Source organism: Galleria mellonella, unplaced genomic scaffold, assembly GCF_026898425.1.
Source record: "Galleria mellonella isolate WM207_F2 unplaced genomic scaffold, CSIRO_AGI_GalMel_v1 utg146, whole genome shotgun sequence".
Taxonomy (NCBI): Eukaryota; Metazoa; Arthropoda; class Insecta; order Lepidoptera; family Pyralidae; genus Galleria; species Galleria mellonella.
Window position 1 is genome coordinate 7,585,242 of NW_026441999.1, and position 144,179 is coordinate 7,729,420.

Sequence of the window (144,179 nt, forward strand, 5' to 3'; positions counted from 1 at the left end):
AGACCGAGACATAGTTACATCAGGCAGATAAAGGAAGCAGTTGGTGTCGTGTAGTATCAAGAGGTGAAGAGACTCGCTGAAAATCGTAGTGAGTGGCAAGAGCTCCACCGACAAGAGCGCAGCTCTTAAATAGATAGATAGACAGATAGAACGGATGAACGGTCTATGTCTATGGTTCTAATATTGTAAATGGCAATTTTTTTATTTTTTATTAAAATTTCTGTAATGCCTGATCTTGAACACTTTATTTGAGTCATTTATCTCTTTTCATTTAAGAGTTTCCTCTTATCGGTGCAACTAATTCATGCATCTTTCTCCAGCCAGTTCTATCGCAGGCCATAACCTTGACCTCCCTATACGACATGACACCTAGTGTTTCTTTTATCTGTCCTACGTAGTTATTCCTCGGTCTTCCTCTTCCTCTTTTGCCCTCTATTTTTCTTCTTTTTATGACACACGTAAATTAACAAATGAGTTTTTTTTAATGAGTGATAATGGTATGGTAACCTCGCCTGCGCTATCGGTATACACTGGCGGGACACCAGTGATAGATGACTGATGAGGATGAAAGTAGGTCAGTTAGTCCATTCTGACAAATTCAACTAGAATTAGCCACTATAGTTTCCAGGGGGAACCACGTGTAGGTCGACCTGACAGGGTATATTGCTAGTAATGGGGCTATTTGACCCCATTACTAACAATTCCTTTCCCCCTTAACAAATGAGTTTGTACAATCAAATTGATTACACTTTTTTTTTTTAATATAAAACAAAAGATAAAATATGAAAATATGTTTTCACCATGTGTGTCGCAGTGACCCAAAAAGGCTGCAGCTCAGTGATAGTTTTGCTTGAAAGCAAAGCACTGATTTTCAGCTGCAGCCTGAAGTAAGGCTACACGGACGCGTGCAATACGATGTCATGTGCATTAGTAAAATTTCTTTTTTATTTGTAAAAACGTATAATTGGTTTTTGTCTTTACTGTTTTTTTTTATTATGAATTTTTTCTTTTAATTTTTAAGCAACTTAGAATGGCAAACAAGCGAATAGTTCATCTGCTGGAGAGTGGTAACCGTCGCCTATAGACATGAGCAGTACCATGGACATAACAGAGTATACTGTTTCGCCCAGGATACCCACCATGCGTTGCCATTCCTGAGGACTCAGGTGTTGTTCCTCTGTACTCTGTAAATTCACTGCCATATCCCACCCTTCAAACCGAACCATAGGCATGCAAACACAATTGTTTCACGGTAGAAACACGAATGGGACAGAGGTGCCCAAGCAAACGACCTCTGTACGAAGTCTCACTCTGGTTGTTTTTTCTTTGATAAAAAATAAATAAAAACAGAATGATAATCATGCCGATGGTAAGTAGTAATTGTCGACTATAGATACAAACTACATTATGGACATCGTAGGATATACATTGTACACGTGAATATTTAAATTATATAGATAGAGCATCGAGTCTTAACAACGGCTGAACTTTCGGTCAGTTAATTGTCAAATTATCTTATCTCGAAGCATGAATTAGTTGCACCGACAAAAGGAAACTCTTAAATAAAAAGAAAAATAAAACATTAGTTAGCGGGAAAGAATAATAAAAAAAAATGGTAAACAATTTTTAAAGTCGTTTCGGTCATTTTAATACGTACATTTATTTAGATACCTACTCGTCTCAATAGCATTACCCTCTTTTCTTCCGCAGTCGGGTAACGTATACAATTTCTCACGCCCCACTTCATGTAACATACAAACACTCGACAATGCAAGTCGAATGGCGTTGTAATGCACAATACTTGAAAATCATTTCCTAGTTACTTAACAGGCGACAAGGGTGCTCTGAGACACTAACTGTGGGTTCGGTATAATTATAAATATATTTGAATTGAAATAAACTAAAGAAATACGATATCTAGCGGCATAGAATGGGTCACCCCCTTCCTTTCCTGTGAGAGTCGTAATAGGCGACTAAGAGAGCGCGAGGAATGGGTAGAAGCGTCTCTCTTAAAACATCTCTAAAAGCCTATCTGTGGTTGTCAATCCGCCTGCCAAGCGTGGCAACTACTGGCAAAACCCCCAAGGGGAGGCTTATATCCAGCAGTGGATGGTTAAGGGTTGATATGATAATGAATAACAAAATAAAATTCACTTTTGAATAAAATGGTGTTCTATCAATAAGTTTGGGCATTTTGTATGTCTGGATGTTTAATACTAAATAGTGTTTAAATTAGTATTATTATAATATATTCTAACCACAATTCAATACGGAACCCTAAACTCAACTGGGCCCATAACTTTTATGGCTGTTATGTCATTACTCAGCACATTGTTAGCGCCCCCTGTATTTAATTTTAATGGGCTAGCATAACAAAAAACACCCTCTTATTGAATGCAATCATTGATATCGACTCGAGTGATTTATACACATTATATTTTGTAACAAGTATTCACGTTTTGCCACGAAAATCTTGAGAAAATGGCTCAATTTCTAGCAATATAATAACAAGGTCAGGTCGACCTGTTCACGGTTCTCCCTGGAAACCCTCAACCTCTAGTGAATTCTTCACGATGGGCTTACTGACTTGAATTCCTTTTAAATCCCACTGGCATCCTGTCAACACATCCCGATAGAGGCAGAGGGAAGGGATTGTTACTATCAGTCCCATTGCTAGCAAAATACCCTGTCAGGTCGACCTTGGAAACCATTATGCTTATTTCCAAGCGTATTCATCACGCTGAGTTGAGCGCAGGTGATGGTAGCATCCATTTTCATCCTATAAAACAATTACTTTCTGTTAGGTGAGCTGTTAGCCTGTATGACATTTCAAGTTTTAAAAAGTTATAATGTCAAAAAAGCGCTCTAAAAATTGACAATATAAAAGCGCAGTAGTCTATGAAAATGTCTATGGTATTGGCGACAAAAGCTGAGAGCTCTCATGCTATAGAGGATAACAATGGAATAATGGTTTTATCTTATTTGTGATCGTATCGATCTATTGAAGTGTACTTGACTGCACGAGGGTACAGCACATGAGGTGAAAACGTTAAGGAAGAACACGTAATATTGTTGATGTGTTCCGTATAATAAAACTTTATTATGCTGAAAAAAATTATTAATATATAAAAAACGATATTTATATAACACTCGTTTATTTACTACTTTTATTTATTGACAACTTATTTGATTAGTATTTACATTTGCAAATGTATAATATTTCATATTAATTCAATAAATGTAAAATAATAAATGTATAATATTTTATTTTTTCAGACAAAAAAGAACTTTCCAACAAAATATAAAATATACATACATATATAATTTAATGTTTGTTACCCTTATAATTCCGTTAGTTGTAAACTGATATGGAAAGTTCTTTTTTATCTAAAAAAATAAATAAAATATTATACATTTATTATAATAATAATAATAATAATAATAACTTTATTGCATAACCATGATTTTAACAAATTCAGCACTGGAAATTACAGTAAAAGTAGATACGAATTCATTTGTACATTTGGATCAGTTTAAACATCTGTGTCTGAACTAGGTTATAGAACCTGTGTCTCAGACAACAGCGCTCAACCCTCATTACATAGTATAATACTAGTTCAGCTAAATTTTTAGTGCTACATATAGAATATTGATTTTATATAAAGTTAGTATATCTAATTATAACAATTGGCAATAATGAAAATTGTGAAATAATGTGCTCCCTGTGTGTAGAGTGTAATTTGAATGTATGTGTGTGGGAGAGTGTGTAAAATTATTTGTATGTTACTGTAATATTATTTAAATAATTTAAAGGTTTATCTTGAATTTAATTGTACAATATTATTTTAATTTATGTATCTATTAGTAGTATTTAGTAGTAGTTGTATTTTATTATATTTCATTTTTTAATAGATTTTCCGTCTCATCGTAGTTCTTTTCTTTCAACCAGTCTACCACTCTGTCCCTACACTCTTTTCTATTTAAAGGATATATATTAAGAATTCTATTAAGTTTATTATATAAATGCGGACCAAGGTAACAAAAGAATCTATTTGTGAAGATATGTTTAAATGCTGGTATTGTACATATTTTATCACTGCGTCTTTTTTTGACATTACTATTATTGAATGGGGTGTGTGTGTGTTGCTTTTTTATAATACTATTTATAAAAATTTGTCGAACAGTTAAGACTGAACATGATCGATATAGAAGATGCGTTGAGAAGTAAATTGGGCGAAAGGTACTGACCTTAAGAATTGCCCTTTGGGCAATTTCAAGCTTAATTAATGAAGATTTTGAAGCTCCGCCCCAGCTAGATACACAATATGATAATATTGATTCAACTAAAGACACATATACACGCTTAATGATCAGTACATCTGCAATATATCTTAATTTTTTAAACACATAAATAAGTTTTCTAAGTCGTGTTACTAAGAGTTCTATATGACATTTAAAATTCAGATTAGAATCTAGCATTACTCCTAAATATTTTAAAGAATTCGTCTTTTTTAGTAAAGGGCATTTACAAGTTGATTTATTTGTGTTATTACAGCAATGCGCAATTAGGTTAAATTGTGATATATTGTTTTTTGATTTTCTAATGGAGAAATTAATATATGTTGTTTTTTCCGCATTCAATGTTAAATGATTGTTAAAAAGCCATTCAGAAACTACATTAAAGCCTTCTTGCGCAGATTGATAAACTTCATTCCAAGAATTAGCTGAAAACAAGAGTGCTGTATCATCCGCATAAGAAACTATTTTACCTCGATGAAGACAGAGATCACAGAGATCATTAATATAGATAAGAAAGAGTGTAGGGCCGAGAATACTCCCCTGCGGGATACCATGAGTAATTGCAAGGTCTTCACTGAAGTGTTTATCTATTTTTACACACTGGTAACGGTTATTTAAATAGTCACTTAAAAGTTTCAGTTCTGTACCTCGAATTCCCATTATTTCCAGTTTATGTTGTAAAATCTGTAATGAGACCGTATCGAAAGCCTTTGCGAGGTCAATAAAAATACCTAGAGTTTTTTTACCGCCATCCAAATTTTTGACTATCCAATCAGTTAGTTCATGAACTGCTTCATCAGCTGATTTGCCTACACGAAAGCCAAATTGGTTTTTAGAAAGCAGATTGTTTTGTTCCAGATATTTAACTAACCTAACATTTATGATCTTTTCTAGCAATTTAGATATTGCAGGAAGTAGAGAAATTGGTCTAAAATTTTCAATACAGTCTCCCCTACCCGATTTATGAATAGGAATGATTACCGATTTCTTTAGTACCTCCGGAAAAATGCCATCCCTAATACATTTTTGAAGCATGTACGTAAGAGGCGGAATAAGGATGTCTTTAAATTCCTTAAGAAGCCTGATTGGTATTAGGTCCCATCCCACTGATGAAGAGTTTTTTAATTCCATTATAAGTCTCTCAATCTCATTAGAATCAGTATCTAGAAATACAAAAGACTCACGGACAGAGGGCAGAGCTTTCACTAGCAGAGACATCGCACTTGCCCGTGAAACAGAAGTGAATTTTGAGGCAAGATTTTTTCCTACATTAGCAAAATAGTTATTAACCCCATTAAGAGACTCTTCAATGTTAGTTTTATTTAGCAATTCACTAGTGTCACTTATGGTCCTTGTACAGCTTGTAGCCTTTTTTATAGCACTCCATAGCCGTTTGCTGTTTTTACCGGCTTTCTTAATTTCTAATTTTTCATACTCTATTTTTGCTCTTTTTAAAGTCTTATTACAGAAGTTTCGGTAACGTTTATACGAAATTTTGAGTATTTCATTACCAGGATTCTGTTTTAATTTTTTATTCATATTGTCACGATTACGCAAGCATCTTAATAGACCCGGAGTTAACCAAGGTTTAATGAGTATATTTCTTCTTGATACTTTTGTAATTATAGTATTTTCAATTACAGCGCGATGTAGACTACGTACAAAGTATGACATGGCAAAATTAATATCGCATGAATTATAATATAAATGCTGGGAAAGCTGTGAGTTAAATAATGAAAATTTTTAGCTTAATATAATAATGTACTTATATTGTATTGTAGAGGAGTTGTTTGATTATCCTTTCAGTAAGAAACGTTCTAGTGAATAAAGGGGTTTTTTAATTCTCTTGTAAGATATACTAACTGTGAACAGACCCCTAAATCATAAGCCCCCTATTATCTGACATTAAAAACAAGATGTCCGCTGTCTGTATACCACTAAACATCACATAACAAAAGCGCGCTTTACTATTCAAAATTCGAACGACAAAGGGCGGCAAATAAGCGTGTAATGACTGCTATTCATTACTACCAACTTATAAAAATTGAAACCATAGATTTTAGTACTGTAGAATTACGGTTCAATTTCTTTTGTCAGTTCATGTTAATGGTAACACACGGCTTTTTTTTTTAAAGATATTTTTTTAGTGCGAAGAAAGGAATGAAATGAGCAAACCGTATGTCGGTTCCGTTTTAGATAAATTTTATGTTCATTGTAGTCGAAGGGATGGATTTGTATTGTCGGTAATTGTTTGATGATAGGTTTATGATAGGGAACTTGGTGAGATTTGGAACATCTATATTACAGTTCATTGATACAATTAACTGAATACTGGTATGAACATTCTACTAAATACTTACTTTTTTTTAATGGATGATAATGAAATGTTGACACCGCCTGCGCTAACGGTATACACTGCCGGGGCACCAGTGACGGATGATAGATGAGAATGAAAAAAGCCAGATCAGTTAGCCCATCGTGATGAATACACTTGAATTCAGCACGATGGTTTCCAGGGGGGACCACGGGGAGGTTGACCTGGTTGGGTATCCCTTATCCCCCCCGTATAAAAGTCGTTTACTTGGGCACCTCTGTCTGATTTATGTCTCTACCGTGAAGCAGTTGTGTTTGCATGGCTGTCTTTCGGTTTGAAGGAAGGGATGTGGCTGTGGGTTTAATTTACAGGGTACAGAGGAATAACACCCGAGTCCTCAAGAATGGCAAAGAATGGGGGGTACCATGGGCGAAACAGTATACTCTATTATGCCCATGGTACTGCTCATGTCTATAGGCGACGGTACCCACTTTCCATCAGGTGGGCCGTTAGCTTGTTTACCATTCTAAGTTGCATAAAAAATTCTAGCCCTTGGACTATAACTAGTTCGAATTCCTTATTAAACAATGCATCGTTTAATATTTGTACATGTGGCCATTTGAGTCGTTCATTAAAGATTCAACGTCTTAATCAGGCGTGTTTGACGTCGTGAACTGTGGACAGAGTAGGGTCTTTGGTGTTGAATTCGTTGCGACTCGATGATTCACTTACCTAACTCGTATAATAAGGGGGAAAGGGATTGTTAACAATGGAGTTTGACAGCCCCATTGCTAGCAATATGCCCTATTAGGTTGACCTCCACGTGGTTCCCCCTGGAAACCATCGTGAACAGTTCTTGTTAAATTCGTCACGATGGGCTAACTGACCTGCTTCATTCCTTCACTGGTGCCTCGACAGCGTATCCCGTTAACGCAGGTGGGATTACCATTCCATTTTCACCCATCAAAAAAAAAACTCGTATAATAAGGGGAAGAAGGGATTGGTAGGAATGGGAATTAACAATCCCATTGCTAGCAATAAAACCTATCAGGTTGACTTCCATGTGGTTTCTGGAAAATATTGTGACTGATTTATTGTCGAATTAGTTATGATAGACCAATTGATCTGCTTTATCCTCACCTATCATCCCTCACTGGTGCCCCGTTAGTGTATACCGATAGCGCAGACAGTGTTACCATTCCATTATCATACATTAAAAAGAAACTTTTTTTTACAACACAGGGGACAACTGAGCATGCGGCTCACCTGATGGTAAGTGACAGTTACTGATGGGGTTTAACAATCCTGTCGCTAGTAATACACCTTGACAGGTCGACCTCCACGTATTTCCCACTGGAAACCATCGTGGGTAATTCTTATGGAAGTCGTAACGATAGGCTAATCGACCTGTTTTCATCCTCACCTATCGTCCCTAACTAGTGCCCCGCCAGCGTATACCAATGGCGCAGGGTTGCCATTCCATTCACTGAGTACAGAGGAATAACACCTGAGTCCTCAGGAATGGCAACGCATGGGGGGTATCATGGGCGAAACAGTATACACTGTTATGTCCACGGTACTGCTCATGTCTATAGGCGACGGTTACCACTTTCCATCAGGTGGGCCGTCAGCTTGTTTGCCATTCTAAGTTGTATAAAAAAAAAGTCATCTATTAAAAAAAACTTGTATAACATTGGCGGGAAATGGAGTTGCTAGTTGGTTGGTAGTAATTATTGAAATAATGTAATAATTATTGTTAGTATTAATTATACTCCGTGTAGTCCATGTTGTCCTGGTATAGAATGAGCCAATCCTTCCTTTCTGCTGGGTGTCGTAAGAGGTGACTAAGAGAATTTAATCATGGAGAGATGGACAGCAGCGTCTCTCTTAAAAAATCACCAAACTGTAAGTGTACTAACCCACTTGCTAAGCGTGGCAACTACTGGAAAACCCCCCATTAGAGGCGGTCTATGTTCAGCAGTTAACGATAAAATGAGACACATACTCTCTCTTTTTATTTAATACGTTACTTTTGTCGGTGCAACTAATTCATTCATCTTCCTCCAGCCAGCTCTATCCCAGGCCATATCTTTGATCTCCCTATACGACACGACACCTAGTGTTTCCTTTCTGTCCCATGTAGTTATTCCTCAGTCTTCCCCTTCCTCTTTTGTCCTCTATCTTTCCTTCTACTAGGCTCTTTAAAGAATCGTCAAGTCATATAAGGTGACTCAGCATCTTGTCTCTACTATTCTCTATTGTTATTGAGTTAATATAGATTGCAAAATAAAGAAAGGACATGTTTCAATTCCAAAACAAACAAAAAAATATAAAAAATCTACACGACAAACTAAAATTTTACCGCGCATTCTTAAAATAACGTTTGTTGAAAGAATAACTATGTTTGCGACCTACTTACAGTGCGTTTAATTCTCAATTTATTACATTGTTTGTCAATTTGCCACTTGGTAGTTGCGACAGTGATTGTATTTTTAAAAATATTTAATCTTTAATGTAATAACAACTGGATTACAGGGAGAGAAATTAAGATTACCAGAGGGAGTCTTTGTACAAAAGTCGTTTGCTTGGCCACCTCTGTTCCATTCGTTTTTCTACCGTGACGCAGTTGTGTTTGCATGGCTGTGTTTCGGTTTGAAGGGTGGGATATGGCAGTGAATTTACAAGGTACAGAGGAATAACACCTGAGTCCTCAAGAATAGCAACGCATGGGAGGTATCATAGGCGAAACAGTATACTCTGTTATGTCCTTGATACTGCTCATGTCTATAGGCGACGGTTACCACTTTATATCAGGTGGACCGTCAGCTTGTTTGCCATTCTAAGTTGCATAAAAAAAATGTTTTTAATATAATAACATTTATTTATTTAGACAACGTAAGGCCCATTTTGTTAGTTGTCAATTCAGCAACATTCACGTTTTCGTCAAATTTTGTCTATTGAGCTATGAAGATATGTACGTAGAGACGAGTTAAGACTCATTCTAAACTACTTTTATTTTTAAAACAATTTCAAACTATATCTAAATAAGTTTAATTTAATTAATTACTCTTCTCAATCCAAAGGTCGTCTGGTAGAGATCGCTCTTAGCGATAAGGTCGCCAATTGTTTTCTCAGTGTAATATTTTCTTGTAATTGTTTGTATTTATAATAAGTTTACTACTGTAATCTTTTAGAGGAAGCAACAAAGAGTAACTATCTATTTATTTAACCTATGCTTTGGTGGGAATGTTAAAAAAAAAACAAATGTGTAACGTTGTTTTCTCTGCCAGACTGTTTTGAATATAGAATGCCAAATATGTAGCAGGCAACTAAAGTCTTTTCAGTTTGTTATTGTTTTAATTTTGTCTATGGATTGTTCACATGTGTGTCGCGTATATGACATGTGTGTCAACGGAATAGGGTTAAATCTTTTCAGTTTTTATAAACTGTTTTTTTTTTTTAATATAAATATGTAAACTAATGACATATGCCACTTGTAGATGGCGTATAAAGATACACCATTTTTAAATTAGACCTGAAATATAACTGTGAAGATCGATTTCAATTTGGTGTTTTTGAGTTATGCTGGATGAAACATACAGACAGGCAGAACGACGGATAAAATTTCCAATAATTGAATTTGTGTACCAAAAAGAAAACAACTTTAATTGTGGTAAAACCGGTTATTTTGATTTAAAAACTAAACTGAACATAGGTTTCCCTCATAAGGGGGGTTTAGCTTGTTGTTGCCACGCTTAGCAGGCGGTTTGGCAAGCGCAGTTAGACTTGGTGATGTTTTGAGAAGAACGCTGCTGCCCATCCCTCGACCATTAGTTTCCCTTAGTCGCCTCTTACGATACCCTTGAGAATGGAAGGAGTGGACCATTCTATGCCGGGACCAGACGGCAAAGTTGTGGAATAAAATACCAATAATAATGTCCTATTTTATTCGCATTCATTACATCAGTTTATTATTATTTCGCGTGATTTAATAAAGTCAGCTGTTTGTCTGCCCTCGTCGTGGGTGTTACGGGACGCAACGAAAATATCACACAGTTTCCCTAAAACGTTAACCGGCGATTCGGAATCCGCCTACATAACAATTCCAATTGTTTCACAAGCTGAAAAATGGCGTGCGAACGCACTAACCAATGGGAGGCGTTACCATAGAATTACCGACTACAACCTGATTGGTCGATAACATCTCTTGAATTCGTCTCGGCCAATCACAACATAGAACGGATGTTCGAGTCAAACCAGTTCCATTTTCGCTTTCGTGAACCGTGCACGCGTTTCAAATTTGGAATTTGACGGGATTTGAAAAAAATATCACATTGCGAAGTTACGGCAATAAGCGGCCAGTGTTTTTTTTGTTTAAAAAGTGCGATATACTTACTTTTTTTGTCTATGGTGGCAATTTTGGTGATATAAAACAAATTAGGTTGTGTTTCGTCACTGCTTGGGTATTATTTTTAGAATTGTTAAAGTCAGTTGGTGGGACTGGTCTTAATTTAGCGGTGCACATGAGTGTGAGTATGCCACAGACTGGCTTCCTTGTTTTTTTTTTCTCGAATAATGCCCAACGGCGGATTGTTCCAAAGGACACGTTGTTAAAAGTGTGTCAGTTAAAAAAAAGGTTGATGGGATTATAGGAAACGAAACTGAAACAAAAAAATAACTGACATTCTAAATTAGAAATAAAATTAAAAATAAACGGAACGAGATTAAAAAAAAAACAATACTGGGGTTTCGGTTATTTATCTGAATCATTTCCGTCGGTGTCTAACTGTAAGTTAGTTGTAAGATTTTATGGTAAGAGAACTACTTGCACCCATATTGCGACTTATGGGGGAGGCCTATATACAACGGCGGATGACGGATACATTGAAATGATGGAACAAATAGAAAGCTTAATATATTGTACTGTAAAATCTTTATTGTACTTAATTTATATACATACATTAAAAGATTTAATATACAATGGATAATAATGGATAATGGACATAAAGGGATCTTTTACAGTCAACCTTTGAAAAGCTGAAAGAAAACAAAAAAATGGCTAAAAATCGTACAGCTAAAGACAAAATGTAATGGTAATCGCTTACCATTAGGTCTACCATATACCTGACAACACATATATAATATTATGTTTATTTTGTAAATAAAACAATAGGAGTGGAGTATCTACTTTGAATTCACTATTTACTTATAAAGTCAATTTTGATGTAATAAGAATAATAAACACGGTTTATTGACCAATTATTAATTCACTCTTACGCCATCAAACTATTTCTAAGGGTGGGTAAAATATATTGCTATTATATTTAATAATATTGATAAAATATATAGCTATTGAATTTATATAATATATAGATTGTATACCTATATATTATAATTACAATACATATATTGACCCAATAACAGATATATTAGATGTCATTTATCCAATATATAACAAAGAAAACAAGAATCCGCTCGTAATGAATATAGATATCCGACTGATATAGGCGATATTGCAATGAGTGTACATTAATATCCAGAAGAATTCGATATATAGATATCGGATATTATCCATCTGTACTTCTATCTGTTCTTCTTTAACCAAAAATGTAAGAGATTGTCCTAGCGATAAGACCGCCTTTTGTAGCTTTGTGCATATATATTTTGATCTGTACTGTACGTTACTCTATTTCATTTGAATTTTCTAATTGTCCATTAAATAAATATATATATATATATAAAATTTCCTTAAGATCACTGCCAGCTGGTAGGGTACCTAGGAGACTTGCTGCATTTCCACGCTGAATAGCTATGGAGATGCGTTGACCAAAGTAAATGTATGTTTTTGATGCAATAAAGAGTTAAATAAATGAATAATTAAAATAAATAACTTAAGGAAGTCAAATTAGAAGGTTGATGCGACGGAACTGTCATTGTCAATTCACGTTTACAAGATTTTTTTTTTAAATATAGAACCTTTATACAAAAAAAGAAATAAATTACTAAACTAAACATTAGAGTTAAAATATATAAAAAAAAAAAAAACTCGATTTGGCATATTCTCTTTTCAACCGGTTTCAAAAAGAAGGTCGTTCTCAGTTGATTTGAAGATGATTTGAATTTAAAGAACCCCATACTGTAGTCTCTATAGGAGACCTCGGCAGGAAGCTCATCCCACAGCCTGAGTTATCGCGGGAGGAATTTGAAACCGCACTGCAGTGTCCCACTTCTTTCCACAACTGCAGTGTCCCCTTCCCTTTCCTTTCCCACTTAAGTCCTTTATTCCTCTTATCTACCATGTTCCTTTACGCACTTCCAACATTCCCTTCCTTTTCCTCAATCCTTTCTTCTTCACCGTAGTTGGCGGAAACCACTAATAAATGCTTTCCCAAGGAGGGTTGACGTCAGGCAGGCGGCCGGTCGTAAAACTATAAGCCAAATCTTTTTTTCGTAATATGGATAAGAATAAAAGAGATTGCGATAGGGCGCCGACCCCAAATGATAGTTGGGATAAGGGTAGGAAGATGATGACTGTAGGTGACCATTTAGGTCCAAGCGTGTGAGGATGAATTTCCTCGATGGTTAGCGGCAGTGGCGTAACAATAGAGTGGCAAGGCTGGCAAAATGCCACGGGCCCCCGACCCAAAAGGGCCCCGGCTCAAGAGGTCGCTAGCTCAGATTTTTTTTACATTGTACCTGATTATTGTATTTTATTTTTACTGTAAGGCCCTATCAGTGTAGGAATTTGTCATAGGCCCCAAATGGTATAGTTACGCCACTGGCTAGCGGCGCAGTGTGGTGGCTGTGGGCACCATTTCAAACAACTCTTCTGAACACAATCGATTAATCAATCGATTTTTAGGTTGATAGGTTTTTCTTTACTCCATATTATTATCATTATCATATCAGTCATTGTCTGTCTAGTGCTGAATGTATGCATTCCCCACAGACATCTACCAGAGGGAGACTTTGTACAAAAGTCGTTTGCTTGGCCACCTCTGTCCTATTCGTGTTTCTACCGTGAAACAGTTGTGTTTGCATGGCTGTGTTTCGGTTTGAGGGGTGGGATATTGCAGTGAATTTACAGGGTACACAGGAATAACACCTGAGTCGTCAGGAATGGCAACGCTTAGGGGGTATCATGGGCGAAACAGTATACTCTGTTATGTCCATGGTACTGCTCATGTCTATAGGCGACGGTTACCACTTTCTATCAGGTGGGTCGTCAGCTTGTTTGCCATTCTAAATTGTATAAAAACATTTACTGCTATAAAGAACGGTCCTGAGTCTTCTGCGTATTACTTCAAAATATAGTACGTAGGTAAACAGCAAATTTTATAACAATGGCTTGCGCCGTCAGGGCGCCAAGACGTCACAAATAAACTCACTACACATTGTATTATATTAGAAATTACATGCTTTAGAATTTGTGTAACTACAAATTACCAACACACCGGGAATAACAATGTAACTGCTAGGGTTAGCAATTCTTTCCGAAAAAGATCGATTTTCGAATCAATTCGAATCGTAATCTGACAAATCAATTCATAAAAAAGTCTGGCTCTAAAAGATCGATTACTCAAAATTTTTTCAAGATTGTAATTTTAATATTAATTTAAATTCAATCATGAAAAACGAAACGGGCACCGTAATAATTTATGTTTTACGCTTTTTAATTATCTTTTACATCATTTATTATGTTATATTTAATTTAGAAATTTATCAATTGTTGTAAATTTATTATACATGTGTTTAGATATGATTTTATAGTTCTCATCAATACAAAAAAAAAATAGTATCTCGATTTTTCTACGATGATATCGATTCGTTGTATCGAATCTACGATTTTTATGTCGATTAAATATCTATTTCTTTAGTCGAATTAACGATTCTTCGGCTAATCGATCTCAGATCGCCATGCCTAGTAACTGCTTTTAGCATTGTATGCAAAATTATTCTGGTCCAACAAATATTATTGAAATGGAAAAGTAAACATATCCGACGTTTGCGCATACGCAGGTATTATTTTCATAACTTCCGCTGTTTCGAATATATCTTAGATTTGCCTATTGGAAACTTTGTACAAAAGTCGTCAATAGGTACCCCACTTGTGTTTCTATTATGAAATAATGAGTAATTCCAAATTGCCTAATTTTTGATCGAGTCGTTAAGCTGCCAAGAAGTAATAAACAATTAAAACTCACTTTCACATTTATAACATTAATAAGGATTATATTTTAATAAAAACTTTCATTTCCAAATATTTTTTGTCTACCTTTCGTAGGGAATCAGGATTTAAAAGCATAAGTGAGTGTAATAAAGTGAATAAATGTAGTAAAACAGAACGAATTAATCTCAAAATAAGATCTTGACCCACGTCAGACTTAGCAGCTTTTAATGTGAGGCCAGATGCATATACTGCCATTGAAAGAGTAAAACTGTACATTGTTTTATATGGCTGTGTGGTCCCGGCGTAGAATAGGCTACTCCTTCTTTTCTCGAGGGTGTCGTAAGATTCGACTAACGGAAGGCGAAGGATGGGTAGCAGCGTCCCGCTTGACAAGCGTGGCAACTACTGGAAAAACCCCCCAAGAGTGAGGCTTGTGTTCAATAGTGGACAGTTAAATACTGATATGATGATGATATGATGATGCATTCTACCCTCCTCCTAGCTTAGCACAGGTAGATAGATAAATTAGTATTTTATATTAGTTTTAATTAAAACGTAATTTTTTGTAGATCATTATAATTTTCGTAGGGATCAAAATTTTTTTGAAAATAATATTAAGCTTCTGTTATTAGTGGATAATCTAGAGTAATAGATTTTGAAAAATCTATTTTTTTAAATCAATTGAGTACTTTTTGAGTTTATCCATGACATACAAATATAAAAAAAAAATCGAATGTAGGAAACATTTTACAATATTAGTATAGATATTAAATACACCATCGCGGTCATCAACATTATATTATCTCAGATATTTTCATCAGACACTATTTTTACGACTCGTACTAGATCATTTCAGCTGTTAATTGTTGATTATGATGAATGAGTAGCAGAATGATATTAAAAAGACGTCAATCACATCGTATGGTAGTATTTTTTTTACGAAACTTAGAATAACAAAAAAACTAACGGCCTACCTGATGGAAAGTAGCAACCGTTGCTTATAGACAAGATGACGATAATGGTGGTTTGAGTTGATTTTTTGGTAGCAATTCAGTATGGTTATGTTGGTAGTCAATCTGCTTACATAGGATAAAATTGACATGTCAAAAGATAAGATACTTAGATAAAGAAAAAAAAGTCAAATAAACTAACTGGCCATCAAGAATCCACATTAAATGTCAAATAAAATGCTAGTGTTGTGCCGAAGCGAAATTTTATCGACCGATTAATTACAATTCCCAATAAAATTACTAAAAGAACATGTGTTCGAAATGTAACCATGTTTATTATGTTCCACGACCGTAACTTTGGGTGTAATATGGTCGTACATGGTCATTAATTAGCCCCCCGGGGCATGGGCCGTAAAAGTAACGTTTTACGGGCCACTGATAAGATCTCGGTGCCACGAATCACTACAAATAGTTAGGTCCATTTGATAATGTTCCCCGTGTCCGTTAATTGATAGTTTTAAATTAATATGACCATAAAAACGGCGGCCATATTAAAATGTTCGTCGTTGTGGATTTTGGACGTTTATTTTAGGTAAAAGAGGAATTCTTATAGAGATAGAATGATGAAGTAAAACTCGTTTTTTCAGTAATACTATGATGTAGTATTAAATACGAAATAGTGCAATCTGTTTTAAAAGAACTTAATAAAATGTAAACAAATTAATAACTGACCCGAATATAAGACAGCTGATGCAATAGTACTACGAGTAATAAATCGATTAATCGATCGAATTATTCGATTTGTTACTAATTTCATTTATAGAGTGTTTCTGTGATAATTTTATCTATACTTTAGTACCTTTTTATAAAGTTCTATGCCAATAGGGTATAATGCTATAGCTATGCATATGATTGCTGGTTCTATGCCATGTAAAGTCATATGAGATTCTATTTTTTTTTTTAAATGAACATGATTTATTAATCCTGCATGTGCTATTGGTTTACGCTGGCACCCCACAATGAGAGAAGATACATGAGGATAAAATCAGGTCAGTTGGCTCGTTGACGAATTCACTGGGAATTAACGACGATGGGTTCCAGGTTGGATCACGTGGAAGTCGACCTGATAAGGTATTTATGCTAAAGATATTAGAAACGGCTCAGAATGAATGACTGAGTATACTTTATTTGCATTATACAATATAGGAAATAAGCAAGACAATTAATAAATGTAACGATACAATTGTATAAGTACAGTAAGGCGGTCTTATTACTGAGAGCAATCTTTTCAAGACAACCTTAGGGTAACGGACTAATTGTTGTACAAGTAGATATTGTATAATTAATAAAATTAACACATTTGCACGCCGACATAGAGCCAGAATGTACACGGGAAATATAAACCTCTATCATCTAAAATTACCTGCATTCTAGCAAAATAAATTCATTTCATTTCATTTCATTTCATTTCATTTCAACAGAATAAAACATTAAAGGAAATAATTATAAGTATTAAGTATATATAAGTACCTATAATAGTCAGAAATATCTGGAGTCGGGTTAAATACCTTTATTATAATTTTGTATGTTACCACACTAGGTTTATAACATTGATTTGGTTTTGCTATATATTATAATTATTTTAATTAATAAATAAACAAATAAATAAATAAAAATTTACCCTTTTATCTCTGGGATTAAGATTTCATGTATGTTCCATTGATTCTCAATTAAAATAAATAATTTACTCTTCCATTTATACCAGCTTTTACCTGCGACTTTGTCTATATGACCGGGATATATTGATCAACCGTAATGAATAGTAACCAATGCCCTTATTCATCCTAAAAAAATATGTATGTATATATCAAATTACGTAACGATTGGCCAAGCCGTTAAGCCACCAAGAGGTAACAAATCAACTAACTCACTTTCACATTTTTAACATTATCCAGTTAGCAAGGTGACGTCTACGAGTTAAATTACGTCAAACGTCAGTTTTAAATCATTTTAGGACTTATAATCGACGTCAGTATGACAGATAATTACTATCTGGATTTTACTTATGTTAATAAGTATGTAACCAATCTTTTTGCATTTTATTGAATATTTCTCGTAAACCGAGATTATTGATATTAAAAATTCCGTGTCACGATGTTCGTTCACGCTAATTTTCGATATCGCTCAAATGATTTTAATGAAATTTTGTAAATGTTTTATCCGGGGGGAAAAGGATTGTTAGTAATGGAGACTGAGAATCCCATTGCTAGCAATATACCCAACCAGGTCGACCTCCTCGCGGTTCCCCCTGGAAACTATCATGTTTAATTCCTGATGAATTCATCATGATGGGCTAACTGGCCTGTTTTCATTCTCATCTATCACCCTTCACTGGTGCTCCGCTAGCGTATCCCGTTAGCGCAGGCGGGGTTCCATACCATTTTAACCTATCAAAAAAAAATGTTTTACCACACAAATGTATATATTCCGCAAATTCTGCATTCAATTAATTTTGAGCCTCAAAGACCTTCACTATAGTTATACATTCTACTATATTCACTAGTATACGATATTTTTGTTTATTACATGTATTACCTTTAATATTTTTTTTTTATTTCGAATAAAGAATAAATCTCACGTATAATGATAGCTAGATAGATACTCTTTATTGTTTCCTCCAAAAGATTACAATAGTAAACTTGTTATAGATATAAATAATTACAAGAAATAATCACAATGAGAAAACAATGGGCGAGCTTATCGCTAAGAGCGATCTCTTCCATAATAATTATTAAATATTAATAATAATTACATAATACGATCTTTTATTAAATAATCGTACCTCCATAATTGAAATAACTTTTTTTTATACAACTTAGAATGGCAAACAAGCTGACGGCCCACCTGATGGAAAGTGGTAACCGTCGCCTAAAGACATGAGCAGTACCATGCACATAACAGAGTATACTATTTCGCTAATGATACCCCCCTATGCGTTGCCATTCCTGAGGACTCAGATGTTATTCCTTTGTACCCTGTAAATTCACACCATATCCTACCCTTCAAACCGAAACACAGCCATGCAAACACAGCTGCTTCACGGTAGAAACATGAATTGGACAGAGGTGCCCAAGCAATCGACTTTTGTACAAAGTCTCACTGTATGTACATATATAGGTACTACGATAAAATTTATATGGGATTTATCTTATGTATTATCGAGAATTTTGCTAATCGGTCCGTTACGGATGCGATTTAATCGCTTATCTCCACAATTCACAGCGTAGCATATTTCAAGTGATACGCCTATAATATTGCATAGGTTAACCAATTAAACCGTTTATCAGATGATCAGGAATTCCATGACACGGACCTCCCGTGGCGTTACACGTCGCTTGTTATAAAACAACTGATTATTTTATATTTTAATAGTTTTTGATAAAATAAACAGAGAGTAATCATTTATATATTATGTAGGGAAAGATGTATAGAGGACCGGTTTTACCAGCGGTTTTTTTTTTGTTGGATGAAAATGGATTGGTAATCCCGCCTGCGCTAACGGGATACGCTGGCGGAGCACCAGTGAAGGGTGATCGATGAGAATGAAAACAGGCCAGTTAGCCCATCATGATGAATTCATCAGGAATTAACCATGATAGTTTCCAGGGAGAACCGCGTGGAGGTTGACCTGGTTAGGTATATTGCTAGCAATAGGATTTTTAGTCTCCATTACTAACAATTCCTTTCCCCCCTTTACCAGCGGTTAGAAATTATTAGCGAGACTCTTCTATTAAACAGATGACGGCTTTACGATATGACGATACTGACTCCGATATTGTTAAAATTATAGATTCACTAGTTTGAATAACTGATAATTTATGCGAAAAAAGGTTCTCGAATGTAGACCCTGTATAGGTAAACGCAGTGTATGATATTTACTTGGATAGACCTTGAATGTATTGCAGGGACTCAGTGGATACAGGTGGCTCAGGATCGTTTCTTATGACAGTCTGTGGAAGAGACCTATGTTTACCAGAATATAGCCAACAGCTTAATTTGAGAAAGTATGTATTTATGATTAAATATTAGATGCTATAACTGCGTCAATAGTAGCAATTTATATTTTTATAATTCTTGATACTTTAAACAATTAGAAATAAAGCTAAAAAACAGAGACCACGGACAAAATTTAAGACAATGTAATAAAAAAAAAATAAAAAAAAATAGGGACCACGAACTACCACTATACTATTTAAGAATCGGCACTATCGAAATATGGACAAAACTGGAAAATGAATTTAAGCAATCATTTAGAAATATTAACACATTAAAATTAATGAATATTCATAGTGTTATACAACTATTTATGCTATGTCTCTATCCAAGATATCAATATAAGTAGGCATCATAATAGACAGCTATTATATAGTCTATAATTTTTATATATCAATTCAGTTTATTGGTGGCATAGATTTTATACTAACATTTTTTTGTTTGAAGTGACGTGAACCAGGTACTAAATATTATAAAGTTTTTTTTTACCTCGTCCAATACTTTGGCTGCAAGAAAATTATGGACAATTCTGAGTTATATATTTTTTTTATTACTCTAAAAAAATAAATATTATATTACTGTTTGTTTTAAACAATTTAGCTAAACGTTATTTTGACAAAACGATCGAATCAATTCATTTGGATTTGTTTTAAATTATCAGAGCGTTAATAGTGGTGTGATTTGTACCGGTATCGCGGTGGGGTAATCTGTCGATAAATCTTGTGTTTTACAGCTGGTGCCAACCGATAAGGATCAGGGACGCCACGTGGGGTAATAGTGATGTACTTGTTTATCAATATGGACGATGTTAATGTTTTACGGTTATATTTTAATATGAATATCGTCTTGAGTAACAATTATATTATGTAGGATTAAGTTTAGTGTTATATGCTAGTTTTACATTTATAGGAAGGAGGGATTTGTTAGTAAGCGAGACTAGCGGCCGCATTTCTAGTAAACTATCGACCTCCAGGCAGTCCCCCTGGACCATTACCATCGTATTTGTTTTGCGATGAATTCGTCACAATGGGCCAACTGACTTGCTATCATAATGACTTACATCATCTCTCACTGGTGCTTTGAGGTCGAGTTCCACGTAGTTTCTACTGGAAATGAGCGTGTTTAATTCTAGATGAATTCGTCATGATGAGATAATTGATCTGTTTTCATTCTCACCTATCATTCTCACTGGTGTCCCGTCAGCGTATAACGATAGTGTGGGCGGAGTTACTATATCATTTTCATCAATAAAAAAAAAAAAAAAACTATTCCATCATGATCATTAAAAAAAAAGTTAGTGATGTCAATTAAAGACGAGACAAACCGCCTCAAGACTAGGTTAAAGGCATGAATGAATCATTAGTGAGTTTTTTTTGTGTCTACTACGCATTTGACGAATGAGCCCATTTGGGCGTCCGCCAACACTGTAATATTTTCACAAAAACGCAACCCAATTTTCCGTCAATGATGCTCATTTTAAACTGGCACCATTTAAATGCCTTTAGCTTTTGTAAGTGTGTGCTTTTAGCATGTTGTATTTTCGGTTGTCATAGAAATCTATCTATAATATTCGTGCTTATACAAGTATAAAAAATATTTAAATAAATAAATATATAATTAGATGATGTTTGTATTTACAAAGATATTTAAGAAAAAAATATTAGACAGCTCTTAATAAGAGTAAAATTAATTTTCAGAACTTTTGACTATCTTGTTCTGGCATCAAGCAAAAATTGCTGAACCAAATTGTATAGAGATTTCAGAGTTGGGTTATTGAAAATCTAGACACCACGCCGGCATACACAGACCAACAGTATATGCCGGCTGCAAACCCAGTGACCTGGAGGTCGTCGCCTCCGGAGTAGAAGCCGGGGTAATGGGGTACGCCCCGAGGCCCCTACCACGCCCGCCCACACATCATCCGGCGGGCAAGAGAAGACCATGTTGTTGTTGTTGAAAATCTAATTACATGCATGACATGCATTCTGTTATTCTATTGACGACGTTGAGGGTGTAACGGAATATTATACCGTATTATCTTCCAATGGTCAGCTGTTCGTATAGTACAAACATTTATATTTTATGTGTGGGTGTTGTCTATGTATTGTATGTATGTATTTCATAAAACAAGTAACTACTTATGTCTATTAATTATCTTCAAAGTACAAGTTGTGTTTAGTTTGGAACTAGATGGCGTTCTGTAACATGCTTACGGATATTTATTTATTATACGTAGTCTATAATACAAATTTACTCACACAAGATCGCTTCGTCAAAAACAAACCAATTGTTTTTGACGAAGTGATTGTTTGTTTGACTAGATGGAATGTCTCGCAAAATTTACATATGTTAGGCTAAAGAAAAGATTTATGCTATCATCACATCGTAAAAATTTTACACAACAAATTTAAATTTAAATATCGAACTAAAAAAATATTTAATCACTGAGCACAACACTATTAAGCTGTCAGCTCCATACATCAGTGAGGCCTCCCTCGCGATCGTGTCGATGATAAAAATTACTTAAAACACCAAACATTTAACTTCGTGCCCCTCGCGACCCCTTTCTGTCCTTTTCACGCCCAACACTATTTACCAAAAAGAGCGGGAAAGAGATAACACTTTTATTTTTTAAACCTTCCTATCCAAACATAAGGTTTCTTTTGTGTTGTTTTACATGTTTTTATAGTAAATCTTGTGTTGTCTCCATAAACGATCTCGACAATGATTCAAACTCAGTACGTGACGGTATTTGGTGATAAAAATATGTGTATAATTGATGATGGCAACCCTTAGAGATTTTGGCCGTGATTGGGCTGAGAAATTGATTTGTGCCCACGTTTTAAAACTGAAATATAGTCACGTTTGATCATGGAACGTATTCTCTATTACCCATGTACTTATATAAAATTAAAAAAATTTAATGCATAAAAATTCGGCTTTATTTTGGATAAATATTCGTCCATTCGATTAGAACTTAATTAAAGATTGTGTTCTATGAAAAAATCTACTTTAATTGTGTTATTTTGATCTACTACTGATTTTCATAAAATTTCTAGAGGACAAATTCTTTCAAATTAAAAAATATTTTTTCAAATTTATAAACGGTGGGGTTATGGTAAGACACATAAAAAAATACAACAATATTGAGAACTTTTTTTGAAGTTTTTTGAAATGTGCAGGTCAGGTAAAAATGGTACAATAATATTTTTTTATTGTTACAGGTAAATAGCGGTTACCGTGGTGTCAACTAAAATGAGAAAAAAGAGAAAACCAGGAAAGAAATAAAATAACAAAACAGTGTTCGTACAAGCATTTATTACTATAATAATCATATTGTTAAAAGTGGTGTAAACAGCCAGACAGGGACTGGATTAAAAAAAAAAAAAAGAAAAAATACAACGAAAAATATTAAGAGTTGAGTGCACTGCACCATAAAAACAACTTACTCGAATACGAAAACAAACTTCGGGCCTTTTTAATCGTAAAACAAATAAGTAATCGACGTTTAAAAGTGATTGCCTTTGTTTGAACATTTTTGGGACTGCCGCCTTTTCAAGTTTATTTAGCTGCACCGCATCCAACCAGGGACGACGGTTTGAAAACAACACGGCGAGAGAACAAACAGAATTTGATAGTATTTATTCTCAAGACTACCATTAAAAATAAATATAGCGGTGCATTTTCATAAATTACTGGCCGATAATAAACATAATTCCAAAATCAAAACTATAACTTGTTTGGCGCGAATTTGAAATTAAAAAGTTTAAACGTCAGTTTGACAATTGTATAGTGTAGTGCTGTGTTGATATAATCTGTGAAGTAGTGGTGTCAAAGTGGCAGGAGACGAGCATTTGGACATGCTGGGGGGCCCCGAGTGGGGGCAACGGGAGGCCACCCCCCCTAGAGACGCCCCCCTACCGAGTTTCGGTTTTACACAGGAGCAAGTCGCGTGCGTATGCGAGGTAAGTTAACCGTCTTTTAAAAGTGTTCATATCATAGATAAATAATAGTATCTGTGGCCCTGTTCATACCGAATCTTTCCGAAGTGTGTTGGCAACATTGGAATTTACTCTCAATTTTTAAAAACATATTAACACATTTCTGTATTTTTGATTCATTATTTAAAAAGTGTCCTAAGAGCGAACTAAAACTTTAATCATAGAAAAAGTTACACGCAAACCTACCACTTTTTTGCTATCAAAGAATTTTGTTGTATCTTAAACTAGTTAGGTGGGGGGAAAGGGATTGTTAGTAATGGAGACTGAGAATCCCATTGCTAGCAATATACCCAAACAGGTCAACCTCCTCGCGGTTCCCCCTGGAAACTATTATGGTTAATTCCTGATGAATTCACCATGATGGGCTAACTGGCCAGTTTTCATTCTCATCTATCACCCTTTACTGGTGCTCCACCAGCGTATCCCGTTAGCGCAGGCGGGGTTACCATACCATTTTCACCCATCAAAAAAAAAACTAGTTAGGTTTTTTATAACGTAAACATACATGCGGCTCATCTGATGGTAAATGACTACTGCCGTCTTTATACACCGACAAAACCAAAGGTATTGCAGGTGTGCTGCTGGCCTTTTAAAAAGGAATATATTCTATTTTTTTAGTTCACTATAAAAAAAATATGAAAATTATTAAATTATTTTCAAAAACTGACACAGGATTTCGACTTTTCTATACTTCGATAAGTTTTAAATGAACAATTGACACTTTGTTCCACGTTAGTTTCCACGTGGTTCTCCCTGGAAACCATCGTGGTTACTTCTCGTGGAATTCTTCACGATGGGCTAACTGAACTGCTTCATCCTCACATAACATCTCTTACTGGTGCCTCGCCAGCGTATACTATAATATATATAATAATATATTTAAAAAAAAAACAATAGCATGAATAATAGTAATAAAATACAGTATGGACACTCCCTGCCTCTATTTTCCCGCGCTAATCGCATCTGCGCACGCGCACATTGCCACATATGTAGAGATGGGCAATCCACCTGGGTGGGTTTAAAGTCTGGTGGGTAAAAACCGGGTGTTTTGGGTTTATTGGGTTTAAACCCCATAAACACCCAAATTTTTGGGTGTTTATGATTTTGTACTTCATCATCGTCATCTCAGCCGCAAGACGTCCACTATACTGGACATAGACAATATTATTATGCAGCCTACAGAATAAAAAACTTTTAATTTGATTTTGAGTTTATTAAGAAAGAGATGAAAGTAAAATGTAAAACTACAGTCAATCACTGTCAGATTCAGAGTTATTACAAGCGATGAATTGTATAGGTTCGATAGGCTCTATTTCGTCTAAACTGTTATGTTCATTTACTTGCTCAATGAAAGCTTCTAAGGTATTTTCTTCATTAAACTGAATGTCCTCGCATTCAGCTTTATGTTTAAGATTCCAGTTATAACAAATGAATGAAATTTTTTCAGTTCTTTCAGTTGTAAGTCGATTTCTTTTGTTATTATGTATGTAGCCTTGGATACTAAAGGAACGCTCAGTGGCTGCCGAAGTACAGGGAGCTGATAGAATACGAATCGCTACTTTGCTTAACTCAGTGGAACCACAAATACCTTTCCACCATATTAGGGGCTCAATGCTATCTAATGAGCTCCATACAAATCCTCTGGCCCAAAAGTTTTCTTTAGCTTTATAACACGCCAAATCTGCCATTACATTTGACAAACTTAAGTGTTGGCTTAAATTGTAGATAAACTCCATACCCTTAAGTTCTTCCTCTTGAGTAAGTTCGACTCCTAGAGTCCTGGGGTCTAGAATATATGCTGCAAAATGTATTGGCCTCATTGCCATATTGCATCTTGAAGATACTGATGTTAGAATCTGCTGTTTGCTTTCTTCGCTCAATGTCGAAATCTCATTTAATGCAAAACGTATCTTAGCTTGTACATCTCTAAATGTAATGTATGTGCGATGCAAACGATTCTGGTCGCTCTCTAAGTAAAATATGCTTTCAGTGACTGGTTCCAAAATACTTATACATTCCCCTGTCTTCGTCCAGAAATCATCACTTAGAATTAAATCTTTAATATCTCTTGAAATTACCACATCTTCTCTAACTGTTAATATTTGCAAAGCTATCTTATTTGCTTTCAAACTTTTTAACGAAGTAACATGACTTCCCCATCTTGTAGCACAAGGCAATTTTAGTGTTTGTGTAGAATCTTCACCCTGCCTTGATTTTATCAACAAGGAACTTAATCGTTGACTCCTTTTAACAGTTTTTATTATATTTATGGCTTGCATAATAAACACAGTTACTTCTTGTATCTTTACAATATCTTGGCACAACAAGTTAAGGATATGTGCACAGCAACCGAGAGGAACAACATGTGGATATTTGAGTTTTGTTAATTCGAATGCCTTTTGTATATTTCTAGCGTTATCGCCAATAAGTACAAGAAACTTATTTGCTCCATACACTTTCATTACTTTTTCAACTTCTTGGCTAAGGTATTCACTAGTGTGAGGATTACTTTCTGTATTCAAACTTTTAACGTATACAGGTTGAGGTTTTGATATAAGAAAGTTTATTATTCCTTCATTTCTTAAATTAGACCAGCCATCGCACTGAAGGTGTAAGTAACTACAAGCATTTAGTTCCTCATTTAACTCAAAACGCATTTCTCTATATATTTTATCTAAGTATTTTGTCGCTAAAGCTTTACGTGAAGGTATTTTAAATTTTGGTTGCAATTTTTCGAAAAATTGTATCCATAAAGGATGTTGCACCATCGATAATGGCGTCCCTGTTACAAATATAGCTCTCGCTAATTCTGTTTTTATATGATCATCGGTGTCTTGAAACTCAGCATTTATTGTAGTGTTAGCAGACGACGAGGGGCTTATAAAAGAATCATTTGTCTCTATCTCTGACAGTCCAGACATTTTGGTTTTGGACGAGCTATCTTTTATAAGTTTCATAGAGTCTTTTAATGTTTCTGGAGATTTTGGACAAGTGATAAGATGTTGAAGCATTTTGGCAGCATTACTGAATTTGTAGACCTTATTACAAAGCTTGCAAGAAACAGACTTGTTTGGTAAAGTACGGTAGTGCTCCCATATGCGTAAATCTTTAGGTCTCCCCATTGAACCTAAAAAAATGAACGATGATTAGTTGGTCTGACGAAAATTCAACAATAGAGTGCCTATTTTTTTACAATGATTATTTCTTGTTATTTACAATAAATTTATTAAAAAAATAATAAAATAAATACAAAAAACCTTTGTAAAATTACATCTCCTCGGAGGATTAAACGCAGACGCTAGTTTATTATCGTATTGTTCTGTATTTTTCTCAGCAACTTCTTTAATTCGATTAGGTACTTACGCATATTATGTTAAAAATAAATATCTAGTACACATCTTAGGCTATCCACCATTATTATCCAATGACGACTCTCAGCTAACTATGCACTATCATCCAAAATAAACGTGTATGGAAAATTTTATCCCAGTCGGTTGAGGATTGAGGATAATTGCATCAACATACGAACATACCTACATACTTTTATTTACATAACGCAAGCTAAATAAAAGCTTGTAATAATACATCTAATTTTAAGTTAAAATTGTTAAGTGATCATGATATAATTGTATCATTCAAAAATCCACTTACCTTTAATTATTTCTTGTTAAGTATAAATATTATTTCAAATCTGCTCCCTTAATATGCACTTTTTTACTGCTTTTCCTACCTAACACGTTACCAGGAAGTCACGTTACCAGAGTCAGAGTAATAGTGAACACGTTTGACAGTGATTGTCGTCGCCTCATATTCAGCGTCGACGAATAGGGGAATCCCCAGTCATAATGTATTGCATGCGTGGCGGTCTTACTTCAAATCCATAAACAAAGAGATAATTACAGAACTCGATACTAGATGGCGCTGTTTTTGTTTGAAGAAAGTTTGCGGGCTAAAATACATAGAATTTCATCAATGACTTCCACAAAGAACAACATTTCTGTTTTTTCTAAGTCCGTATCTCTTCCGTATATTTCATAAGATATAAGCTTGGGCTACATTGTTATGCAACGTGATTTTGTCGCTGTCTTGCTAGCAGGGTTGACAGATATACGATTTAAATCGTACTCATACTATTATTTGTCTATTTTTTAATGTACGATCGTAAAGATTATGATCGTAATTCGCACAAAAACATACGACTTTTTGGTTACCTGGCAACATTTTTATTATGAAACGAACATGCTCACATCATCAGTCACATGCAACAATTTATTGGGGATTTCCCCTTCACATCTGGCAGTCCTGCTTGCTAGAATATAGGTAAGTCAGCCACAGTTACTGACGATCGATATTTAAAGGGTATTGTTTTTGTGCTAAATATTTCATAAAAACGTTATTTAATACTTTGTGGATTATTAATTTAGTTGATAATCACTGGAAGTAAAATGGATGCTAATTTGAGAGATCAAGATCTTCGTATAAAACAGTTAATAAAAGAAAATCTACGTAAGTACTCTTTTTATACCTAGGTAGGTAAGGTATAATAAACACAAAAGGTACTTAGATCGCGTGTGTTCGAAGCATTTATTCTAATAAATTTAATTTAAAATTGTAGAAAGAAAAAAATGTCTGCCAAGCCGTAGCCGAAGCCGATCTCCAAATATATTTGGCGATAGTGAGACCCAGTGTCCAGATGATTTACCCAGCGTCGTCGCAACAAAGAAAAAAACGAGGATAAAGTAAAAGAAAATTTACTGAAAGAAGAAACAAACTGTTCTAAATGCTTAATTTATGGAGAAGAGGATAAAAGAAATGAGTATTTCGGACTGTTAGTGGCTCAAGAATTTAAATATATACGGCCATGTGTGCGAACGAGGTGTTATGAAGAAATTTTAAAGTATCTACGGGAAGCAAAAGGCCAACATGTTGATCAACTGCAACATGAAAACACTGAAAATTAATTACTTTCATTTTATTATATATAGATTTTTAAAATTTCCTGAAATATTATTAGTTAACGTTTTATTTAATATTGTAGAATTGATCAATACAATTTATAAAAATAATTTATTGGTATTACTTACATATTTTCAAAAAAATACGTAAGAACCTATTTTTTTGGGTGATTATGGGAGTTTATGGGTGTTTATTGGGTTTTTACCAAAGCACCGGGTTTAAACCCGGTGCTTTGCCCATCTGTACACATATGTAAACAGACGTTACATATTTCTGTAGTTGTGACAAGTGCGGATCGTGGTATTTTTGTAAGAAGTATGCTGTATTAGATGGGACAGCAATTTCTAAAGTGGGTTCCGTAAAAAAGTTACTAGGGTTCTGCGAAATTATTTATATATTATATATATATATATATATATATATATATATATATATATATATATATATATATATATATATATAATTTTATATAAAATATATATATATATATATAAAAAAAGAGCAAAGCCATAATTAAGTGATTTCGAAAAAGCGAATCTGTCTAATTTTCTTGGGGTCTCTCATTTTAAGATAGAGCATTGGACCTTTTAAGGTAGGGTTGCCCTTAAATGCCCCCCCCCCCCCCCTAACTACGGCCATGGAACGAATTTTTTTGTCATTTTGACTTAAACTATTATAAAAATATTCATATTGTTTCTTATTGGTCCTTAAAGTTCACTTGATTCTAAAGATTAAGATTAAAAACGTTGGTTACATCATTTATACAACAGATCATCAAGTTAATTTTAAATTTTTGCATTGTTTGCACATATTTTAAATACACTATCAGGGCTTAACGCGACCAAAAATGTTTGCAGGTAAATAGTACTTTACATACCTGCTTCTTTATTACCGACGTTTCGACGTGGACTGCATCACATCGTGGTCACGACAGGACACAACATTTTTCATCGCGTTAATTCCGGGTAGTGTATTTAAAACATATCGTTAATGTCTGCTATGCCGCTGTGGTTCTCTATCTCAGGGATTCCTAAATTTTTAAGATAACAGAACGCCCAACCTTAGATTATATGGGGGGAAAGGGATTGCTACCAATGGAGTTTGACAGCCCCATTGCTAGCAATATGCCCTATTAAGTCGACCTCCACGTGGTTCCCCCTGGAAACCATCGTGAACAATTCTTGTTGAATTCGTCACGATGGGCTAACTGACCTGCTTCATTCTCACCTTCACTTCACTGGTGCCTCGCCTGTGTATACCGATAGCTCGAGTGGAGTTACCATTCCATTATTATGCATTAAAAAAAAATACTTATTAATAAGGATTTAGGTAAAGCAAAATCTTTGTACCACTTTAAACGAAAGTAGTGCGGACGGAGGAGTATGATATTTGGCACACTTAGAGTTAATATAGAGAAGTGAGGATGAAAAGGCAGGTCAGCCCATCGTAACGAATCCAACGGGGGGGGGGAAGGGATTGTTAGTAATGGAGACTGAGAATCCCATTGCTAGCAATATACCCAACCAGGTCGACCTTCTCGCGGTTCCCCCTGGAAACTATCATGGTTAATTCCTGATGAATTCATCATGATGGGCCAACTGGCCTGTTTTCATTCTCATCTATCACCCTTCACTGGTGCTCCGCCAGCGTATCCCGTTAGCGCAGGCGGGGTTACCATACCATTTTCACCCATCAAAAAAAAACGAATTCAACTATAAATTAGTCACGATGGTTTCTAGTTGGAAACACGTGGAGGTCAACCAGACAGGGTATATTGCTAGCAATATACAGGTAGTCCGCATTACTAATCATCCCTTCCCCCCGATGACCACGAGTTACAGTTATTAAGCATGCAGAACCTCTGAGTCATGAATACAACCGTTGGAAGGAATGATTTAAAAATACCACAGTCATAATAACACAAGTACGATTGTGTATTATCACGTTTGGAATTGTATTGTAAACAATTGGCGCATGTTAAGTTTTCGTAGAAATCGCTCTGGAGTTATAATTACTCCTTTGTTGATGATTAAGTGGATTGCTGACCACGCCAAAAACAACAAACCAAACTGAGCCGAGTGACGATGGTATATTCGCTAAGAACAAGGAATTACATAGTAGGAATGATAAAATAAAAACTGTAAATCATATGGTTGCCTCCTTTCTTCTTATGTTTCGAAAACCAGAGAAAAACTTTGTACAAAATTCGATCGCTTGGGTACCTCTGTCCTATTCGTGTTTCTACCGTGAAGCAGTTGTGTTTGCATGGCTGTGTTTCGGTTTGAACGGTGGGATATGGCGTGAATTTACAGGGTACAGAGGAATAACATCTGAGTTCTCAGGAATGGCAACGCATGGGGGGTATCATGGGCGAAACAGTATACTCTGTTGTGTCTATGGTACTGCTCATGTCTATAGGCGACGGTTACCACTTTCCATCAGGTGGGCCGTCAGCTTGTTTGCCATTCTAAGTTGTATAAAATAAAAAAAAAACAATTGAAGTTGGTTTTGCAACCAACTACTCCAACTGAGCTCATCATCTGTCATCCGTCACTGATACCTCGCTAGTGTATACCGATAACGCAAGACGGATAATAATGCCTTTAAAAAAAAACTGTATCTTTTTTTAAATATAACGATACAGTGTTTGTATTCATTCATTCATAAATGTATTAGGAGTAGTTCAGCAAAAGTTAATTTTAAACCTGAATCATACAGAACTGAACCTTGCAATGTGTGAGTATTCCTTTATCCGAATTACGTCAACGCCCTCCGTATACCCGGGCTACGCCCCCCGTAACCGGATATCCGGCTAGCGACCGGTCGCCAACGTTACCAACCGACTCTGTTTGCACTGTCTCGACGAAAACATAAAGTGTATACTTACCTATAATTTAGTACGTTAGTAATATTTAAAACATTTTGCTTAATTCAAAAATATAATTTAACAGTTTTATTATTGTTTTTTTTTATTACACATTTAAAATAGATTATAACCATTGTTGTTAGGGTTGTTTTTTTTTGGATATGTGAAAATGGAATGGTAACCCCGCCTATGCTAACGGGATACGCTGGCGGAGCACCAGTGAAGGGTGATAGATGAGAATGAAAACAGGCCAGTTAGCCCATCATGATGAATTCATCAGGAATTAACCATGATAGTTTCCAGGGGGAACCGCGAGGAGGTCGACCTGGTTGGGTATATTGCTAGCAATGGGATTCTCAGTCTCCATTACCAACAATCCCTTTCCCCCCTTGTTATGGTTGTTGTATCAACCGTTGACTGTCCACTGCTGAACATAAGCCTCCCTCATAAGGGGGGATTTGCCAACAGTCATCACGCTTAACAGGCGGATTGGCAATTGCATTTAGGCTTTGGAGATGTTTTAAGAGGGACGCTACTACCCATCCTTCGCCTTCCCTAAGTCGCCTTTTACGACAGCCACGCGAAAGGACGGGGTGGCCTATTCTATGCCGGGACCACACGGCCAACTGTTTCTACGTTTGTTCCGGCATCACGCAGAAACTACTAAATCAATTTGAATGCGGTTTTTACAGTTCTATTCCTGAAAGTATAAGTTACAAAACTGGTGTATGTTTTATCTCCATACGTCGTCTAGATGTGGTTTGTTGTGTTGGTTTATCTATTTCTAAAATCCATTATTATAATGTTTATGTATTATATGTGTATTTCCTCCAAATATATATATTAATTATATTCCCAAAGAGGGTTGACGTCAGGCAGGCGGCCGGTCGTAAAACTATAAGCCAAGTCCTTTAGTAATATGGATAAAACCATATTACGCCGACGCCGAATAATAATTAGGATAAGGGTAGGAAGATGATGATGTGTATTTCCTCCAAACCGTAGGTGGTGGAAAACACCAACAAATGCATTCCCAAAGAGGGTTGACGTCAGGCAGGCGGCCAGTCGTAAAACTATAAGCCAAATCTTTTTGTAATATAGATAAAAAAAAAACATAATACGCTGACCACTAATAATAATTGGTATAAGGGTAGGAAGATTTATAAATCTAATATATAAAATTCTCGTGTCGCGGTGTTTGTTACCAAACTCCTCCGAAACGGCTTTACCGATTTTTATGAAATTTTGTTTGCATATTGTGTAGGTCTGAGAATCGGCCAACATCTATTTTTCATACCCCTCAATGATAAGGGTGGCCTACTCCTAAATATTTTTTTTTATAAATATTTTTATTTTATCATGATTTAGCATTTAAAAATACATACAAATTCAAATTTTCACGCTTTTACGATCAACCCCAGTTTTTTAATCACGATTTTTATATGCCGCAATAGGATTGCAAGATGGCAAGCGAATATAATAATTGTAGTACGATACATTTTCATGTATTGTTCTAGAAATAATGTATATGGTAAAACAACGTTTGCCGAGTCAGTTAGTTTATATATATATTTTTTATATGTTATGTGAAATTATTTTAGTATATTATAAAAATTATGTCACATATTTCTCACCACATCTGCCCTTCATACGCTTTCTGTTTTCACCTAATGGTTAGCTGGTAGAGAACGCCATATGGCATTAACTCACCAATCATATAATAATTATTAACATCACTCTTTTTTTTATACAACTTACAATGGCAAACAAGCTGACGGCCCACCCGATGTAAAGTGGTAACCGTTGCCTATAGACATGAGCAGTACCATGGACATAACAGAGTATACTGTTTCGCCCATGATACCCCCCATGCGTTGTCATTCCTGAAGACTCAGGTGTTATTCCTCTGTACCCAGTAAATTCACGCCATATTCCACCCTTCAAACCGAAACATAGCCATGCAAACACAAATGCTTCACGGTTGAAACACGAATGGGACAGAGGTACCTAAGCAATCGACTTTTGTACAAAGTCTCCCTCTGGATCAAAGTTTTTTTTTTTATTATGCAATAAAGAAAAAAAAATATCTCTTTAAAATCTTATATTAATGTATCTATAACAAGTTTACTATTGTAATCTTATGGAGGAAACAATAAAGAGTATCTATCTAGCTATCTATCATTATAACGGCATAAATAAAATAGTGAAAAACCCAAAAATATAATTTGCAATGTCTAACAAATTCAATTGGATCAACCCTCTAATGGCTATGGGTATCAGTTACCATAATTTGCGGACGGGGGTACAAAATAATGGGACGCGACGCAGTGGGGTGCCGTCGAGATGGTAGGCGCTTGCTCTGTTACACTTCGTGTTAGTAATTGCTCACTTCATTATAAAGTGAATGATTATTTTATTGTGGATGGGATGGAATACTTATTTTAAAGGATGAAAAGAACTAAATAAATTAATAAATAAAGCCTTTAAATTCTTGCATAACAGTATTATTTTATTGCTACTAGGTATGTTAGTAAGTTAGCTTAAATTAGTTGTTAGTTAATTAGTTTTTATGTATATATCTAATATATAAAATTCTCGTGTCGCGGTGTTTTTTACCAAACTCCTCCGAAAGGGCTTTACCGATTTTTATGAAATTTTGTGTGCATATCGTGTAGGTCTGAGAATCGGCCAACATCTATTTTTCATACCCCTCAATGATAAGGGTGACCTACTTCTAAATATTTTTTTTTTTGACAAAATTTTTTATTTTTATTTTTTTATGATTTAGCATTGAAAAATACATACAAATTAAAATTTTCACCCTTTTACGATCAACCCCTGTTTTTTATGCGCGATTTTTATATTCTGCAATAGGGTTGCAAGATGGCAATCGAATATAATAATTGTAGTACGATAAATTATCATGTATAGTTCTCGAAATAATGTATATGTTAAAACAACGTTTGTCGAGTCAGTTAGTAAATATATAATATTCTCTGTATGCAAGAACCCCAGATTGGTTAAAGGCCTACAAAGATGCCCATTTATATCTGTCCTGCGCTATTTGGGCCCAATTAGAAAAGAACTATGTATCATAACCTAAATCATCCGAAAGTTTGTAATGACATATGGAAGTTTGTGACTATTTCACGCAAAAACCGCTGAACGGATTTGAATGAAATTTGGTGCATGAGTAGGTTATATCCTAACCTAGTACATAGGATACTTTATATGTAGATTTTCGCAAGCAAAGCCTCGGGATATAGCTAGTTTTTAATAATTTTGAATTTAGTTCATATTGGTTCTTAGTATAAAATTTCAGTCTGATATTAAAATGAAATTTTAATTTTCGATATACATTTAGAGAAATGCTGCCTCAGAATTAACACCAGTACTACAATATTGTAATTTATTTTTGAAATTTTAAACGAGGCGATTTTATATAATTAATACTTACATACCAGATTTTAATTATCATTTAACGATAACGTTCGAGTAAAAAATACCAACGTTTAAAATAAAATAAAATAAATAATATCACAGTAACTATTAGCATAATGTTTATAGAAATAAGGGAAATTAATGAATCCATTGTGTTTTTGTCATTTTTTTTATACTACTGAGGTGGCAAACAAGCATATGGCCCACCTGATGGTAAGTGGGTACCGTAGCCTATGAACACCTGCAATGCCAGAGGTTATTATACATAATGTTTTTTATATATATAGGTTATATTTTATACATAATGTTTTAAAATAAAAAAAAAAGTTTAAAAAAAAATAAAAATAATGTTAGCATGATAATAAAAATAATCGTAAATCCCCAATTAGAAACTAAAAAATGTTGCCAAATTAATGCCTATTTCTTGATCTTTATTTTACTTAAACAAGTAACAACATAAGGATTTTAAATCTCAATATTATACTCACGAGATATTTCATAGATACATTAGATTGAAATCTAATGTATCTATGCAATTATGCATGAGTGGCTAGTTGAATCGTGTTTTTACTCTGTTAGGGATTTTATGTCGGATTGAAGGGGTGGAGATTTGTACGTATTATCGTTATATTTGTGACATATCCTACTTATTGACTTCTTTATATATTATTAGTGCATCTCATTTTTATTGTTGACCATCTGATATCCAATTGTTATTTATTCCTACTATTTAAACCAGTCGACTGAATAAATTAAAATTAAATTGTATTGCATTCCTTAATATTTTAATTAATATTTTTATTTATTTATTCATTAGTACAAATATGTGTACATGGCGGACTTAATGCTGAAAGCATTCTCTCCCAGTTAACCATAGGGAAGTGGCAGAATACTCGAATGCGGTACTAGTAATTATTGATATACATATATATATATATATATATATATATATATATATATATATATATATATATATATATATATATATATAATTTTATTATTATATAATTCCGTAATGTTTAAATGCTACAAAAAATTTTAAAATTAAATCATTGTAATTTTTGTTTTCAATATTTGCACGCTTGACCTAAGTAGATTTTGTAAGGTACTTTTAATTTATAAAATCAAATGTTTTATACCCAAAATCATTGCTTATAAAGTTGTTGTTATTATTATTATGAAATTTTAGAATGTACTAGCTACGCAAAAATAGCAAATACCAAATTAGTATATGATTAACGCTATCGACTGTAAGAATTATTATAAAAAATAGTGCAGACTTGGCGACGTAATTTCCTAATATAGCCACAGAAAAAACAGAGTAATAGAGAATCTGTTTTTTTTTTTTTTAAATAATAATGGACATTACCATTAACGCGATGGTAATCTGTAAGCCCCTCATGCAAATATTATACTCGCCAATTTGGACCCTTTTAAACTGTAAGTAATGGGTAAAATATACCCTAGTGTAATTGAAGGGTTAGTTTATGTTTTTTTTTATAACATAAAGAGCAAACGAGCAGGCATATTAGCTTCAGGTTGTGGAATGAGCTCCCTGGCGAGGTTTTCCCAAGAGACTACAGCATGGGGTTCTTCAAAAGGGGGGTAGAGAGGTTTCTTCGGGGTCAGCAACGTACGCGTAATACCTCTGGTATTGAAGGTGTTCATAGGCTACGGTAACCACTTACCATCAGGTGGGCCGTATGCTTGTTTGCCACCTCAGTGGTATAAAAAAAAATAGCTAGTAGTAAGTGACTACCGCCGCCCATAGACACCCTCATCACCGATATAATTGCAGGTGTGTTGTTGGCCTTTTAAGATGGATTTTGCTCTTTTCTTGAAGGTTTCAATGTCGTATCTATTTTTAATGTATGATAATAGAATAGTAAACCCGCTTGCGCTAACGGTATACGCTAGCGGGGCACCAGAAAGGAATGATAGGTGAGAACGAAAAAGGCAGGTTAGTTAGCCCATCGTGATTAATACACCTGGAATTCAGCACGATGGTTTCCAGGGAGGACCATGGGGAGGTCGTCCTGGTTGGATATATTGCTGGCAATAGGGCCCTTAGTCTTACTAACAATCCCTTCCCCCCCTATCGTATCTATTGGGAAATACAGTTGCTACTTGTAGTTATTTGCTTTTATGCTTATATAGCTCAAGTAATCGTCAACATTCCGTGTGGTCCCGGCATAGAATGACCTTTTCCTGTCCTGTGGATGTCGTAAGAAGCGACTAAGGGTACTTAATGGCTCAGGGATGGGCAGCAGATTTCCTGTTAAAACGTCACTGAAGTCTAACTGCGGTTGCCAACCCGTCTGTCAAGCGTGACATCTATTGACAAAATTCCCAAGGGTGTGAAAGGGGGATCTAAACGCAATATTTGAGAATAATTTCAATTTGACCGTTTTTTTTTAATTTTCACTAAACTCCGGGGCTGGGTCCAAAAAAAACTGACTTTAGTTGTAGCTAAACCAGTTATTTTAATTTAAAAACTATACTTCTGAACCGATTTTGTGAAAAATATCATAGGAGCAATCTGTATGTAATTTGAAATAAAAATATATTTTTTTTGTTTACAACTGACGGAGTTATGAGATATAAAAAACAAAAACAAAAATACAAACGAATTGGGAAACCTTCATTTTGAAGTCGGTTAAAAATGCATAAATACACATACATATATAGCTATAGATTTAATATATAAATTTATAAATATATTAAATAAAATCAAGGTAAATAACACGTAGAAAATATCGAGGCAAATTTGAGATTTAGGTAATCACGACATTGGGGTTCTCTGAAATTTTACCAAAGGGAGACTTTGTACAAAAGTCGATTGCTTGGGTACCTCTGTCCCATTCGTGTTTCTACCGTGAAGCAGTTGTTTTTTTTTTTTTTTTTTTTTTTTTTTATACAACTTAGAATGGCAAATAAGCTAACGGCCCACCTGATGAAAAGTGGTAACCGTCGCCTATAGACATGAGCAGTACCATGGACATAACAGAGTGTACTGTTTCGCCCATGATACCGGCAACGCATGGGGGGTATCATGGGCGAAACAGTATACTCTGTTATGTTCATGGTACTGCTCATGTCTATAGGCGACGGTTACCACTTTCCATCAGGTGGGCCGTCAGCTTGTTTGCCATTCTAAGTTGTATAAAAAAAAATCTTAGTTTTTAGCTATGTCCCGAACCATGTGAGAATAGGTGGTCGCAAATATAAACTATTTATACAGGATGGGCACATCTCCCGGTTGACTTGTTTGCCTGATTTTTTGCACCCTAAATCAATAGGTCGACGAGGTTGGATAAATATTCGCGTATTCGAAGGAACGGTTCTTGTCTTGCTGGAGTGAAATGGTAAAATTTTATAACATGTTCAAAAAATGTATAACCGGCTAAGCGGATTTCAAAAAACTTTACAAGTAGGTATACTTTTATTTATTTCTTTATTTATTTTTTTAATGAGTGATAATGGTATGGTAACCCCGTCTGCGCTATTGGTATACACTGGCGGGGCACCAGTATTTTTTTTATGAGATAAAATGGAATGGTATCGCCGCCTGCGCTAACGGGATACGCTGGCGGAGCACCAGTGAAGGGTGATAGATGAGAATGAAAACAGGCCAGTTAGCCCATCATGATGAATTCATCAGGAATTAATCATGATGGTTTCCAGGGGAACCGCGAGGAGGTCGACCTGGTTGGGTATATTGCTAGCAATGGGATTCTTAGTCTCCATTACTAACTATTCCTTTCCCCCCGGGGCACCAGTATTAGATGACTGATGAGAATGAAAGCAGGTCAGTTAACCCATCGTGACGAATTCAACTACAATTAATCACTATGGTTTCCAGGGGGAACTACGTGGAGGTCGACCTGACAGGGTATATTGATAGTAATGGGGCTATTTGATCCCTTTACTAACAATCCCTTTCCCCTCTACAAGTATACTGAGAGAGATAACAAACCGCACATCTAATGCAGGGGTTCTCAAACTTATTTTGTCCACTGCCCACTTTGAGAATAAATTATTTTTTAGCACCCCCATTTTTTCACCTACTTAAAAACCACTATTACTTCAAATTACAAATCACCCCCCACCGCCTCTACACAATGCTCCCATTTATTTTCTCAGTCTCTTACCGCCCCCCTTTAGGCCTGCAGTGCCCACAAGGGGGCGTTATCGCCCACTTTGGGAAAGGCTGCTCTAATGTAATGATAATACCGCTTGCAATCTATTGGTAAACGCTGCCGGGGCACCAGCGAGGGATAGGCGAGGATGAAGTAGGTCAGTTGGCCTTTGGTAATTAATTCAACATTAGCCACGATAATTTCCAGGGGAAACCGCGTGGAAGTCGACCTGATAGGGTATCGTTAACGAGTGAGGCGTTAGACCCCCGTTGCTAACCCCCTTTTCCCCCCAGTGAGAGGATAGATAGGTGAGGATGAAAGCAGCTTAGTTAGTCCATCGTTTTGAATTCCATAGAAGATCACCATGATAGATTTTTTTGTAATGCGTGATAATGGAATGGTAACCCCGCCTGCGCTGTCTACGTTGGCGGGGCACCAGTGAGGGATGATAGATGAGGATGAAAAGGCAAGTCAATTAGGCCATTGTGATGAATACACCTGGAATTCAGCACGATGGTTTCCAGGGGACCATGGGGAGGTTGACTTGACAGGGTATATTGCTAACAATTGTTCTGCTAGTCCCCATTACTAATAATCCCTCTCCCCCACTGACTTTTAGATAAATATTTGAGAAATATTGATATCATCATATCCGTCTTTACCTGTCCACTGTTGAAGGATGGTTAGTAATGCAGACTTCAAATCCCATTGATAGCAATATACCTACCCTGTCAGATCGACCTCCACATGGTGCCATCTGGAAACTACCATACTGAATCCCAGGTCTATTCATCACGATAGGCTAACTGACCTGCCTTTTCATCCTCATCCCTCACTGGTGCCCCGTCAGTGTATACCGATCGCGCGGTCGGGGTTACCATTCCATTATCATTCATTAAAAAAAAATACACTCGTAGTTACTATTTGCAAATATTGCATTACAGCGATTTTGCCAATCATAGCTGTTCAGGAAAACAATGCAGATTTGTAGTTGTTCCAACCAGTTTTTTTATTGTTTTATATATCTTCATCATCATCATTACCATATCAGCCTTTAACTGTCTACTGCTGAACATAACCCTCCCTCTTAGGGGGCTTTGCCAATAGTTGCCAGTTGTCACGCTTGGCAGGCGGATTGGCAACCGCAGTTAGGCTTTGGAGATATTTTAAGAAGGATGTTGCTGCCCATCCCTCGCCCTCCCTTAGTCGCCTCTTACGACACCCACGGGAAAGGAAGGGGTGGCCTGTTCTATACCGGGACCACACGGGTGTCGTATATACTCGTATATCACATATAGAAAAATGATACGGGCAGTAGTTAACATAAAGTTGTGAAAACTGAATGATGTCAGCACTCTCTAATTTTTGCATAAAATCAAGTTTATGTAAACAATAACAGAACCCAAAAATATGTACAAAAAAAAAATCTTAAGTTAAATTTATATTCCCAGGTACTGCAACAAGCGGGGAACATCGACAGGCTGGGAAGGTTCCTGTGGTCTCTGCCCGCTTGCGAGAGGCTTCACGCCCACGAATCAGTTTTGAAAGCCAAAGCAATGGTAGCCTTCCATAGAGGGAATTTCAAGGAGCTGTACAGATTACTAGAGTCTCACACATTCAGCGCGCATAACCATGCGAAATTGCAGAATTTGTGGTTGAAAGGTGAGTTGATATATTCACACATACAAGTATACACAACATTACAACACACACATAAATACATATTTAAGGGGGAAGCGATTGAGCCTTGCCACTCCATAACTGCGTACCTTAAGATGCGAGAGAGCCTTCGCAAAAATATATCTGTGCACCTATTTCAAAGGGCCAAAATTTTGAAAAGCAAAAATTGGAAAATAATCCTAAATAAGTCATGCGAAGCCGGGACGGGCTGCTAGTGTATAATAAATGAATGTATATGAATCGTTCCGAAATTACTTAACGGAACTAGAATTATGAAATTTTGAACAGGCGTTCTTTAGAAATATGTCTCGAAATGTTACAGAATATTTTTACTTGTTATAAATAACGTGACGCGGGGGGAAAGGGATTGTTAGTAATAGGGTTTAACACCTCCATTACTAGCAATATACCATGTCAGGCCGACCTCCACGCGGATCCTATTGGAAACTATCGTAGTTAATTCTAAACTTGTGATGTTTACGGTACCTTTCATGCATTAAATCAGCCTTTCCCAAAGTGGGCGATAACGCCCCCTTGTAGGGGGCGTTATCGCCCAACTGCAGGCCTGAAGGGGGGCGGTAAGAAATCCAAAAAAAAAATGGGGGCGTTGGGTAGTGGCTTAGGGGGTAATTTGTTGATTTCGAAGTAACAGGAGTTTTTAAGTAGGTGAAAAAAATGGGAGCGCTAAAAATAATTTATTCTCAAAGTGGGCAGTAGACAAAATAAGTTTGGGAACGCCTGCTGATTAAATGAAAAGGATTGTTAGTAATGGGGTCAAATAGTCCTATTACTAGCAATATAACTTGTCAGGTCGACCTCCACGCGGTTCTCATTAGAAACTATCGTGGGGTTAATTTTTATGAAATTATTCACCATGGGCCAACTGGCCAGGTTTTATCCTCACCTATCACTGGTGACGTGCCGGTGTATACCGTAGCGCGGGCGGGTGGGGGGGGGTTACCATTATTGTTAGTAATGGGGACTACAAGCCCCATTCCTAGAAATATACCCTGTCCGGTCAACCTCCCCGTGGTCCTTACTGGAAACTATCTTCTATTCCTCCTAAAACTATTCCGCCCTTCCCTTCCCTATCTTACAGTGTTCACGATATGTTTATTATGTTTATATTATAATAAGTTATTGTTAAGTGAATGAATTATTGGTATCCTCTATTGGCTACTAGGCTGGAGTGCAAAGTGTTAATATTTTACAATATTCTTGTCTAGCGCACTATATGGAAGCGGAGAGGTTGCGAGGGAGGCCGTTGGGCGCCGTCGGCAAATACAGGGTCAGGCGTAAGTTTCCCCTACCCAGGACGATATGGGACGGAGAGGAGACTTCGTATTGTTTTAAGGTATTAAACTTGTTTTTTTTTTATTCATAATATTTGGAACTCAAGACTCTTATTCCAAAAGATATAGAAGTTAAATTTTCAATAACTAAAGAATGGAACTCACTAGAGGGAGACTTTGTACGAAAGTCGATTGCTTGGGTACCTCTGTCACCGTGAAGCAGTTGTGTTTGCATGGGTGTGTTTTAGTTTGAAGGGTGCATGGCGTGAATTTACAGGGTATAGTGTCATCTGAGTCCTTAGGAATGGCAATGCGTGGGGGGTATCATGGGTGAAACAGCATACTCTGTTATGTTCATGGTACTGCTCATGTCTATAGGCGACGGTTACCACTTTCCATCAGGTGGGCCGTCAGCTTGTGTGCCATTATAAGTTGTATAAAAAAAAATCTTATATTCGCATATGGGGATATATTATATTTTTTATATTATTTTTTTATACTGAGGTGGCAAACAAGCATACGGCCCGCCTGATGGTAAGCGGTTACCGTAGCCTATGAACGCCTGCAATACCAGAGGCATTACGCGCGCGTTGCCGACCCTGAAGAAACCTCTTTACCCCCTTTTGAAGAACCCCATGCTGTAGTCTCTTGGGAAAACCTCGGCAGGGAGCTCATTCCATAACCTGAGTGTTCGTGGGAGAAAGCATCTCTGAAAGCGCGTTGTACGCGACCATTTAGACTGTAAGGTATGAGGGTGAACTCCCTGTCGATGGCGAGCCGTATTGTATATCTAATAACTTAAATGCGTCTTCTTTTTAAACTTGTATTAAATCGAATTCCTACAGGAATAAATTGCTGATACACTATGTACAATAATCTAATAAATATTAACTCTAATATATATATATATATATATATATATATATATATATATATATATATATATATATATATATATATATATATATATATATATATATATATATATATATATATTTTTTAATATTTTTTAATTCAATTCACTTATAATCGTATCTTCTGATATTGCTCACAACTTAGGTTACATGTTTGTTTTTATTATTCACTTCATTTTCTCGCACTGTATAACTATGTTAAAGTGAATGCTGTGAATACCTATAACAGGCGTGTGCATTAATATTGTACCTATGTTATAATGCAATATGCTATTGGTGTTCCTTAAATAAATAAATAAATAAATAAATAAATAAATAAATAAATAAATAAACCTACATTTTAACATATTGTCAAAAGTGGTAATGATGATAAAGCTGATAACTCACTTGATGAAACGTAGTAACCGTCGCCTGTTGACATAATAATACCGTCATAGACAGATTCGTTTCCCCATGACTATGGCCTGATAATAGCGGTACGGGAATCCAAATGAGTTCAATATTCGATTAATTAGTAATTACTAATTTTATAATTCGACTAATAAATTTGTAATATAGTAATTTTTATATTCGAATAATAATACTAATTAGTAATTCGATTTAAACCATTAACAATGGGAAGAAAGTTCTTTTTCTAACACTCTCCATTTACTGTATCTTTATAAAACGATTGATGGCCAAAAAAAAACTACAAATATTGTATTAAAAAGCAGTTTTTTTTTGTATATGCATTCTTTTATCTCTTTTTAATGTATATATCTGTTGTTATTTGTGTGCAAATAAATTATCTATCTACAAATTTAGACGCTTGTCCATTAACAAAAAAAGGACGTTCAGTGCGATCAGTAGGGGAATGAAATTGGTGATCGAATGAAATTAGTAGTTGTATGAAATTAACAATCGAATAATATTAGTGTCCGCTGACATAAGTAGTCGAATGAATAAAATTAGCTGCTATGTATTGGGTTGACTGGAAGAGATCTCTGTCAGAGATAAGTCCACCCTTGCTCACAACATTTATAAATACATTAACAATGTAATTTACAAGTGCAATAAAGAATATATGTATATTTGTAGTGAAATGATTTGAAGATCATTCGAATAATTCGAATGAATTACTCAATCGAATAATTAGTAGTTATTTTAGTAAAGACGCATATCGCTACCTGATAGTCTTCGAATTAGGACATTCTGTGTTATCGGTATATTGTAATGTATTCGAACACGTTTCATTTTAACCGACTTCAAAAAAGGAGGTTCTTAATTCGATTGTATTTTTTTATGTTTGTCACCTCATAACTCCGTCATTTATCAAATGATTTGTAAATTCTTGTTATCTGATCTGAGAGTAGGTAATTGATGATTTTTCATCTCTCTTTTTAGTTTACTTATCTATACTAATATTGTAAAGAGAACACATATAGTTTTTTATGTATGAGTATGTATGTAAGTACTCGTACGAAACCGGGGCGGATCACTAGTGTACAAAATAACTTTACGTTTACTCTAACATGATTTTCTAGACATTTTTTTTTCAAAAACAAATCAATTTGTCGTAAGATGTTTTTTTCTACCTATTAATAAATTAAGATTCCAGAATGCAGGGTTACGTATTAAAGATATTTTCAAAAATGTTTTTATTTAAATTATACAATTTTGGTTTCCCAGGAGAAGTCCAGGTCGGTTCTCCGGGATTGGTACCTTCATAATCCATACCCGTCGCCGAGGGAGAAGCGGGAATTGGCTGAGACAACTGGTCTCACCACTGTACAGGTAGTTATGAAGTCTGATTCTGTAGAAATGAATAAAAATGTAAACAAACGAATAACTGATTCGGCCATAGATGGTTTTTTTTTGATGGGTGAAAATTGTATGGTAACCCCGCCTGCGCTAACGGGATACGCTGGCGGAGCACCAGTGAAGGATGATAGATGAGAATGAAAACAGGCCAGTTAGCCCATCATGATGAATTCATCAGGAATTAACCATGATAGTTTCCAGGGAGAACCGCGAGGAGGTCGACCTGGTTGAGTATATTGCTAGCAATGGGATTCTCAGTCTCCATTACTAACAATCCCTTTCCCCTCGGCCATAGATGGTTTGCTGAGGTTCAATAATATTATTTTTTTATATATTTATGTTAATGGAATAGTAACCCCAGCCTAAGCTATCGGTATACCCTGGCGAGGCACCAGTGAGGGATGATAGGTGAGGATAAAAAAGCCCATTACGACATTTGAAATTTAGCATGATGGTTTCCAGGGGGAACACGTGGAGGTCTACCAGACTGGGTACACTGCTAGCAATTGGACTGATAGTTCGCCTTGACCCTGAAGAAACCTTAGTATACCCTTTTTAAAAACATTGTACTATAATTTTTAGGGAAAATATGGGCAGGGAGCTCATTCCACAGCCTGAGCGTTCACAGGAGAAAGTTTCTCTGAAACCGCACTGTACATGACGATTTTTTTTAATGAATGATAATAGAATTGTAACCCCGCCTGCGCTATCGGTATACGCCGGCGGGGCACCAGTGAGGGATGATAGGTGAGAATGAATAGGCAGGCCAGTTAGCCCATCGTGATGAATACACCTGGGATTCAGCACGATGGTTTCCATGGTGGACCACGTGGAGGTCGACCTGACATGGTATATTGTTAGCAATGGGACTGGTAGTCTACATTACTAACAATCCCTCCCCCTTTACGTGACCATTTAGGTTCAAGCGTGTGAGGATGAATTTCCTATCGATGGCGAGTGATGCCATGATCTTTTATCATGACTGTAGATTCATTTCATCATTTCAAAGTTTTCAAACAATTCCTTTGTCACTACATCTTCTTTCAGTTCACACTTTACCAGAGGGAGACTTTGTACAAAAGTCGATTGCTTGGTTACCTCTGTCCCATTCGTGTTTCAACCGTGAAGCAGTTGTGTTTGCATGGCTGTGTTTCCATTTGAAGGGTGGGATATGGCGTGAATTTACACGGTATAGAGGAATAACACCTGAGTCCTCAGGAATGGCAACGCATGGGGGGTATCATGGGCGAAACAGTATACTCTGTTATGTGCATGGTACTGCTCATGTCTATAGGCGACGGTTACCACTTTCCATCAGGTAGGCCGTCAGCTTGTTTGCCATTCTAAGTTGCATAAAAATGACTGTAGAGATAATTTCACTGTTTTCAAACAATTCCTTTGTTACTACATTTTCTTTCAGTCCACACTTCTCTTAATAGTTGTAAATGTATGGATTACACACGACGAGACTGACATACGCATCTGTATATAGTGACCATTTGGTCGCCGCCCGGTGGAATGGTCTGAAATATAATATTAGAGTTGAGGCGGCGGTGAGCGGTGTAGAGTTACTGTCACCGCGAGACTTGCTCCAACGGCGACCGGCCGTGCTGACACCTTTTTTTTTATGCAACTTAGAATGGCAAACAAGCTGACGGCCCAGCTGATGGAAAGTGGTAACCGTCGCCTATAGACTATAGAGCAGTACCATGGACATAACAGAGTATACTGTTTCGCCCATGATATCCCCCATGCTATGCCATTCCTGAGGACTCAGGTGTTATTCCTCTGTACCCTGTAAATTCACGCCATATCCCACCCTTCAAATTGAAACACAGCCATGCAAACACAACTGCTTCACGGTGCATACCGATAGTGCAGGCGAGGTTACCATTAATTTTTTTTTAAAAAAATCCACTCTTACTCCCCCAAAGGGTGATGATGATATGTGAAGATGAAAGCGGCTCAGTTAGTCAGTCGTGATGTATTGTACAAAAATTCACCACGATGGTTTCCTGGCAGGGCCGAGTGGTGCTCGGCCTGATAGCATTGGGGCTGCTAGTCTCCATCACTAACGATTTTTTCCCTCTGTTGCGGCCTCTTTGACCGGTTTTATCGCTGGCCACTAAGACATTCTACAATTAAAACTGACAGCTTGGGACAAAAGAAAAGGACTTAGAAAAAAAACCGATAAGAAGACGGACATACATAATTTTGACGACAAATTTGCCTTTTAATTTCTAATACTTTTTGACGACAAATTCGGACCTTTCGACCTTACAAACGGTCCATCGACCTTTCACCCTCATCAATTGACATTTACAGTATTCGAGATCTACTAATACTTGTATACTACGTACGTACCTTAGATTCTATAGATAGAGTGTCTCCATACAAATGCTTTGAGAGAAGCGGCTCAACTTTTTCATACAATTTTGCGTGATAAATATGAGTAGTTAGAAGTGTTTCCTTTATAACTTTCATATTTATTTTGTTTTATAATTTTTGCGTCTCTTTAATGTGTAAAAACTAATTTTATTTATTTAATATCTAAATATATGTAGATACGTCTTGACGTATACATTTATGCGTATGTAAAACACTGATAAAAAAACCGAGTCACCTAATGTAAGATACGTACCTTCTTGTACGTACGTAACGTTTTTGGGGAGGGGTGGATTGATGGTAACGGGAACTAGCAGCTCCATTGCTAGCTATACTTGACAGATCGACCTCCACGCGGTCTCCCCTGGAAGCCGTCGTGGTTAATTCTAAATAAATTTGTCACGATGGGTCATATTTATTGCTATTTTTTTTCTTCTACGCTCATTAAAGTAATGTTATTCCACAGGTTTCAAATTGGTTCAAAAACAGAAGACAGAGGGACAGACAAGCGGAACATAAGGATAGGTGAGTTTTTCTTATGTATTGTGTTTATGTTCCTGGCAATTGCGGCTGTCAACTCGCCTACCAAACGTGGCAACAACTTCACTTTCGCAGTGGTCAACTAACGGCTGATGGAATGATGAATTCCGACTTTGGACACAATTGTTATTCAATTCATTGTAAATTATTTGATATATTTTTAAAATATATCAATTCTTTGGGACTTTATCTGGTGATTTTGATGATTCTTTTAACACACGTATCGACTTTACTTATTTTAAGAGAGACGCTGTTTCTCATCTCTCGACCATAAAGTTCCCTAGTCGTCTCTTACGATATACGGGAAATAAGGAGTGGACCATTCTATGCCGGGACCATACGGTCACGATTATAAATGGTTTTTTTTTATAAATATATTGATTCGTCCGAACAAAACTCTACCTAAATATAATGGTATCGTTGACAAATTATTTATTATCGAACACAGCAATAATATTGATTGTTTGTCATAATATCAAGTGTCGCGTAGGTACCGTGATATGCACGTCAATACAGACTCTAAAGTTACACTCGGCAGTGAAGAAAGCGCGTTCGAATGTTCCCCCGGTTCCGTACAGACTTTTTTTTTATTTAAGAAATTACATTCATTAAATGACACGTTTTAAACTTGAAAACTTAGACGCAGCAAATAATAGCTGGCTCCTGTTGCCAGGATTATGAGTAAATCACTCAAAAGTCCTGATTAAGGGATTTTCGGAAATTACTCTAAGAAATTAATTCTTTTGAGTAATAATAATAATAATATAATAACCGAGAAAAAGAGAAAATATCTCGACCTGGCTCACGAGGTGACCGAAATGTGTGGGATGACATCTACCGAAATCATTCCAATCGTTTTGTCGGTGAACGGTCTAATCCCAACCAGTCTGGAACAACATCTTAGACGGTTGGGATTCCGAGGCGGCTCACTCCCGGGAGAGATGCAGAAAGTGGTGCTCTTAGATTCTGCCCGCATTGTACGCCGGTTTCTCTCCGTGGGGCCCTGAAGCCCGGCCGACTGTGCTTCTGCCGGGGGTTAGTTGCCATCTCCTCTCCTTAAAAGGGGAGATGAGAATTTTAGTAAAATTTAAAAAATAATAATAATATTTTCCTTATTATAGATTACAAAGATCCATTTTGTTAGTAACAATTGACCTAAACTACGTTAGTAGAAAAAAAAATACAAAATTCATTTTACGGCCCTTATAATAATTTGGACCCACAATGAGAGGATCGGGCTTATCGTATTTATTACACAATGCCCACAGAATGCTGTCACTGCTGTCACGCAGTCGGTATAAAAGAGATGCAATCCATTTGCGTCTGATGGCATAGAAGTCATCTGTCTATGCCGCTGCAAACATTGTGAAAATAATGTGTGTATTAAGAAAAGTTCTCACTAGACTCTGCAAATTAAACAAGCATATGGCCCAACTAGGCTTATGCTCAAAAAAGCGTTTGCAGATTTTGTCGCAGTGAGGAAGTGACGCCGCAGCACTTTATGTGGAGGGAGACTTTGTACAAAAGTCGTTTGCTTGGCCACCTCTGTTCCATTCGTGTTTCTACCGTGAAGCAGCTGTGTTTGCATGGCTGTGTTTCGGTTTGAAGGGTGGGATATGGCGTGAATTTACAGTGTATAGAGGAATAACACCTGAGTCCTCAGGAACGGCAACGCATGGGGGTATCATGGGCGAAACAGTATACTCTGTTATGTCCACGGTACTGCTCATGTCTATAGGCGACGGTTACCACTTTCCATCAGGTGGGCCGTCAGCTTGTTTGCCATTCTAAGTTGTATAAAAAATACATTATAATGATAAATGATGTATGATTATTTTTTAATATAATTTTGTTGGCAAACAAACATATAAACAACATGTTTTGTTTGTTGGCAACGCAATTAAATGTTGCTGGGTTTATTCAATTTTTTTTTAACGCCTACCAGAGTCGAACTGACGAACTCTTCGAATTACTATACCAAAATCACTATTTGGGCATTTTTTTTTATTCAACTTAGAATGGCAAACAAGCTGGCGGTCCACCTGATGGAAAGTGGTAACCGTCGCCTATAGACATGAGCAGTACTATGAACATAACAGAGTATACTGTTTCGCTCATGATACCCCCCATGCGTTGCCATTCCTGAGGACTCAGGTGTTATTCCTCTGTACCCAGTAAATTCACGCCATATCCCACCCTTCAAACCGAAACACAGTCATGCAAACACAACTGCTTCACGGTAGAAACACGAATGGGACAGAGGTACCCAAGCAATCGATTTTTGTACAAAGTCTCCCTCTGGTGATTATGCAGTAACAATCACTATGCAAGGATAAACAAAAATTTTGTTTCGAATATACTATACAATAGTAATGGACAGATAAGAGATACCATAATACTATACGTATATATAAAATAACAAAGTTGTTAATCTGTTTATCTCTGTATCCCATCGCACATCTGTTCTGCTTCATTGATGCAGAAGTCCCGGGTTCAGTCCTTGAATGTTAGGGATGAGTGGTGAAATATTTTCCTTTTATTTGGGTTCCGTTTAAATCATTTTTATTAGCAGTTCACTGTCCACTGTTGAACATAAGTTATTTCATAGGTATAATATGATATATACACTAGAATTCATTGTAACAAATTAGTATTACCAACAATAAAGACATCCTGGCGGGAAAGCGATTGTTAGTAATGGGTTCTAATAGCCCTATTGTTAGCAATATATCCTATCAGGCCGACCTCCACGCGGTCTCTCCTGGAAACCATCATGGTTAATTCTTGTTGAACACTTCATGATGGGCCAACTGACCTGCCTTCATCCTCACTAATCATCTATCACTGGTGCCCCGCCAGCGTATATCAATAGCGCAGGCGGGGTTTACCATTCCATTTTCACCCATTAAAAAAAAAATAAAGACATCCTTATGTAGTTCAAATTGTTATTCCATAGTAGCCGGAATATATGTATAACTAGTGACCCGTCCCGGCTTCGTACGGGTGGACATTTTTATATTTTAAAAAGTGGCCATTAAAGCTGCGCACGTGACGGAAGCGTAAAAATGGAGTAACTTCTCCCGTTTTCCCAACATTTCCTTTCACTACTTTTACTCTTATTGATCGTAGCGTGATGAAAAGTATACTATAACCTGCCCAAGAGTATGAAGAATAATTGTACCAAGTTTCGTTATGGCAATATTACATTAGTTTCACACATTTTGTCATTACTGACGTGCATCATCATTACAAAAGTTATGACAAAATAATTCTTAAATGTGTAATAGTGTTTTTTTTTATACAACTTAGAATGGCAAACAAGCTGACGGCCCACCTGATGGAAAGTGGTAACCGTCGCCTATAGACATGAGCAGTGCCATGGACATAACAGAGTATACTGTTTCGCCCATGATACCCCCCATGCGTTGCCATTCCTGAGGACTCAGGTGTAATTCCTCTGTACCCAGTAAATTCACGCCATATCATCCATCGCCCTTCAAACCGAAACACAGCCATGCAAACACAACTGCTTCACGGTTGAAACACGAATGGGACAGAGGTATCCAAGCAATCGACTTTTGTACAAACTCTCCCTCTGGTCCCTTCCTTTTTTCCTAAATCCTTTCCTTCAAATCGTAGGTAGCGACAACCACCAACAAATGCATTCTTAAAGAGCGTTAGATTGACGTCAGGCAGGCGGCCGGTCGTAAAACTATAAGCCAAATCATTTCGTAATATGGATAAAACCATATTACGCGGACCCCAAATAATAATTGGGATGATGAATAATGTTGAGAACCCTCTGCTTTTTTAAATTATTTTAATTAATACGTAAAGGGTTCGTTTATTTTACATACGGAACCCTAAATCATAAGTCAACGACGCAGCATTAAAACTATAGGCCAAGTTTTATGGGTATAACTGTATGCGCGGGTGGCCCCGTCCGCTATTGTGCGCTATTGGGTAAAAAAATATGAGACAAAGACATACATGGCCACCCGACTCCCGGCGGTGTTGTTGGTGCGGGTACGATTCCAGGGTTGAGACGATTCGAAAATTTTTTTTTAGTGAAAATTCATTTAAAATTTAATACAATCACAATATTGTAATGTTTTATTTTAATTTATTGTAATCTTATGGAGGAAACGACAGAGTATCTATCTATTTATCTATTTTAACCGACTTCAAAAAAGAGGGAGGTGTTCAATTCGGTTATAATTTTTTTTGTGTTCTTTTTTTTATCTGAAAGGATATATTTTCAGTTTGCTTGGAAATTTTATCAAAATCGATTCAGTCGTTTCGTTTTCAAAACAAAATACATTTTTATACTGTGAAATAAAAATCTTTAGTTACTTGTTTTCTATTTTTTACATTAGGATATCATATATTGGACATTAATATTTTATAATTAGACTAAGTTCTGCAAAAAAAGTGGCAAAATCTGTTATTTTGATTTAAAAACTAAATTTTTGAATCGATTTTGATAAAATCACTATGCAACCAATCTGTGAGTTATATCCTGTCAGATGAATGAAGAATTTTCCAAATCGGTTCACAACTGACGGAGTTATGAGGTGACAAACATAAAAAAAACATACAATTAATTGAGAACATCCTTTTTTGAAGTCGGTTGAAACAATTCGATAATTGACTAACACATAGAATCTATTTCACCAATACGCTCCCAAGGTGCAAGTAATGGAGATTAGCAGTCCCATTGCCAGCAATATGGTTTTTTTTTAAGGATGATAATAGAATGGTAACACCGCCTGCGTTATCAGTATACACCAGCGGAGCACCAGTGAGGGATGGTAGGTGAGAATGAAAAGGCAGGTCAGTTAGTCCATCGTGATCACTTGGAATTCAGCATGTTGGTTTCCAGACGGGACCACGGGGAGGTCGACCTGTTAGGGTATATTGTTAGCAATGGGAGTGGTAATCCGCATTAACAATCCTTTCCCCCCGACCTCCACGTGTTTTTTTTTTTATTGGATGAAAATGGAATGATAACCCCGCCTACGTTAACTTGATACGCTGGTGGAGCACCAGTGAGGGTGATCGATGAGGATGAAAACAGACCAGTTAGCCCATCATGCTGAATTCATCAGGAATCAATCATGAAAGTTTCCAGGGGGAACCGCAAGGAGCTCGACCTGGTTGGGTATATTGCTAGCAATGGGATTCTTAGTCTCCATTACTAACAATACCTTTCCCCCTCCTCCACGTGGTTCCCCCTAAAAATCCCCGTGGTTGATTTTCCTACAGGCAACTAGTTAGTTATAAATATTCTAACGTACCGAGCGGAAGAACACTATGCCGTGGGACTGTGGTTCTTCGACAAACCAAAACTAATTCAAACTGAGGACAAAAATTTACGGAAATTTGAAATAAACCAATAAGATCGTTACGACAAATGGGAAAAAGTGGAATGAAAAATGAGGAACGAAGGGGACATGGCAGTAAAGAGTGAGGAAAACTTAGAAGGAAATTAAATTAGCTAAAAAACCTGGGAATTAATATCCGGGAACAAGCTGCACTCCTACGGGAGGCAAAAAAAAAACGTACCGAGCGGACCCGGGGCAACGTATTAAGTATAAACAATATACATACATACATACATATTTGTATGTATGAAACCAAAATATAACAGAGGGGAGTTCACGTTTGCTTATCCATTTGGCTGGCTTCAACTGTAACCCGATATCCCAAGTAGAACAAAGTACTATTCGAAGTGTATATGTAACTCTATTACTGTACGCGTAAAGTGAAAATTTGATTGTATGACTATGAATTTCGCCACGATATTATAATTTTACGATGCCATGATATATTAGCTGTGGTCGCGACTCTCGCTATGGGGATTTCGATGGTGAATAATCACTTTTTTCATAATGGATTTTTTTTTCTGATGTGTGAAAATGGTATGGTGACCCCGCCTGCGCTAACGGGATACACCGGCGGAGCACCAGTGAAGGGTGATAGATGAGAATGAAAACAGGCCAGTTAGCCCATCATGATGAATTCATCAGGTATTAACCATGATAGTTTCCAGGGGGAACCGCGACGAGGTCGCGACCCAACCAGCTGGGTATATTGCCAGCAATGGAATTCTCAGTCTCTATCACTAACAATCCCTTTCCCCCCTTTTTTAATGGATTATAATGGAACCGTTGCCCCGCCAGCGTTATCGGTATTCACTGGTGGGGCATCAGTGAGATGATAGATGAGGATGAAAGCAGGTCAGTTGGTATCATGACAATGCCTCACGATGGTTTCCAGGTGGAACCGCGTGGAGGTCGAACTGATGATATCTACGGCTGTTAGACCAATCTATCAAGATTTATAACAATTATTTCTCTTCACTGGATAGAGGTTGAGTTAATAGGGTGTATTGCAAACAATGGGGTTTCTATCCCCATTACTAAAAGTCCTTCCTTCTCCCCTCCCATGTGCTGGCGGTATCCGCTAATGGGGCATCAATGAGGTAGGAAAATGATGAAGATAGGTCAGTTAGCCCATCGTGGTTAATTCATCAGGTAGGGGGAAAGGGATTGTTAGTAATGGAGACTGAGAATCCCATTGCTAGCAATATACCCAACCAGGTCGACCTCCTCGCGGTTCCTCATGAAAATTATCATGGTTAATTCCTGATGAATTCATCATGATGGGCTAAATGACCTGTTTTCATTCACATCGATCAGCCTTCACTGGTGCTCCGCCAGCGTATCCCGTTAGCGCAGGCGGGGTTACCATACCATTTTCACCCATCAAAATAAATACCCCTGGTATTACAGGCGGTCATAGGCTACGGTAACCGCTTACCATCAGATCGACCGTATGCTTGTTCGCCACCTCAGTGGTATATAAAGAAAAAGATCAAAATACCATTCAAATTTGGTATTCGATTAGTGAAGACAATTGAATTACTGAAAATAAACTTTTAAGCTACGCAAACTCACTCGGCCGTTTGTAGCCGCGTGCGAAAGGGACAACACCACTGTGCGAACGGGACAACAGCACGTAACCCGACACCGGCACATCTGCGTCCGTAAAAGCGTACAGGGCCGGCCTCGGTCATAGATATTATTGTTAAATGTGAATTTACTACTAATTGGTCTTGTCAAGTAATTTTGACCCTATGAGCCTGGCCAGTTGCGTTGTTACGTAATGTCGCAGTCTCATAATACAGTTGAAACGCTTGCTGTTTTTGTCACTAGCACTAGATAGCATAAAATAAGGGGGGGGGGGGGAAGGGATTGTCAGTGATGCGGATTACTATTCTCGTTGCTAACAATATACCCTAACAGGTCGAACTCCCCGTGGTCCCCCCTGGAAACCAAGTGTATTCATCACGATGGGCTAACTGATCTGTCTTTTCATTCTCACGTATCATCCCTCGCTGGTGCCCCGCCAGCGTACACCATTCTATTATCATACATTAAAAAAAAGTATAAAACAAAGTCGCGTCCCTTCTGTCTGTCCCTATGTATGCTTAGATCTTTAAAACTACGCAACGGATTTTGATGCGGTTTTTTTAATAGATAGAGTGATTCAAGAGGAAGGTTTATATGTATAATACATGCCTAATATTGTAGAGGAACATTGATAATTTTAGAGGTTTCTAATGTGACGTGATGTAATGTGCACCCGTGCGAAGCCGGGTCGGGTCGCTAGTCGATTAAAAAAAAGAGAGTGTTGCACCTTGAACGATAATGGAATAATATCTCGCTTATGGTAACGGTAAACAGTAGACGGGGGGGGGGGGGGGAAGGATTCTTAGTAATGGGGTCTGACCCATTGCTGGCAATACACCTTATCAGGTCGACCTCCACGCGGTTCCACCTGGAAACCACCGTGGTTAGTTCTAGTGGAATTCATCACGATGGGCAAACTGACTTGCTTTCATCGTCACCTATCATCCCTCGCTGGTGTCTCGCCAGCATATACCGATAGCGCAGGCGAGCTTGCCATGCTATTATCACCCATTAAAAAAAAAGTGCACTACTGTCAGATGATGGGGGGAAGGGATTGTTAGTAAGTAATATAGAATGAGAATCCCATTGCTAGCAATATACCCAACCAGGTCGACCTCCTCGCGGTACCCCTGGAAACTATCATGGTTAATTCCTGATGAATTCATCATGATGGGCTAACTGGCCTGTTTCCATTCTCATCTATCACCCTTCACTGGTGCTCCGCCAGCGTATCCCGTTAGCGCAGGTGGGGTTACCATACCATTTTCACCCATAAAAAAAAAAACTGTCAGATGATAGGTGAAGATAGTTGTAGATCAGTTAGCCCATCGTGATGAATTTCACAAGAATTAACCACGACAGTTTCCAGGGGGAACAATTCATATAGAAATATCAACTAGAAGTATTATTTTATCCGCGTTGTGAAATGTCTAATAAATTATCATCAAGTAAAAAAAAACCTGTAAGACTCAAAACTCGGACACGACAAACTCAAACTTATGTTTTTTTGGCGCGAAAACTTCTGCTTCATTAATCATTTAGAATTAATCCTTTGCACGATAATACATACAGTGACGCCCTCAAACGCAGTGCAGGCAGTTTTTTTTTAATGGATGATAATGGAATGGCAACCTCGCCTGCGCTAACGGTATACGCTGGCGGAGCACCAGTGAGGGGTGACAGGTGAGAATAAAAAGGCAGTCAGTTAGTCCATCGTGATGAATACAGTTGAGATTCATCGCGGTTTCCAAGGAGGACCACGTGGCTTTGCAGGTAGTTAGTGGATGCAGGTGGCTCAGGACCGTTCCTTGTATCAATTTATAGGGGAAGCCTATTTTTAGCAGTGGATACATAATGGCTGGTACGAAGATGATCACAGTAATATAAAGATTAGGAAAAAATACACAATTTTTCTGTCTTAGTTAACAAAATTACCTAGCAACTTTTTTTATGCAACTTAGAATGGCAAACAAGCTGACGGCCCACCTGATGGAAAGTGATAACCGTCGCCTATAGACATGAGCGGTACCATGGACATAACAGAGTATACTGTTCCGCCCATGATACCCCTCATGCGTTGCCATTCCTGAGGTGTTATTCCTCTCTACCCAGTAAATTCACGCCATATCCCACCATTCAAACCGAAACACAGCCATGCAAACAAAACTACTTCACGGTTGAAACATGAATGGAACAGAGGTACCCAAGCAATCGACTTTTGTACAAAGTCTTCCTGGTACTCTGGTAAAATCCTCTACTGACAAAATCTCCCTTTTGGAGGAGGCCTATGTTCAGCAGTAGCCAATAAATGTCGCTTTTAGCGATAAGCTCGCCCATTGTTTTCTCATTGTGATTATTTCTTGTAATTGTTTGTATTTATAATAAGTTTACTATTGTAATCTTTTGGAGGAAACAATAAAGAGTATCTATCTATTACATCCCATTACTAACAATCCCTTTCCCCCCATGGTATATTGTTAGCTACGGGGAACCTAGTCCCCGTTACTAGTACTCTCTTTCGCTCTCTATTACCAAAATTTGCCACTTTTCATCAGATGGACCGCCATTTGCAGTTGCATAAAAAATAATTTTGTATTTCATGACATACGTTGACTATAGAGTGCTTATACTGCAATATTAAATGCTGATAATGATTTAATGATATACTGTGATGATTTTCAAGTCATTGACGTATTTTTGATGATTAAGTTAAAGATCAAATGCGTCATTTCTATACTTGACATATTTAGCAAACTTGTTATATCTAATATATAAAATTCTCGTGTCACGGTGTTTGTTACCAAACTCCTCCGAAACGGCTTTACTGATTTTTATAAAATTTTGTGTGCATATTGTGTAGGTCTGAGAATCGGCCAACATCTATTTTTCATACCCCTTAATGATAAGGGTGACTTACCCCTAAATATTTTATTTTTATTTTTTGACAAAACTTTTTATTTTATTTTATTATGATTTATCATTGAAAAATACATATAAATTCCAATTTTCACGCTTTTACGATCAACCCCTGTTTTTTAATCGCGATTTTTATATACCGCAATAGAGTTGCATGACGGCAATCGAATATAATAATTGTAGTACGATAAATTTTCATGTATAGTTCTCGAAATAATGTATATGGTAAAACAACGTTTGCCGAGTCAGCTAGTCATTTTATACAAATTTCTTTCTTTCTATGTGTAAAAATAGCAAATGGTGTGGTTTCAAAGGAATGTTCTCCCGCGAACACTCAGACTGTGGAATGAGACTGCCGAGGTTTTCCCTAGAGACGACAGTATGGGGTTCTTCAAAAAGAGTGTATTAAAGTCTCTTCAGAGTCGGCAACGTACACGTGACATCACTAGTGTTGCAGGCGTCTATAGTCTACAGTGACCGTGTACCATCAGACGGGCTGTATGCTTGTTTGCCAGCTTTCCGGTATAAAAAAAAATAGTGTATAAATTCTTTGTAAATAGTATTGTAGTTGGATATTCTTCTTTTAATGCAATTTAGAATGGCAAATATTGATAGAAAGAGGGTAAACGTTGTCTATACATCGTTCTTGTCTCAACCGTTAACTGTGCACTGCTGAACATATCCTCACCTATAAGGGAGGTTTTGCCAGTAGTTGCCACGCTTGGCAGGCGGATTGGCAATCGCAGTTTGGCTTTTGTTGATGTTTTAAGGGGGATGGCTACTGCTCATTCTTCCACCTTAACCTCCCTTAGTCGCTTTTTACGATACTCACAGGAAAGGAAAGGGTGGCCCATTCTGTGCCGGAACCTACACGCCTATATAATGCGTGAATTTAAAGAAAAGCAACATCTTTTACTACTTTTCTAAGTTTGGAGGAAAAAGGGTTGATAGTAATAGGGATTATCAGCTCCATTGTTAACCATATACACTGGCAGGCCGACCACCACGCGGTCCTCCTGGTAACTACCACATTTCATTCCTGGTGAATACATCTCTACGAGCCAACTGACCTCATCTCTGATTTCGTCCTCATCTGTTATTCCTCAGTTGTACCCTACTAGCGTATACCAATAGTGGACGCGGGGTTAGCATTCTATTTTCATCGCTTAAAATATAATCTCTTTCGGAGATGAACGCTTAGAATTTTTATTGTATATAGCTATACATAGATTTAGGATAGTACCTGTCCACGTAGCGATACGTTTTTGCGTAACGCATAAAACTTATTTCGAATTCCCAAGCATTTGAACGACAAAAAAGGTATAATACGAAAACCGTCTAACCGAATCACGTCTAAGCCTAGCGAAAAGATGAAAAAAAAAAAACGTAGAAATTAAAAAGAAAAAGCAGCCGGCGGCCATGTTGCCGCCATATCGAGTTACGCAGGGGCGGGCTGTCAGTTTGCGTACGTCACATTGTGCGGCGGTACCATTTGGGCCTGCCTATATTGTGAGGCCACTGTTTTCTTAGACCACGATAAATATACAAGAATTATTTTGTTTTTTTTTTTTTAAAACTTAGAATACTTATTTAGTAAGCGCGTGCAAAAAATTCGTGTTCCACGTTTAAAAAATTGGACATGAGCATTTATTGAGCTTTTTTATAGTTAGTTGTTGTACTTTAGTTAACTGGTGAACTGCTTGGTATCGAGAGAGCAAAAAATAAAATTTCTTTCATTCAGCGAAAACAGCTTCTCATCTCTATCTGTCTTACATCTCAATAATCTTAACACTAGATACAAATACAAACTTGCTGTTCCGAAGTATAGTTTAGAAAAAGTTAATATGTCTTTTATGGGAATGAGCATTAAATGTTATATTAAGATACCGAAGAATATTTTGGATCTACATTTTAATAAATTTAAAACATTTTTTTTGTATACAACTTAGAATTGCAAACAAGCTGACGGCCCATCTGATGGAAAATGGTAACCGTCGCCTACAAACATGAGCAGTACCATGGACATAACAGAGTATACTGTTTCGCTCATGATACCCCTCATGCGTCGCCATTCCTGAGGACTCAGGTGTTATTGCTCTGTACCCTGTAAATTCACGCCATATCCCGCCCTTCAAACCGAAACACAGCCATGCAAACACAACTGCTTCACGGTTGAAACACTAATGGGACAGAGGTACCCAAGCAATCGACTTTTGTACAAAGTCTCCCTCTGGTAAAAACTGTCATTAAAATCTACACTTATTGGATAAAACACACTAAACGATTACTTGAATGACAAATGTGTATGGTGTTAGTCAATCATGTACGGGTTTTTAACGACCATGTAATTATATAGATACCGGGGGGAAAGGGATTGTTAGTAATGGAGACTGAGACCCATTGCTAGCAATATACGCAACCACGTCGACCTCCTCGCGGTTCTAACTCTCTGGAAACTATCACGGTTAATTATTGATGAATTCATCACGATGGGCTAACTGGCCTGTTTTCATTCTCATCTATCACCCTTCACTGGTGCTCCGCCAGCGTATCCCGTTAGCGCAGGCGGGGTTACCATATCATTTTCACCCATCTAAAAAAAAATACATGGTAGTGTGTTTAATGTCTTTTTTTTTTATTGATTTAATGTGTTTTATATGCATAATTTTAAAAGAAAATATTAGCATTCTGCACTCCTTCTCTATGTAAACTATAAGTGTGCGATATTTCATACTTCTCTGTCCATGCAATTTTCGTAAAAAGGGGTACAATTTTTTTGCTTCACTTATTAATTATAAAAAAGTTCTGCTAGCCATAAGGCTAGCAACATCCATGCATTACAATCTCCAAAAATCAGTAAAACTTTGTCTGTGTTATATTTACATAAATATATATAAGTATATATTTTTTTTTTAATTTCAGTGGCGGCGCTGGGGACAAGCAGTTAGACTCATCAACAGACGACGACAGCGATGCTCCAGCCCATCCCCAGCAGATGGCGCCACCGGCGCACGCCCCGCAACCTCTGTACCCATTGTACGAGCATCCACTGGCCCATCTGCAGTACCATCACACGTGACCTTACTAACACCCTGTATATTGTAATTTTTCATCACCCTGTGTACCGTAAGAACGAAGTTAATATTAGAAGAAACTGTACTCGTATTTCTTTTTCTCACAATTAAAACTCGACTCTGTACAAATAGCGTAGAATTCCAAATGCTCTGACAATTATTTCTGATTATCCTGTAGATAATTTGTCATCTACTGCGAGGAACATACTCGTTCTAGATAGTAGAATGGTTTGGGTTCGAATCCCATTCGATCGATTAGTCGGAAGGTAATTTGCCAACTTATTACTTAGACTAGGGACTCGCTCCGGCTTTACATGGCTTTTTTTTTCAACAAAACAGCCCACGTTACTCATCTCTCCGTAGGTGAAGTAAATTTTAAAAACAGTTAAGCATTTTTTTTTTATTTTGTTCACTGCGAAAAAAAGCAAAAAAAATTATTATTTGTAATTATTGATTCCCAAAAGTAGTGTTATGTTTTTTTTTTAATATTTTCAAATACCCTTTAAGAGACTTACTAAAGTGATTTTCAATAGGAATTCGACCGTTAATATTTTAGAATATTTATTTAAATTACGATTTTAATTGTAATCGACTCACCCTGTATATTGTAATTATCATATCATGTATAATGTAGGTAAGATTGTTTATATGCACATAACAGTGATATACAGGCTGATACAAAACAAATAAAAAAATCATTAATCCACGATAATACATATTCCTGAAACTGAAAAACTTTATCAAGTAATTATCAGAGGGACTATACAAAAGTCGATTGCTTGGGTACCTCTGTCCCATTCGTGTTTCAACCGTGAAGCAGTTGTGTTTGCATGGCCGTGTTTCGGTTTGAAGGGTGGGTTATGGCGTAAATTTACTGGGTACAGAGGAATAACACCTGAGTCCTCAGGAATGGCAATGCATGCGGGGTATCATGGGCGAAACAGTATACTCTGTTATGTCCATGGTACTGCTTGTGTCTATAGGCGACGGTTACCACTTTACATCAGGTGGGCCGTCAGCTTGTTTGCCATTCTAAGTTGTATTTTATTATTACAAATTCTCACATTCACATCGCCTATAGACATGAGCGATACCATGGACATAACAGAGTATACTGTTTCGCCCATGATACCCCGCATGCGTTGGCATTCCTGAGGACTCAGGTGTTATTCCTCTGTACCCAGTAAATGCACGCCATATCGCACCCTTCAAACTGAAACACAGCCATGCAAACACAACTGCTTCACGGTTGAAACACGAATGGGACAGAGGTACCCAAGCAATCCACTTTTGTACAGCCTCCCTCTGATAAAAAGGATTCCGCTTGGTATAGCAATTACAAATAGGTGACCCTGTATATGAACAGGGCATTGTTGCATTACATTGTTGCTGAACTAAACAAGCAAAGTGGCAAATTCAAATATAGCCTGTTTCAATAGAAATTAATAAAAAAAATAACTAAGTTTTATTTAAATTATTATATAGACATATTGTAAATGAAGGTAGTAACAAATCGAAACATTTAATCGATTATTCAAATTTGGAATTGTATTATGGCCGCGTCAGTTGTACCTTTTTTTTCTTATTTTTTTTTTTATTGATGGGTGAAAATGGTATGGTAACCCCGCCTGCGCTAACGGGATACGCTGGCGGAGCACCAGTGAAGGGTGATAGATGAGAATGTCAGTTCAGTTAGCCCATCATGGTGAATTCATCAGTAATTAACCATGATAGTTTCCAGGGGGAACCACGAGGAGGTCGACCTGGTTGGGTATATTGCTAGCAATGGGATTCTCAGTCTCCATTACTAACAATCCTTTTGCCCCCTCTTATTATTATTTTAACTCTTACTGTCCACTGCTGGACATAAGCCTTCTCCATAAGGGGAGTTTTATCAGTAGTTGCCACGCTTGGCAGGCGGGTTGGCAACCGCAGTTAGGCTTTTAGAGATATTTTAAGAGGGACGCTGCTGCCTATCACTCGTCCTGCCTTAGTCGCCTCTTACGACACCCACGGGAAAGAAACGAGTGGCTCATTCTATGCCGGGACCACACGGCGAATACCTCAGTTTATATTTTTATGAATTTCTATTGAAATAGCCTAAAGATTTATTATTTATATTTATTGTTTAATTTTAATATAAATTTATTTATAATCTTATTATTTAGTAAATAAATGCGTGTATCTTGTATAAATATATTATAGTAAGATATAAGACGTATATATATATATATATATATATATATATATATATATATATATATATACAGGGTGGAATTGGAAAGATTAGCGTCCTTTGAAGGGAGTGCTCTATCAGAGTAACTAAATATTTTTTCCAAAGAAACGCGGATTGAAATAAGAATTTTAAATTTTAAACCGACTTCACAAAAGAAGTAGGTTTTCAAATTTTTTCCATTCAATTCAATTTATTTATGGCATTTGAGGCGGTATTCACTTACCATCAGGTGAGCCGCATGCTCGTTTGCCCCTTGTGTTGTAAAAAAAAAAATTTCAATATTATTTTGAAAGATAGATATTTAACAATAATAATAATAATATAATTTATTTGCTGAAAAACACGGTATACACACGTTAGCAATAATATGTTAGGAACAGGCGTGTTTTGTCAAAACAATGGCATGCAAAATTTTAATATTTATGGTAACTTCTTTTCGAATACTATTAACAAAATATTATTTATGTGCTTAGATAGATAGATAGATAGACAATTTATTTACATTACTTACAGCACACAAATTACAATAAAAAAAAAACAAACATACACGTAATACACAGCAAAAGAGACAAAAGAATAAAAATAAAAAAAGCACAAATAAAAAAAAATAATACAAAAACAAAATACATAATCTAACAATCTCCTTTGTTACCATTCCTTCATGCGTGTGCCATAGTAACACAAAATGGCTTATAAAGTAGAATTATTCTTCAGTCCAACAAGTCCTTAATTCAGTAATAACATTTGTCCAAAAGCCATTTGTACAGTGTGTTCTTAAATTTTGTAATAAAGTACATTGTAGACCCTGTCGGGCACAGCGATTAGAAGCGGGGAGGGCGTCGTTTTTTAAATTTTCATAAAGTATTCAATAATTTTTATTTAAAAAAATGAAATCTAACTGTATTGGGTTTATTTTTATTTTTTATGTTTGTTACCTCATAACTCCGTTAGTTGTAAATCGATTTGGAAAATTATTTTTTTATCTGCAAGTTGTAAGTATGTCCTTGTTAGTTTCATAGAAATTTTATCAAAATCGATACAGTAGTTTAGTTTTTAAATCAAAATAATCGGTTTTTTTTTTCTATTCTAACACGGCGTGTTAAATTGTCGAGTTAGTAATATTTTATGTCGTTTTTCGACCAATGTTTCTTTGGAAGAAGTGTTCAGTACCACTGCTAGGACACACCCTTAAAAGAATGCTAATTATTTCGAGATCACCCTGTATATGTATACATAGTACACATTAAATGTATTAATTAGTATTTTTTAAAAGAAAGTGTGTTGTTAAATTATATATTGCTGTTTTATTTCTCCGTTATTTTTTTTTTAATAGATGATGATGGAATGGTAAATCCGCCTGCGCTAACTGTATACGCTGGCGGGGCACCAGTGAGGGATGATAGGTGACGACGAAAAGTTATTCGACGATAAAATAATCACCAGTTTCCAGAGGGAGGGGGGAAAATAACATCCCTTCCCCCTCAACAGGCAGGGGGGAATGGGATTGTTAGTAATGAGATTTAACAACCTCATTGCTAACAATGCACCCTACCAGGTCGACCTCCACGCGGTTCCCCCTGGAAACTATAGTGGTTAATTTTTGTTTAATTAGTCGCTATGGGCCAACTGACCTGCCATAATCCTCACTTGTCACCTTTTACTGGTGCCCCGCCGGCGTATACCGATGGCGCAGGGGGGGGGGGGGGGGGTTACCATTCCATCTTCACTCATAAAAAAACCCTCAACAGGCAAGGGGTGGAACTTTCTTCTTGCATATTTTGTTCCAGTCACATACAGATGAATTTTGAGGTATTTGCCTTAAATCCTTGTATGTGCTTGTATGTGACTGTATGAATAGGCTATTCGTGAGTCTGCAAGCTTTATCTTAGACAACATCTTCATTTTCCATCAAGTGAGAGCGAGACCAATCGTGGGATATTTCAACAGTAAAAAAAAATGCTTATTTTTTCATTTCACTAATACTCAAATTATGAAACGGAATTAAACATAAATGTGAGATATTTATTTATTATTAACAATTGTCACTTTAATAGCATTTTGATTTACATTTTTTTTTCTTTCAAATACAATTGATTTTTTTTTCCTATTTAAGAGCTGTACTCTTGTCGGTGGAGCTTTTGCCACTCACTACGATTTTCAACAAATCTCTTCACCTCTCGATACGACACGACATCAACTTTTTCCTTGATCTGCCTGATGTAACTATGCCTTAGTCTCCCCTTCTCCCTCCTTCCTTCTATCTTACCTTCTATTATATAATCTATTTACGTTATTAAAATGGGAATGGTATATAAATCATTACTATGTAAATCTTTAACTACAATCGTCGATTCAGAGTAATAACTCAGATTTATAACTTCTGATTTTTTTTTAATCAACTTAGAATGGCAAACAAGCTGACGGCCCACCTGATGGAGAGTGATAACCGTCGCCTATAGACATGAGCAGTACCATGGACGTAAGAGAGTATACTGTTTCGCCCATGACACCCCGCATGCGTTGCCATTCCTGAGGACTCAGGTGTTATTCCTCTGTACCCAGTAAATTCACGCCATATCCCATCCTTCAAACCGAAACACAGCCATGCAAACACAACTGCTTCACGGTCGAAACACGAATAGAAACACAGAGGTACCCAAGCAATCGACTTTTGTACAAGGTCTCCCTCTGGAAAAACGGTATTGTGGTCTTTAGACCGTCATCCTTCATCGCTTCCTTAATATCTAGAGCCCAGAAGTAATGGCCAAAGTATTACTTGCATAGTTAACAGCTATTTCTCCAGATAGCGTAGTCTCATAATCCACTTGAATTTGGAGAAATCTCGAATAGAGTTAACCTCAGCTACAATACTTTGACCAGTGGTACTACCATGAAATGAAATTCCGAATTTTCGGGTTCAATTTCGTATTTTTGTTCGTACCAAAATCGACCCAGTAAATGGAGCTTAACATTTCGTTCATCACAAATCCTATCCTAATAGTTCAGGGAAACGATATTTTAACATTTTTAATAATTTTAAACGGCATGTATTATGTATTTTTAACATCAAATTTTTGTTTCGTACGTGCCCGAAATTTCGGAAAATATTTCATGGTAGGCCCTCAGGTTTTGAAGTGATTTCAACATCTGAATCAGATCCTATTGTTACAGGATTGGATTTCCATACAAACTTTCCCCAATTGGAAGTGTAAGAGAAAGAGTTATTTCCTGTTTTTGTTCATTAAAATATATTTTAGTACAGAAATACTTAGAATATGGCACGACTACAATCCACTGATTTTACAAATATAAATTATTCTACTGTCTTTGCCGTTATTGTGAATGTTTTTTATGGGTGAAAATGGTATGGTAACACCGTCTGCGCTAACGGGACACGCTGGCGGAGCACCAGTGAAGGGTGATAGATGAGAATGAAAACAGGCCAGTTAGCTCATCATGATGAATTCATCATGAATTAACCATGATAGTTTCCAGGGAGAACCGCGAGTAGGTCGACCTGGTTGGGTATATTGCTAGCAATGGGATTCTCAGTCTTCATTACTAACAATCCCTTTCCCCCCACTCTGGTGTACTAAAGCCTCGACATAAACTTGATTAAAAAAAATAGGCACATCTTGCTGGAGGTGTGCATATATAGCAACAGCTGAGGTGGCTCTAGCAACCAAGGAAAGTACATAAAGTTTTGTTTGAGAAATCAGTTCAGGGTACAATAGGACTGATATACCTGAAGAAGGTAAAAGCCCTTAAAATAATATTAAAAAAAGGGCATACGGGTATGCGACCCCGGCCTCCCGAGCCGCTGCAGTGTCCCAGTCCTTTCCGCAACTGCAGTGTCCGCCCCCCCCCCCCTTTCCTTTTCCACATAAATCCCTTATTCCTCTTATTTACTTATTTCCTTTACGCATTTCCAACTTTCCTTTGCTTTTTCCCCTAATTCTTTCCTACATACTGTAGGTGTCTGAAACCATTAAGAAATGCATTTCCAAAGGTTTTTTTTTTAATTCTTTTAATGGATGATAATGAAATGGTAATCCCGTTTACGCTGGCGGGGTACCAGTGAGAGATAATAGGTGAGAATAATAAAGCAGGTCAGTCAACCCATTGTGATGAGTACACCTGGAATTCGGCACGATGGTTCCCAGGGAAGATCGCGTGGAGGTCGAACTGCCAAGATACATTGTTAGCTATGGTACTGGTAGTTCGCATTACTAACAATCCCTTATGATCTCTTTCATTTATAAAAATTAAAATAATAATAATAATAATAATAACAATAAAAAAAAAAACTCAAGAGCGAAGAAAGAAACCTTATGAAAGAAGACACCACGCCGGCATACACAGACCACCAGTGTATGCCGGCTGCAAACCCAATGACCCGGTCGTCGCCTCCGGAGTAGAAGCCGGGGTAGTGGGGTACGCCCCGAGGCCGCTACCTCGCCCGCCCACACAACATCAGCGGGCAAGAGAAGACCGTGTTGTATTTATTCTTTCATTTATAAGAACACACTTTTGTACATGTAACTAAGTTTACAATATATTTCTAGTAATAATTTATGAAATGAAAAGAAACAACTTCAGTTATAAAACGTCTTCACTTCAGTAATAAAACAAGTTATTTTTATTTAAAAACTAAACAATAAACCGATTTTGAGAAAAAATCCATGGAACTAATTCGAAAGTATAATTAAATTAATTTATTAATAATTAATTTATGTATATTCCTTTCAAGTGAAAAGAAAAATCAATTCTTTTATTATATATAAACAAGCGACCCGCCCCGGCTTCGCACAGGTGCAATGTTGATACTAAATCTTACCTACTACAGAATGCCCCACTAAAAAATGGTTATTATGGGTTATCCTTAAGAGACAGACATATACCGTCGTCGACTTTTTTGTTGACCTTTTTAAGGTGTACAATACTGTAGTACATTATTTTAATTTATCTCGTGGGGTTCAGCCAGCGTTTGCAATATAAGCGCAAAAAAGGTGTTTATTTACGATATCACATTAGAAACTTCTAAATTTATCAGTGTTTCTCTACAATATTATGCATGTATTATACATATAAACCTTCCTCTTGAATCACTCTATCTATTAAAAGAAACCGCTTCAAAATCCGTTGCGTAGTTTTAAAGATTTAAGCATACATAGGAACGGAGAAATAGCGACAGCGACTTTGTTTTATACTATGTAGATGATGGATTTATGAGGGAACAAATATATAAAAAATTTATGTTACAACCAAACTGACAAATTATTTTTTGAATACATTTTATAGAAATATTTTTTTATTGTAGACTTTTTAAACTACTCTGTCTAACAATTTAAAAAGGATTCAATAAGAAAAAGGGAATATTAGTAGTGAAAAATGAAAATAAATATGAAAATAGCTATTTATTCACAATAATTATATACTTACACAATATTTAGAAAATATTCATAGGTAAAGAGTACAGTACATTGTTGTTCTCAGCATCTCTGATCACAACGTGAGAGCTGGAGTAGTAACCTAGCTTGATAACTTCCCGGGAGTGAGCGGTGGGGTTCAAGTCTCCAGACGTCATCACAGCGTTGATGTCCAGCGCCCAGAAGTGATGACCCTTGAAGGTGTTCGCGTAGTTAACTGCAGTAGCACCGGACAGAGTAGCCTCATAATCCACCTGGATCTCCATGGTGCCCCGGGTCGCTAAGAGTTCAGCTATAATAGCCTGGCCAGGCTCCAAGGTGATTTCAACTCCTGATTCGGAGCCCACGGTCACAGTTTCCGATTTGGACACACTTTCTCCCCATCTGGATGTGTAAGAGAAGCTGGTCTTGCCACCGACAGACACCACTTTGATGTCGAAGCCATATTCGATTTCCTGGCCAACGGTTAATTCACCACCCTTCTCCCACGTGGAAGTGACAGTGTTTTGCACTTGCTGTTGGATTTGGGCTTTAAACGTTGCTGGTTGGGTGCTGTTGTTTCTGAAGTGTTGTGTTAATATGATACTTGGTTTCGAGCTGACCTGGAGAATACTTGCTCTCTGAGGAGACAGGGACCTGGCGACTTGCGGCCAGCCGTATACCTGGTAGAGATCGCCCCAGGGTGTCGGGCTCCTAAGGAAGGCGTCGTCAGGCCGCTGTCCGAAGTATGATTGGACGGCGTTCTTCAAATTGTTGTCGGTCAGTTGGAAGGTGTACCTCTCGTTGTCGGTGATGATGTCCACGTTGCTTCCAGCCAGGTCCACCAGTCGCTCCGCCTCGTTTTCAGAAGCGACGACATTGACTTGGATTTTAGCGTAGATTATCGGGATGAAGAGCAAAATTGCCAGATACTTCGACACCATTTTGCTCTGAAAATAAAATGAAATATTATGTATTAAATTGTTAAATAAACTCTGTAACAGTATCAAAATGGAATGTCAACCAGTATAAATGAGCACTAAAGTGAATTAGTTGGCTCGTCGTGACGAATTCACCAAGAATTAATTACAATTTTTGGAGAATTCAATGAATGACTGGATCAATATTTGAATTATACAAATATTAATCCTCGCGGAATCGAACCACGGTCTGGAATTAAGGCTTGTACATTACGACGGGCGAAGAACGGGTGAGCTCAGAATGGATCGATCCCATCGACGTTTCACCGTTCGCTTCAGTCAGGTCACCGCATGACTCGAGCGGCGCGGCAGAGTGGTAGACTGTCGGCTGCCAATTTCCAAAATTCGCAGCGGTCCCCTGTTTTACGCCCGTCGCAATACGAGTATGACGCAGGCCTTTAATCGATTATGAATGTCTTCGAACGAGAATCGATTAAGTGATCGATTGTGGAAATAAAACACAACTTACTGTGTGTGTGTGTGTAATCCCCACACCACTAGTAATAAGTGAATAAAATTCTTCTCTGCTATATTTATATAAATATGCCTCTCATATGACAAATATACAGGTTGTTCTTTTTTAGTTAGAACTTTTAATATAATTTTTTTAAAGCATTTAAATGGATTTGTATCTAATGCGCTATTGGTTTACGTTGGCCGGGAACCAGTGAGATAGCATAGATGTGAATTAAAAGGCTGGTTATTTGGCTCGTCGTGATGAATACACTTGAAATTCATCACGATGGTTTCCAGGGGATACCGCGATATCCGATACCGGATACTTTACTAGATCGGCCTCTACGCGGTCGCCTTTGGAAACAAACATAATTTATTTTTGGTAAATTCGTGAAGAGGGGGGAAGGGGTTTTTAGTAATGCGGATTACTAGCCTTACTGCTAGCAATGTACCCTATCAGGACGACCTCCATGCGGTTCTCACTAGGTGGTCTTATTCAAACTATGTTAGCTGAACTTAAACCAGAAATTTTTGAACATCTGTGTAAATTATTGATGCCCATTAATTCTTCTCTTTCCGCGTCTAGGGAAGGTAGATAAAGTTTTGTTGGAGAAATCAGTTCAGGGTACGATAGGACTGATATACCTGAAGAAGGTAAAAGCCCTTAAAATATTAAAAAAAAAAGAAACCATCGTGGTTAATCGTAGTGGAATTCGTCACGATGGGCTAATTGATCTGCTTTCATCGTCACCTATCATCTATCACCGGTATCCCGTCAGCGTATACCGATAGCGCAGGCGGGTTTACCATTCCATTATCACCTGTTTACAAAATATGCTGGTTCTTGTTGTATATATTATTATTTATTACTTATGTTTGATTTTAATTAAAAAATACCGTCTGTTGACTTGATGTATTATATATATTTTTTGTTTCATTTAATTTGTTTTACAATTTTCTTTTTTATAAAAAGCTACACCTATCAATTGTACATAAAAAGGTTCATTTTGAGCATCACCCATTGAAAACAAAAAAAAAAAAAAACAATAAAATAGTTTTTATATTAATGTGTATGTTCGTATTGAACATATAGCATAGTGTTTGCATGGCTGTGTTTCGGTTTGAAGGGTGGGATATGACGTGAATATACAGGGTACAGAGGAATAACACCTGAGTCCTCAGGAATGGCAACGCATGGGGGGTATCATGGGCGAAACAGTATACTCTGTTATGTCCATGGTACTGCTCATGTCTATCGGCGACGGCTACCACTTTCCATCAGGTGTGCCGTCAGCTTGTTTGCCATTCTAAGTTGTATAAAAAAAAGCACAGAATTCATTTGTTTTTATTATTGGAGCATACTGTATATTCTGGTGAATTGTTTATTGCCTAAATAGCAGTATGGTATAATTGATTACCATGCACTCTCATGGTTGCTATGTTGATGTCTGCAAATTATTGCTAATTTATTTATTTCTGCAAATAATATTTATGCTCTCATTACATATGTTATAATTAATTTACTTGTGAATTTATAACAAAGTTATTGAATGAGTATTTTTTTTTTTATACAACTTAGAATGGCAAACAAGCTGACGGCCCACCTGATGGAAAGTGGTAACAGTCGCCTATAGACATGAGCAGTACCATGGACATAATAGAGTATACTGTTTCGCCCATGATACCCCCCATACGTTGCCATTCCTGAGGACTCAGGTGTTATTCCTCTGTACCTAGTAAATTCACGCCATATCCCACCCTTCAAACCGAAACACAGCCATGCAGGTACAGCTGCTTCACGGTTGAAACATGAATGGGACAGAGGTACTCAAGCAAATGACTTTTGTACAGTCTCTTTCTGGTACAAACAGATGATAACATTCTGTCGAGGGGAGAATTGGATCCAAGTTAGTATGACAAGCGTATGTTGAAAATACGGTAATTGTTTTTGCAGATCTGATTTTGCAGTTTATTTTTTTTAATGGATGATAATGGAATAGTAACCCCGCCTGTGCTATCGGTATACGCTGGTGGGCCACCAGTGGGGGATGATAGGGGACAATGAAAAAAAAGCAGGTCAGTTAGCCCATGATGAATACTTTTGGAATTCGGCACGATAGTTTCCAGAGGGAACCACGGGGAGGTCGACCTGGTTGGGTGTTTTTTTTTTTTTGTAGATGAAAATGGAATGGTAATCCCCGCCTGCGTTAACGGGATACGCTGGCGGAGCACCAGTGAAGGGTGATAGATGAGAATGAAAACAGGCCAGTTGGCCCGTCATGATGAATTCATTAGGAATTAACCATGATAGTTTCCAGGGGGAACCGCGAGGAGGTCGACCTGGTTGGGTATATTGCTAGCAATGGGATTTTTAGTCTCCATTAATAACAATCCCTTTCCCCCCCTGTTTGGGTGTATTGCTAGCAATAGGGTTCTTAGTCTCTATTACTAACAATCCTTTCCCCCTTTAATATTGCAGTTAGGTGGTACTGTCAGGCGTACATCCTTAAGAACATCAGATGTTAAAATGAGACCATTTAATATCTTGAACAACAATACAAGATCTGCAAAATTTATTCAATAACAACAAGGATAATTCTAAATTTATAATAAATTCAAATTTAATTTATTACAATAGACTTGTTTACAAGCACATTTAAATCGTATTTTTTTTTTAAATCTACTGCATCGTTCGGAAAGTTGTTACCTGTTAAGAAGAGCACCTCACCAGAGGGAGTCTTTGTACAAAAGTCGATTGCTTGGGTACCTCTGGCCCATTCGTGTTTCTGCCGTGAAACAGTTGTGTTTGCATGGCTGTGTTTCGGTTTGAAGGGTGGGATATGGCGTGAATTTACAGGGTGCAGAGGAATAACACCTGAGTCCTCAGGAATGGCAACGTGTGGAGGGTATCATGGGCGAAACAGTATACTCTGTTATGTCTATGGTACTGCTCATGTTTATAGGCGACGGTTACCACTTCGATCAGGTGGGCCGTTAGCATGTTTGTCATTCTAAGTTGTATAAAAAAAAGAGCCCGCAAGAAACTCAACAGTTACTCTTTTAAATCTCCGTTAACATTATGTATACTTATTTAAATGTACTATGTCTAAAAGTACATGGTCGTTAAAAGCCCGTACATGATCCATTAACACCATGCACGTTTATCATTCAAGTGATCGTTTAGTTTGTAATAGGCTTTGTTCAATAAGTGTTTTTAATAACAGTTTTAAACTTATTAAAATGTAGATCCAAAATATCTTTCGGTATCTTATTATAATATTTAATACCCGGGGGGAAAGGGATTGTTAGTAATGGAGACTGAGAATCCTATTGCTAGCAATATACCCAACCACGTCGACCTCCTCGCGGTTCCCCCTGGAAACTATCATGGTTAATTCCTGATGAATTCATCATGATGGGCTAACTGGCCTGTTTTCATTCTCATCTATCACGCTTCACTGGTGCTCCGCCAGCGTATCCCGTTAGCGCAGGCGGGGTTACCATGCCATTTTCACCCATCAAAAAAAAATACCCATGTCCATAAAAGACATATTAACTTTTTCTAAACGATACTTCGGAACAGCAAGTTTGTATTTGTATCTAGTGTTAAGATTATTCAGATCGCTGTTTTTAAGAAACAGTTGAAGATTCCTGCGTATGCGAGTACACAAAATTTACGCTGAGAATTTAATTCCATTTATTTATTTTGTGATACATAAGTAACAGTACATAACAATGAATGGTAAAACAAGATACTTAAGTCCTCTATGATGAACCTTATCTATCGAGTACACAAATTTACAAACATATGTATATATATATATATATATATATATATATATATATATATATATATATATATATATATATATATATATATATATATATATATATATATATGGAAACAAAGAAATCCAATAACGTCATATTAACAGTATAAAAATTATAATATTAAGGAAATTTATTGCATTTATCTCCAAGGAAATCGTCAATTGAATAGCATGTTATGTTTACTAGGTATTTACATAGTTTAGTTTTGTATAATATTAATAAATAATTATATATAAAGAATATTTGTTTATTTAAATTTTTCTCTTAATGATTCACGACTACTCATAGAACAAATTGCGCGAACAGAACGGTTTTGTAAAACAAATATGCTTTGGATGTCGGCTGCTTTACCCCATATAATTATAGAATATATATTAATAAATATATTCATCTCGATTAATCAAGCAGCAAAGAAACATGGCATTCCTTCCACTCTCTGTAGGTGCATAGACTGTATGCTTAAAGGCAGAATTATAGAATCTGAGTTACTGGGGGCAAAAATATAAGCCACTACTACTAACGGATGCCACCAGGGAGGGGTACTGTCACCAATACTATGGAGTTTTGTAGTGGATACTCTAATGACATTATTAAATGAAGGGCCAGTCTATACTGTTGGATATGCGGATGATATGGTTATAATGGTGAACGGAAAATTCCCAAATACGGTATCAGAATTGATACAAACAATGAATCTAGATAATAATGTAAAAAACAAGAATATCTATATTCTTGTTTTTTACATTATTAAGTGACAGTCAAGCAACTATCAAAGCAATTGTATCAACAAGGGTGAATTCAGGGTTAACCCTAAATACTATTCAAAACTTAAATAATTTGAGTAGGCATAATAGGGTTAGTTTGATATGGGTCCCTGGACATATTGGGATTAAAGGTAATAAAAGGGCCGATGAGATCAGAATAAAAAATTATAGGTCCCGAACCATATGTTGCACTTGCATCAAGTGTTGTTAACTCTGCCCTTGAGGAGTATGTGAGGAAAAAACAGCAAAAGGAATGGAGGACTTTGAAGGGTCTTAAAGATTCTAAAAAGTTCTTAAATGACAATGTTGAAGGATGGGATAAACTCATCTACAGCGGTGGCAGACAACAGGTGAGACTCATTATGGGTGTTTTAACTGGACATATGCCAATAAGGCATATACTACACAAGATGGGTCTATCTTCGGACACACTGTGCAGACTGTGCGGGGAGAAATCAGAATCCATGGAACACTTGACGTGCAACTGTGTTTCGTTAGCGAGCATGCGCATGAGGCTACTGGGAACGGCTTATTTAAAGCCAGGAGACTACAGATATCTTAAACCGCGGGATATCGTTAAGGTAACCCAAAGGATCTATGAAATGATGGTATAAGGCAGGGGGAAGTACAAAAGATCCCGATGGGTCGACGTGCAACAGCTTAGCTGACCCAATATGCGAATATAAGATAAGATAGGCTTGGAGATGTTGTAAGAGGGACGCTGCTGCCCATCTCTCGCCCTCCCTTAGTCGATTCTTACGACACCCACGGGAGAGGAAGGGGTGGGCTATTCTAAGCCGGGACCACGCGGCGAACATTACAGTCTATGCATTTCTAATCACGACTGTTGAGTTGGAATAGTAACCTATTTTGATAACTTCCCAGGACGGCACGGAAGTTCTTAAGCCCCCAGCTCTCATCACATCGTTGATGTCCAGGCCCCGGGAACCATTGTATCTGTAGCGGTAGTTGTTAGCAATTCTACCCGAGAGAGTAGCCTCGTAATCCACCTCAACTAGCATGATGCCCCTTGTCACATGAAGTTCAGCTGCAACAGCCTGACCGGGCTTCAGGGCGATTTCAACGCTCGATTCGGGGCCCACTGTCACAGTCTCTGATTTGGACACGCTCTCTCCCCATCTGGATGTATAAGATAATGAGGTCGTGCCACCAACAGAATCCACCAAGAAATTAAAGTTGTACTGAATGTTCTGATCAACGCTAAAGTCTCCGTCCTTCTCCCACGTGGAAGTGATAGTGTTTTGAAGATCCTGTTTCATTTGAGTTTTGAACGTAGCTAGTCCCGTGCTGTTGTTCTCGAAGTGTTGTGTCGAAACGATGCTTACAGTTGAGCTGACCAGAAGAATCTTTGCTTTGTGAGGAGACAGGGTTGTGGAAACTTGCGACCAGTCGTAGAAATCGCCCCAAAGTGTTGGGCTTCTGAGGAAGGCGTCAGTCGGTTGCTGTCCGAGGTATGCCCGGACGGCCTTCTTCAAATTGTAATCGCTCAAGCGGAAAGTGTTCCTCTCCGTGTCGCTGATGATGTCCTTACTACTTCCAGAGAAATTAACCATTTGTAGCGCTTTGCTCTCAGATGGTACGACATTTACTTGGATGTTGGCGGAGATCACCGGGATGAGAAGTAAAATTGACAGACACTTCGACGTCATTATGTTCTGGAAATAGAACAATATTATACTTTTGTAACAAAAATACAAATAAATAAAATAAAAAATAGTAATAAAAAAAGTAAATAACAGACTAGATTGTCATTAAGTGGCGAATTGGTTATGTCTATCTTTTATGTCGAATTTAAATCGAATCTAGGGCAATTCAATCAATATTTCATCAGGAATCACTCACGATGTCAGAGAGACTGAGGGCAGGGGGCGTGGGGTTAAATCGACAAGGTATATCCGATAGAAAAAAATATTTAAATTTTTTTTTATAGTACCTTTTCTGCACTAGATTCCCCGCTAATAATTCTGATTGCACTGAATTTGCAATTCTTTCAGAGATAAGCCCTCCCTTGCTAACAAGTTGTTAAACTAATCGCTATATCTTTTTTTACAAGTGCAATATATATATATATATATATATATATATATATATATATATATATATATATATATATAATACAATACAAACCTTCTATGCAAGAATAATATATTTTTCCAATTGTGTAATATTTACTATGTATATGTACGGTCCACAAAGCCAATTATAATGAAATTAATTGTTTTGCCTTATATATATGTATATATATATATATATATATATATATATATATACATATATATTTCTTTCGTATGATTAATGTACAGAGTGTTTTTAAAATGCCTTATGTCTTCAGTTTACGCTACTGGTTTACACTGGTGGTGTACCAGTGAGGTCGTTTGGCTCATCATTTAATAAATAAATCAAATTTACCATGAATTAATTATGATATTTTATAATTGCATATGTTTTTATGATTAAGTTTTCCAAAGGCGAGCGAGTGGGAAAGGAATATGTGATGACTTACATAATAATAGCAATGGAAATATGTTTTTTTTTAATGGATGATAATGAAAAGGTAACCCCGCCTGTGCTATCGGTATATATTAGCGGGGCACCAGTGAGAGATGATAGATGAGAATGAAGGCAGGTCAGCCGGTTTATCCTGAAGAATTCGACAAGAATTAACACGATGGTTTACAGGGGAAACAGCGTGGAGGCCGATCTGACAGAGTATTGCCAGCAATGGGGCTGTTAGAACCCAATACTAACAATTCCTTTTCCCTCTGAATGGAGGTATGTTGGCCAAGATTGCAAGAACTTCTCTTTGCCAGAAGTTACTACCAGCTGGCAGAATACCTTTTAAACTAATGTCGTGGTCTCGGGTCCCTTACTACATTTCACATCCATGTTAGTATAGCTGCTTTCAAGCAGAAATACAGGTGGTACAGAAAGGAACGTGCCAATGATTTTTGTACAAAGTTTCTTGGTAAAAAGTTTACTAGGCTCATTTCTTATTGTCCACTTGTTGCCTCCTAGTGTACAAGCCATCATTAGATATACTAAAAGGAGCTAAAGCTTCTCCATATCCAAGAAACCATAGTGTTTTTGTGGTTGGTTGGTTGATGGGCTAACTTACCTGATTTCATCTTCACCCGTCGTCTCTCACTGGTGCCCCGTCAGCATATACCGATAATACAGGCAAGGTTACCATTCCATTTTCGTCTATTAAAAAATCCCTAGATCATTGTTTCTCAACCGGGGGGTCGCGACCCATGAGGAGTCACGTTTGTTATAAAAGGGGGTCGCGGTCTTTTGAAAAATAAGACCTCGAAAGATTCGTTTGACATAGCGATGCGCGACTTTATTAATCCGACTGATTGAAACATCATTCCTGAGTCCTCAGGAATGGCAACGCATGGGGGGTATCATGGGCGAAACAGTATACTCTGTTATGTCCATGGTACTGCTCCTGTCTATAGGCGACGGTTACCACTTTCCATCAGGTGAGCCGTTAGCTTGTTTACTATTTTAAGTTACATAAAAAAAAATCGAATTATTCGAATGGTTTTCTAATTTAATTTTATTTATTCAACTGCGAATTTCATTCAGCTACTAATTTGAATCAATTTTTTTTTATTTAGATTGGGCCAAAGATCAAGAGTTTTTGGGCTCAAGCAGGTAAACGATCCCGAAATATTTTTTTTTTGATGGATGAAAATGGTTTGGTAACCCCGCCTGCGCTAACGGGATACGCTAGCGGAACACCAGTGAAGAGTGATAGATGAGAATGAAAACAAGCCAGTTAGCACATCATGATGAATTCATCAGGAATTAATCATGACAGTTATCAGGGGGAACCGCGAGGAGGTCGACCTGGTTGGGTATATTGCTAGCAATGGGATTCTCAGTCTCCATTACTAACAGTCCCTTTTCCCCCTCCCGAAATATATTGTAAATGTATTAAGCATATCAAAGGTGAAATCATATTTCGTAAACAGACAATGATGGCTACTGATATCCGCTAGTCACCAGGCGAGACGTGAGAAAGGTAATAAAATCAGAAGGAACTATTTGAAACAGCCTGTATATATCTAATATGTTTATTAGATATATACAGGCTGTTTCTTAATTCTTCTGTTAATAAAGAATGCCCGTTTAAATAAACTGATAAAACAAAATAGCGTGTAAGTAAAAATAAAATAAAATGTCTCTTTATCTCTAGAATCGGAAATTGATATCATTCCGAAAATGTAAAAGTGTCTAAATATAAGCATTCTATGGGGGAAAACAAGTATGCAGCTCATTTGATAGTTTTTTTTTTGTAATAGATAAATATGGAATGCTAACCCCGCTTGCGCGGGGTAAAGGGGTTGTTTTTTTTGATGGGTGAAAATGGTATGGTAACCCCGCCTGCGCTAACGGGATACGTTGGCGGAGCACCAGTGAAGGGTGATAGATGAGAATGAAAACAGGCCAGTTAGCTCATCATGATGAATTCATCAGGAATTAACCATGATAGTTTCCAGGGAGAACCGCGAGGAGGTCGACCTGGTTGGGTATATTGCCAGCAATGGGATTCCCAGTCTCCATTACTAACAATCCCTTTCCCCCCTAAGGTAAAGGGGTTGTTAGTAAAACGGACTCATTAGTCCCATTGCTAACAATACACCCTGTCAGTTCAACCTCCACGTGGTTCCCCCTGGAAACCATTGTGCTGAATTCCAAGTGAACTCATCATGATGAGCTAACTGACCTGCCCTTTCATTCTCACCTGTCATCCCTCACTGGTGCCCCGCCAGCGTTATACCGTTAGCGCAGGCGGGGTTTTTTTAATAGATGAAAATGGAATGGTAACCCCGCCCGCGCTATCGGTATACACCGACGAGGCACCAGTGGAAGATGATAGGTGAGAATGAATGCAGATCAGTTGGTCCACCATGATGAATTCGACAACAATTAAACATGATGGTTTCCAGGGTGAACCGCGTGGAGGTCGACCTGAGAGGGTAAATTGCTAGCGACGGGACTATTAGACCTCATTACTAACAATCCCTTCCCCCCTTCCCCCCCCGTAGGCGGGGTTACCAATTCATTATCATTCATAAAAAAACACCGCTTGCGCTATTGGTTTACGCTGGGATACCACTGAGGGATGACAGGTGAGGATGAAGCAGGTCAGTTAGCCAATTGTGATGAATTTATCAAAAATTCACCTAGATCGTTTCTAGGGGGAATTGTTAGTAATGAGTCTACTAGATTTCATTACTAACATTTCCTTAGTCCGTCCCTCCCACCCCCTCCCCCCCCACAGTAACAAAAAGCCACTTACAACCAGCAATGTTGGGGGGGGGGGCACCTGCATCCACTGTCTCCCTGCAACACATTTGAGGTCGTCACTCCATCTAGTTTCGTCCTACACTGCATTTGCTCGTACGGGATCGCCACTCAAGAGCATATGTGTGAGTGTGTTTGTGCATGTGAAATTTACTTATATAATTTAAGTATTTACTCGTAATGAAGTGAATTCTTATATAAATAAGACTTTACTTCATTACGAGACAACGTTGTGTTTATTCAGAAGCAATATTTACTTTTTTACACGAATGTGACAGAAAGTGATCTCTGACTACCCCTCATCTAATGGTATCTGTTATTTATTTATTTATTTAGAATATAATATCAAATGGAGGCGAATGTAATGGACACACACAATGCATTTTTTTTATACCTCTGAGGTGGCAAACAAGCATACGGCCCACCTGATGGTAAGCGGTTACCGTAGCCTATAAACGCCTGCAATACCATTAGTATTACGCGCGCGTGTTGCCGACCCTGAAGAAACCTCTTTATCCCCCTTTTAAAGAACCCCATGCTGTAGTCTCTTGGGAAAACCTCGGCAGGGAGCTCATTCCATAACCTGAGTGTTCGTGGGAAATAGCATCTCTGAAACCGCGTTGTACGCGACCATTTAGGCTGTAAGGTATTAGGGTGAACTCCCTGTCGATAGCGAGCCGTACGATGATAGAAAGTGGCCGTAGGCATCATATTGAATAATTCCTCTGAGCATAATCCGTTGTACAAGCGGTAGAACACGCAGAGTGAGGCAAAATCTCTCCTAAGACTTAAGGGTTCGATATCGCTTGCAAGCATAGCTCGTCGTTGCACTGAGTCGAAGGGTTCAAGCTGGTATCTAGGTGCTCCCGCCCATAAGTGACAGCAATACTCTATATGGGGCCGGATTTGCGATTTGTAAAGCATTAATCGCTGATCGCATTTTATTTATATTTCTTTTTATTGTTATTTTTAATGAGTAGTTTCGCGACTGACTCTTGGCCACAACAGAATATTAGTGTTTTGCTCTTTTAAGGGCAAAGCAATAAACTGAGTTGTGACCATTTTGTGTTACTATGGCACACGCATGAAGGAAGGGAAAGAAAGGAGATTTATGTTTTTTTTTTGTTTTGTGTTTTTTGTTTTCATTCTTTTGTCTCTTTTACTGTGTATTATGTGTATGTTTTTTTTTTATTGTAATTTGTGTGCTGCAAGTGGTGTAAATAAATTATCTATCTATCTATCTATATGCGTTCTAAATTTAAATATTTTAAATCTTACGAAACAACAGCGAGAGTACTCTTTATTGTTTCCTCCAAAAGATTACAATAGTAAACTTATTATAGATACAAACAATTACAAGAAATAATCACAATGAGAAAACAATGGGCGATCTTATCGCTAAGAGCGATCTTTTCCAGCCAACCATTGGACCGAGAGGAGTAATTATAGACAGGTATATCTATGAGTATTTAATATAAGGTACATTAATGCATATTTTAGCTTTACTTTATTTCTGGTTTACTTTAATAAATAAAAAAATAGGAAACTAGTCAATATAACACGATTAAAATCATTGTTTTATTTTTACAAAGCAAAATATTATAACGAGAAACGGCTGTACACTCACTAGAGGGAGACTTTGTACAAAAGTTGTTTCCTTGGGCACCTCTGTCCCATTCGTGTTTCTACCGTAAAGCAGTTGTGTTTACATGGCTATATTTCGGTTTGTAGAGTGGGATATGGCAGTGAATTTACTGAGTACAGAGCAATAACACCTGAGTCTTCAGGAATGGCAACGCATGGGAGGTATCATGGGCGAAACAGTATACCGTGTTATGTCTATAGGCGACGGTAACCACTTTCCATCAGGTGGGCCGTCAGCTTCTTTGCTATTCTAAGTTGCATAAAAAAAAGGCTCACAAAAAATAAAATATAAAAATAATTAATACACTACATTGTACACAATTATAAAAATAATAGTATTTTTATTAAATTAATTTATGAAGATTAAAAATATTTATAATAATGAGTGTAATGAAATAAAAATAAAACAATAATTATAAATTAAATAAACTGTAATATTATGTACCTAAAATTTAATTATATAACATAAGTTTTAAATAAGTTTTTTATAATTAAATTTAAAAAAAAATTAATAATTATAAGTTATAGATATAAAAAAATTTGCACATATGATGGGAAAGTCCTTGTCACCCCATTGTCAAACTTGTAATACCATCGATGATGTGCATCATATTCTATTAGAGTGTCATATTAACACGAAGGAAAGAGAAGAATTCATGCGCCACTTTAACTTAAATAAATTGAATGTTGGTCTTATTCAATCTATGTTAGCTGAATTTAAACCAGAAATTTTTGAACATCTGTGTAAATTATTGATGCCCATTAATTCTTCTCTTTCCGCGTCTAGGGAAGGTAGATAAAGTTTTGTTGGAGAAATCAATTCAGGGTACAATAGGACTGATATACCTGAAGAAGGTAAAAGCCCTTAAAATATATATATATATATATATATATATATATATATATATATAAAAAGTTATAGATACACACTGGCTATGATGTGTTTTTTTTTTATTAAAATACAGTCTATATTGTTTGCTGATAATGCTATCTACAAGTGAAAGATTTTTTTTTAATTTCATAGGTAATTTTTGAGGTTATTTTTATTGCAATTAGAATAAATATTGTTACTGTAAGGTCTGAAATTATATGAAACGTATCCACTTAAATAGGAGTTTACATTTTGCACGCCATTAAAACAATGTGGCTAAATATGTGATTCCATAACACTAATTTAGATCTATTTCAACTACATTTATGCAAATAAATTATTATTATTATAAAACGAATAATAAAATCTTTCTTTATAATATTATTTTAGATTATACCAATAGAATTTAGTCTGAAAGTATTAGATAAAAAAAAAGGATTTTTTTCCATTATCTATTAATGAAAACTGAAGGCAGCATGGTCATCGACCTTGGTCCGTTCCTTATGGAACGAGGCTTATTGAAAAAAAAATCTTTTAATGAAATAAGAAAACAAAAGCAATCATTGATAATTGTCGTGAAAAGAAGTGAAAATTGAATTTGTTTATAAGAGATTGTTTTGATGAAAGAGAGAGAGAGATTTTGATGATGAGATTTTACTCATTCAAGAATCAGCCAAATACTTAAGTTGCCACTTTCATCTAGACACCTGCTTGTATAAACAGAATTCGGTAACAACACAAACTCAAGAACTGAAGAATTACAGTAAATATAAAAATATTTCTTATGGCAGTACCATGCATACATTGGTCTATGCATTTTTAATCACGACTGTTGAATCGGAGTAGTAATCAAATTTGATAACTTCCCGGGACTGCACGGAGGTTCTCAAGCCTCCAGCTGTCATCACCTCGTTGATGTCCAGGGCCCAGAAGTGGTGATCCTTGTATTTGTAATAGTAGTTGATAGCAGTACTACCGCAGAGGGTAGCCTCGTAGTCCACCTGGATTTCCATGGTGCCCCGTGTCGCATGCAGTTCGGCTACAACACCCTGACCGGGCTCCAGGGTGATTTCAACTCCCGACTCGGAGCCCACGGTCACGGCCTCCGATATGGAATTACTCTCTCCCCATTTGGATGTATAAGAGAATGAGGCACCGGCACTGCTAGACGTCACTTTGGTGCCGAAGTTATAATTAATGTTCAGACCAACGCTGAAGTCACTACTTTTCTCCCACGAGGAAATGACAGTGTTCTGGACTTCCTCTTTGATTTTGCCATTGAATGTAGCTCGCCGTGTGCTGTCGTTTTGGAAGTGTTTTGTTGCAATGACGCTCGGCTTTGAGCTGACTCTGAGGATCCTTGCCACCACAGGAGTCAGTGTCGTGGAGACTTGCGTCCAGCCGTATCTCTGGTACAGATCGTCCCAGGGTGTCGGACTCCTGAGGAAGGCGTCTGTCGGTTGCTGTCCGAAGTGTGCCTCGACGGCCTTCTTCAAATTGTAATCGCTCAAGCGGAAGAGGTTCCGCTCCGTGTCACTGATGATGGCTTTGCTACTCCCAGAGAGATTCACCACGGATTTTGTTCGGTTGTCAGAGGCGACGATTTCAACCAGTATCATGGCGCCGATCAGAATGAGCAGGACAGACTATTCGGATACTTCCACGCCTTTTTGTCCTAAAAATAGGAAAGTATATTAAATTTTAAATAAAAATATTCTCATCGAGAAGTAAATTCGAATAAACCAACCATATTGTTACTAAGTTACAAGTTGGATGGAAGAGCGACTAGGGGAGGGCGAGGGATGGGCAGCAGCGTCCCTCTTAAAACATCTCTAAAAGCCTAACTGCGGTTTCCAACCCGTCTGTCAAGCGTGGCAACTACTGGTACTTAGGCTTATGTCCAACAGTGGACGGTTAACGGCTGAAATAATAGTTTGACATATCTATCCTTTGTGACGAATTGAATTTAAGAACAACTAAGTTTCAAACCAGGAATTACTCACGGTGCTATAGCGTCCAAAAGTAGGGGGCGTGAATGTCAACCTGACTGGGGATATCGTAGTAAAAACTATAAACTTAGATATAAGAATTTTTGAAGATTTAATATTTGCTGTGCGTATGTACCGCCCACCACGGCATTAATAATGGATTTAAAACATTACGTCATATATATATATATATATGTATTTATATATACTTATCTTGTATGATTAATATACAAGCTGATTTATAGTTACAAATAAAATATATATTTTTGTCCATTGTTGCCTCTTTATCTCGCTTTTATGTACCTAATAAAGTTTATGTTATTAATTATTCATTTTCAATCGAATTTAAAATAAAGTTTTATAAATACATATAGAGATATAATACGTATAATAATATAAATGTACATTTTAACTTACAGGACAACTGACTTGTTTCATCCTCACTTATCATCCCTCACTGGTGCCCCGCCAGCGTATACCGATAGCGCTGGTGGGGTTACCAGTTCATTATAATCCATACAAAAATCCGACATAACTAAATTTGCGATTTCTAACTTATAAAATTCCCTAATACATAGGAGGAAAATAATAAAAAAAACTATGTATTTTTAAATATAAATAATAAATCTGATAAATGCATGTTTGCAAATATGGGGCGAAAGGGATTGTTAGTAATGGAGACTGAGAATCCTATTGCTAGCAATATACCCAACCAGGTCGACCTGCTCTTGTTTTTCGCTGGAAACTATCATGGTTAATTCCTGATGAATTCATCATGATGTGCTAACTGGCCTGTTTTCATTCTCATCTATCACCCTTCACTGGTGCTCCGCCAGCGTATCCCGTTAGCGCAGGCGGGGATACCATACCATTTTCATCCAATAAAAAAAACCTATCACCCCTTACTGATGCTCCGTCAGCGTATACCGATAGCACTGGCGGGGTTACCGTTCCATTATCAAAATTTCCATTAAAAAAAATTTTGTCTTAGCTAGATTTACGATTTCTAACCTATAAAATTCCCTTATACATAGAAGGAAAATAAAAAAAAAATTACCATGTATTTTTAAATATAAATAATAAATCTAATAAATGCATGTTTGCAAGTCATATTGCTCAGTTAATATGTACTTTAGACTCTGAACTGTTGCAGAAACCACAAAATTTAACATATAAGCAAAATACATACATTGTCGTATTTTGCGAAATACCTATATGAATTGGTTTCATTTTAACTAAACACAGACATTTTATTTTCATGCACTAAATAAAAAAAAAAAACTATTTACTTAATTGTCAAAGTAAAAAGTATTTGGTGTTAGTTGGATGAGTTTACTGCAAAATATTAGTTTATATATTATATATTGGGCGGAAGAGATGTTAGTAATGGATTCTAACAGACCTACTTTTTTTTGTAATAGGTGATAATGGAATGGTAAACTCGCCTGCGCTATTGGTATACGCTGGCGGGGCACCAGTGAAGGATGATAGGTGACGATGAAAACAGGTCAGTTAGCCTATCGTGACGAATTCCACTAGAAATAATCACGATGGTTTCCAGGGGAAACCGCGTGGAGGTCGACCCGATAGTGTGTATTGCTATGGGTCAATTAAGTCTAATGGACCCATTAAGTCTAATGTAGTCCCATTACTAACAATTCCTTTTCCCCCTGGCAACCGCAGTTAGGCTTTGGTAATGTTTCAACAAGAACGCTGTTGCCCATCCCTCGACTACTCAGTTCCCTTAGTCACCACTAACGACACCTACGGGAAAGGAAGGGGTGGTCCATTCTATGTCGGGACCACACGACAAATTTTTATGCTTTTTTTTTACTGTTATCTCATGACTACATCAGTTCTAATACGATGTGAAAAATTCTTGTTTTTATCTTTTTTTTTTATACAACTTAGAATGGCAAACAAGCTAACGGTCCACCTGATGGAAAGTGGTAACCGTCGCCTATAGACATGAGCAGTACCATGGACATAACAGAGTATACTGTTTCGCCCATGATACCCCCCACGCGTTGCCATTCCTGAGGACTCAGGTGTTATTCCTCTGTACCCAGTAAATTCACGCCATATCCCACCCTTCAAACCGGAACACAGCCATGCAAACACAACTGCTTCACGGTTGAAACACGAATGGGACAGAGGTACCCAAGCAATCCACTTTTGTACAAAGTCTCCCTCTGGTAAATATCTAGTATCTATACTTACAGATTGATCAAATAGAAAATTTATCAAAATCCATTCAGTTATTTAATTTGGAAATATAAATAAGTAAGTAATTATTCGAATATAGTCATTTTAAACATAAATTGAATGGGCAAAACACAAATCATCGAAACATAGAATTAGCAAGCGAAGCTGTTCTAATTTCTATAATGCTCTGCAATTGAGAAATAATGGAGGCAGCTGAGTTGGCAGTACTCGAAAACAAGAGAATACGAGCTGCGTATTCATAAAATTGTGTTTATTAATATTTTCGTCATGTTGCAGTCTTGTCGTTGGTATATTATTCTTTTGTACGTTTAACGTAATGTCTAGATTTTATTTTTGAATTAGGAATGCCAAGATGGTGGCTCATCACCGATGATGACAGATCATCTGTGAGATTAATTTTGAAATAAATTCCAATAGATCGATATTTTTTTTTTAATTGGAGATAATAGTATGGTAACCCCGTCTGCGCTATTGGTATACACTGGCGGGGCACCAGTGAAGGTGACGAATTAAACTAGAATTAATCACGATGGTTTCCAGCGGGAACCACGTGGAGGTCGACCTGACAGGGTATATTGCTAGTAATAGGGCTATTTGATCCCATTACTAACAATCCCTTTCCCCCCTATTGGGGGGAAAGGGATTGTTAGTAATGGGATATTGATTATTGATCGATATTGGAATTGACATGTTTCCTACTCACGAATTGTAATACTCGCGAAATAATGGTCCCGTTACTGTGTGGTCCCGGCATAGAATAGGCCACCCCTTCCATTCCCGTGGGCGTCGTAAGAGGCGACTAATGGAGGGCGAGGGAGAAGCAGTAGCGTCTTTCTTAAAACATTTCTAAAGCCTAACTGCCCGTTTGGTAATTCGTTTGCTAAGTGTAGCGACTACTATTCCCGGCCCGCCACTCGGAGTGGCCCTGTCATGGGGTGGCGCCGTCGGTGATTAGGACGACTGCAAATCGCGAGCCCCAGTCATCGGCACACGGCGCTGAGAGGAATACCGAGGTGGTTTTTAGTGGGTAAAAATCCCACAGCAAAATCTTCAGAAAGAGACCCACCGCCAGCGGGATGACGGTGGGTCTCTTTCTGAAGATTTTCCCCTCGATAAAAAACAAAGTGTAGCAACTACTGGCAAAATCCTCTCAAGGGGTAGGCTTATATTCAGCAGTGGACAAAGAACAAAAAAATATGACTCATTGGGTACGTCATTGGTCGTTAGTAATATACGAGTATATATAATTTTTTTTTGACGAGTGAAAATGGTTAGTATCAATTTAGTTACAAAATAAATATTTTTCATTTTTTCATTTTCATCATTATTTTGAGACTTTCAATGAAACGTGATTGAAAACTTTCCACTTGACAGGTGAAGGCGAATAAAGGTAAAAAGACAGATGACCCCTTCACGAGGCGGCATACTAAACCAGTGATGAACTTCAAGTCACATCAAAGCAACAGGAGTCAGGTCAGTACCTTTTTTTTTGGTGGATGAAAATGGAATGGTTACACCGCCTGCGCTAACGGGATACGCTAACGGGATACGCTGGCGGAGCACCAGTGAAGGGTGATAGATGAGAATGAAAACAGGCCGGTTAGCCCATCATGATGAATTCATCAGAAATTAGCCATGATAGTTTCCAAGGAGAACTGCGAGGAGGTCAACCTGGTTGGGTATATTGCTAGCAATAGGATTCTCAGTCTCCATTACTAACAATCCCTTTCCCCCCTATAAGACATATTTCGTTGATTTCAAATAAATAAATGAATGAATGATAACTTTATTTACTTGAATATAGGTTATATATTAGAAGTGAAATTGAAATAAGGGCAGATGGTTAAGATTTTGTCAAAAACTTAATATTTTGATTTTATTGCAATAAAAAATAAATTATTCTAGATATATTTAAAATAGTTCTGTTCGCAGTATATGACTACAACATAAATTTCAATTATACGATATATAAACTTTTTTTTTTCGATCACTGTCATTCGCAGCCTTGCTAGGTGTCAGTGAGAACTGTTACAGAGCAACTGGGCGTCACTATTTCCGACACTACCGCTGTACGTATTATAAATGTAACCATAGATACAGTATTTTCATGTTTATACTTGAAAAATCAAACAAGTGTTGGCATGAGCCTATAAAATCAATTGTTATATTGATTTTTAATTATTTTTTTACTAAAAAAAATATGTTCTCGACTCAAATCCGTAACAGTGTAGTCGGAGACATTACTTTCGTCGTAACACTCGACTTAGTTCTTTATTTTTTTAATTATTAATTTATCAATTGTTATTTCTTATTTTTAATAATTTGATGTTGTTTCTATTTAAATAATTTTCAGGACTCTTTAGTGTAAATCATGCCCAGTGCTGGGCATAAAATCCAATGTTACAATAATTAATTTTTACACAATAATCAATTTTTTATTATAAAATAAAATTTAACTCAAATAATTCTTTTACAGATTCAAAATGGCGGTGTTGTTGCTTTTTTTGTTGCCGTCGCTTGCACTGGCGAACATTCAAGTGCAAGTCTCTGGTAAATTCAACGCTGATGACCCATCATCGATGAGGGTCTACACATCCGGCAACCAGGTCGGCATCATCAGCGACGAAGAGCGGAACACCTTCGAACTTAATGATAACAACCTCAAGAACAGCGTGCGCTCCTACTTCGGACTTCGTCCTGACGACGCGTTCCTTCGGAGTCCAACACCATGGGGCGATTTGTACAAGACCTATGGCTGGAGCCAGGTCGCCAGAACCCTGGAGCCACGGAACGGCAAAATACTGAAGATCACCTCCAAACCGGTCATCGTTTTGGAGCAAATCTTCGAGAATAACAGCTCTAAACCGGCTCTCTTCAACGTTGGGATCTCACAGACCGTTGAGAATACTGTCTCGTCTTCATGGAGCAAGGGTGGCGAATTGTCCGTCGGCCAGGAGATAAACTATGGATTCGATATCGAAGTTGCGAACGGAGGAGGCACTACATCTCTCTCTTACACTTCCTCGTTTGGCGAGAACACTGAGAAATCTGAGAGTGTCACTGTTGGCGCGTCGTCAGCCATGGAAATCCTCCTGCAGCCTGGTCAAGTTGTTGTCGCTTCATTGCAAGCGACCAGAGGTTATATACAAGTCGAAATCGAGTATGATGCTTCGTTGAACGGCCAGTCAGCTGTGAACTATGCCGATACGTTCAAAGGACACCACTTCTGGGCATTAGACATCAGGGCCGTGATGTCCAGCGGTGGACTTAGCAACAGTAAGGTGTCCAAGGAAACAATCACCATCGGTTTCTATTCGAACTCTAAAGTTGTCGTACTAGACAAGAATTATGGTAACAAAATCATGGAATTAGAATGTTAAACTCGTGTCATTAAATAAATAAAGTTTAAGTTGATTATTGTTTAGTTTTTTAACTTATTTCTAAAGCGATACATAGAATAGAATGTGCCTCGTTAAAAAATTTACTTAGTAATAAAATATGGCTAAATATATAATTTTGTTTTTTATTTATTTTGCATACTAAGAATATCATGAGTAGGAATATATAGTTACATTATTGCGTGGATTTGCATCTTCATATGTATTTAAAAATAGAAGGCCAACCATAAAATGTTTTCCGAAATTTCGTGGCCGAACGAAACACAAATTTGATGTTAAATATTAAAATAACGTTCGTTTGGACTTTTATTGTAGAATTTATGATGACGGTATGAACAGAAATACGAAATGGAGTTCGAAAATTCGGAATTTCATTTCATGGCAGACCTCTAGAAGTTTCATCGCGCCTTCAAACAAACTGTTCATAATTACTCCTCTCCATCCAAAGGTTGCCTGGAAGAAATCGCTCTTAGCGATAAGGTCGCCCATTGTTTTCTCATTGTGATTATTTCTTGTAATTGTTTGTATTTATAATAATTTTACTATTGTAATCTTTTGGAGGGAACAATAAAGAGTATCTTTCTATATTCTATCAATCCCTGGCTTTGAAGTCGAATATGGATGTTAATGTAATGGTAACCCCGTCTGCGCAATCGGTATAAGCTGACGGAGCACCAGTGAGGGATGATAGGTGAGATGAAAGGGCAGGTCAGTTAGCCCATCGTGACGAATTCAACTAGAATTAACCACGATGGTTTCCAGGGGAAACCGCGTGGAGGTTGACCTGACATATATATATATATATATATATATATATATATATATATATATATATATATATATATATATATATATATATATTGCTAGTAATGGGTTATTGGACCCTATTACTAACAATTCCTTTCCCCCCACTAGATCGCAATTAGGTACATACGTACGCGTCATAAGGTCACTAACAATTTGCTGAGACAAAAAATAAAGTTGATTGAATTCTAGTTTAGTATTAAAATAATAAAATGGTAATACCTAATTTTTTAGCAAATTAAAATTGCATACAATTCTTATACTCGTAGGTATGCCCCAGAATAAACTGTGACTTCCACGGTTAGCATGGAATTTATACTGGGCCATTCCTGAAGATCGTAGTTTTTTTTTAATTGGTGAGAATGGAATGGAACCCATGGCGCTATCGGTATATACTGGCGGGGCATCATTGAAATATATAAAAGCAGGTCATTTAGTTCATCGTGACGAATTCCGCAAGAATTAACCACAATGGTTCCTAGGAGGGTAGGGGGGGGGGTTATTAATAATGCGGACTAGTCCTATTGTTATCAATATACACTGTTAGGTCGACCTCCACGTGGTCCCACTTGGGAACCATCGTGCTGAAACCTGTTCTGGTGGCCAACTGGCCTACCTTTCCATCTCACCTATCATCCCTCACTGGTGGCCTGCCAATATATAGTGTTAGCACAGACGGGGTTACCATTCCATTGACATTCATTTATAAAAAATGGATTCCAGAAAGAACCGCGTGGAGGTCGACCTGATAGGCTATATTACCATCAATGGGGCTGCTAGATTCCATATTTAGGGACGTTTTAAAGAGGATGCTGTTACCTATTCCTCGACCATTAAGTACCCTTAGTCGCCCCTTACGATACACACGGGAAATAAAAGGGAGACCTATTCTACGCCGGGACCACACGAGTATTCGTATACTAAAACTTCTCAGGTTTAAAAGTCAACTAATTCATTAGGAAATAAATAATTTTGTTTTATCATCATCGTTTTTAATTAATTATATCACCTACATTACAGTATAAATATAACATAGCAATATGTAAGATGAGATACAAAGTGACAATGATGCTTAGTGGTAATTTATACCACAAATACTAGTGATAAGAAAATATAAATTATTAAAAAAACAATTATTTATAAAAAAAACCTCCTCACTTATCAAACGCCAAGTATACATGTATTTAGTAATTAATATACGGGGTGGAAGGGACAGGTTGGCCAATACGAAAAAGGCTGATTCAGACGAATAATAGAATATATGATTTTAAAAGAAAAAAATAGGGGAAAAAATTGTAATTTTCCGGAGAGAATGGTTCTCAGTTTAGAATAAAGATTTGAATTAGCTGTTTCAGTTTTAGCCAACCTGTCTCTTATACATGTATAAATATTTTATTTTCAAATCTAACCAATGTGGTATTTTTCATTTTGTATAAATTTAAAATAAATATAAAATTATATTCTGCACGTTGAAGTAAGATACGAGTGACAATATGACATTTTGTTAGTAAAAGAATTGTATTGCAGTTTTATTGCAACTGAATTCATTTTCATACACTAAAACTTCAACGGTTGCGTTTTTCTTAGACTACACAATGGGGTGCCCCCCCCCCCTAATCTTGTAGATGTCCCATAGGCTACAACGACCGTTTCCAATAAGACGGGCTGCAAGTTCTATACATATAAATGTTTAGTTGAATTAGTATGATACACATTTATTTTTTCTATTTATTTTTAAATTTTTTCTTGTCATGTGTACCATGCTAAAACGTGCAGATTACAATCAAATTTAGGCGTTAGTTACAATATAGAGCTATTTTTAAAAGCAAGGAGGTATAAGTTTAAGCGACGTGGTATTATAACAACAACGACTATTGTTGTTATAATACCATACCATAAATTATAACTATCAGTAATATACTGCAATGATACTAACTAGCGATTTGTCCGATGCGTAAAAAAGTAATCTAACTGTAATGTTAAATAATTGATTTAGTCGAATTACCACATCGGATAGACAAATTTTAATTTAGTTCATTACTACACCGGTTAAATATGATTATTTTAATTATAAGTAATCCGAAATGGCAAACTGTTTAATAAGTTGTAAAACGGACCTAACCGACATGGTAATTCATTAGAGTAAAATGTATTTATTCCATTTGGATTTGCTAGATTAATTAAAATGAAACTATCCGACGTGGCAATCCACTAAATTACCACACATCTAACTAACGTGGTAATCAGCTAGAATAAAACAAATCTAATCAATGTGGTATTTTTTTCTATTACAGCTACTAGCATTAATACAATGAGTTTAACCAGTGTGATAAATTTTTTCACACATTACCACAACGTTTAGAATTATCACCAACACGTCTACGAACGAACACAACCGCGTACCAAACGGAACCGTCCACGTAAAGCTATAATCACAAACACTTATTTTGTCTGTTCGTTGTGAATAAGGCTCATATGAGCCCGTGGCGTTTCTTGTACTCCTCGAGGTTCAGAGACCGTTTTGGTCCGGTCTCTTTCACTTTTGTCGTCAACTGTTTCGGTTGAGTGGTTACTATTTCTGTGAATTGAAAATAATGGCGTTAATTATATACATATATATTGTCAAAAAAAAATGTTTATAATTAAATTTACTTAATTGACTACTTGTTAAATTATTACTTATTAAATTTACTATTTGTTTATTTATATTTGGAACAAGATCACCAACAGTATATTAGCTGTTAACAGATTTTTTGTTACAAGAAAAAAAAAGTAAATAATGATACTCACTAGCAACAGGTAAGTCCAATTCTATGTTGATTTCGAAGTCGTGGAGGGAATACAGACTCGCATTGTCTGTCGAACTCGGCTTCTCCTTGTCTTTGCCTTTCGTTTTGTCTTCTTTCTGTTGCTGTGTAAACATTATTTATTTATTATTATATGTTCATCATCATCATCATCATCATCAAATGAGCTTTTAACTGTCCACTAATGAAAATAAGCATTTCAAATTGGTTCGACTCTTCGAGATGCTAATAAGTGAAAAACAAAAAAAAATTTCAGTTTCAGTCAAAGTGAAACATTGTTGCTGTATGTTTTTGCATTTGAAAAATAAAAAAGAAACGCTGATTTGATACACAATATTTCATCGAAATCGGTTCAGGAGGAGTTCAGTGATAAATACACACACATATACAGAAGTGATATATAAAGAATACTCACGGCCGCGACAAGCCTCTCTTTTTCTTGTCTCTCCTTAGCTACCCTCTCGTCTTCTTCTCTCTGCTTCTGCGCTTCGGCTTCAGCTATTTCGTTTCGTAATAATTCCTGTAAATTCGAATTGCATATGAGTCTGAATTCTTTCGGTAAGCGTCGTTTATATTTATTTCTGGTTTGGTGGAGCTGGTTTGCCATTATGTTGTTAATAAAAGTGTCCGGAAATAGCATAAAACTAGAAGAGAAAGACAAACTGATTATGAGGGCAAAGATATTTTAAATTTCTGCCATTAGAGGGCGCGTAGTAACAGCAGCAAATATATTGTATGTATTGCTGGGAGTCGGTGAACGAAGGTGGCTCAAGACTTAGCGATGGCAGTCAATAGTGAAGACCTATGTTAAGTTGACAATAGACAATGGTACTGACCGGGGGGCAAGGGATTGTTAGTAATGGAGACTAAAAATCCCATTGCTATACCCAACCAGGTCGACCTCCTCGCGGTTCCCCCTGGAAACTATCATGGTTAATTCCTGATGAATTCATCATGATGGGCTAACTGGCCTGTTTTCGTTCTCATCTATCACCCTTCACTGGTGCTCCGCCAGCGTATCCCGTTAGCGTATCCCGTTAGCGCAGGCTGTGTAACCATTCCATTTTTATCCACCAAAAAAAAAAGGTACTGACCTGACTCCTGTTGCTTTGATGCGATTTGAAGTTCATTACTGGTTTAGTATGCCGCCTCGTGAAGGGGTCATCTGTCTTTTTACCTTTATTCGCCTTCACCTGTCAAGTGGAAAGTTTTCAATCACGTTTCAATGAAAGGCTCAAAATAATGATGAAAACGAAAAAATATTTATTTTGTAACAAAATTGATATAATACTAAGATAGTTTCTGTGACCATCTAGTAAGTGTTATCACCTGTATCAGAAGGTCACGCTCCTCCATAACCATGAAAATACAAATCATAGTACCATAAAAGTAAGACATAAACTTTATCTTGTATTAGTAATGAGTATATCTAAATGCATGCAAGCGTGTGTGTGCATGCATGCATGTGTGTGTGTGTGTGTGTGCTTGTGTATGCGTGCGCGTGTGTATGAGTGTATGTGTGCATGCTTGTGAGTGTATGTGTGCGTGCGTGTGAGTGTATGTGTGCGTGTACGTGCGCAAACATGTACTAATTGTTGTGTAGTGTGTATGTTGACGATAATAATATATTATATATCTATATTGTACTACCTATCCTCTACCCTATTAAAATTAAAAATAAAACGTTACAAACCTCCTCCATGATAGCCTTCTCAGCGGTCTCCACATTGAGTTTTCTGTTCCTATTATTGATGTAAGATATACTCTGAATAGATGACGTTCTAGTCTTGTCCAGCTGGTTGGCACGGTCCTCCAGCTCTTGGATTTTCGCGTTCAAGTCCAGTACTAGTTCATCATCGCCTCTGTTAAACAAAATAAAAAACATGGTTTATTTAAACATGTTCTACTAACATTATAAATGTCAATTTGTTAAAATAGGCTACCCCTTCCTTTCCTGTGGGTGTTGTAAGAGGCAACTGTGAGAACTTAATGGTAGAGAGACAGCAATGTCCTACTTAAAACATCTCTAAAAGTCTAACTGTGGTTACCAACCCACCTGCCAAGCGTGGCAACTACTAGCAAAACTCTTTTTAAAGGGGAAGCTTAATGTACAGTAAGACTTGAAATGATGTACCATACCTGAGTTGTGCCACATCCCTCTCTTTCATGAGCTGAGTCTTCTTCATGGCGTAGTTGGTGGGATGTGCACGGAACCTCTCCTTTTCGGCTACCATTTTCTCTATATCCTCTTCCTGTATGTATAAAAAAAAAAAATATTGAATATTTATTTATTTATTTATAAAAGACACACCAAGAATATGCTCACAATAATTAAGCGAACAATATACAATGTTATTAGTAAGTAAAAGAGAAAAACAACTTTTAAAAAAATGCTTAAATCTTAGCTTGAACAAAAACATCTCACTCCTCACTACCAAGCTTAAGGCCATACGAACACATCAATTAAATGTGTATACAGCTCTCACAGATAAGCGTCAATGTACACTAAGTAACAATTATACAATTAGAGAAGACCTAACTACCAATCTAGAAATAACATAGACAATTACAAATAAAGAGAACAATACATAAAAAAAATCACGTCTAAATCTACACTATTACATACCTTAAACTCATACATAAGAGCTTCTTTCACTTCGCTTATTTTATTTCTAACAAAGTCCATGGTGGGTGGCTTCTTGTTAGCTTCCTTTATTGCTTTATACCATTTCTGGAACTCGCTCTCTGTGAATTCCTGAAAAGAAAACATTTTGTTTAAACAACAAAGTCCTATGTTCAGCTGTGGATGACCAAAGGCTGATACAAAATGATCACAATTATATGATAGATAGATAGATCGTTTATTTGTTTGTTACTAATCACACACAACATGTACATAAGAATAGATAATACATAAAACAACATAAGATTTATAAAATTGTGTTATTATGTGTGATCTGCAGTAATACAAAAAGGTCGAAGCTCGGCGTGTAACATTGTTAAAGGAACAAAACACTGATTTTCAGCTTTAACCCATTTGAGGGTACGTGAAAATAATAATTAAAATAAATATAAAATAAAAATAAATATAAAATGAAATGAAATGAAATATTTATTCGCTTTAAACAGACATTTGACATTATAAGGGCCATGTGACAAAACTTTTTGGCATCTGTTTAATTGCCTTAAAATTTTAGGCTGCACTAATTTATTGCTCAAATAAAAATACAAATTTAACTTAGTGATTATTAAAATTATAGAATAATAAAAAAAAAAAAAAAAAACAATTCTCAAACAATTATCAGGTCAAATCAATAAATGTGTGTTTTTTTTTTTTTTTTATACAACTTAGAATGGCAAACAAGCTGACGGCCCACCTGATGGAAAGTGGTAACCGTCGCCTATAGACATGAGCAGTACCATGGACATAACAGAGTATACTGTTTCGCTCATGATACCCCCTGCGTTGCCATTCCTGAGGACTCAGATGTTATTCCTCTGTACCCTGTAAATTCACGCCATATCCCACCCTTCAAACCGAAACACAGCTATGCAAACACAACTGCTTCACGGTTGAAACACGAATGGGACAGAGGTACCCATGCAATCGACGTTTGTACAAAGTCTCCCTCTGTGTAGCATATAGCAGGCACAATTACCTGATTACTAACAAACTCGAGTCTGAACACTCTGTCTTGAGTGCCGTGCCGCAGTTTCAGCCCCTTGTTGGTCCTCGTACTGCCCAGGTTGTACACTTTCGCCGTTTCGTACACATCGATTATTTCTGCCACCTGCGACAGGGCAAAAAATTTTAATTTCCCATACTAGAGGCTACATAATGTGTAAACAGACCGCTCTTACCCATACATGTTAATAAAATATGAAATTAATTTTTTATTTATTTTATTTTATTTTAATACATAAATGTATGTCAAAATTAATATATGTTTAAGGAAGTCACATCCCTATAAATATCATAATACCCTCCAATCGTGTAATATTCTACCGATTCCCTTGACATAAGAAAAACAGACAAATGGTCCGGCCCAAGTCCACCGTCTATCGCGTAGCACTCTGCAACGGGTTGCTGTTTTTTTTTTATTGGATGAAAATGGAATGGTAACCCCGCCTGCGCTAATGGGATACGCTGGCGGGGCACCAGTGAAGGGTGATCAATAAGAATGAAAACAGGCCAGTTAGCCCATGATGATGAATTCATCTGGAATTAATCATGATAGTTTCCAGGGGGAACCACGAGGAGGTCGACCTGGTTGGATATATTGCTAGCAATGGGATTCTCAGTCTCCATTAGTATCAATCCCTTTCCTCCCAACGGGTTGCTGTTTGTGCCTATTTACTGTGTGGAGAACTCGTGAACCCCCTGGACATTCCCTATTATCGTTCCCAAGTGTCGCTGGTGATTGTTTACCCAACATATATAGTATGGTTTTCACAAGTAGACCAAAATAGATCAGCGCCATTGTGACATTCACGTGGCGTGACTTCCTGATACCTGGTGCATCCTGAGCGTGTACCGCATACGCTAAATCTGCAGTCAAGGTGAGTCCGTACCATTTTGACATACAAACTTCTTTTATGGGACTTAGAACCCGTGCCCAGCCTAGGTCTCATATTATTACTTTCGCTTCCACTTGTGCTAACATAGCTACAATGTAAATCAGCCACTTTCCTTAACAATATATAAAGGGGATGTCTACTCACCCTGTATACTGGGTTGCCGTTGTTGTTCCCGATGCCGATCCTCACGTAGCAGCCATTGACGACGCGTGCGAAGAACGGAAGGTGGACAAGCCGCTCCAGTTTGAACCTGTACAACACCAGCATTTTCCATTCATATGTAATTTTATATATATAAGAAGAAACGATTGTTAGTAATGGAATAAAAACCCCATTGCTAGATCCATCTCTATGTGGTTTCACTGTTAACCATCATGGTTAATTATTGTGGAATTCGTCAAGATAGGCTAAGATGGCGTGGTTTCATTCTCACTGATATACCTGCTAGATAAAATACTAGAAAAAATAAAATACATAGACGTGTTATAAAAAAAAAAGTGTATACATACCTGCTTAACCTAAGTTTGTTTATCTGCTCCCGTGTGTCTGCGTACTTGATCTCAACTTCTTCCCGTTTCTTTTCCTCTTCTTCTCCACCGGACGAGGAAGAACTCGATGAGCTGCGGCGGCCTGGTACATTCAGAAGATTATTAGGTAATTTATAATGACATTTACAAATGGCCTTAATGGTTCAGCGATATCATATAATATGGAGAGGATAGTGATAGAATAACATCATCCAACCAGAGGGAGACTTTGTACAAAAGTCGATTGCTTGGCTACCTCTGTCCCGTTCGTGTTTCAACCGTAAAGCAGTTGTGTTTGCATGGCTGTGTTTCGGTTTGAAGGATGGGATATGGCGTGAATTTACTGGGTACAGAGGAATAACACCTGAGTCCTCAGGAATGTCAACGCATGGGAGGTATCATGGGCGAAACAGTATACTCTGTTATGTCCATGCTGCTCATGTCTATAGGCGACGGTTGCCACTTTCCATCAGGTGGGCCGTCAGCTTGTTTGCCATTCTAAGTTGTATAAAAAAATCCAAAATATCCTTCAGTATTTTATTATAACATTTAATGCCCATTCCCATAAAAGACCTATTAACTTTTTCTGAACATTATTTCGAAACAACAATTTTGTATTTGTATCTAATGTTAAGATTATTGTAACAAATTAATTACCTTGAGATTTATTATCCTCTGAATCGGACCCTGAGTCGTCCGAGTATATATCCGAGGCTTTCAGCTTGACACTTTGCTTGCTTGTTCCACCAATGATTTCCGCGTCGGCGTCCTGTGAACAAGCATTATCTCAGATCTTTATACCCACTTATAGACTATAATTCACAAATGTGAAAACGATTCATGGCTTAACATAGATATAAATTCGATTATGTATTGACTGTAATTCAGCTGTACGTTTTCCAATAAATAAATAAATAAATAAATAAATTTTATATTTCTCATGATATCGCCCTTAACCCTTTTAGTGCCGGGAGCCGATATACCGGCTCCTTTTACACTTGCGAAAAGTGCCAGAGCCGATAATATCGGCTTGCGCCTTGTAGCGGTTTACTACTCGCATTGCGGGAGAACTCTATCTCAAAATAAATTGTAATACGTTACAAATGATCTAATTTCATTAAAAGATAATTAAAAAAAAAAATTTTTTTTGTTTGAACTCTTTGTGGACGACGTTTTTCCTGTTCCTTGTAAAATTGTGAAATTCGGCCGGTTTTTTTCGCATGGGCACCTCTATTTCGCCCGGCACTAAAAGGGTTAACTGTACACTGATGAACATAGGCCTAAAAATGAATTCAAAAATTTTTGTATTTGGCCTTTATTTCTTTTACATCAATTTTTCATGACAATCTCCCATACACAGACATGATTAAATCACAATTTTCAACCGACTTTCAAACAGAAGACCTTCAGTTTGGTTTCTATGTTTGTTACCTCATTTCTCCATCAATTGTAAATCAATTTAGAAATTTTTTTTTTTATCTGAAACGATATTTACACTTACAGATTGGTACCCAAGAGACATTATCAAAATCGATTCAGTTGTTTGGTCTTAAAATGAAAATAAATCATTTAAAGTCTTATTTTTTTTTTTAAGTTAAACACAATAATAATTCTATTCTACTAAAAAGATATTAAACTCACGTCATCGTCTTCCTTGTCCTTGTTCTTCTCCTCTTCGAGCCGCTTCCGTTGGCGGTTGTGCTCGTCCCTGGTCGCACGAGCGTCCCTCTGTGCTCGGAGGGCGGCCATTGCATTCTGTCTCCGGTCGTCCACATTCCGTTTCCTTTCTGTTTTAGCACCGAACAGCGGACTGGCAGCGCGATCCGACGACTCTGGATAAAAAAAAAATCAAATTTAGAATCGAAAAAGTTAGTCGTAGATTAAAAAAAAAAATAAAGTATTCAATTTCACACAGCATTTTAATCAACGTATTTCATTCCATTAAACTAGTTCATTAATTTCAAAAATTTCAATTTATTCTCTGCTTTTTGGTAATACAAGTTTTTTTTTTTAGGAAAATAAATTACTTATTTTTAAATTCTATTAATAAATTATCACTAACACCAGCTCTAAGCCATGAGTTACATTATTTAGGAGTTTTTTTTTCAAACACGTTTCATTTCTCCTATCGTTACCTGCATCTTTAGCGTCATCCAAGATTTCACCAGGACTAGGTTGCGGGTTTTCTTTCTCTACCTCTGGCTCTTTAGGCGGTTCCTCTTCAGTTTCTATATGGAAAAATCTTATTTTATAAATAACTTTATTTGCTCTACTTTCATCTATTAAATAATGTCAACATGGAATTATTAAGTGATATAATTAAATGGTCAAAGGATGGACAGCGGCAGTCCTTTTAAAACATCACCAAAGCCTAACTGCAGTTAAGTTGGTTGATTTGACCACATTCTTACAGACATAAACATGAATAAATACTAATGAATAATTTTAGCGAATAGTAGAAGCATATAGTGACTGCAATTATTAGTAGTCGAATTAGTAAAATTGGTAGGTGAATGAATAAAATTCGTAGTCGAATGAATAAAATTAGTAGTCAAATGAATAAAATTAGTGGCCGAATGAATAAAATTGGCAGTGGAATGAATAAAATTGGTAGTCACATGAATAAAGTTAGTAGTCGAATGAATAAAATTAGTAGTCAAATGAATAAAATTAGTGGCCGAATGAATAAAATTGGCAGTGGAATGAATAAAATTGGTAGTCACATGAATAAAGTTAGTAGTCGAATGAATAAAATTAGTAGTCGAATGAATAAAATTAGTAGTGGAATGAATAAAATTAGTAGTGGAATGAATAAAATTAGTAGTCGAATGAATAAAATTAGTAGTGAAATGAATAAAATTGGCAGTGGAATGAGTAAAATGAGCATTACCCCGTGGCTGGAGCGGGTCGCGGTCTCGCTGCCGCTGCTGCTGGCGCTGCTGCTGGCGCTGCTGCTGGCGCGCGTGGCGGCGGCGGCGCGCGTCGCGGCGGCGCGCCAGCGACGCGGGCGACGCCGCGCGCTCCGCCGCCGAGCGCCGCGCCAGCCGCAGCTTGCGCTCTATCTCCCACCTGCACCCAATGTTCAACCTTAGCCTTACAAGTATAATAATCAATTTATTTATCCTTACAATTGTAATATTGTAATAACAAACGTGTATAATTTCTTAATACATTAGTAACAGAAGGAAAGGGATTGTTATTAATTAGAGTTTAATAATCCCTTTACATATCCGATCTCTTCTTTACGCGATTCTGTTTAACCCCATTGTTCCTGATTATCTTAAAGACCAATTTGCGTAGCTCAGTGAGGCCAATGGCCATACTTCATGCAGTGTCAACAGCCTCTGTCTCAAATTTCCCACTCACTCCACTTCCATTTATCTAATTTCTTTACTGTGCAGGCAGTTCGCCTGTAAAACTCACTGCCTACCTCTATACAGTGCGCTCAATCTCTCACTAGCTTCAAAACTTCTGTTAAATCCCATTATCTCTCCCTATATATATATATATATATATATATATATATATATATATATATATATATATATATATATATATATATATGTATTTATAATAATACGCCACCTATCGTTTGTTTTTCTTTCTTTCTTTCTCAATGTCCTCTACCCAAAGGTTGTCTGGAAGAGATTGCTTAGCGATAAGGCCGCCTTTTGTATCATTTCTCATTACAATTAAATGTATTTACTATTCTATAAGTGGTGCAATAAAATGTAAATAAATAAACAATAGTCCCTTATGCTAACAATATACATTTACAGGAGGGTAGGGATCGTTAGTAATGCGGGCTACTAGACCCATTGCTAGCAATATACCCTGTAAGGTCGACCTCCAAGCGGTTCCCCCTAGAAATCACCGTGTTGAGTTCCAGGTGTATTCATCACAATGGGTTGACTGACCTGCTTTTTTCATTATTCATCTATCATCCCTCACTGGTGTTCCGCCAGCGTATACCGTTAGCGCAGGCGGGGTTACCATTCCATTAATCATGCATTAAAAAAATTATATACTTTTACAATTCGAGCTCAATGTAAACCCCCTTGGAAACCATCATGATTAATTCTTTATGAATTTGTCTCGCTGAACCGACAGACTTATTTCCATTTTCATCTATCATCGCTCAATGGTGATTCACCATCGTATATCGATGCTCTATTCGGGCTCTTATCCGAAGGTCTAGTCAGAGGTAAATAGTGAGAGGGGAAATAATAAATGCATATAAATAAAATCACACCAGGTATTTATGTACCTGGTTTTGAGTAGATCTCTCCTTTCAATACGTTTGAAAATCTCCTGCTCCCTCTCCTTCTCAGACATGGCTGCCAGTCGTTTTCTGTCTTCTTCATCACCCATGAGATTCTCATCATACCTATTACAATAGTAAATACAAATTAGTTACAGGTCAACATAATGTTCACAATTATAATATTAGAATACGTTTAATTTTTCAGTGAAATCGTAAACGTGAGTCAATTTAAAATTTTCAAGTCGAGGTAATGTGAGTGCGTCGGGGTAATATTTGTAAGAAATTAATAGTTTTATTTGAATTGTGAGGTAAAATATGTAAGTGCGCAGGGGTAATGTTTGTAAGAAGAAATTGATAGATTTTAAAAGGAATTAAATAATAGAAATATATATATATATAAAAGTTACATACCCATCATCAAACTCCTCTTCAGAATCGATGGAGTCATTGTCCGACGAGTGTGATGACACTTCACCTAAAAAAAAAGTATATAGTTTCATGGCAATTTCAAGTAAAGGACCAAGTTATAGAAGAAAAAAAAAAGAAACATATGTTCAGCATTGATCACAATAAATAACAATAAATTTGAAGAGTGGGATATGGCAGTAAAATTACAGGTTATGGAGGCATAAAACATGGCAATGCATGAGGAGTATCATAGGCAACTCAGTATATTCTGTTATGTCCATGGCACTGTTTATGTTTATAGAAGGTTACCATTATAAAATGCATTGCATGTTTGAATCGCTACATCCATGATACCCTTCATATGTTGCCATTTTTGGGGATAAGGGTGTTATGCTTCCATGCACTGTAATTTCACCATAGAAACATGTTAAATTACCTTCTTCTGGTTCACTGTATTCATCTTTCTTCTTTGCGGACCCTGCACTATCTATGCTCGTCCGAACTTCACTTTTCTTCACATCCGGTTTTTTCTTTGCATCATCAGAATGTTCTGACGATGCTTTCCTTTTCCTTGGTTGCTCTTTTTGACTCGACACATTGCTCCCGGCATCACTTTCCGATCCAGAGCTGGATGATGATGAGGATTTAGCTGTAAAGAACAGGTTATTTCATTATCATGATCGGGGATCAATGCTGGAAGGTTATAATAGCAATTTCAAGCAAATTGTATTATTATTCCTCTCCTGTGTTGAAGAGATATATAAATTGAATTTAATTTTGGGCCATATTAAAAAGAAAATTGTAAGTTGGTGATTTTTTTTTTAATTTTTCTATAAAATTTAATAATAGCCATATTTCAATAATAATAAAAGCATATAAAAATATGTACAAACAGATGATTTAATTATAGTCATTGAGAAATTGATCAGAATACTTACATTTGTTCTTATTATCATCATCATTATCCCAATCCGATTCACTGCCTGATGACTGTCCTTTGGATTTGGTAGGTGCCGGTGGTGGTGAATCACTTTTCTTTTTTTTCTTCGCCAAATTCAAAAATTGCTGTTGTGCAAAAGTTACAATTTTATTCTAGTAAAATTATCTATAATAGATAAAAAAAAAAAAAAATACAAATACAAATGTCTTTATTGTGGATCATAGGTCAAATTAAGGTATTACATCAAATAGTATCTACATGTTTTTTTTTATACAACTTAGAATGGCAAACAAGCTGACAGCCCACCTGATGGATAGTGGTAACCGTTGCCTATAAACATGAGCAGTACCATGGACAACAGAGTATACTGTTTGGCCCATGATACCCCCCATGCGTTGCCATTCCTGAGGACTCAGGTGTTACTCCTCTGTACCCAGTAAATTCACACCATATACCACCCTTCAAACCGAAACACAGCCATGCAAACTCAACTGCTTCACGGTTGAAACATGAATGGGACAGAGGTGCCCAAGCAATCGACTTTTGTACAAAGTCTACCTCTGGTAAATGTCCTACTATATAAGCATACAATATATGAAACAATTATAAATAAAGTAAATGCATTATTTAACAGTATATAAAACGTAACACTTAAAATTATATAGTGAAGCAAAATAAATTAATATGAGACATTATTTTTCACTAATGATGACTATTTATGTTTACCATTGATATATTCAATTAGGATATAATAACATTTATTAATTAAAATAGATAAATAGAAAAAAAGATTTATAGGAGAATATCGGAGGGTTGATACGGTGCAACCAGTCATTCTTTACTTCAATCCTACCTCTCATTTCCACAGAGCATATTGCAAACTATGTTATGACAGATATAAATATTTTATTTTTCAATTTTACCTTACAATATACATTTATTCCATATACTGATTAATTACTAATATTATAGTAAGCCAATTTAAACATACATAAGGCTAAAAAGATTCTGTTTTTGGGAAAGTATTTGTTTTGTATGAATCGTCCAGTATGTAGCAAGACAATCATTTCAGCCATTATCTGTCCACTGTTGGACATAGGCCTCATTTATAAACTACCATAAAGAACAACAACACAATAAAAGTAGTAAAATTCTTTGAGAAAGTGATTTTGGCAATTGACTTTTGTTAGTGTGCACTAACCATGTGAGATTAGATACAAATAAAAAATTCAGTACAGAATATAATGCCAAATGATTTTAGTTTTAAAAATTAGGAAAAGTGAAAGTATAAGCCCTGAGTTATATAATAGAAACACCATTACTATACAAATATGTTGATTACCTAACAATTTTTGATACTTTTCAGATTAATCAAAGCTCAACAAATTTCATTTATAGCAAACTCTAATATCAATGTGTTTATCAATTATCTATATGTAATTGCTATCTGTAACGTATTTTGATATGCACTTTCATTCAAATTTAGATGACTCACGAGGTTTTAGGCCGTTGTAAACTTCCTTTCGGATGTAAATAATGTAAATGCTCTACAGAGTGAAAACTCATTGAAATATCTTGAAGAGATTTCTATTGAGAAATTACAAATTGGAGTGTTATTTTCCCAATGTTTTTACGATAAATGCGCATTAGACGGATATAGAACGGCGAAACATTGATCTTGGCCTTAATACGTAGATGTTTCCAAGAAATTATGTCGACGAAATACGTTGTGATCTAACCTTAGGAATTTTAAAATAGGAACTTACCGATTCTAAATCGGAACACTCGCTGCTGGAGTCGGAGTCGATAAGAGGTTTATTCTTCCTTTTAGCCATCTTGAAACACTCAGAAACCTGTGTAAATGAATAAGTTTATAAATTGTGGTAATTTGTAGCTTGGTTTATTTTTTTTTTATGAAATAGTGGACACAGAATAAATACATTCGAATATTCACAGATAAGAAAACAAAATAATTAAAAAATAAAGCGACACTAAAGGGCTTGTCAATGGTTTACGTATGTAGGGCTTAAGCGTTCCTATTTTGTTTTGCTTAAATATTACTTTTATAAAAATGTTATTTTTTAGAAGTTACGACTAAGGTTATTTTAAAATTTGCCCAAGTACGAGTTTTTAATAAAGTATTTTTTTATTTCTATCTATCAGTACCAAAGAGCATAGAAGTGAAAATGGATGGTTTAATAATATCTGTATCATATTGCTGGCTGTCAGTAATGTCAGTTTTGCTGTCCATTTTACTGTCATTAACACATCATTCATTCCGTTTTACCTAATTTATGGCTATATTTTTATTTTGCAATTTTGTCAATAACATTAAATAGGTGCCTAGTAAATAATACATTCGTATATTATTTTATTATAGATCAAATAAATTGTTCTTAGTATATTATAATTCTGCTTAACTGTCGTCCACTGCAAAGTAGAACAATAACGGTAGACGCCGTTCTATTTCGAGTCCTCCAAAACTTATTATGCCTCATGATTTAAAAGAGCTGAGCGTGAGGAAAGCGCTAATGGTGAGTTTAATTTGTATAAAATTTCTAATATGGGAACTTTCTGTTTTGTATTTTGGGTTGCCATTCATATATTCGTTGCGTGGTTTCTTATAAAAACGAGGACGTATGAGGACCAGGTGATTAGTAATGTGGTATGATTTTATGACACTAATGGTTATAATAATAAGCCTTCTTATAGCAAAGGCAGTCAGGAATTTGGCATTCCATTGTTTCTGCCTACCCTAATGGGAGAGAGGTGTGACATATAATGTAGCAAAGGCCTGTCCTATGTAAGAATAAATAAATAAATAATCTTTTATTCTAATAAAATCCCGTCTATAAGACTTATATAAATGTGATTATAACTATTCCCCAGGCTCCACTGTCACCGACTCCGTGTGCGGAGATCAGCGACGATGAGCTGGTCTCCATCTCAGTGCGAGATCTTAACCGGCAGCTGAAGATGAGAGGCCTCACACGAGATCAAATTGTTAGGTATTTACAGGTTTTTTTTTTGTCTAAATCATAGGTTTGTGGGGGATAATGTCGTCTTGTGAGTGTTTTAGGAGGGTGAGAGATGGTAAAGATGGGGAATGGATAGCTTAAAAAATATAGGCTAAAAATGCAGGTAGTAAGTAAAATTAAGATGGAGCCACAATATTTTTTTTAAAGATCGGATAATGGTTTTGTAACCCTGCCTGCGCTATCGGTATATGCTGGTGGGGTACAAGTGAGGAATGATAGATAGGCAAGGTTGAAAGAATGTCTGTTAGCCTATTGTCAATTGTAAAATATATGTAAACAATATGACAGTTTAAAATTTACTTGTGATCAATCTTCTTTCGATAATGATTATACGTATGTACTCTAAAAAAGTAAGTTTTTTTTTATATAACTTAGAATGGCAAACAAGTTGACGGTCCACCTGATGGAAAGTGGTAACCGTCGCCTATAGACATGAGCAGTACCATGGACATAACAGGGTATACTGTTTCGCCCATGATACCCCCCATGCGTTGCCATTCCTGAGAACTCAGGTGTTATTCCTCTGTACCCTGTAAGTGAAACAGATGTATTCATGTATGATGTTTGACTATGTAGAAGTAATTAGAATTATACAAAAACAAAGCTTAACTAATTGTTATGAAATTTGGTGTGCACCTTAAGGGATGGAGAGGGATAAGCTACTATATAAGTTACTTTTTATGCCAGTCAGTAAACATATTCTGGTCACATGGACAAAGTCATTGGTAAAAGCTAGTGTTTAATAAAATAATCAATGCATTTAATTTAATTGGTGGTGATTTATTCACATAATAGAAAAACACAATTTTTTTTTATTTAATCTCCATAAAATTTGATGTTTATTTTTTTTTTCTATATAAAACATAATAAAAATACAACTTATTTACTGTTGTCATCATCATGTCAGCTTTTAACTGTCCACTGCTGAACATAAGCTTCTCCTTAGCGGATTGGCAGCTGCAGTTAGACTTTAGAGAAGTTTTAGGAGAGACCACTTTCCGTCAGGTGGGCCATATGCTTGTTTGTCACCTCAGTGGTATAAAAAAAAAAGATGTTGCTGCCCATCCCTCATCTTCCCTTAGTTGCCTCTTATTACACCCACGGGAAAGGAAGGGCTAGGCCATTCTATGCCGGGACCATATGAAACTTTTTTTTTTACTGTATTAGACATTTAATGTACAACTTAGTATTTTTACATTTTGGATATCTGGTTTTTTTTGCTGCAAAATTCTTCATCATCATAAGACATCATCGTCAATCATTATAAAACACGTTCCAGAATGAAACAACGGCGGCGAACTTTAAAAAATCGTGGTTACGCAGCGTCGTGCCGCATCAAGCGAATCGAGCAGAAAGACGAGTTGGAAACTGAGAAAAGTCAGGTGATTAAACTATCTTTTTTTTTGTAATAAACTAGTTGACTGTCCCCTACTGTAACCTACCGTGTCCATTTTTAGAGTTCCATACTTCAAAAGGAATAAAAAACCGGCCAAGTGTGAGTTGAACTTACTCGTCAAGCGTTTCATACATAGAATGTCTTTGAAAAGGTTTTTTTTCTTTAGATAAAAAAAAAATTAATAAGCTGTTAAAATAAAACCGAAACACCAAAAGAAATAAAATCACTGTAGGACGAGTATGTTAAAAAGTTGTAATTACCATCATCATCATTATTTCAGCTATTATCTACTGTTGCACACATGTCCACTGTTGGACATAGGCCTCCCCTTTAGACAGCAATTGTTATAACAAATGGTAATTGGTAATGAAAAACAAAATTAAAATATAGTGTTACAATTATTTCCCTATAAAAACAATATATATTTTTAATAACTCCCTCTGGGGGGAAAGCAATTGTTAGTAATGGAGACTGAGAATCCTATTGCTAGCAATATACCCAACCAAGTCGACCTCCTCGCGGTTCCCCCTGGAAACTATCATGGTTAATTCCTGATGAATTCATCATGATGGGCTAACTGGCCTGTTTTCATTCTCATCTATCACCCTTCACTGTCGCTCCGCCAGCGTATCCCGTTAGCGCAGGCGGTGTTACTATACCATTTTCACCCATCAAAAAAAATAAAAAATAACTCCCTCTATTGGTTAAATATAGCACTAAAATGTATTGAATAAATATACATTATGTAATTAATAATATATAAATTATTTTTATTTAAACTTATTACTAAAGTTATAAAAATATACATAAACAAATCAATAATCTAGGCTATTAAAATTAAATGTTATTACCTGATATGTTATTGGCTGCTCTCGAATGTCTAACACTGCACCAAACACAAGTAAGCACAACACTGTCCACTGTATTAACACAACTACTACAAACGCAATACGTGCGCAGTCGCTGAAAGTAGTACCTTTCGCAACTAGAGTCGACGCAGTACTAAACTCGATTCCAATCCCCTCTACCTATCCCTGTTTCTTATTTTCGCACGTCCATTAGGCGGACGATGGTGTAATTTTGCAATTATCCCATTAGTTAATGATTATTATGCATATATTGTCCTTTAATGACCAAAATAATTACCGTCCATTAACCAATAGATACCTTAATGACAAACAAATATTTATCCTTATCAGTGTTTCTCACGTGTCTTGTTTTGTTTATTTAACAAATTAGGTAATTCATACCAAAGGTGATTAAGGTAATTAGAAAGCTGACAAGTAAATGGACATATGGAAATATCTCTTAGGAAGTTCCCAGACCGTTCGTTCTCATAGACCGTTTTCAAAATTTATCTAGTTCCGTTGGACCCCTTGCAGCTTTTTTATTTTTTTTTATTTATACAACTTAGAGTGGCAAACAAGCTGATGGCCCACCTGATGGAAAGTGGTAACCGTCGCCTATAGACATGAGCAGTACCATGGACATAACAGAGTATACTGTTTCGCCCATGATACTCCCCATGCGTTGCCATTCCTGAGGACTCAGGTGTTATTCTTCTGTACCCTGTTAATTCACTGCCATATCCCACCGTTCAAACCGAAACACAGTCATGCATACACAACTGATTCACGGTAGAAACATGGATCGTTTTGTTATCGTATTGTACCAACCAATGAAAGTTGTTAATGAAATCTCTTTCTATCAACAGGAATGGCATGATATGGAGATGATGCAGGAAGAGAACACCAGGATCCGCGAGGAGATAGACGCGCTCCGAGGGAAGTATGACGCCCTGAAGAGATTTGCGATCATGAAAAACATACCGCTACCGCCGGAACTGGAGATGCTTCCATAAAATTATTATTAATTTATATATATTAGACATATAAGTACGACTAAGGATTTACTGATGATAAAGAAAAAATTAAAATGAAAAATGTTAATTACATTTATTTTATTCCAAGTATGCTTTGTATTGTATTGCAATGTATTGTATTTGTATAGTATTGTACAGTACCTAACCTCTTATGTAATTTTGCATATTTCCCGGTACGAATTCCGACATTTTCAATTGAATCATAACTTGTATTACACTAAAGCCTAATATTTTTATTATGTTTACTAGAATCTAATATATAAAGTTCTCCTGTAGCGGTGTTTGTTACCAAACTCCTCCGAAACGGTTTTACTGATTTTTATGAAATCTTGTGTATATATCGGGTAGATCTGAGAATCGGCTAACATAATTCTTATATCTCTCAATGATAAGGGTTGCCTACCCCTAATTTTTTTTATTTTTTATAATATGATGGGAAAGTCCTTGTCACCCCATTGTCAAACTTGTGATACCATCGATGATGTGCATCATATTCTATTAGAGTGTCGTATTAACACGAAGGAAAGAGAAGAATTCATGCGCCACTTTAACTTAAATAAATTTAATATTGGTCTTATTCAATCTATGTTAGCTGAACTTAAACCAGAAATTTTTGAACATCTCTGTAAATTATTGATGCCCATTAATTCTTCTCTTTCCGCATCTAGGGAAAGTAGATAAAGTTTTGTTTGAGAAATCAGTTCAGGGTACGATAGGGCTGATATATCTGAAGAAGGTAAAAGCCCTTTAAATAATAATAATAAATTTAAAAAAAAAACCTTTTATGGACAATCCCGGGTCAGCTATGTATATATTCAGTACAAAGCAAATCAAATTCAACGAAATTATAATAGGAATGTACTACGCTATCTGTTAAGTTATACTTTTATACCTAATATTATATTTTAGCAATATGTATGATATGAACTTACAAATTATAATAATTTCACTAGTATCCATCTAGTGTTGTAGGCGTCTATAGGTTACAGTGACTGTTTACCATCAGACGGGCTGTATGCTTGTTCGCCACCTTTGTGGTATAAAAAAATTGTCATTCATTCTTTTATAGGTGAGGTAAACTCATTAGTAACTAGCCACCTAAGCAGTTTTGAAAGTTCTTACCGTTTTGACGTGAAAGTATCGTTAAAACAAGTTATGTATTTACACTTAGAGATAAAGAATAACCTATTTTTTATTTATTTTTAGCATTCTAGGGAAATAAAACAAATTTTTATATTATTCATTTATTAAAAAGGAAAACAGTAATTATTTTTTACAGTAACATTTATTGGTTACAAAAATTAGAAATTGGCAAGTACAAATCTTGCAACTGGCCAAAAAAGATCTAAAATAAACATGTTTTTTTTGTTTAGTGTAAACAACGCCATCTATTGTCACTAGCGCAACAGAATGTTTATACAGATTATTATGAAATCTAAAAGTAACTAAAAAAATGTTACATCACAAAACGTAACCATATAGAGATAATTATAAATAACAAAGTAATTTTTTTCCTTATTGCTATAATTGTGATACTCTCCTGATAACAAGGGAGTCTAAATCATCTTCGGGGATGTGGACTCTATGCCACGATGGAATGTAATTAACCTTGTTCTAGTACCATAAATTTTTTATGCAATTCTCTTTATCTTCTTTTTGGTACTTTACATCTCCTTTTTATATCTTTTTCATCTCGCTAAGTCGACTGTATGGACTAACTGACCGCATTACCCACATATTTAATTATTTATACTCTACAGGTTTTTACATAATAGAATAATTAAGTTCTATTGTTAATTAATTTAGCGTAAATAATAGATATTTATATAATTTAATAAATGACTTAAAAACAAATATTTTTTTTATTTATTTAATTAACCTATATCCTTACCAGAGGGAGACTTTGTATAAAAGTCGTTTGCTTGGACACCTCGGTTTTATTCGTGTTTCTATCGTGAAACAGTTGTTTGCATGGCTGTGTTTGGGTTTGAAGGGTGGTATATGGCAGTAAATTTACAGGGTACAGAGGAATAACACCTGAGTCGTCAGGAAAGGCAACGTATGAGGGGGTATCATGGACGAAATTGTATACTCTGTTATGTCCACGGTACTGCTCATGTCTATAAGCGACGGTTACCACTCCATCAGGTGGGCCGTCAGCTTGTTTACCATTCTAAATTGTATATAAAAAAAAATATATATATAATTTAACAATATTCTAACTTCCTCCTTTGTGGCATCCTCAGGTGTGCCTCAGGGATCTACTTTAGGAGCTCTATTTTTTAATGTCTTCAATGATATTATTCATAATATTAAGCATAGTAATGGCTACCTATTTGCTAATGATTTTAAAATGTTGAGGACAGTAACAAAACCCTCAGATGTGCTGTGTGGAATGCTTTCAAAAGAACATTAATTACCTAACCGAACGGTGTAATAATAACTAAATGTGTTTAAATATTCAACATGTTACCACATAAAGTTTACACGGAAACTCGTGAAGTTGCAATCACATTATTTTGTTGAGGGTAATCCACTTCAAGAAGTTAATGTTATGCGAGATCTATATATATCTATATTTAATCTATATACTAAAGGGAGGCACCCTTTGGTATAGATTTACACCATTCAAGCAAACTATCTACTATTCCAAATGTTTGCAGCTTTTTCACTATACTATGTATGATTTACTTTATCAAAGGCCTTTGTAAAATCGGTGTAAACTACATTTACCTGAACATTTTAATCGACTGCTTCCTTTAACTTTGAAGTAAAAAATATAAATTTAGTGTTTACAGACCTTTCTGCCATAAAGCCATGTTAATTATTTACTATGTACTTTTTTATATGACAATACATGACAGAATGAACTATTGACTCAAACAGCTTAGATATCGATAACAACAGAGATATTTGTCAATAATTAGAAATGATCTCCCTGTTACCGCTCTTGAATATCGGCATTATATTAGCCTCCTTTCATTCGTTAGGAAATATGCCAGATCATACTCAATGGAAGAGGCAATGTATTAGCTCATTTTATACGAATATTCAATTATCTTACCGGAGGGAGACTCTGTACAATAGTCGATTGCTTGAGTACCTCTGTCCCATTCGTGTTTCAACCGTGAAGCAGTTGTGTTTGCATGGCTGTGTTTCCGTTTGAAGGGTGGGATATGGCGTGAATTTACTGGGTACAGAGGAATAACACTTGAGTCCTCAGGAATGGCAATGCATGGGGGGTATCATGGGCGAAACAGTATACTCTGTTATGTCCATGTTACTGCTCATGTCTATAGGCGACGGTTACCACTTTCCATCAGGTGGTCCGTCAGCTAATTTGCCATTCTAAGTTGTATAAAAAAGAAAGAAAAAAGAGTTGGTGTATTTTATCTGGGCCTATAGCCTTTGCTGTGTCTAGCTTTTTAAGTTCTCTTTTAACTTCCTCTAGCGTAAAATGAATATCACTGATTATGTCATGCACTTGAGAACTCATTACAGGAATGTAACTTTTTCTACAGTTATCATTATTCAAGGTCATTGTATTTGGATACCATGAACTACTTCTACACAAACCCTTTATATGCGTCCAGATTTTTTTGGGATTATTTTTTAAATCATTTTCTATTTTATTTATACTTATTGCATTTTTTGATTAATTATTTACAGTAATCTCTCAAATATTCATATTCTATTTTATCGAGTGCATTATTATATATTTTTTTATCCTTTTATGGTTTTTTTTAATTGAGTAAATATGTTAAGGGTGATGGAAACCACACAGGGTATGAATCTTTAGGTGTTTTAGTCATAGCAATGTGAAACTTAATAGTGTCTTTTAATATATTATAAAATTTCATCAACATTTCATTAACATCATTGCAGGATTTTTTTTTATGGGTGAAAATGGTATGGTAACCCCGCCTGCGCTAACGGGATACGCTGGCGGAGCGCCAGTGAAGGGTGATAGATGAGAATAAAAACAGGCCAGTAAGCCCATCATGATAAATTCATCAGGAATTAACCATGATAGTTTCCAGGGAGAGAATAGATCGACCTGGTTGGCTATATTGCTAGCAATGGGATTCTCAGTCTTCATTACTAACAATTCCTTTCCCCCCAACTCATTGCAGGAATGAAAGTAATCAGTACAGGATAACGACTTGAGATATGAATTAATTGTCTTATAGTTACCCCCATAGCAATGAATCCCGGTGGGCATAGATACTTTTTACTTTCTGCCTGGACTTTTACTTTAATTTTTAGTGTTGGATCATACTTATCTATATTTCTTACAGTATTTGACCACTCAGCGACTTCTTTAATTTCCTCATCACAAAGTAACAGATCCAGTACATTATTTTGTATATTAATGATACAGTTATATTATTTGAGGTCAGCAATTGTAAGAAAATCCACAAACCTGTACAAGAGCTCACGATCGCTGTTGCTTGAAGGAACTGCATAGCCTAAATCAGTGTTAATATACATTGGATTCTAGATTATTTAGACCATTCGTTAAAATCACCCGCAATTAGTATTTATTTATTATTTATTTAAGCATTAAAAATAATTATAACATTATAACAGCAAAAGCAAGATCAATGTTATAAATCTAGTGTGCTAACATACAGAGTTACAATAAATGTATTTTAATATATTTATCAATTAGAATGTACTCCCGTTCTATACATGATTCCAGGATTCCATTGGTTTTATCAATGATATTTTTTTTAAACTATTATTGATGGTGGTAAGTATACAGTATTATTATTATTCATATTCTTATAGTACTTGGTATTTTACCCTGTTTGATAGTACTTGTTATTGAGACCCAAAGATATTTACATTCACTTTCTCACTCCGAAACACGCACAGAAGTCAGTCTATCAGTTACCGCTACTAATACACCACCTTCCATACTTTGACTCCTTAGCTTTACTGCGCACAGCTGCGTAAATAGCCTTTTGTGTAGGTAACAAATATTCTTTTAGAAAAATTGGTTTTATTTATTTATTTATTTAAAAATTACTCACCACACTTGTAGTCTCCCAAAACGTGTAGTGAGCCATAGGTTTATTTTACAAATTTACAAATTTTGTACAACATTTTAAAAATATATCTATTTTGTCATTAAATATAACAATATCTGGCTGCAGAGCAGTCAGAGAATTGAGCAGAGAAATAGCCTGATAAGTGGGAGCAAACTGAGCAGTACAGGTGCGAACCGGCGGTGCCGATAGTAGTCGACAAGCACGCAATCGCATGCAGCGTTGGGGTGCGTACCTCGAGCGTTTCTAGACCTACCTATATAACGGATACGAACAGCGATGGGTACAAATAAGGATAGTAGCTTTCTGTCAATCTGTCACCACTAATGTCAATGTAGCTGGTGTCGAATTTGTCGTTAACGTTATTTGTTTTTTTATTGAAGTTTAATAAACTTCAGGCTTCATTTAAGGCAGACATTTAAGGCTGCCAAAAATTATCTCTTAATCTCGGTGAAGCAAATTTCAAGGTGACAGACCTAGGCCTTTGACTTATGCTACTCAGCTTAGCAATTTTTGTGCATAGATAAATATCCGATTCATTTATTTTGTAGTTTTAAAGTTATTAGCAAATGACTGGTATTTTTTTATACTACAAAGATGGTAAACACGCATACAGCCCGTCTGATGGTAAAAAATTAAATTTACACAAACTTATAATTTACTCATGCATTTTTTTTCTTTGTGCGAGGGTGGCGTGGCAACACTGTCTTTTTGACAGACCATTTTGCCGCGCAAAAATGGTGTTGCTATGATATGTACGGTTACGCATGTCTCTGAATCCTCTCAATACTTTACTGGAGAATTCGGGCACTGTATTTTAGAATTGGAGAAGAGGTATACGAGTGACTCATCTTCTGTACATGGATGACTTGATACTGCTAGTTCCGAGCCTCGAACGTCTGACACAGCTGCTAAATATTGTAATCGGTTACAGTGATTCTATTAGGATTTATTTCTTAATAAGGGAAGTCTTATAAACATGGATTCCATGCGTAGATTCCATTATGCTTATTAATGGCATTATACATACACAACTACCAACATATTTAATTGATAAATTATCATTTTTTCATCATAAAGTCCATTGTATCTATATATTGCGTGAGACTCATATATAAGGTGTTACCAAATTATCTGCATTCCCTGCTACTGGGCATAGTATTAGATATATACATTACTATTAAAAAGGAAATTTCATGTCGAAGTAGCATGAAATTATTTAAAAAAAAAAATGATAAAGAACTTAAATTTCTTCATTGCATGTAAAACGTCCTTATAACGTTGCGTTGGTCGCGCTAACTCTGTCGGTTTTAGCGTAACGTTGCAACAGCGCGTCACGAAGCAAACATCAGCTGTTTAAAAATCATAATTTACTTAACAACGTGAATGTGTTTAGTCACTTAAAAAAGGTGATAAATTTCCCATCACATTTCAATCAGGTTTTGGACAGTCAGATTATTGTAACATCTTTACGGGACTGTTTATTTAGCCATCTTAAAAAAAAAAAAACACTATGTCAGCTATTTACCCACTAAGAAAGTGGTGGTGGTAACTGTAAAGTGTATTACAATAACTTGGCGTGTTTAAAAGTTCTTCACCTTATTTACAACACTTTGTTTACACTATTATTTACACTAAACAAATTGTTGCACTAATCCTTGTTTTTAATACAAATATACGCGTGTTTACGTAGTTTCTTTACACTTTTAATAAAGAACCCGTTTTATTCAAAATTCTGTTAAATGTAGGTATGTGGGATTCGCGATTTTTAATGATCCACATTTGAAATATCATGTCCGGTTTCATCATAAACTAGGTCTTTCACTTATGCGGTTATCCGCATAAAAAACCCAGTGGAGTTAAGGATCATTGAATACTTTTATCCGTCTCACACCATAGGTCAGTCACATTTATGTATAAAACTCGAGACGTGATGCAGAATTATTTATTACGGTAGGCATGGAGTCCAACTTACGCGAACACCAAATCTTTCTTGAAATAATATTATTGCATGCACACTGATTTTAGCATATTGCGGAAAATAAAATACAATTTATAGTTAGTCTTAGTACACTGTTGTACATGAGGGATGGATAGGGTTTTTTTTATACAACTTAGAATAGCAAACAAGTTGACGACCCACCTGATGAAATGTGGTAACCGTCACCTATACACATAAGCAGTACTATGGACGTAACAGAGTATACTGTTTCGCCCATGATACTCCCCATGCGTTGCCATTCCTGAGGACTCAGGTGTTATTCCTCTGTACCCTGTAAATTCACGTCAATCCTCGTATTGAATACACGAGGGTTATTTATTTATTAATTATTTGCTTACCTAATTATTTAGTTATTTACTTAGTTATTTATTAATTTATTTGTTTACTTACTTATTCACTTTTTTACTTACTTATTGATTGATTGGTTTGTTTATTTATAGATTGTAAGAATAAGGTTATATAGAACAAGTGTCACATGCGTGCAATCATGGTCTTGTTATGAATGAAATTCTGCAGTTTGAAAGACACGTACTAGACATTATGCGAAATTGTTTTTACAGATTAAAAGTTCTGTATGAAGTGCGTGATTGTTCGAGTGTTGAAATGCGAATGAAACTATGTGAAGCGTTAGTATTGTACAAGTTTAACTATGCTCATAGTTTGGGATCATCAGATTGTGTCTGCTAATACGTATCCAGAATGCGCGTGCTCGATTCTGTTTTCCGATATTCGTCGTGCTCATGTCACTCCCTTTTTAAACTAAAATAATTTGATTAATATGGGAGCAAGGTGAAATTTACATTTTGCTTTGCTGCTTTTTGCTATCATACATAGCAAAAAGTCATTATATTTGTTTGTTAAATTAAAATTTTCCCAGCGTAACAACAGAATCAATTCTTTTTCACTTTGGACACGACACAGAACTGCTGCTTTTCATGGTAGCTTCCAATATGGTGCCACGAAAAGCTGGAACAATCTTTCACCACCAATTATAAATGACATTTACCGTTATTAAGCAATTGTATATGAGAGATCATGCATATAAACTAAAAATAGGAATGGCCCCAGGATAGACCCTTGGGGTACACCTATTCACACAAGCGACCTGTTAGATGTAACGTTATTTACTTCCAATTTTGAATTCTATTTGATTAAATTTAAAGCATTGTCTTTAACACCATAAAAAGCTAGTTTCTTCAGCAATGTGTCATGCTCTACACAATTAAAAGCCTTAGATAGGTCACGAAAAAAGCCAATCGCATCTGTTTTATTTTCCTATGCAGCAAAAATGTGCTTAAGTAACTCTGCACCTGCATCCGTAGTAGGATCGTTCTTTAGAAAAATCAAACTAACTACCATGAATTTATTTAAATTAAAATAATCAACTAGTTGATTCATTATGATTTTTTCAAAGACCTTACTCAGCGCGGGAAAAATGAAAATTATAAATTTCGTAAAAATAAAAGCAAGAGATGCAATGCAATGTAATATATATATATATATATATATATATATATATATATATATATATATATATATATATATATATATATATATATAGCTGAGTGACACCATTTGAGTGCTTTTCCTTTTTCAATATTTTTTTATTTATTGTTGAATGTTTTTATTATTAAATACGAGTATGTGTAAATTAAGCACTAAATATAAATTTATTTCTTTCTATCCTGTTGGTCGTAATAATTGTTTTTTTTTTTGTAACAGTATAAATAGCGGGTATAAAAAAAGAAAACTGATATAGGGTCGCTGTCCGGAGGCTGCCGGGGCGTGTTTACAAATGGTGTTAGGTGCAGCTGAATGCGAGCTAGGCGACAAACGAACATACCAACAAACGTCAATTCGCTCATTCCGCGGCGTCGGAATATTAGCCGTCGGTAAGTGAGATCTCCTGGGAGAAGTCACTTACCGCCGTTGCCCGGGATGCACCGTCCCCAACAATTGCTGACCCCGTTCCCGTCGGACGTATCCAACAAGGACCGGCGACCATACAATAGCCAGGGCACACTTGGAGGTTTTTCGACACCGCACCCCACCCTAATCATATTCTAAATAATCAACAAACGAAATAGCTAAGTGATAATCCACGATTCTACGATGTATGCCTAACAGCCACATATAAAGGTGGTAGAAAGACATAAAACAAAGAATATACGCGAAAACGCAAAAAAAATTGTTCAATGAATATTCCGTTATGATTTTTTGTTAAATGTACGTTGTCGATTTATATGTTTCGATTTCGACATCTACTTTATATTTTAATATTTAAGTGTTTTATTTTATTTAATATATATTATGCACGGGCGAGAATTTATTTATTTTCATTGTTATTATTACTACTGAGTAATTTTTAAGATTATAAACAAGAAGTTAAACCAAAAGTTTAGAAGAAGCATCATAAACGTTCTCATGTTCACCATCTAGTTTGACTGGGGAAGCAGCAGAATTATTAAAAATCTCACACTAAACGTAGCTACTATCTCGATGCAAGGGGAAAGCTGCAACAAGATGTGATAACAGAAGAGTTATTGTAAACATTCTACTGGATCACTCATTTAGTCACGCAGAAAACAAAATAATAAACATATGAAGACAAAATGGCTAAATAAATGTTTAAAACGCGCTTGCTTAAAATACCTATCAGCATTTTAAAAGCAACGAAATCTTGAATATTGATGGCATATATTTGTTTACAATTCTTCACAATTCATCGTGCACGTCAACGTTTATATATTAAGGAAACTGTTTTCATTGCGACGATTTCGATAATTAAAATGCACAAGAATAATAAATAAGAAATATAAAAATATGCGTAAAGAAATCAATAATCTGGAATTTAGAAAAAAAAAAAACATAAAAATGAAATATTATCAACTGATACGTTGTTGGCTATCTCCTATGTCGTCAACATTGCATCAAAAACAGAAGTAACTACAACACTGACCACTGTATTAACACAATCACCATAAACGCAATACGTGCGCAGTCGTTCGAAACACGTGCCTTTCACAAATGGAGCCGACGCAGTACTGAACTCTGTTCAGATGTACTCACTTCGATTTATCCCTACCTCACTCTATCCCTGCGAATCGCTTATGTTCGCACGCCTCATGGATTTTGCAATTTTTCAAGTATAATTTCACTTAATGTTTTTATTTATCACTTTGTATTGACATGTTCTTACACAAATTACAATAAACGCATTCAAGATCAAGAATTGTCCTTGTTTTTGTTCACGTATAAAAATATACATGAATAAATGAATAACAATGTAGATAATAAAATTTAAATGTTATTACCTGATATGTTGCTGGCTGTACTCGAGTATCTAACACTGCACCAAACTCAGAAGTAATAATCACAACACTGACCTCTGTATTAACACAATCACTACAAGCGCAATACGTGCGCAGTCGTTCGAAACACTGAACTCTGTTCAAAAGTACTCACTTCCACTTATCCCTACCTCACTCTATCCCTGCGACTCGCTTATTTTCGCACGCCCCTTAAATTTTGCATTTTTCCAGGTATAATTCTACTAGTTATTCATTATTAAGCACAATGAACCAAGCGTTACTATTGTACACTTAATTACCGAAAAACGATTATTAAGAAATTTATAGTTATACTTAAAAATATTAATCGTAATTTTTTTAATATTTTATGTTATTCCTTTTTGTTGATTTCAATTAAAGCACCAAAGGTAATTCGTATTAAAATAAGAAAGCAGATAACAATAAACAAGCACATTTCCACATTTATCTATATTAACACTAAAAAAAGAAAGATTTGATCATCGGTCTGTAAGGAGACGATGATTATGATTAGGAAGTGAAAGAAATCACTATTTCAGGTGGCGAGTGGAAGAAGAGTCAAATCGTAGCATCTTCACACTCGAGACCACACATCTTCCTCCGATCCCAATTCCAATAGTTTCTGGCGATTACGATTGTATTAGCCACCGTGATTTACATATTTTATTCATACATAAAGATAACAGTTTGTTTAAAATACAACTTGTAATCAAAATGCACAAGAATAATAAATAATAAATATAAAAATATGCGTAAACAAATCAGTAATCCGCAATTTAGAAAAAAAAAACATTAAAATGATTTGTTATCAACTGATACGTTGTTGGCTATCCCCGATGTCGTCAACATTGCATTAAAAACAGAAGTAATCACAACACTGACCACTGTATTAACACAATCACTACAAACTCTATACGTGCGCAGTCGCTAAAAGACGTGCCTTTCACAAATGGAGCCGAAGCAGTTCTGAACTCTGTTCAAAAGTACTCACTTCGACTTATCCCTACCTCACTCTATCCCTGCGACTCGCTTATCTTCGCAAGCCTCTTGGATTTTGCACTTTTTTTAGGTATAATTTCATTTAATCTTTTTATTTAATACTTTTTTATTGAGATGTTTTTATACAAATTACAATAAACGCATTCAAGGTCAAGAATTGACCTTATTTTTGTTCACGTACAAAAATATACATGAATAAACGAATAACAATGTAGATAATAAAATTTAAATGTTATTACCTGATATGTTGCTGGTTGTACTCGAGTATCTAACACTGCACCAAACTCAGAAGTAATAATCACAATACTGACCACTGTATTGACACAATCACTACAAACGCAATACGTGCGCAGTCGCTCGATACACGTGCCTTTCACAAATGGAACTGAAACAGTACTGAACTCTGTTCAGATGTACTCACTTAGACTTATCCCTACCTCACTCTATCCCTGCGACTCGCTTAACTTCGCACGACTCTTGGATTTTGCACTTTTCCAGGTATAATTTCACTTAATGTTTTTATTTAACACTTTTTATTGAGATATTCTTCCACAAATTACAATAAACGCATTCAAGATCAAGAATCGACCTTATTTTTGTTCACGTACAAAAATATTCATGACCAAAAGAATAACAATGTAGATAAAAAAATTGAAATGTTACCTGATATGTTGCTAGTTGTATTCGAGTATCTAACATTGCACCAAACTCAGAAGTAATAATCACAACACTGACCACTGTATTAACACAATCACTACAAACGCAATACGTGCGCAGTCGCTGAAAGACGTGCCTTTCACAAATGGAGCCGACGCAGTAATGAACTCTGTTCATAAGTACTCACTTCGACTTATCCCTACCTCACTCTGTCCCTGCGACTCACTACTTATCTTCGCAAGCCTCTTAGATTTTGCACTTTTCCAGGTATAATTTCACTTAATGATTTTATTTAACACTTTTTATTGAGATATTCTTACACAAATTACAACAAATGTATTCAAGATCAAGAATCGATTGAGAAGAGGATTTCCACAAGATACATAATTCTCGATGGAATACACAAACAAAACGTTGCTCTTAACTTTCGTCTAGGTTGACTATAGTCTGGAAGGCTTTCACAAACTTATACACAGGTGTATACTTGTATAATGTCATTGTAGCTCATACTAAGTAGGAGATGGATTAGTTAAGAAAAATAATAATTTTGTTTGACGTTCTGGAACAAATTACAATAAACACATTAAATAATTCACTAGTTAATCATTATTAAGTACAATGAACTAAGCGTAAAACGATCATTAAGTGATGATAATAAATTAATGGTTATACTTAAAAATATTAATCGCAATTGTTTTTAGTATTTCATGTGATTCCTTTTTGTTATTTTCAATTAAAGCACCAAAGGTAATAAGAAAGCAGATAACAATAAACAAGCACGTTTCCACATTTATCTATATTAACACTAAAAAGATAAAAGATTTGATCATCGGTCTGTAAGGAGACGATGATTATGATTAGCAAGTAAAGGAAATCGCTGTTTCAGATGACGAGTGGAAGAAGAGTCAAATCGTAGCATCTTCACACTCGAGACCACACATCTTCCTCCGATTCCAATTCCAATAGTTTCTGGCAATTACGATTGTATTAGCCACCGTGATTTACATATTTCATTCATACATGAATATAAATGTTTGCTAAAATACAATTTCAAAAAATGAATATAATAATAAAAATAAAAAAATAAAAGATTATATGATAAACGTTAAAAATTGATCTACTTACGTTCTCAGGGCACCGTGCACAACCATGAATATCACATATTGAAGTCTACGCTTATGTATTTATAAAACTTTATTTGCCACCGTCTCGAGAATTTCCACAAGGTACATAATTCTCGATGGAATACACAAACAAAACACTCTCGTTGCTCTTATCTTTCGTCTAGGTTGACTATAGTCTGGAAGGCTTTTACGAACAAGAGTTTACACTATGACGGTCACAATTATCACACAGTATAACACACACAAAGTATACTCGTATTGTCGTCTCGAAGCCTTTCACAAACTTATACACAAGTGTATACTTGTATAATGTCATTGTAGCTCATACTAAGTGGAAGGTGGATTAGTTAAGAAAAATAATAATTTTGTTGACGTTCTGGAACAAATTACAATAAACACATTAAATTTTGATATGACAACTAAGAGCGATCTCACCGACGTTACAACCTTTAATCGCCGATTAGCCCAGTCCGCGGTGTTCGAAATATTAGCCGTCAGTAAGTGAGATCCCCCTAGTGAGGGTGAAGACCGTCCTGGGTGAAGTCACTTACCGCCGTTGCCCGGGATGCACCGTCCCCAACAATTGTTGACCCCGTTCCCGTCGGACGTATCCAACAAGGACCGGCGACCATACAATAGCCAGGGCACACTTGGAGGTTTTTCGACACCGCACCCCACCCTAATCATATTCTAAATAATCAACAAACGAAACAGCTAAGTGATAATCCACGATTCTACGATGCACGCCTAACAGCCACATATAAAGGTGGTAGAAAGACATAAAACAAAGAATATACGCGAGAACGAAATTGTTCAATGAATATTCCGTTATGATTTTCTGTTAAATGTACGCTGTCGATTTATATGTTTCGATTTCGACACCTACTTTATATTTTAATATTTAAGTGTTTTATTTTATTTAATATATATTATGCACGGGCGAGAATTTATTTATTTACTATTGAGTAATTTTTACATTATAAACAAGATGTTAAACCAAAAATTTAGATGAAGTATCATCAACGTTCTCATCTTCACCATCTAGTTTGACTGGGGAAGCAGCAGAATTATTAAAAATCTCACACTTACTGATGCTACTGTCTCGATGCAAGGGGAAAGATGCAACAAGATTTGATAACAGAAGAGTAATTGTAAACAAAAGACACAGAAAACAAAATAATAAACATATGAAGACAAAATGGCTAAATAAATGTTTAAAACGCGCTTGCTTAAAATACCTATCAGCATTTTAAAAGCAACAAAATCTTGAATCTTGATGGCACACATTTGTTCACAATTTTTCACAATTCATCGTGCATGTCAACGTTTATATATTAAGAAAACTGTTTTTATTGCGACGGTTTCGATAATTAAAATGCACAAAAATAATAAATAATAAATATAAAAATATGCGTAAACAAATCAGTAATCCGCAATTTAGAAAAAAAAAGCATTAAAATGAAATGTTATCAACTGATACGTTGTTGGCTATCCCCGATGTCGTCAACATTGCATCAAAAACAGAAGTAACCACAACACTGACCATTGTATTAACACAATCACTACAAACGCAATACGTGCGCAGTCGCTCGAAACACGTGCCTTTTACAAATGGAGCCGACACAATACTGAACTCTGTTCAGAAGTACTCACTTCGACTTATCCTTACCTCACTCTATCCCTGCGACTCGCTTATTTTCGCACGCTTCTTGGATTTTGCAACTTCCGGGTATAATTTTACTTAATGTTTTTATTTAACACTTTTTATTGAGATGTTCTTACAAAAATTACAATAAACGCATTCAAGATCAAGAATCGACCTTATTTTTGTTCACGTACAAAAATATACATGAATAAATGAATAACAATGTAGATAATAAAAATTAAATGTTATTACCTGATATGTTGCTGGTTGTACTCGAGTATCTAACACTATACCAAACTCAACTGTTACTTGTCCGGAAGCTGCCGGGGCGTGTTTACAAGTGGTATTAGGTGCGGTTGAATGCGAGTCAGGTGATAAACGAACAAACCAACAACAAATCAATTCGCTCAATCCGCGGCGTCGGAATATTAGCCGCCGGTAAGTGAGATCTTCTATAAGAAGTCACTTACCGCCGTTGCCCGGGATGCACAATTGTTGACTCCGTTCCCGTCGGACGTATCCAACAAGGACCGGCGACCATACAGTGGCCAGGGCACACTTGAAGGTTTTCCGACCCAGCACCTCAACCTAACCCTATCCTAAATTATCAGCAAACGAAACAAGGACTCTACGATGTACGCCTAATAGCCATATCTAAGATACTGTTGAATAATAACCAATTGCATAAATTTTAATTAATAAACTTATACGAATGTATATTAAATTTTTCTTATAATGCACTACATTTTTAAGTTAAAATGTCATCACCATATTTCCAAACACATTTCATCATGAATAGAATGTAATGCCGTATATAAAATGATTAAACATTCAACAACTGAATGAAATTTGATTTCGGTAGCCGCTTCTCATGAGGCGAGCCGTATCATTGCTTGAATCAAACAAACCAATAAACCCACAAACGAACAAACAGATAAACGATCAGACGAACAAACCGAAAAACAAACAAATGAAAGGAATCGGAACGTTCAAACAACGTCGAATCAGCGTAAAATTAATGGAGAGGCACAAAATGTTGACACGAAAATGGATAAATACAGTATGGTCAAAGCGCTCCTTGTGACATTTTTAATGCTGATAAAGCCGCCATTTTGTTTATTTCTATCCGCGATTAAACTTTAAAATTTGATGGAGAAAAGAGCATAAAATAAAAAAAAAATGTTTTAAGAAAATTAATAAGTTGCCAGCCACCTATAAAGCTAATTAATCGGATTGGATGACAAGTCACTTTTTGAAGAAGAATTGCAAAGATAGATGCAGAATATAAGGGATGTTAATTATAGCTTCTTTTCAGCCGCCTTGTGGAACACATTAGTATTTTGTTTTAGCTTTAATAGGCAACTTTTTGATATTTTTGTCCATTTTTATTATTATTGTTACTGATGAACTACTTCCGAGATTACCTTTACGAGTACAAATATAAAAATCAAATCTTTCCCCTTTACAATGTTAATAATACAGTAAGTATAAACTATTTTTCTGACTGGTATATGATTATATATAGATATAAACAGTAACTTATATCGTTTTTAATTTTATATATAATATGTGTATACTGAATTTTGTAGTGATTGATCATGCCCTGAAGGCACTATAAATTAACCAACAAATGACCAAACAACAATAGAAGAAATTAACAGACGAACAGATGAATAAACTGACAAACGATCAAATCGAGAAACCAACAACAAACCGGCAAACCAACAACAAGCGAAAAAACCGATAAACCAACAACAAGCCGACAAACCAACATGCAGCGAATAAACCGATAAACGAACAACAAACCGACAAACCAACAATAAGCGACCAAACCGATAAACCAACAACAAACCGACAAACCAACAACAAGCAACCAAACCGATAAACGAACAACAAACCGACAAACCAACAACAAGCAAGCAAACCGATAAACCAACAACAAACTGACAAACCAACAACAAGCAAGCAAACCGATAAATCAACAACAAACTGACAAACCAACAACAAGCGAGCAAACCGATAAATCAACAACAAACTGACAAACCAACAACAAGCGACCAAACCGATAAACCAACAACAAACTGACAAACCAACAACAAGCGACCAAACCGATAAACCAACAACAAACTGACAAACCAACAACAAGCGAACAAACCGATAAACCAACAACAAACTGACAAACCAACAACAAGCGACCAAACCGATAAACCAACAACAAACTGACAAACCAACAACAAGCGAGCAAACCGATAAACCAACAACAAACTGACAAACCAACAACAAGCGACCAAACCGATAAACCAACAACAAACTGACAAACCAACAACAAGCGACCAAACCGATAAACCAACAACAAACCGACAAACCAACAACAAGCGAGCAAATCGATAAACCAACAACAAACTGACAAACCAACAAAAAGCGAGCAAACCGATAGCCACCATATATACCAAGCTGACGGCCCACCTGATGGAAAGTAACTGTCGTCTATAGACATGTTCAGTACGATGGACATAACAGAGTATACTGTTTTGCCTATGATACTCCCCATGCACTGCCATCTCTGAGGACTTAGGTATTATTCCTTTTCATCCTGTAAATTCACTGCCATATCCCATCCTTCAAACTGAAACACAGTTGTGCAAACACAACTGTTTCCTGGTTGAAACACAAATGGGACAGAGGTACCCAAGCAAACGACAAATCAACAACAAGCGAACAAACTGACAAACCAACAATAAACCGACGAACAAATATTAAATGAACAAATCGATAAACCAACAACAAACCGACAAACCAATAAAAAACTGGCAAATCAACAACAAACGGACAAATCGAACATCAAGCGAGCAATTAGAATGGCAAACAAGCTGACTGCCCACCTGATGGAAAGTGGTAACCGTCGCCTGAAACATAGTTGTGCAAACACAACTGTTTCCTGGTTGAAACACAAATGGGACAGAGGTACCCAAGCAAACAACAAAAGAATAACAAGCGAACAAACCGATAAACCAACAATAAACCGACGAACAAATATCAAACGAACAAATCGATAAACCAACAACAAACCGACAAACCAATAAGAAACTGGCAAATCAACAACAGACGGACAAATCGATAACAGTCAAACAAAGTAACAATCCAACATGCCAATAACAAATTAACAAAGCGACAAACTAACAGTAAATGAATAAACGAAAAAACAAACCGATAAACGAACAAACCAACGAGTCAATGAACCAACGAACAAACGAATGAATCGACAATATGACAATAAAAACAAACCAACAAACGTCGATACGCTCAGTCCGCCGCGTCGGTAAGTGAGATCTCCTAGGAGAAGTCACTTACCGCCGTTGCCCGGGATGCACCGTCCCCAACAATTGCTGACCCCGTTCCCGTTGGACGTATTCAATAAGGACTGGCGGCCATACAATGGCCAGGGCATACTTGGAGGTTATCCGGCCCAGCACCCCAACCAAATTCTGTCCTTATTTGTTAACAATTGAATTAAATTTACAAACCGACAAATGAAAGAAATGGGGACAAATGTGATAAAATTAATGGGGAAGCACAAAGTATTGATAAGAATGTCACTGACAAAAGGATTAATACAATATGATCCAAATTGAAAGAAATTTACTCACCAAATGACATTTCATAAAGTCAGCATTTTGTTTAAGTTTATCCCCGATAAAACTATAAAATTTGAAGGAGTAAAGTGCGTAAAATAAATAGACTACATTGTTTTAAGTACATTAAATAACTGGCAGCCACTTATAAAGCTAATAAATTAGCCTGGGAAACAAGTCAATTTTTAAAGAAGAATTACGTAGGTGCGATGCAGACGCGGACGGAAAATCTTGCTTCTTGTCGACAACTGTCCTGTTCATCCTTTTATACTCAACCTCCAAAATTGTGTCAGTATTTTCTCCACCAAACACAACAAGTATTTTATAACGAATGGTTCAAAACGTGATTAAATGTCTTAGGGGTCAAGAAACTATTGATGGGGGCTGGTTGAATTAGAAGGTTAAATTTCTATCAATATGCTGCACGTAGTAAGTCTGGGAAGAATTGACAGCTACAATTATACAGTTATATAACTGTAGCTCTTTCGTCATGTTGGACTTTACACCAGCTCTGCGAGTGATGGAGTAGAAACAGGACCAGAGTTTGAAAGTGAAGATGACTTTACATTATCTGAGTGGATTCAAGAGTTCACAATTTTTCACAATAAATTTACAAACCCCCATAACATTAGACAACAGCCGAGCTACAACAATTTCATTTATATAGATGAAGAAATTCTAGTTTCAGTGACGAAAAGAGTTGAAGAACAACAAGGGAATGAAGAAGATGAGACAGATGATCTAGAGTCTCCACCGAACATTAAAAAACACTTCAAGCTGCGAAATTATTAGAAAAATACTTTTGTATGACTAAGCTAATTCCACAGTATGCCAAGATATGAGTAAAATACATAAGAGAATAAATACAATTAAAATACTCGCATAGCAAAGATTTGTATTAAAAGTAATTTTTGGTTGAAATTTTTTGCATTATTGTTAAATAAAGTGTAAAAGTTGTAGATGAAACTTATTAAATAAATAATAAAATTGTAAATTTAAATCCTTCATAAAAGAGTTGAGTCTGCGCATTGCGGATAGGGATTATGATCGCCGTACTGGTTCATATCTGGCTCAAAGGATATCTCTGGCAATCCAACGCGGAAATGCCGCAAGTGTCATGGGGACCTTTGGGTCGGGTACGGATCATTAATGGGACTGAATGTTGAATTTTTTTTTGTGATACTGTGAAATGTATTAGTTTTATGAGTATTGTAATTCGTGAAATGAATATTAATAAATACTAATGGTAATAAAATTCTAGAAAAAAAAAATATTGATATTTCTGCTTCTTCATATAACGACAACACTCTATAACACCAGCAACTGCAAAGTCCCTTCAGCATCGCTAAATCGTCGTCAAAAATATACGTCGGCAAATCAATAACCTAGGCTGTTAAAATTAAATGTGATACCTGTGTGAGACCTGATATGTTGTTGGCTGCCCTCGAATCTCTAACACTGCACCAAACACAAGTAAGCACAACACTGTCCACTGTATTAACACAACCACTACAAACGCAATACGTGCGCAGTTGCTGAAAGGAGTACCTTTCGCAACCAGAGCCGAAGCAGTACTGAGCTCGATTCAGAAGTATTCACTTTAACTTACACCTACCCCACTCTATCCCCGCGAGCTGCTTAATTTCGCATATTCATTAGACTGTTTATTCATCTATTATGCAATTTTACAGATAACATTTCATTAGTTAATGACTTTATGCATAATAAACCAAGCGTTACTATTGTTTTCTTAATGACTTAAATAGAACCATTAGGTGACTATTAGATGACTAAATGATACTTTAATGACCTATTCATTAATGAATTTATTATTATCTTATCAGTGTTTCTTATCTTTCTTTTTTGCACCTTAATATGTTATTCATAAAAGTAATTATTGTCTGTCACATTATCAGTGTTTCATATGTTTCTTTTTTGTTGATTTAAAATAAAGTATCAAATATAATAAGAATGCAGATGAGTAAGCATATTTTCCCATTTATCTATATTAATATTATATAAAGAGTAAAGATTTGATCTCATTGGTCTGTAAGGAGATGATCTATTCATGTAGTCACCGCGTACTATCTCCACCTCCTTCCCGCCGTCCTATAACTGCTTTTGTTTGCACGTCCATTAGGTCGACAATTATGGACTTTTCCAGGTATCAATCCATTAGTTAATGTTTATTAAGCATAATGAACTACGCATTACTATTGTATTCTTAATTACCGTAATATGACTATTAAGTAATTAAGGTAAAATGAAGTATTTGGTTGTTCATAGAAATACTAGTCGTTATCTTATTATTGTTTCGTACGTTTATTATTTGTAGATTTGTGATATAGTACCAAATGTAACAAGAAAAATAATAGATAAATAACAAAAAATGTTTAAACATTTACCTATATTTTATTTACTTATTAAAATGACAGATGACAGCAGTAAACATTAATTCAAAGGGTGCGTTTCATTAGAACTGTTTTGGTTAACAAATATACTTCGATTTCGACGATCAAATTATTACGTTTCATTAAAATGAATCAATTAAAGATTATAAAAAAATATATTTTATGATGCTGAGAAATAACTGTAATTTTATTTTAACAATACGTATTTTGACGAAAGTGTTACTAAACAAAAGCTTAAAAAATCGTCCTCCTTAAATAATGTATATATGATAATATATATGATTGCACTATGATGAGTGAACCAAATACTATATTATATGATAATACAGGCCTAATCATAAATAAACCTTCATTAGAAGAACTCAGTTTAGAGTTACAATCAGCGAACTTAGAAATTGACAACCTTATTCTTGAAAACAATAATTTAAAACTAGAACTAGAGAAATGGTAGAAAGTGATTGATATCTATAAAAAATTTACTTACCAAACAACACCTTTAATATTAGGAAAAAAAGACGAAGGATAAGCAAAACAAAATCCAGTACTTAGGAGTCTTCTCTTTCACCTACTTATTTACATCAAACACAGAGAAAAAACGTAATAGGTGACAAAGTAACAAATACTTAATGCATATCCAGGAACAAAAATATTATGAATAAAAACATAGAAAAAAAAACATAAATATTTGCAATAATGAAGTAGAACAGATATCATCTTTAACAATAGCACAAGCTAAAAATAAGCACGTTACAATAATAATAAACTAGAAAGATGAAATACAACAAAATGGAGGACTTACTAAATTAATAAAGAAAAGCAGATATGAAAAAGACAATATAAAATATAGCTACAACTCAGATTCGATTTACCAGAATAAACCAATGACTAATAAAAGAAAAGTTATAATAATCGCAGATCAAAGGGGGGGGGGATCTAAGAAAAAGCTAACAAGAACTTTTAGGATCAAACTATCTCGTTGCCGCCTTCTGGAAACCTGAAACAGGAATTGAACATATACTAAACACTAATAAATCGTACATGGAAAAAGCAATGATGGATGACTACATGATTTTTGTAGGAGCCGTCAAGAATAAAAACCCTTTCGCAATAATTTCTGCAGTTGGTTAAATAAAATGAAAAGTACTAACATTATTATACCAGAAATACCTCTAACATATCTCTAATATATTTGAAAATAACATTTATATTAATATGGATTACAGTAGAACAATTCCTAACAAACACTTACCATTCTTAAATTATCAAGGTGTATTTTAAAAGAAATTTTCGATTAAGATTATAAAATTAAATTAGATCGGTGTTTAAAACAAAATATTAACGCAATTAAAAATACACAAAAAAAAGGTTTAATATTTGCATAAAAGAGTGTATAGACAAATTTAACTACGAGTATATTTAAAAGTAATGGTTTTAAAATAATTAATGAAAATATAGACAATGTAGAGATGAATAATAATTTGAATATGAATAATATAAATGATAATTTAATGATTTTAAATAACGAATTTAATAATGATGAACTAGATAATGAAAACCATGTCATTTTCTTGTACAATAGCTTATTAATTTTACAGCAAAATATTAATGGATTAATATCCAAATCGGACTTATTAAATGTAACTCTAGATGAATTATCTCGGTCGAAAGAGTCAATTGATGTATTATGTATCAGAAAACATAACATAAAAAAATGATTATGAATTAACTTAATATTCCCAACTATAGGTTAGGTGCATATTTCTGTAGGGAACATCGTAATGGGGGTACATGTATTTTAGTTAAATCATCATAGATATACAACAATAGATACTAATGAATTTAGTATTGCAAATGTCATAGAATGTTCAGCTATCGAACTACCGGAACGCAATATGATTATTTATAGAGTACTGTGTATTTATAGAGTACCCAATAATAATACAAACAATTTAACTCATCTTTAAAACGGAAAATAAATGTGATGTTAGTAATTATAGGCTCATTGCACTTATAACAATATTTGCAAAAAATTTTAAGAGGATTATTATTTACATTTTATTTTGTGAAAAAAATTGCATCTTATTCAATGAACAATATGGTTTCAGAAAAAATAAAAATATTATTAAGATCATGCCTGAGCTCGTTGAAAATATTTTTATAAATATGGATAAAAAAATCTAGTATTAGCAATATACATGGATATGTCAAAAGCATTTGACCATGTAGATCATACGGTTCTCATAGAAAAATTATACAAATAGTATAAGAGGCAGTGCTCTAGATTTAATAAAGCCATATCTAACTCACAGAAAACAAATTACATGTGTAAATTATATATGTAAACGAACAAAAATTATGAAGTACTATCATTCCGAATGAAAAGGATTGTTTGGGCGTCCCTCTGGGCAATATTTTGGGACCACTGTAGTTTTTAACATACATTAATGATATGCCTAAAGTTATAAACTATCCAATAGTATTATTTGCGGATAACAGTACTAAGAACCTAAACAAATTTGAATCGGAAATAAACAAAACATTAAAAAAGATTGTTGAATGGTTAATCGACAATAATTTAAAAAATAATATAAGAAAAACTAAAATTACGACATTTGAACAAAGAACAGAACGTAATAAACTTGAAATACAATATGCTGGATGAAAAAAATTTTTTGTACTGTGATTAGATAATAAAATGCCGTGGAAAATACACATTAACAAAATATGTAGCAAATTAAGTCAGTACGCATTTGGGCTATATAAACTAAATGAAGAAGTCAGTCAAAATACAATACTAGTAGCTTACCGTGCTTATGTAACCTCGACAATACATTATCATCATTTCAGCCATTATCCGTCCACTGCTGGACATAAGCATACCCCCTAGACTGCTATAAAAAACGGTCCTGAGCCACCTGCATCCACCGACTCCTCGACAATACGCCATGGTATAATTTTGTGGAGCAATTCTACTGATCGAGACCTTGCGTTTAAAGCTGATTCTGATGCTGATGAGCAATAGAGGAGATGTCTAAGGACAGCTTGAAATATTAAATCGGTAAACCGCTATTCAAAAAACACAACATACTGACATTAGCTTCATTATATATATTTGGACTGGCAGTATTCGGTTAAATAATTAAATTGTTATTTTTATTATTACTGTTGAGTAGCGTCCGAGATTACTTTTACGAAACAAATATAAAGAAAATAAATCTTTCCCCTTTACAATATTAATCGTACAGTAAGTACAAATACTTTATCTAACCGAAATATGATTATTGATCGATATAAAAAATAAATCATATCGTTTTTCGTCATATATATACATAGTATGTGTATACCGAATTCCGTAGCGATTGTTTATATTGTGAAGGCACTGTAAATTAACGAATAAACGACCAAACCAACTACAAACTGACAAACCAACAACTGAACAAACGTTTTGGTATACTGTAAGTGTGATGAGTAATTTATAAATAAATCTATATTTATAATAAATCTGTAGAGAGGTCAATTCTGTACATGAAATATATTTCCAAAATAACTATCAGGGGGTGATTAGTATTCGATACTGATGCCAAAAATGCAATCAGTAAAATTTTTGTCTGTCTGTCTGTATGTTCGTTATAGAAACAAAAACTACTCGACGAATTTTAACGAAACATGGAAACAATTATTCTACATACTCTGGGCAGGTTATAGTATACTTTTCATCACGCTACGGTTAATAGGAGCAGAGCAGTGAAGGGAAATGTGTTTGTTACATAAAAACCACTGAACCTTAAGGAAGGGCATAGGCTACTTATTTTACGAAAAAGGACGGAAACGCGGACGAAGTCGCTGGCAACAGCTAGTAAATAAATAAAACTCACAATAAAGGAATAAAGCAATAAATGAACAAACTAACAAATCAAACAAAGAAATGCCAATACGCTCAGTCCGCGGCGTCGGAATATTAGCAGTTGATAAGTGAGATATCTTAGGAGAAGTCACTTACCGCCGTTGTCTGAGATGCACCGTCCCCAACCATTGTTGGCCCCATTCCCGTCGGACGTATCCAATCAAGACCGAAGGCCATTAAATAGCCAGGCCACACTTGGATGTTTTCCGACCTGGCACACTGATATGTTGTTGGCTGCCCTCAAGTGTATAACACTGCACCAAACTCAGAAGTAAGCACAACACTGTATTAACACAACCACTACAAACGCAATACGTGCGCAGTCGCTGAAAGGAGTACCTTTCGCAACCAGAGCCGACGCAGTACTGAGCTTAGTTGAAGTAGTTACCGCTTCCTATTCCCATCCCCCTCCCCGCCACCTCTGTACCTGCGAGTTGCTTTTGTTCGCACATCCTTTAGGCCGACTATTGTAAACTTTTCTAGGTATTATTAGAAATAGAAATTTATTATTTGAGAAAAACACAAAGTTACAAACACAGTATACAATAGATAGATACAAAGCCCCACACAAAAGATTGACCACACTGGCACTAGAAAAAAAAAAAGAGAAAGGAACGCCCTTTCTCTCTTTTTTTTTTTTCTAGCGACGTCGCAATCTTTATTCATGGCTTACTGTTACTTTTTCTTTTACGCGACGTTGCAATATTTCCTCCTGGTGTTTCAACTACGCAGTTCTGATATTTTACTTAACTTTCTCTTCATTTCTATCTCTTTTTTTTTTTCAAACGACGTCGCAATCCTCATTCTCGGTTTATGCTATTTGTTATTTTTTCTCTTACACGCCGTTTCAATATTTCCTCCTGGTGTTTCAACTGCGCAGTTCTGATTTTTTACTTCACTTTCTCTTCATTTCTATCTCTTTTTTTTTCCAAACGACGTCGCAATATTTCTTGTTAGTCTTTCAACTACGCAATTTTGTAATCATGACAAGATGTAATTATTGTATATTAAACACCAAAAAAAAAAAAATATTTTAAATTCTAAACTGATTTCACAAATAATTCGGATGATTTCACAAATATAGAACTTAAGGATCTATTGTATGACTAAAGACGTTAACTTTACTGAGTCAAGTTGGTAAAATTTTACCAAACGGATAATTAGATTATTCTTATAATGAGTAAAATAGCATAAATAAAATGTTTATATATACTACTACTTAAACTAAAATTATAGTTTATTTAAATGTACATTTACTTAAAGATATACTCAATGACGTTAAATAAACGCTGAAGTATAAAATTATTAAATACAAATTATATATTAAATAACGCAATAATAGTATAAAGTACGAGTAAATCCTGCAAATAAAATACATATGAACACATGCAAATAAAATACGCAATCAAATCATAAGGAAGAAATATCATCAACATCATCATACAGCCTTTAACTGTCCACTGCTGAACATAAGGCTTCCTCTAAGAGGATTTTGCCAGTAGTTGCCACGTTAGGCAGGCGGGTTTCGAAGATGTTTTAAGAGGGACACTGCTATTCCTTTACCCTTGTTCTCCCTTAGTCCCTTACGATACCCACGGAAAAGAAAGAGATAGCCTATTCTATGCTGTGACCAAACGATAAGGAAGATATATGAAACGCAATAATTAGACATATAAATAATATATGAGAATGGATACAAAACTAAAATAGACGATAAAAAATGTTAGGCGTAAAACCTGGTACTGTAGTTACAGTCAAAAATAAAGTAAATGCGTAATAATAAACTGAATCAACAAATTCATCAGATTTCGGTAACCTTCGACCATGTTTCTGCTTACAAAATCTTGTTGATTATCCGGGAACCACTTAATATCGACCGCGACCTCTCAGCTTTTATTGCGCACACTGCGCCTGGCAACGTGGTCCTTCTACGTTCGATCGGCGACAACAGATCATAACAGACCAAGATATCTTCTCATCTCTTCATTTTACCGCTTTGTCCTTTTGGTCTCAAAATTTTCTATTCTTCCTCAATTTCTATTTGTTAATTCTTCTCGTACCACTGCACGTCCATGTTATTTGTTAATTCTTTCTTTTACTTGACTTTGCAATATTTCTTCCTGGTCTTTAACTACGCAGTTCTGATTTTTTATTTCACTTACTCTTCGTTCCTCTCTCTTTCTTTTATTTCTAGCGACTTCGCATTCCTTATTCATGGTAAGCGTTTATTTTTCCTTTTACGCGACGTTGCAATATCTCTTCCCGGTCTTTAACTACGCAGTTTTGATTTTTTATTTCACTTACTCTTCGTTCCTCTCTCTCTCATTTTTTTTCTAGAGATTTCGCATTCCTTATTCACGGCTTACATTTATTTTTTCTTTTATGCGACATTGCAATATTTCTTCTTGGTCTTTCAACTACGCAATTCTTTTTTTTATTTGACTTACTCTTCATTCCTTTCTCATTTTTTTTTTCTAGAGATTTCGCATTCCTTATTCACGGCTTACATTTACTTTTTCTTTTATGCGACATTGCAATATTTCTTCCTAGTCTTTTAACTACGCAGTTCAGATTTTTTATTTCAGTTACTCGTAACGACGAGAGTGATAAAAGAGTGAGACGATAAAAGAGTGAGAGAGGAACGCCTCTCTCACTCTTTTATTCTCCAGCTACTGCGCATTCCTTATTCACGGCTTACGTTTTTTTTTCTTTTACGCGACGTTGCAATATTTCTTCCTAGTCTTTCAACTACACAGTTTTGATTTTTTATTTCACTTACTCTTCGTTTCTCTCTCTTTCTTTTATTTCTAGCGACTTCGCATTCCTTATTCATGGTAAGCCTTTAATTTTTTCTTTTACGCGACGTTGCAATATTTCTTCCCGGTCTTTTACTACGCAGTTCTGATTTTTTATTTCACTTTCTCTTCGTTCCTCTCTCTCTTGTTTTTCTAGAGATTTCTCATTCCTTATTCAGGGCTTAAAAATAAATAAACGTAAGCGTTTATTTTTTTTTTTTACGCGACGTTGCAATATTTCTTCCTGGTCTTTCAACTATGTAGTTGAAAGGGGTTGTTAGTAATGAAGACTATCAGTCCCATTGTTAGCAATGTACTCTATCTGGTCGATCTTCACGTGGTTCCCAGGAGTCTGATTTCCAGGTGTATTCATCACGGTGGGCTGACTTGCTCTTTCATCCTTACCTATCGTACCTCACTGGTACTGCGCCAGCTAATACTGTTAGCGCAGGCGGGGTCACTATTCTGTTATCATCCATTGAAAAAAGTTGCAGTTGCCAATCCGGCTTCCAATCGTGGCAACTACTGGTCAAGCCCTCCACGGGGGAGACTTATATTTAGCAGTGGAGTGTTAAGGGCTGATATGATGATGATGATGATTATGATATGATGAGCCATTGAAAGTATATAGCTTTGTAATCACAATTTTCATAAAAATAGTATTCTATTTTCATAACGTATGTATAATAATGTATTTATGTGTCTAGGTTTATCATTATTTATTTATGTATTAATGTTATTTTATTATTATTGAATTATCATTATTTACAAATATAGGTGTTTGCAGTTATTTTTTTTATTATATGTTAAATTTTTACTAGATATAATTTAGTTTATCTTTAGCTGTACGGTTATTACCCTTGTACATTCTACAGTTTTCTTTCAGCTTCTCAAAGGTTGATTGTAAGAGATCCCTCTATGGGATAAGTCCGCCATTGTATATTAAATCTTTTAATGTATCCAATGTAAATTACGTACAATAAAGTATATGTATTTATGTAATATATTATTATACATTTCAATATTTTATTTAACTCTATATTTGTTTATGTACTCTTAAATATTAATGTAGCACTTCAGTTACCCACTAACAACGTGCTTTCTAACTGCATTGGGTTTAAAATTCCAAATAAATAAAATAAAATATATATGTATATATATATGTTTGAATTACATACTTCCTGCTTCTCCACAAGATGGTATTAAATCCATTTCACTATAAGCAATCCATCATAATATTCACGACTGCGCTCGCTTTTTTCAACAAACTCCAAAAAGAAGAAAGTTTTCAATTTTTTTTTTTAACTCTCAAATACCTGAAGTTTCAAATTTGATACCGGAGTTTGCATCGTTTCATTGTTAAATAAATTTAAATACTTTGATTACCGTAATGCCTAAAGTATCAAAAAAGATACCAAATGTTTTTTTTTTCAAAATAAATATATAGAAATAACGTTTTGAATGTTTTAATATTTTTCCCCATTAGTAAACACAGTAAAATATACACTTACATATTATTCCATTTGATTTAAAAAATCAGGCTTTTAAGGGTTAATATTTGTTACCTCATAACGCCGTCATTTGTAAACCGACTTGGAAAATTCTTTTTTTATCTAAATAGGATATACTTACAGATTGGTAGAATAGAAATTTTATAAAAATTAGTATAATAGTTTAGTTTATAAATGAAAAGAACTGGTTTTCTCACAAAGCACGTATTCCATTTAATTATACATATATACTCGTATTATTGTACTGATGCGTTCCTGGGTGAGTGTATTGTTTTTTTGTTGGATGATAATGGTATGGTAACCCCGCCCGTGCTAACGGGATACGCTGGCGAAGCACCAGTGAAGGGTGATAGATGAGAATGAAAACAGGCCAGTTAGCCCATCATGATGAATTCATTAGGAATTATTAACCATGATAGTTTCCAGGGGGAACCGCGTGGAGGTCGACTTGGTCAGATAGATAGATACTCTTTATTGTTTCCTCCAAAAGATTACAATAGTAAACTTATTATAAATATAAATAATTACAACAAATAATCACAATGAGAAAACAATGAGCGGCCTTATCGCTAAAAGTGATCTCTTCCAGGCAACCTTTGGACGAAGAGGAGGTTAGATATATAGCAATATTGCTAGCAATGGGATTTTTAGACTCCATTACTAACAATCCCCTTCCCCCCCGGGTAGAGTGTGTTGGGAGACCGTAAAACTAACTCAGTTGATGAAATGAATAAATAAATATCTACTTGTTAACGAAAGGGACAGTTAATAGTGAGTACTTGGATTTATTTAATACCTACCAATAAATATAACATCGGCAGCGAGCTCTAAAAGCACTCGATAAGGGCCTCTTACGTTCTCAACACTGTAATTGCATTGGGTCACCGAGTGTTCCGCTGCGAGGCAAGGAAAACAGTTTTACTTTTCCAACACATTTAATGGCCAGCGCAGACAAATAGATATTTTGTTAGCAACTTATGTATGTAGTAACCAAAATTAATCAATACGTAATATAATAAAAATGCAACTGGTCGCTGTCTGTACATGGAAGATGTATTATTATTTATATTATATATTATGTATATTTATGTATTGTAATCTTATTTTTATATTTAGAATTTTTTTTTGCATTTTGTCTGATTCCTTTTATGCATTTACTGTGTCTAATTTGCGCCATCTACCTTTCTCTCTGTACTTATCCATTCTTTATGCCAGGTTGTCTGTAAGAGATTGCTTTTAGCGATAAGGCCGCCTTTTGTATATGCACATTCTGTATAAATACTCCTTGTATACTAAGACACCACGCCGGCATACACAGACCACCAATGTATGCCGGCTCAAGAACCCAGCGACCCGGAGGTAGTTGCCTCCGGAGATGCAGCCGGGGTAAAGGGGTTTACCCCGAGACCCCTACCTCACCCGCCTACACTACTAAAGGCGGGCAAGAAGACCCGGTGATGATGTCCTTGTATACATCTCTACTGTGCGCAATAAAGAGTTTATTATTATTATTATGTATAAGAAAACAAATGTTGGGGGCTTTATGAATGCAATAGAACACAATATAATAGGTTGGGATATGGCGTGAATTTACAGGGTACAGAGGAATAACACCTGAGTCCTCAGGAATGGCAACGCATGGGAGGTATCATGGGCGAAACAGTATACTCTGTTATGTCCATGGTACTGCTCATGTCTATAGGCGACGATTACCACTTTCCATCAGGTGGACCGTCAGCTTGTTTTTCAGTACGTCGCGCACAAGCGTGCTAACTCAGAAACGGCTTAACCGATTTGAACGCGGTTTTCATTAATACTATATATATATATATATATATATATATGTGTGTGTGTGTGTGTGTGTGTGTGTGTGTGTGTGTGTGTGTGTGTGTGTGTGTGTGTGTGTGTGTGTGTGTGTGTGTGTGTGTGTGTGTGTGTGTGTGTGTGTGTGTGTGTGTGTGTGTGTGTGTGTGTGTGTGTGTGTGTGTGTGTGTGTGTGTGTGTGTGTGTGTGTGTGTGTGTGTGTGTGTGTGTGTGTGTGTGTGTGTGTGTGTGTGTGTGTGTGTGTGTGTGTGTGTGTGTGTGTGTGTGTGTGTGTGTGTGTGTGTGTGTGTGTGTGTGTGTGTGTGTGTGTGTGTGTGTGTGTGTGTGTGTGTGTGTGTGTGTGTGTGTGTGTGTGTGTGTGTGTGTGTGTGTGTGTGTGTGTGTGTGTGTGTGTGTGTGTGTGTGTGTGTGTGTGTGTGTGTGTGTGTGTGTGTGTGTGTGTGTGTGTGTGTGTGTGTGTGTGTGTGTGTGTGTGTGTGTGTGTGTGTGTGTGTGTGTGTGTGTGTGTGTGTGTGTGTGTGTGTGTGTGTGTGTGTGTGTGTGTGTGTGTGTGTGTGTGTGTGTGTGTGTGTGTGTGTGTGTGTGTGTGTGTGTGTGTGTGTGTGTGTGTGTGTGTGTGTGTGTGTGTGTGTGTGTGTGTGTGTGTGTGTGTGTGTGTGTGTGTGTGTGTGTGTGTGTGTGTGTGTGTGTGTGTGTGTGTGTGTGTGTGTGTGTGTGTGTGTGTGTGTGTGTGTGTGTGTGTGTGTGTGTGTGTGTGTGTGTGTGTGTGTGTGTGTGTGTGTGTGTGTGTGTGTGTGTGTGTGTGTGTGTGTGTGTGTGTGTGTGTGTGTGTGTGTGTGTGTGTGTGTGTGTGTGTGTGTGTGTGTGTGTGTGTGTGTGTGTGTGTGTGTGTGTGTGTGTGTGTGTGTGTGTGTGTGTGTGTGTGTGTGTGTGTGTGTGTGTGTGTGTGTGTGTGTGTGTGTGTGTGTGTGTGTGTGTGTGTGTGTGTGTGTGTGTGTGTGTGTGTGTGTGTGTGTGTGTGTGTGTGTGTGTGTGTGTGTGTGTGTGTGTGTGTGTGTGTGTGTGTGTGTGTGTGTGTGTGTGTGTGTGTGTGTGTGTGTGTGTGTGTGTGTGTGTGTGTGTGTGTGTGTGTGTGTGTGTGTGTGTGTGTGTGTGTGTGTGTGTGTGTGTGTGTGTGTGTGTGTGTGTGTGTGTGTGTGTGTGTGTGTGTGTGTGTGTGTGTGTGTGTGTGTGTGTGTGTGTGTGTGTGTGTGTGTGTGTGTGTGTGTGTGTGTGTGTGTGTGTGTGTGTGTGTGTGTGTGTGTGTGTGTGTGTGTGTGTGTGTGTGTGTGTGTGTGTGTGTGTGTGTGTGTGTGTGTGTGTGTGTGTGTGTGTGTGTGTGTGTGTGTGTGTGTGTGTGTGTGTGTGTGTGTGTGTGTGTGTGTGTGTGTGTGTGTGTGTGTGTGTGTGTGTGTGTGTGTGTGTGTGTGTGTGTGTGTGTGTGTGTGTGTGTGTGTGTGTGTGTGTGTGTGTGTGTGTGTGTGTGTGTGTGTGTGTGTGTGTGTGTGTGTGTGTGTGTGTGTGTGTGTGTGTGTGTGTGTGTGTGTGTGTGTGTGTGTGTGTGTGTGTGTGTGTGTGTGTGTGTGTGTGTGTGTGTGTGTGTGTGTGTGTGTGTGTGTGTGTGTGTGTGTGTGTGTGTGTGTGTGTGTGTGTGTGTGTGTGTGTGTGTGTGTGTGTGTGTGTGTGTGTGTGTGTGTGTGTGTGTGTGTGTGTGTGTGTGTGTGTGTGTGTGTGTGTGTGTGTGTGTGTGTGTGTGTGTGTGTGTGTGTGTGTGTGTGTGTGTGTGTGTGTGTGTGTGTGTGTGTGTGTGTGTGTGTGTGTGTGTGTGTGTGTGTGTGTGTGTGTGTGTGTGTGTGTGTGTGTGTGTGTGTGTGTGTGTGTGTGTGTGTGTGTGTGTGTGTGTGTGTGTGTGTGTGTGTGTGTGTGTGTGTGTGTGTGTGTGTGTGTGTGTGTGTGTGTGTGTGTGTGTGTGTGTGTGTGTGTGTGTGTGTGTGTGTGTGTGTGTGTGTGTGTGTGTGTGTGTGTGTGTGTGTGTGTGTGTGTGTGTGTGTGTGTGTGTGTGTGTGTGTGTGTGTGTGTGTGTGTGTGTGTGTGTGTGTGTGTGTGTGTGTGTGTGTGTGTGTGTGTGTGTGTGTGTGTGTGTGTGTGTGTGTGTGTGTGTGTGTGTGTGTGTGTGTGTGTGTGTGTGTGTGTCTTCTTATTTAATAGTTTCCTCGTGTCGGGGCAACTCATGCATTCTCTTCCAGCCAGCTCTATTTCGGACCATATCTACATTGTTAATGCATTTTTAAATATTGCGAGCAAGGGTGTACTTGTCTCTGAGATCTCTTTCAGTCAACCCAATGCAGTTAGAAAGCACGTTGTTAGTGGGTAACTAAAGTGCTACATTAATATTTAAGAGTACATAAACAAATATAGAGTTAAATAAAATATTGAAATGTATAATAATATATTACATAAATACATATACTTTATTGTACGTAATTTACATTGGATACATTAAAAGATTTAATATACAATGGCGGACTTATCCCATAGAGGGATCTCTTACAATCAACCTTTGAGAAGCTGAAAGAAAACTGTAGAATGTACAAGGGTAATAACCGTACAGCTAAAGATAAACTAAATTATATCTAGTAAAAATTTAACATATAATAAAAAAAATAACTGCAAACACCTATATTTGTAAATAATGATAATTCAATAATAATA

At 36.2% G+C, this 144,179-nt stretch overlaps 7 protein-coding genes and 1 pseudogene across 8 annotated transcripts; 3 read left to right on the forward strand and 5 right to left on the reverse strand.

Annotated features, from left to right (window-relative positions):
• The first annotated feature begins 10,873 nt into the window (after window positions 1-10,873).
• LOC113514696 (homeobox protein six1a-like) lies at window positions 10,874-64,313 on the forward strand. Its single transcript, XM_052891941.1, has 7 exons — window positions 10,874-11,142; window positions 23,011-23,751; window positions 40,641-40,851; window positions 42,096-42,223; window positions 44,744-44,848; window positions 47,727-47,785; window positions 60,613-64,313. Exons 2-7 carry the CDS (start codon window positions 23,647-23,649, stop codon window positions 60,767-60,769), a joined length of 765 nt encoding a protein of 254 aa, XP_052747901.1. The 5' UTR covers window positions 10,874-11,142; window positions 23,011-23,646; the 3' UTR covers window positions 60,770-64,313.
• LOC128200022 (uncharacterized) lies at window positions 24,788-28,444 on the reverse strand. The gene is made up of 2 exons (XM_052891940.1): window positions 27,439-28,444; window positions 24,788-26,914 (listed from the first exon to the last, which is right to left on the reverse strand). The coding sequence occupies exon 2, from the start codon at window positions 26,907-26,909 to the stop codon at window positions 25,038-25,040; it is 1,872 nt and encodes a 623-aa protein (XP_052747900.1). The 5' UTR covers window positions 26,910-26,914; window positions 27,439-28,444; the 3' UTR covers window positions 24,788-25,037.
• Window positions 64,314-68,398: 4,085 nt separating the features above from the next.
• Window positions 68,399-69,951, reverse strand: LOC113514627 (spherulin-2A). The gene is made up of 2 exons (XM_026898723.3): window positions 69,858-69,951; window positions 68,399-69,358 (listed from the first exon to the last, which is right to left on the reverse strand). Exon 2 carries the CDS (start codon window positions 69,350-69,352, stop codon window positions 68,450-68,452), a length of 903 nt encoding a protein of 300 aa, XP_026754524.2. The 5' UTR covers window positions 69,353-69,358; window positions 69,858-69,951; the 3' UTR covers window positions 68,399-68,449.
• A 3,831-nt stretch (window positions 69,952-73,782) lies between these two features.
• On the reverse strand, window positions 73,783-76,651 carry LOC113509249 (spherulin-2A-like; annotated as a pseudogene).
• Window positions 76,652-81,830: 5,179 nt separating this feature from the next.
• LOC113513755 (spherulin-2A-like) lies at window positions 81,831-84,434 on the reverse strand. Its single transcript, XM_026897739.3, has 2 exons — window positions 84,292-84,434; window positions 81,831-83,963 (listed from the first exon to the last, which is right to left on the reverse strand). Exon 2 carries the CDS (start codon window positions 83,905-83,907, stop codon window positions 83,098-83,100), a length of 810 nt encoding a protein of 269 aa, XP_026753540.1. The 5' UTR covers window positions 83,908-83,963; window positions 84,292-84,434; the 3' UTR covers window positions 81,831-83,097.
• Window positions 84,435-88,480: 4,046 nt separating this feature from the next.
• On the forward strand, window positions 88,481-90,016 carry LOC113519296 (spherulin-2A-like). The gene is made up of 2 exons (XM_052891927.1): window positions 88,481-88,571; window positions 88,979-90,016. Exon 2 carries the CDS (start codon window positions 88,986-88,988, stop codon window positions 89,880-89,882), a length of 897 nt encoding a protein of 298 aa, XP_052747887.1. The 5' UTR covers window positions 88,481-88,571; window positions 88,979-88,985; the 3' UTR covers window positions 89,883-90,016.
• Window positions 90,017-91,759: 1,743 nt separating this feature from the next.
• LOC113509202 (RNA polymerase-associated protein Rtf1) lies at window positions 91,760-106,165 on the reverse strand. 2 transcript variants are annotated; one of them, XM_052891896.1, is made up of 19 exons: window positions 105,995-106,165; window positions 104,227-104,353; window positions 103,725-103,937; window positions 103,292-103,355; window positions 102,884-103,003; window positions 101,507-101,685; window positions 100,752-100,844; window positions 100,258-100,448; window positions 99,274-99,385; window positions 98,599-98,719; window positions 98,234-98,339; window positions 97,171-97,302; window positions 96,138-96,266; window positions 95,651-95,763; window positions 95,205-95,373; window positions 94,606-94,704; window positions 93,927-94,031; window positions 93,495-93,609; window positions 91,760-93,282 (listed from the first exon to the last, which is right to left on the reverse strand). In XM_052891896.1, the coding sequence occupies exons 1-19, from the start codon at window positions 106,061-106,063 to the stop codon at window positions 93,176-93,178; spliced, it is 2,364 nt and encodes a 787-aa protein (XP_052747856.1). In that variant the 5' UTR covers window positions 106,064-106,165; the 3' UTR covers window positions 91,760-93,175. The 2 variants fall into 2 exon arrangements, with proteins under 2 accessions (XP_052747856.1, XP_026748319.2); XM_026892518.3 differs by having other exon boundaries at window positions 93,495-93,615; window positions 105,995-106,163.
• Window positions 106,166-106,475: 310 nt separating this feature from the next.
• Window positions 106,476-111,309, forward strand: LOC113509203 (transcription factor MafK). Its single transcript, XM_026892520.3, has 4 exons — window positions 106,476-106,762; window positions 107,118-107,236; window positions 108,546-108,648; window positions 110,377-111,309. The coding sequence occupies exons 1-4, from the start codon at window positions 106,718-106,720 to the stop codon at window positions 110,521-110,523; spliced, it is 414 nt and encodes a 137-aa protein (XP_026748321.1). The 5' UTR covers window positions 106,476-106,717; the 3' UTR covers window positions 110,524-111,309.
• The last annotated feature ends 32,870 nt before the right edge of the window (window positions 111,310-144,179 follow it).

What these genes read in the sequence shown, in the direction of transcription:
- LOC128200022 (XM_052891940.1), bottom strand. Translation starts at nt 26,909, where the DNA reads ATGGGGAGACCTAAAGATTTACGCATATGGGAGCACTACCGTACTTTA.
- LOC113514696 (XM_052891941.1), top strand. Translation starts at nt 23,647, where the DNA reads ATGCTGGGGGGCCCCGAGTGGGGGCAACGGGAGGCCACCCCCCCTAGA. An exon ending in AAGTCGCGTGCGTATGCGAG is followed by an intron (nt 23,752 to 40,640) that starts GTAAGTTAACCG and finishes TTATATTCCCAG; the next exon opens with GTACTGCAACAAGCGGGGAA. An exon ending in GCAGAATTTGTGGTTGAAAG is followed by an intron (nt 40,852 to 42,095) that starts GTGAGTTGATAT and finishes ATTCTTGTCTAG; the next exon opens with CGCACTATATGGAAGCGGAG.
- LOC113509203 (XM_026892520.3), top strand. Translation starts at nt 106,718, where the DNA reads ATGCCTCATGATTTAAAAGAGCTGAGCGTGAGGAAAGCGCTAATG. An exon ending in ACACGAGATCAAATTGTTAG is followed by an intron (nt 107,237 to 108,545) that starts GTATTTACAGGT and finishes AACACGTTCCAG; the next exon opens with AATGAAACAACGGCGGCGAA. An exon ending in TGGAAACTGAGAAAAGTCAG is followed by an intron (nt 108,649 to 110,376) that starts GTGATTAAACTA and finishes TTCTATCAACAG; the next exon opens with GAATGGCATGATATGGAGAT.
- LOC113514627 (XM_026898723.3), bottom strand. Translation starts at nt 69,352, where the DNA reads ATGGTGTCGAAGTATCTGGCAATTTTGCTCTTCATCCCGATAATCTAC.
- LOC113519296 (XM_052891927.1), top strand. Translation starts at nt 88,986, where the DNA reads ATGGCGGTGTTGTTGCTTTTTTTGTTGCCGTCGCTTGCACTGGCGAAC.
- LOC113509202 (XM_026892518.3), bottom strand. Translation starts at nt 106,063, where the DNA reads ATGGCTAAAAGGAAGAATAAACCTCTTATCGACTCCGACTCCAGCAGC. An exon ending in AGAGATCTACTCAAAACCAG is followed by an intron (nt 101,686 to 102,883) that starts GTACATAAATAC and finishes CATTGGGTGCAG; the next exon opens with GTGGGAGATAGAGCGCAAGC. An exon ending in AGGACAAGGAAGACGATGAC is followed by an intron (nt 99,386 to 100,257) that starts GTGAGTTTAATA and finishes GCTTGTTCACAG; the next exon opens with GACGCCGACGCGGAAATCAT.
- LOC113513755 (XM_026897739.3), bottom strand. Translation starts at nt 83,907, where the DNA reads ATGATACTGGTTGAAATCGTCGCCTCTGACAACCGAACAAAATCCGTG.